Source organism: Engystomops pustulosus, chromosome 5 (assembly GCF_040894005.1).
Source record: "Engystomops pustulosus chromosome 5, aEngPut4.maternal, whole genome shotgun sequence".
Classification (NCBI taxonomy): Eukaryota; Metazoa; Chordata; class Amphibia; order Anura; family Leptodactylidae; genus Engystomops; species Engystomops pustulosus.
Genome location: NC_092415.1, coordinates 185,277,103 through 185,400,011, shown reverse-complemented (window position 1 = coordinate 185,400,011; position 122,909 = coordinate 185,277,103). Strand labels below are relative to the sequence as shown.

The window sequence follows — 122,909 nt, the reverse complement described above, 5'->3', positions numbered from 1 at the left end:
TTACAATTTAGGCCGGTTTCACATAGGTCCGTGATCAGTGATCAGGGATGTGAGAAGTGTCATGCCATGGACTGATCGCTATGCCGGGGACTGAACTCATGGACCTATGTGAAACCGGCCTTATTAGAAGTTGTCAAAGCCAAGCAATAGACCACCCACTTTGGAAATAATCAGCTACTACGCCATAAACTAGAGATCTATAAAGTAATCAATACAGATTGTTGGGGATACCAGTAGTTGTTAGCCACTTCTTAGCTCAGCTTGACTGGCACAATCCTGTAAACATAGAAAGGGAAAACCAGTTTGACATCAGTCAATTAATCACATTTAATGAAGATTTAATTCATAATTTACATATGGTACATACTGATGGATGACTTCTCTTAATGTAGCCGGTGGCCAATATCTGGTAGGGCAGTTCTAGGCCAGGTAGGTACAATCACGCTATAACTTGTAAAAGATACTAGCCAGAGGTAGTGCGCAGGGGTTGAGCAGGAATGCCCCACTTGGCATGGAGTTTATGTAAGGGGGAAAATAGTGTTAATTGTTGGCCGTGTGCCAGCTTTTACCCCAATATTTGCAGTGCCATATAGAGAACAACGTTATAATCCAATAGTTATCTCACAATAACAAAAAACCCCCATGTAACTTTTAAAAAGTACAAAATTCTTGGCAATGGGATGTTTACAGATTGTGATTAAAATTACGAGGCCGGAGTAGACCTATAGGTAACAGGGTATTGCTCTTCTTTGCACTTTATTGCACTTTATTGTATCCTTAGGCAATACCACATAAGAATAGGGGAGGGAGGGAGGTAGTTGTGTAAGAGGATGAAGGGAGAGGGGTGCAAATATATTGTCAAATAGGAATAGGATTTCAGGGGTGATCACCGAATTCCACCGAATCGGATTGTCACCATAGTAAATAGTATCATACTCCTGAAGTGCTTACATTCTTAACAGTCTCTGTCTAACCCTATAGAGTGGTTGTCATATTAGACACTTAAAGGAAATCTACCATCAGGATGAAGGATTGTACACCAAGCACACTGACATACTGGTGTGTGCCCCCTCTGGCAGGATCCATTCTTTTTTGAGTTTCTTTTGCAAACGAGCCCAAGGGGCTCCAGGCTACATTAACATCTACGGAGCCCGGAGCTCCTCAGGCTCATTTGCATAATTTTAAAAGCCTTTTTTGGTGAAAACAATGGCATAAAAAGCAAACCGAAGATCCTGCCAGAAGGGGCACGCACCAGTATGTCAGTGTGCTTGGTGTACAATCCTTCATCCTGGTGGTAGATTTCCTTTAATGAAATTCAGTCTCCCTATTTAGAGAAAAAAACACGATCAACCTTCAGCTGTGCTAGTCTTTCTAAGCATCATTCAACTCTCCATAAACAGTAACATTTCTGGTTATGATCAGGGTGTATGTTGTCTTCAATGAAACGGATCCAGCTGTGTTAGTTTTTCTTTTCTGCCACTGGAAGAAATGGATTCAAAAGATGTCAGACAGCTGTAGTCCTACGTCTTGTTCACATCGGTCTTGTGAGTCGCCGTCACTTTTGACAGCAGAAGAGCAGATCATGCAACAGACATTATAAATGGGGGGGTCACTAGGGTGCAATAGGATCCAATTATCATGCAGAAGCCATGATATCAGTATGCGTGTTGTTGCAGTAAGCTGAAGATAAGAAACATGTTTGTGAGGGGGTGGTTGAGCTTCATCCGCCTGGAACACTGTCCCATTATTACATCCTGAACTGTTATGACTCAGAAAGACAAGTTGATGTCTTCTACTTTACAGGCTGGCAAACGTTAAGCAATATTTCCTTAAAGAAGAGACGTGGATTCAGTGTATTCTTTCACCTGGGGCAAAAGTTCAATTCTTTCGACATCTAAATACATAAAAGTAACTTGCTGTTCCCCCCTGACAACCAGCACTAGGGTCACTTTCTGTGGATGTCTGGTAGTGCCCACTGCCCCTGCCTTGTAGGTATTGTGCTTGCACTTTATGGTGTCTATTACAGCAGTAACATGGACTATCCTGGTCTAAACAGTCCCCTGATTTTTACTCATCTTTTAATCCGTATATAGGGTTATAGATTTCCCTTCAGGAAGACCATAGGTCACTACCTCTTGCGGTCGTTATTCTGATAACTGATCAAAGCAAGTAAAAGGTGCAGATTGGGTTGTCTGGTTGGCTGTCTGCTTCACCTTAGGTGGTTTAAACTGCCCCCTGATAGTAACTCTATAACTCATATACAGGGACCTAGTGTAAACCAAAGGTCACTACCTCTTGGAACATTCTCTGTTCAGGGACAATTGACCTAGGCAGGTAAAAGGAGTGGAGCATGTTGTCTGACTGTGTGGTGCATCTTGGTTTGTTTAAATGTTACCCTGATTTTAACTCTTTAACACATATACAGGGACCTTGTGTAGACCACAGGACACTACCTCTTGGACAACTGACCCAAGCATCTTAAAGAAGTTGATCAGGTTTTCTGGTTGGCTGTCTGATGGACCTTGGGTTTTTTAAATTGTCTTCTGATTTTAACTCTTTAACACATGTACATGGACCTAGAGAAGACCATAGATCGCTACCTCTTTGAGTAGTCTTTGATCAGTGAGAACTAACCCATGCAGGTCAAAGAAGTGGAGCAGGATTTCTGGTTGTCTATATGAGGTACCTTGGGTTGCCTAAACAGTCCCCTGATTTAAACTCTTTAACCCATAGGAGAGCCGTGGGCAAATTTGAAAAACAGTGGGGTAAGTGGCTGGACTGTCCAGGAGTGGCCTCAGAGGAATTGTTAAGGAGTTGGATATGTGTTCGACCTGGGGGACTGATGGATGTGTGATGAAAGGTATGTCTTATAAATGTGCTGGAAGTACTATACCTTATTTCACAAAAAAGTCCAAGAATGGCCTCACTAAGACCCATTGGTCACGTACTTGGGAATAATTTATTGTTTCCCGTAAAACTAATAAACTTTATTTGGTCTCATTAAAAATATGAAATGGACAATGACACTAGTGAAAGTGGAGTTAAAAATCTACAGACCTAAACTCATAGCTGACAGTATGGTTATAAAGATTTTTATTTTGTGGCTTGGGTGTTGTGTGTTATGTTTATAAGCATCTCCGGCACCACTATTTATATCCACTGAGACATGGCAAGAAAATAACAATTTGTGATCAGAGGGGTTGTGTGAGTCCTTTCTACCCCTTTTAAAGATGGTACATAAGATGTCCAGTGTCTCTTAATCACAAGGGTTACTAATTAGTAATACTTGAATTCTTTCAAGTTATATTACAAAGTTGTTAGAAGATGTAATTATCTGTTTCTTATGGTTGCCACTTTCTATTTGCACTCCTGTGCCTCAGCACTTAGGGTGTTATGCCTGTCACACACACACACAATCATACAAGATTCTGCCACTAAACTGCAACTAAATATATCCAATTCATTGTAGAGTTCTAGGTCTGCCAAATAAAACCTAACTGTGCACTAAAGCCCCCCCCCCCCCCCCGACATGTTTCGCCACATCCGTGGCGTCCTCAGGGGTGCCGGGGCTAAGTGGCAAATATTTGTCTGTGTTATTGCCATGATATGACAATATAATATCTTTTGTGGTATAAGCATCGATAAAGCGTTGTTTGATTTAAAAAAAAAAAACTCTTTAACCCATAAACATGGATCTAGTGTAGATCACAGGTAGCTACCTCTTGGAGTAGTCTCTGATTAGTGAAGACTGATCATTGCAGGTCGGAGTAGGTCAGAGAGTTATCTTATGGATATGTCATAAATGCCCAAGATAAGACGATCCACTTAAAAAAGTCTGCAGGAGATTTTCTGAGAGCTGATTGCAAGGTTTAGATTTTTTTTAAAGGACGGATTGACCCTGCAAGCAAAAGACTGGAGCGCACACTGCAGTAGAGTGTTAGCACTGATGAATGGCGGTAAGCAGTGCTACAGTAAATAATAAGGTGTGTACTCACAAGAGACTGTAACCACTAAACTGTGTGCTATTGTAACCATCAAGAGTGGTGCCTTCTGTTGCAGTACAGATCTATCGAGTTGAACTGTTGGTTGCCCAGTGTTGGGGACACAGACATCCCTAGAAATAACCCTTTACATGGTAGTGAGAGGATAGGTAATAGCTAACAACTTAATATGTGCACCTTAACCACTCTGCATTGTATTTCCTAAATCTTTGGGAATTCTAGGTTAGTGAGATAAAAGCCTGAAGCTGTCAGTCCATCACTTCTGCCAAAACATGTGGCGGAAATAATGGAGCAGGTTCTGTACGTCACTTTGAAAGCTTTTACACAATTTTCCCTTCGCACTTAGCTCTCCGTGTCCAGTAAAGCGATTTTTTTAGTGCGTAGTTTGGGTTGTTTGAAGTGAAGGACGCGGAGGGGTACCATGTGCCAGGTGGCATATACAGTCGTGCACTTGGTTTTCAGCACAGTACAAATGCTGACTGGACGGATTCAGCTGTTCCCGAAATTCTAAACATTTGGCACTACATCTGGTCTGCGTAATCCTGCCCGAGGTCTGTGTGGCTTCCCGTATTCACTGGGTGCAATATACATTGCAGATCACATTCTCCCCGCAGATGCCTGGGTAGTGAAGGGCGCATTCAGGAGATTCTCATTAATCCTGTAGAGTTGAAACTAGAAGGGCAGGTTTCAGCACTATCCGCTTAATCCCTCGCCTGGCACTTACATGAATTTCAGGTTCTGCGGGCGGGTTTGGTAAAAAAATGTACTTGTGAAAGCTGAGTAAGATTTGGCCACTTTAGTTGCATCTTTGGTGGGTTTGCAGAATTCTCTTAGGAAAGAATTTCCCCCAACAAACTGCCAAGTGGTATCTCTCACTGTGCGTCTTGTTCAAGTTGTGACCCTAAAAGAGGAGATTATGAATTTGGGGAGGACAGTGGGATGCAAGGGTGTACATACTAAAGAGGCAAACCATGCAGCTACCATGGTGCGCTTGGTATAAAGTAGTGATGTGTCACTCACATGAACGGTGGGAGTTGGCTCCCTGTAGTAAGCCGATGGCTCACTTAACCCCGCCGCTAACTGGCTCGCCACACCCGATACAAACGGGTTAAAAGTGGTGTGGAGTGGGGGGACTGACTGGACTGAGGCTTCCTATTATACATGTAATAGGGAGCCATTCAAAAGCCAAAAGAGCCGGCTCTTCTTAGTGAGCAGAGCCTAATGATCCAGCTCACTAAGAAGAACCGGACTTCCCAACACTAGTATAAAAAAGACCTATTTGGACCTACCTTTTTTTGTTATAGGATGCTTAGAACCTGTCCAAAACACACTGTAATGCATTAAATCGAATCTACCATCAAAATCAAGCATGGATAATCCAGCATAGATCCAGGCACCGTGACTTTTAAAATTATTCTAATGAATCCTGAAGGGCTCTGAGGGCTGTTACCAGAGCCCCTCTGTGCTGTAGCTTCACAGGTTGCCAAAGTGTGCAATAGTGATGGATCGATCACTAAGAGCCAGCTATTTCTAGTGAACAATAGGAGTCGGCTGATTTGTCCTATCTGAATCGAATAGCTCTGCCTCTTTTTCAGACCACTGCCCTTTCAATCGAAAAATTTGGTTTAAGAGTGGAGTGGGGATGGGGGTTGACTACCTGATGACCTCTCCCTGTTTAATTACATAATGAAAAATTTTAGACTCACAATGCATGCACAGTAGGCTCTACATCTGGTCGGGTTGTCGGAAGGGGGTCAGCAGAGCCCCGTTATTGAAATTGATGCAGGTCCCAGAGTCGGTACCTGGACCTATCATGCATTTAATACATAACCCCCTTCTACACTTTTAAGTCCTATACTTAGTACAATACTGGTCTTAGTCTTACTATACTCTGTTTACTTCTCCATGTGAAACTTTTGGTGGTAAACTTGTTGTTGACATTCCTTGCATTGGACGTGCACCAACAGGAAAATTCTCTGATACACACAAACATTGCACAATGAGTTTGCATAAGGTCTTGCCGAGTCAGGTGTAGATATCATCAGAAGAAGCAAGAATCACTTTTTCTCATAGAATGAATAAGAAACTATGAGACCTTATAGCTTTATATATAACTGTACACCGCATGCAGGGCCTCCCTGTAAATCCAATGCTTTACATGGTATTTACTTGTCTAATTTTTTCTATTGCAATCCGTAATTTATATGTTAAAGAAAATCTAATATCAAAGTGAAGCCACTCATAGATCCAGGCACCATGACTGTGGGAATCTTCTTATATATGTTATCCATGGCCTCCTGCCTTCTAAAATCAGCTTTTATGATGATTTTGCTAATGAGTCTGAAAAGTATTGTGTCACACTACCATCTGGATGGCAAAATTCAAGATCACATTTGAAGGGTTTAAGGATGGCAGGCAAAGACTCATAGAAACTTGAATCCCCCCAATCAATGCCTCAACCAATACTTTTAGGCCCCTGGGTGACAGAGCCTCAGAAGGCCCTATTTCAGTGAACTCACATAGCAGCATTCAAAATTCAGAAACTAAAAGCCTCCTGTCCTAAAATATTCCCTAGTTTATCATCCCAAACAGCCCCCTCATGGTTATTTTATTTAAGCCCCCCTCACACCCTATGGATTCATTAGATACAGCCTTATGTGGGCCCCCCAGCAGCTCTGGGCTCCGACATTTGCCCAGGTATGTCCAGTGCTGACGGCCCAGGTGGCATCAACCCCCAAACATATACAATTTCACCTTGTGCACAACCCCATCTGATGAGCTTGTTAGGTTCCCCCTTGTACTAATTTTTGTCTACTTATTTATGGGCATCCCAGGTTGTCTTCCTCCGACTCCAAAGTACCATCAATAATTACCACTCTGAAAATGTGGATGCTACAGAAAAAAGTCAACCTCCATCGGAATTATAAGAAGCTGCACCTATTAAAGGATGTAAAGATTTGGAAGTGGTGTAGGTGGCAAAAGATACTCTTTAGCATAAACCTGTCCTTACTTTCCTCTTGGTTCAAGATATCCTAGGGTTAGAGATGAACGACCTGAAGATGGGTTTGGACATCTGACCTGGACAAATTGCCGGATTGGTGGCCAACAGCTAAGGAGCAGCACGGTGGCTCAGTGGTTAGCACTAAAGCCTTGTAGCTCTGGGGACCTAGGTTCAAGTCCCAGGGTCAACATCTGCAAAGAGTTTGTATGTTCTTTCCGTGTCTGCATGGGTTTCCTCCGGGTCCTCTGGTTTCCTCCCACACTAAATTGACACAACTAGACATGGCTATCATTGGCAATCTGGTCTGCCATCTCTACTCAGGATGTTCGGAGAAGAGCAACACTAAAATTAGACTTTTTAGAGCTGATCGATCATCCAAAACCTCAAACCAAGAAGAAAGATAAGGAAGGACATAAGTTTAGATGAAAACACAATACAGGCAGTCCCCTACTTAAGGACACCCGACTTACAGACAACCCATAGTTACAGACAGACCCCTCTGACCTCGGATGAAGCTCTCTGAATGCTTTACTATAGTCCCAGACTGCAATGATCAGCTGTAAGGTGTCTGTAATGAAGCTTTATTGATAATCCTTGGTCCAATTACAGAAAAATTTTAAAACTCCAATTGTTACTGGGGCCAAATTTTCTTTTGTCTGGATCTACAATTATAAAATATACAGTTTTGACTTACATACAAATTCAACTTAAGAACAAACCTCTGGACCCTAACTTGTATGTAACCCGGGGACTGCCTGTACACAGGTTTTATTATTATATTTATTTGTTATTTATATGGGATATATAAGGGATATACTTTTGAAATTTGAGGGAAAAAAGCGCACAATTTTGAATAGTCTTGTCTTTTCACGCTTTTGAGCAGTAATTTAGGTAAGGGACAACAAGCTATATACTATGTGATGGGATTTCCTCAATATTTCACCTGCAGAACGTGTTATTCACCAAATATTCCCATGACATATATAGGGCGTAACAGCGGGTGAAGTGGTAAAAACACCATGTAGCAAAAACTTGTCTAGTGTTGATAACATCACATCACAATTCTCCTGGAATTTCTGAGATTGTTATAATATAATAGTAACATCTGGAGCGTCATTGTACTGCACACACTGCTCCGTGAAATAAAGTGCTGATATGTGATATGTGATGGCTGTCATATCCAGGTGTGTTTACCATTCATGATAACTATACAGCAGAATATTTTCAGAATGATATCACAGCCAACCGAATATATCATATTTTATCAGAAATTACTATAAAGTATGAAATGGATTGACGCAAATATAAGTTTATGGAGAAGGTTCCTCATTAGAATCCATCAGTATTGTAATCAGTAGAAGGTTGTTACCTAACCACTTTGGCATAGGTGTAATGGGTGTGTGACCGGGCCCGGGGCTGGAGGGGGCCCGCATCTGCTGCCTGGTAGAGAATGCATAAGCAATCAATACTATGTGTGCCTTTAAGACACATTAATATAGTGACACAGGCAGAGACAGGTTGCCACGTTCTTCCCTTTTTAAGAGATCATCACGCCACCGCAGTGTCATACAGTGTTCGTAGACAGAAATGTGGACGTGGGGATCGCCTGAAGAGGGAGGTAAGTAATGATTTTTTTTTGTATTTTTTAATGGCTGCTACTGGACAGATGGGAGTGGCAGTGAGTGTTTAGGTATATGGGGGCCCCGATTCTAATTTCACACTCGGGCCCACTGGGGTTTTGTTATGCCACTAGGCCTAGGGTTATTCCCATAAGTATAATCTAAGTCACTCTTCAACTCCTATATGAGGATCTAGACTATGCTAAGAATCAATAAGAAAAGGGCAAGTGTGTATAGGCAACAAATTCCAACAACTTTATTACAATATACAAAATACAAAATGCAAAAAAGTCCCACATATATGTTTTTAAAACCACTTAAAAAGTGTACAAGTACACATATTTACAAAAAACAGAGTGGATCCGAGCCAATAACAGGGACCCACTCACAGCCACAGGTGCGTGCAAAGCACAGCAGTATGAGCAATTTCCTTACACGAGATATAAACAGCAGTTCAAGTGTGTATGCCTAAATGGAGTCCTGTAAAGTGCGTTGCTAAAAAGCATCCAAAGTGAACAACAGCACTATAATAGTGGCATCAGATTATCAAGGTAAACATAAATGGAAATAAGTCACATGGATACAAGAAGTAAGACGTCCAAAAATCCAACACCGGACAAAAACCAAAGGCACATCAGATGTATAATTCAAACTAAAGTAAATGGAGGAAATGCTAAAGAGTAAACCTGTGGCTGAAGGCACCCCACGCGTTACGTCGCCTGATTGCGACTTCCTCAGGGGTGACTGAGGACTTTTATTGTATCTATAAGAATAATAATAAATTGTTAATCACACTAAGTGTGATTAACAATTTATTATTATTCCTATAGATACAAAAAAAGTTACGTTTTAGGCCTGACCATTAAGGCTCTATCCTGTCTTAGGCTTTGTAAATAGACTAGTGTTTCGCCTTGGCAGTCCTAAAAGGGCTCTCTTTGTGATTGGAAAAAATACAGGGAAAATCGGCGCAAATCGGAAATATTCGGGTAACACGTCAGGAAAACGCGAATCGGCCCTTAGTAAATGACCCCCACTGTGTAATTCCTCCATTGCCCAGTGGAGGTGCTGCAGGAGAAATGAATATATACTGCTGGCTGGGAGTTCCTGCAGAAAGATATTGGAAAATCCTTGTAGCAAGGGTGGACAAACCTCTTTGGTGGCTGCATTAAGGAATACACGTGCCAAGAAGACAGAAGATGACCTCTGTTCAGATCTTTCTATATACATACACAGTTTTACATTGCAATATGTATAACAATAAGAATTGCTTGATGTTGCATCCATAACAAAGATCAATCATTCATATTGATTCCTGTAATCCACACAGCTCCATGCCGCAGCTGCTGCATCCCTCTTGCAGAAAGTGTGGCACTTGTAATATCACACATTATTATACCACCCCCTGTAATACAGAGGAAGAGAAATTGGTGAGACTACAGATTCTGCGGTGAAGTGTGACAGCTCCATCTTGTAGGGTCCTCTGAGCCTTCCTCAATAATGAACATACAAATCCATTGAGGGGGATAAATGGTATTACTGCTGTAATGCGGCTCGGGGTGAATAATTCTCTATTATTCTCTATATCCTGTTAGTAGGAGCGCTCATCCTGACACGGGAGGAGATTAAACCTTCACACAGGAGAACTGAAACACATTTGTATCAAGAGCAGACGCCCTCAAGGCACCAAACACCTGGAAGATTTTCCATCCTGTCCTGGAACAATTACCGAGTACATGAAGGTGATGTACAGCCGCAATCCAGAAGTGAGATTATGGAACAATGAAACATTAAACTCTATGAATTGGAGCTTCATGTGCACTGGAGTCATGTCATGCAGAGGTATAATATAATGGTCCAACAAAGACCATATTATATTACTACGCATGTAGTGGTGCAAAGTTAACATTTGCAAGACTTAGATAAAGCACAATAAAGTAAGTATATGCAATCTACTCAGCTTTTCCTGCTCAATAACATGTTTCTTGCAAATGGGAGACCATTCACAACTGTACAGCATCTCCTGCTCTATAACACACTGCCTGCATACAGTACACTGTTACACTCTGTTCTGCCCCCGCTTTATAACATGTACAATGTACACTATGCACAATGTACTATTTGCTTAGCTCCTGCTCTATAACATGCTGTCTGCAGATAGGACACTATGTACAATCTGCTCAGCTCCTCCTGCTCTATAACATGCTGCCTGCAGATAGGACACTATGTACAATCTGCTCAGCTCCTCCTGCTCTATAACATGCTGCCTGCAGATAGGACACTATGTACAATCTGCTCAGCTCCTCCTGCTCTATAACATGCTACCTGCAGATAGGACACTATGTACAATCTGTTCAGCTCCCCCTGGTCTATAACATGCTGCCTGCAGTTAGTACACTATGTACAATCTGCTCAGCTCCTCCTGCTCTATAACATGCTGCCTGCAGATAGGAGACTATGTACAATCTGCTCAGCTCCTCCTGCCCTATAACATGCTGCCTGCAGATAGGAGACTATGTACAATCTGCTCAGCTCCTCCTGCTCTATAACATGCTGCCTGCACATAGGACACTATTGGGCACATTGGGGCTTATTCACTAAGGGTGAACTTTTTCAAGCACTTACATGCACCAGGAAGAAGTTTGTGAACTCTGGGGACCTGAGCGCGGAAGCAGGATATATTGGGGCATATTTATCAGGACCTCTGCGCACCGCCACTGGCGCAGAGGCCCTGAAATAATCGCAAATGCTAGCTTATTGCTAGCTTTTGCGATTATTTTCCCCAATCCGCCACCTTCACGCCAGTGGGGCGTGAAGGGGCGTGAAGGGGGGACGCGGCCGGCCGAGCGGGGGGCGCAGCCGGTCGGGAGTGGGCCGGCGCGGGGCGTTACTGTCCCCGCGCCTGCGCACTCGCTGCTCCCGGAGACTTTTCATACGTGAAAAGTCGCCGGTAAGCGCTGCGCAACTGGCAGCCCGATACATGAAGAGGCAGAAGCCTCTTCATGTATCGGGCTGCGAATTTGCAGCGGCGGGGCACGAGCGCCAGCGTATGATAAATATCCCCCATTGGGTGCATTCCAGTCGGACATTCCGTATCAGGGAGTGCACCAGGGACGGGTAAGTAAATGTGCCCCCTTTACTAAAAACTGTGCAGTCTGTACTTTGTGCAGTGTCCTGTGTAGGGTGCAGGGGGCGCCAGATTCATGATTTGTGGTGCCTGTTCTTCATGAATCTGGCGCCCCCTGCACTGCTCCGACAAAGTGCACCAACTTCTTTGCGGTGGATCTTTAACACGGGTCGTCCCGACGCATTTCTGTCCGACTTTGCATGATAAAGCTGGTGCACGGTCCGACTGAGCACTGGACCGCCCCCTAATTTGTGTTGAATGAAGAATAGTGCAGCTGTGCCAAAAAACGGTTGCGTGCAACACAAATGAAGTGCAGACACTTCTACATGTGCAAGCAGTTTGCACATAATGGAATGTGTAAAGTCCGACAGAAAGCCCTTAGTAAATGTGACCCTATATACTATTTGTTCAGTGGCTCCTGCTGTATAACATGCTGCCTGCAGATAGGACACTATATACACTATGCTCAGCTCCTCCTGCTCTATAATATACTGCCCACAGATAGGACACTATGTACAATGTGCTCAGCAATTCCTGCTCTATAACATGCTGCCTTATGTCTCAGTCATGATAAATGATAGACGTAACAGCTGAAACGTGACGATCATTTGTGTGATGTTTACACACTTGTGGAAGTTTTTAAAAGAATAAACGTGGACTTCTTATAACTGAAGTGCTGGATTTATCCTTTACCAATCTACTCAACTCCCCTTGCTCTAACATGCTACACTGATTAATATGCACAGCGCCTCCCTGCTTTTCTGCTTGCATATATGACACTATGTCCAATCTGATCAGCTCCTCCTGCTCTATAACATTCTGCGTGCCTTTAGAACACTACATCCAATCTGCTCAACTCCTCCTGCTCTATAACATGCTTCCTGCAGATAGGACGCTATGTACAATCTGCTCAACTCCTCCTGCTCTATAACATGCTTCCTGCAGATAGGACACTATGTACAATCTGCTCAACTCCTCCTGCTCTATAACATGCTGCCTGTAGATAGGACATTATGTACAAACCACACAGCATCTCCTGCTCTATAAAATGCTCCCTGTAGATAGGACACTATGAACAATTTTACAGCACCTCCTGCTCTATAACATGCTGCCTGCAGATAGGATACTATGTACAATTTATTCAGCACCTCCTGCTCTATAACATGCTGCCTGCAAATAGGACACTGTATATGCAACATCCCCCACCGGAGCCTAGACTTTTCTTTGGGCTTGGATGCATCCGGGGCCCAGAATACCGGAGTGGCTGGCGGTTGAGGCCTTGGCACGCTAGTGTCACGGTGCTTGGTATGGGGACCGGAGGGCTGACCTACAGCCTGGCAGCTCTCCAGCGGATGGTGTGTGCAAGAAATAAGGAGGGAGAGGCTGATGTACAGGTTCTCCCTGGGGCAACCCCTGATTGTCTGTGAGTTAGGTCCCTGGCTAATGAATGGGAAGACCATGGTGGTAACAGCCATATCCAGGGATCAGACGGAGGCAACGTTGTGAAAATTAACTCACGGTTCTTTATTGAACAACAGGCAACGGGCCTAAACGGTCAACAGCAGATTTGGATTCTGGTACTGGAGTGGTCGTGGAGAGGGTCCTCAGGAATAAAGCCCCAGCCTGGTAGTAGATGCAGGCTGGGATAATTGAGATGGAGCTTCCTCCAAACTGTGGAAACTGCAGCTCTGGATTAGAGTCTCCTGACTCAGCTCCTGGGATTGGTTTCTGTGGCAGCACTAAAGGTGTGCTGTGCACTGTACTTTGACCTGTGGTCAGGTGGTAGCACCTCTCCAATCACACTCCAGTTTACAATACAGCCACATAATTGGATAACATCTTACACCCATTTAACTATTGCCGTTCAGGCAGAGGCTACAGCTGCTATTACATAAGGACATAGTGCTAGAGACTTAAAGGGAACCTGTCACCAGGGATTTTTCACTAAAGACAGATTGTAAAAGCCCATCACACCTGCAGTGCAAATCTGCCTCTCTGCCTGTTCTAAGCATTTGCATTACAATATAATTGTGTGTTATAACTTACTCTTGCTCTATGACAAAATCCTGGGGTAGTCACAGGGGCTGGACTTTGGATTGGATGCATTTCAAAAAACAACATGTGACTTGTCTGTTATGCACTCCTCAGAGCTTGACCTCCACCTTTGTGCTCCTGTATAGCTCCACCTCCTGCTTCTTCTCAGAGGTCACAGTCTGGTGAGATGACATCAGTGGGGGAGGGACAAGCTGTACAGGAGCACAAACATGGAGACAGCCTGCAGCTCAAACAGGTCACATGTTGTTTTTTGAAATGCAGGCAAACCAAAGCCCAGCCCCTGTGACTACCCCAGGATTTTGTCAGGATGCAAGAGTAAGTTATAACACACAATTATATTGTAATGCAAATGCTTAGAAAAGGCAGAAAGACAGATTTGCACTGCTGGTGTAATGGGCATTTACAATCTGTCTTTAGTGAAAAACGAGGTCCCTGGTGACAGGTTCCCTTTAATAGAGGGTTAATGACAGCTCCTAACCTGGACAGGGCGCTATTCGCAACTACCAGCCTGCCTTTACGCTGGCAGGGGTGTTGCGTAAACAATCTGTTCAGCTCCTCCTGCTCTATAACATACTCCCTACAGATAACGTAGCATTTTCATGACAGGTTCTCTTTAAGATGTTCTGAGTTGAGGTATTCATAGGTTAAAAGTTTCCCTTCGCTGCTTTCTACCTTCATAAACTGTTATATTTGTCCCTGCTGATATCCCAGTAAATAATCCTGTGGTGAATAATAGCCTCACGCTTAGGAATTTCAGCATAAACCTCCCCCCTCTATAAAATACATTGGACTATTTTCAAGAAAATGTCTTTGTGCTCCTCAGTTTGTATACATCGCATATATATTATTAAACCATAACAAGGGAGCAGTGGACAGGAGCCAGGATTCCAGTATTAGGAGCGCAGTGCTGTATAATGCAGGTGTACAGCTCTCCAGGGAGCCCCCGCTGCTCCTGGACATGGACCAAGATCTCTGCTGCTCGTTTATGGCATTCAATATATTATTTCAGCAGAGATGTGATTAAGTATTCAGAATAACTGAGGATAAAGCGAGGGTTTGTAGGATAATTCATGTTAAGTAAAACTTAAAGGGGTTGTCCACTCTCAGCAAATGGTTGATATTGTTTAGGTGAGCAAAAGTTATACAACTTTCCAGTATACTTTCTGTATATATTCTTCACAGTTTTGTAGATCTCTGCTTGCTGTCATTCTATAGGAAGCTTCATTGTTTACTTCCAGTGGACAGAAATCTGTCCATGATCATGTGATGTCACACAGATGCATGGCTCCTTATATTCCTGGTCATGTGATGTCACACAGGTGTACAGCTCGTTATATATTCCTAGTCATGTGATTTCACACAGGTGCACGGCTCATTATATATCCCTGGGCATGTGATGTCACACAGGTGCACGGCTCATTATATATCCCTGGGCATGTGATGTCACACAGGTGCGTGGCTCATTATATATCCCTGGGCATGTGATGTCACACAGGTGCACGGCTTGTTATATCACTAGCTATGTCATGTCACACAGATGCATGGCTCAAGGGACGCATATTATATTTCCCAAAAAGCTTGATTCTAGAATCTGTAGAACGTGAATTGCAGACTTGTAGGGGCTATAATATATAAGATTTTCCGGAGAATGAACGTTGAATTAGGACTCTGTGGGAGCAGATAGATGGATTTGGTGAATAATATCCTTACATGTGTAGATGAAGTTATTCTACAGTGGCCTTGCAGCGCTGGGGACCTGGGTCAACATCTGCAAAGAGTTTGTATGTTCTCTCCGTGTCTGTGTGAGTTTCCTCCAGTTTCCTCCCACACTCCAAAACATACTGGTAGGTTGATTAGATTGTGAGCCCCATGGGGACAGGGACTGATCTGGCAAGCTCTGTGCAGCGCTGCGTAATCTGTGTGCGCTATATAAATAATTATTATTATTTTACTCTAAAAAGATCACAAAGTTTCTTATATTTGCTTATACCACTGCTTTATGATAAATTTGTTGATTATAGATACTGATGGCACAGCCTTCGGATCCATCATCCGGCATTCCCCAGTAGCATTCCGCAGCAGCATTCCGCAGATCGTGTTGGAACTCTTAACAAATTCCTCTAAATCAGGTTGTGCAATTCAGGGTTGTTGGAAACTATTTCGGGATGAAACCAAAAGGCCTCATTGTTCTCCTGATGTTGCCTCCATCATTTTTGTCAGACCCATTGGCATACAGGTAATCATGAAAGAAATAGGCTTATTGTCCTTTGAACTCTGTTTTTATTACGGTTTTTATTACAGGCTTGATTTGTCTCCCATTAAAAGTGAGTGAAACGCTCTGTTATACAATTACTGCTAATGATGGGATACTACAAATTACCTACTCATGGTAGCCGTTAAAGAAGTATTCCCTAATCATGGCCAAGATGTGTAGGACATTGAAACATGTTCCCCCTTTCAGTCATGGTGGGCTGAGATCAGACTAACCCACTAAAGGGAACCGGTCACCAGCGTTACAGCACTAAACTTAGTCACTATAAAATCCAAACCTCTTTTTAGCATTGCTTCTTTTATGCTTTACTTGCCCTTTAATTATTAACTCTTATAAACCTGTTACAAATGAGCTAAGAAGAGTCACTTTTTGCCTCCGATGAAAAGTGTAACAGGTGCGCAACAGTAGTTGGGAAGGAAGTACCCACTATGACTTCTTAAAGGGAACCTGTCATCAGTAAAATAATGTCAAACAACGTAAAACCTTCTACTTTTTGTTTCTCTCATGGCGCAGTGCGGTGGCATCATCCAGAAAATCTCCTTTGAAGTGGGATGTAAATTGGTTATATAAAGTTAAGGAGGAGGAGAATTTAACACTGAAGTTAAGGTGGGGAGCTCTGAATGCCTCCTCCTCTGTGATTGACATCATGCATTGGACTACAGGAGATCTGGTCAATGATGTTGCTGGATACAGGACCATCAATTACAGCGAAGGGGGGAGCTTGACTTCAGTGTTAAAAATCTCCACCTCCTTGACTTAACACAACAATTTACATTGCATTTCAGAGCGGATTTTCTAGAAGATGCCACCAGACTGGGTCATGAAAAAATGATCTAGGATGGTGTACAGCTGCTCAACAACATACTGGTAGTGGTTTATTAGGTAAATTTCTGCTGACAGGTTCCCTTTAATGTCCCTGGATGTTATACAGTCACAGTCTCCTGCATTCATGACTCCCTTCATCTTCCCTCCAGTCAAGATCATTATGGACAGCTCTATACCTTCCACATTTTAAACCTCCTGGATTTGGCTATAAAAGTATGAACTAGGCCTAAGGCCACATTAACTTGGACCAGACCCTGAGCTCCTCAACCTTTCCCTCTCCAATGAAAGTCAATAAGCATTGGCGGCCTGGCTCGGTCATGGCGAGGTGAGACACTGGTCCACATTTATCAAAAATAGTGCAGTCTGTACTCTATGCAGTTTGCCTGTGTAGTGTGCAGGGGGCGCCAGATTCATGACATGTGTTACGCGTTCTTCATGAATCTGGCGCCCCCTGCACTGCTCTGGCAGAATGCAGAAAAAAATTTCTTTGGTGCACCTTTAACAGAGCGTGCAACAATTCTGTCGGACACCGCTTCATAAACGTGTTGCAAACTCCGACTTTGCACTGGAACCGTGCACAATTTTGTGTAGCGTCGGGGATAGTGCAGCCAAGACACTAATGTCTTACACTTCTTAAATACTTGTTTGCACGTTTTTGCCTAAATCTGGCTGTGAAGTGTCTACCGTTCTCCCTCTGTCCTGCGTCAGTCGATCACAAAGGATCTTCTAGGCCACACAATGTGCTGCAATGAAACTCCAAAGTAAGGCTACATTCACACATCGATGTGTCCGCCGTATCGTAGCATGGCGGGCACACATTGGCGCACGGGGAGAGGAGGAGGTTTTGAGCGCTGTTCAACCCACCCCTCTCCATAGCGATATATATGTCCTATCTTTCTCCCGGCTACGGAACATGTGCGGCACCGTACTGCTCCCATACGGTGCCGTGCGTCTATTGCCACTGGATTACTCAATGCTTTTTGAGGCTCCATTCTGCAGGGGTCTGGATCACCTCTATATGGAACACAGTGTGAAGATTAGGATATCCCACGATGCACCTTGCCGGCCCCTATTCCACAGTTGGCATCAGGATTCACGACAGTCGAGGGTCCCATAATTTTATATATCTATGGCTTCTAGCTCCGAGGCTCCAGGGCGTACCTTTGGTGAACGTTAACCTCATCCTCTATAAATCTTGGCCTAAAAGCTTTTAGAAATCCTTCTTAGCTCCCGAAAACAAAGAGGAGATAGAGACCTGCCAAATCCAAAGGCTAAAAATAAGTGGAACGGGCCGGAGCACAATGCACAGTGGTGAGCAGCACTCCCCGAGCCTGCCAGGGATTACCTCACAGCTCCAGGACTCCTTCTCCTGAGGGAAGGGCGTGGGCCGCCATCACTATGAAAGAGACCACAGATGCATCTTAACAACACACAGACAGGTTACACAAACCCATCACCCCCGCTGCATACTACACATCCATTGTTAAGGGGCTTAACTCCTTCCCTGCCAGTAACCACAAATTTGGAGGGAAATTATAAAGGAACACTCCAGTCACAGGTGATAATACCTTGTGCAGGGCCGGAAGGGAGGAGCAGGACTCCAGGATCTATGAATACAATGATAATGGGTCCTGCTCCTCTCTTCAGGTCCTGCACCATGTATTTTTTCAATGAATTATTTTGTGTTCCTTTAATTTTATTTGGGACAAAGCACATGCTTCAAATCTTCCTTCACTCACTACAACGAATGTGTTATTACAGACAAGGGACCCCAGAGTCCACCCCATCAAACGTCCAGACTGATCTGGTAGGATATATGTCCTTTCCCTCTTATGTGAAATCTCAACCGTTTACCTACAAAGTCAAGTGGAGATGAACAGAGAAGAGTCATATTTTGCCTGAAATGAAAGTTTTGAGACTGCAATAGGAGGATCCCTTTAGACGCCCCGAGAGATCTCCAGAGATCTACAGTACCAGAGACACGGGCAGTTACAGTAATTTGAAATGTGAGTGACAGATAAAGATCCAGTTCTGTAGCTCTGAAGACCACAAGAATTATGCCATTTGAAAGATGAAATTCTTATCTTTAATTATATATCTAGAAACAAGCTTTTGGTATCATATTAAAGATAAGAATGCTCTTTTAGATTGCAATAGGCTTGTGGTTCTAGGAGCTACAGAAATTGAGATACAGACAGTTATAGGAATAGGAGGAATTGTATTTTTATCTGCTGCTCTTACTTCCAACTATGTCTTCCACTGCCCCTACACTTAGCCCCCATAGTGTTTTAATACACCATTATAAAGGTGGCCATAATCTAATCACCCACACTACCCCGGTAACCCCATCACAAGGATGTAATCAGAACACACGAAAGCAGTAGCCTGAGAAGAGACACAAGTCTGACATAATCCTCCTGGATTTTAGCAGAGAACACAATAGAGCGGCTCCCGTACACCATAGGAGGCGTAATAAAGACATCACAAAGATATTTACTAAATCCCCTACAAGACAAGTAAAGTTTCCAACCATCAGCTCGGCAAGAGGTAACGGTCTCTCGGCTCTGTGACAGCAGATGCAGCGCAGGGAACGAGTGATGGGTCCACTAGTCAAAGACTACAAGGTTTATGGCCAGAGATGAGCCGGCACAGGAGGACGCATGATGTCATCACACATTGCAGCTCAGTCATTGGAGTGAATGTGGCGGCAATAGAGGCGCATAGAGGAGTAAAGTACAATTTTTTCCCCCATAAGCTACTGGGGGCATTACTGGGGCTATTGACAATTCATAACAGTAGCAAATTACAGTTCTAAAATAGCAACTAAAATAATGGAGGGATTCTATGAAAGGGTTGAGAACCACTGCTCTATAGTCCTCTGCTACACAAGCAGGGCAGGCTGTCCCCCAGCATCGGAGGTCCCATAGACTAAAGTACATTGTGGGGGTTGCAGTGGTTGGACGCCCATCACTTCACAGCTTACTGCTATACTGTGTCCAAAACTTAAACATGATTAAGGTTACGACAGCATTTCTAGTACCCAACTTGCAAGATGCAATGTGACCCAAATGAACGATTATTGGTGGTCACTGACTTAATGACACCAGACTTCCAGAAGGACCTCTATGCCCTCTTGGCTTCTGTGAAGCTCTCTGGATGCTTTACTTTGGTCCCAGGCTGTAATGATCAGCTGTAAAGCTTCTATAATGAAATCTTGTTCCCATGACAACACAGAATGTCGAAAATCCAATAGTCACAAAAAAAGTTTTGTCTGTAGTTACAATAATAAAATATACCAGCTCCAACTTATATAGAAATTTAACAAAGGGCATCTACCACCAGGATGAAAGACTGTATGTAAATGAGCCTAAGGGGCTCCAGGGTCAAGAGGTGTTAATGGAGCCTGGAGCCTCTCAGGCTAATTTGCATACAGCATTTCATCCTAGTGGTAGATTTCCTTTATGAACTGGAGAACCTATCTTGTACTTAACTCAGGGACTACCTAAAGAATGCAGTTATGCGGCCACAAGTCTCCAGGTTACCCATCCAGTTCAATAAACACTTCTCATATAATGTACCAGGAATCTATTTACTTACAAAGATTTTTGGCTGGACACCCCTTTAAGTGCACATAACTGTAATTTCAAAACATGTTTAAAGGGATATTTCCACGAAGACAAGTTACTTAAAGGACATCTATCACCAGGATGAAGGACTGTATGCAAAGGAGCCTAAGGGGCTCCAAGTTCCATTAACACCTATGGAGCCTAGAGCCCCTCAGGCTCATTTGCACAGTCCTTCATTTTAGTGGTAGATGCCCTTTAAAGAGTAACGGAAAAGATTTTGTTCCCTCCCCAAATCAATAGCTTTTGATTTTTCCCAGCGACTGTATTGCTACGCTGACACGTGTGCACACCGCACCGCTTCCAGACACATGGGGACATATATCCGTCCGCAAATTATGCAGCTGGATATACATCCCTACAAGGGCCCTAAGACATTAATAGCAAAGCATCAGGTTTTTTTTTAAATGGGTCAGTTTAAAAGTAAAATGGATACTTTTCATTACTGTCCGTATTTTCTGTATTCCATTATTTTAAAGCCATCCGTTTTTTTTATTTTATTCCAACTAGCCGCTGAAATAATGCAAGGTCTAACGGCAGATGGAAAAACGGACACTATTACAAGTCTATTGAAATCAATGGGGAAAAAACCTGATGCGTAAATCATCCGCAAACCTGAAAGCAGATGGTAACTGGCCCTAACATGGTGCCGGACACACAAGGTCTGAAGCTGGTGGCCCAATTTTCTAGGCCTTATTTCTATAGATAGTATTACTGCAATCATATGCGTATTCGGATATAGTCGTAACATTTTTAACCAATATCAATTGAGAAAAAAAAAAAATGCACTTCAAGCTTTTACTAAAAGAACAAAACTACAACTTTTGAATAAGTTAAAGACCTCACCCTTATGTAGAAGAGGCCAGACTTTGGCTATAAACTCTAACTTTCTAAATGCAATCCGATCGTAACGGGGGAGGAGCTTAACCCAATTATATACGCGTGTCAAGTGAGACGCCTGATTTTGGTAACAAGTATATAAAAATACAATACGCGTGGTGATCCTTACAGATTGCGTGAGTTTGCCTTGAATTACACGATCGGCTAAGCCCCTCCCCATCCCGGTTGAATTACATTTAGAAACGCAACCCAACCGGAATGTGTTTATGTAGCCTAAATCTTTTACCCGTATTGAAAGCAGCCTTACAGAGCATATCCTAGTACATCTGCAGGTACACAATCCATCCTCGGGTTACAGGGGCTTCAACATAGGACAAGGCACTACCCAAAACATCCGCAATGATTAGTACACCATTTCTGGTGATGTTACAAGATCACGTGATCATGACTAGGTCGTTGGGCCTGCTCCTTGTACCTGGAGAGAGTCCCCTCGCAAACACGGTACACGTCTTTATTTTTTTTAATCTGACAAGCAGCGATATCATGTTTGTTGGTTTTGTACATTTTAAAGTAGATACAATTATTAGGTTATTTTTTGGTTTTTTTTTAATATTACAATATTTAGATTCGACTTCAGGTCCTTTAAGATACATTTAAAAAAAAAAAAAAAAACACAACTGCAATCGTGTTGAGGAAGGTGAGGGGCAGGGGGAAAAAAAAATTACCCATCCAAAAATAAAATTAAAAAAAAAAAAACAAAAAACAAAATAAATTCCACATTCCGAGAAATACTTCACTCATTCCTTTTAGTAGAGTTGTAAGAAATGTTACAATGGCATGAGCTTGAAATATTTATAGGCATTTTTTTTTTTTTCACGGACGCTCATGACGTGGCACTGGTGATGTTGTAAACAGCAGAAAAACAGGGACTGCCGAGGTGATAGAATATGGAGGCCAAGGCCTGCTTCTTCCAGCGGGAACACACCGGACAGTGATGTGATGACTTCCTCGCACACACACCCACGCGCTGATGGCATCATGCTACGTAGCTGTATTCGTCCGCCGAAGCTTGGCTGCGCTCTATGTACTGCTTGTCTATGAGGACCTCAATGCACTTCTTTATCATACTGATGCTTGGGTTAAATCTCGCTCTGGACTGACTAATGACCTGCGGAGAAACAGAAACGGATTACATGGTCGTATCAAATTCACACAATCGTCATACAAATACAGAGGACATCGTAGATCATGGCAACAACAGCATCTACGACTTCACTTTCACCACTTACCAATACACTGGAGGTCACAAAGTACTAAGATCATTTCTTAAACGGGTTTGCCCACCATGAGAAATAATGCCCTATACCAGTGGTGGCGAACCTATGGCACGGGTGCCAGAGGCGGCACTCAGAGCCCTTTCTGTGGGCACCCGGGCCATTGCCCTAGCACACCAGACAGGACTCAAAGAATCTTCCTGCAGTTCCAAGCAACTCTGATGCAAAGATGCTGTTTTCTGTGATATTTTTAAGTGACTTACTTGGGATTGTAGGAAGAGGGAGAATGTGTAGACAGGGCCTAATTATCTTTCCTGCTGCCCCACAATTCTCTGTGTACAGAGGGACACTGAAATTGAGCTAAAATGATGCAAATTTTCACTACTTTCTACTGTGTTGCTGTCCTCAGGAGGTCAGTATGATTGAACATTGTTGAAGAACAGGCAACAATAAGTTACTGCTTTAATTTTCGATTGGCACCTCTCGGTAAATGCGGGTTTGGGGTTGCAGTTTGGGCACTTAGTCGCTAAAAGGATCCCCATCACTGCCCTATACTAAGGACAGGAATTAGAGGGAACCTATCCGAGAAATTTAGGACAAGGAACCACCTACAGGTCCTTATGGAACAGTGCTTTAGAGTCCAAAATGTCTCCATTATCTCAGTCCTCGAGCATAATACAAAAAAAAACAAACACACACTTAAGCCCGTTGCCCATGAATGAGTTTGATCCATTAACCTCCCTCCATGTGCTTGTTATTATAAAAATAATAATAATTCTTTATTTATATAGCGCCTACAGATTACACAGCGCTGCACAAAGCATGTTAAATTGTCTCCTGTCCCCAATGGGGCTCACATTCTAATCAACCTACCAGTATGTTTTTGGAATGTGGGAGGAAACCGGAGGACCCAGAGGAAACCCACGCAAACACGGAGGAGAACATACAAACTCTTTGCAGATGTTGACCTGGGTGGGATTTGAACCCAGGACCCCAGCGCTGCTCACTCAGCCACCGTGCTTGTTGGATTTACCGGAACGACTCTAGAATCACTGACCTGAACTCAGCACGTCCGTTCAGTTCAGCTATTCTAGTTTTGATCTGTCAAAATCCCATAAGTGCAGTGAGATTAGTTTGTCGGACCACCCTCTTGTGGGCAATGGGCTTTATACTTATCCATCACCGGTGCCCCAACGCCTTAGCACTGCTGGAGTGAATGAGGGACAGCACCAGACCTGGAATCATAACTAGGTCTTTTTTATAGCGGGTTTTCCATGACAAAGCCAGAATAGGGATACAAAAAGAGTCTTTCCCTACACTTCTCCTTAGTTTTACAATCACTCCAAGTATAACCTCAAAAGCTATATTAAAGATTTATCTGAGGTGTCAGAGCAGAACTGTTCTAGTCGTCTATGGCAACCAATCAGAGCTCAGCTTTCATTTTCCCCCAGCTGTATATACAATGAAAGCTGTGCTCCGATTGGTTTTTGGTTTCCATGGGCAAGTAGGAAAGTTTTACCTCAGACACTTATGATAAATCTCCCCAGTATCAGAAAGCCTGTATTCGTCTATGCTCCCAGATGTGCAGGGCGCAGAATATGTGTTGGAAGTAATTGCCAGCAGTGTAAGTAAGCCTCGTGTGATCTGTCTGCTCCTGGGGCTTACACAATTTGGCGCTGTACTGCCAGCTTAGTCACGGGTTTCCATGCCAGTTCGCTACCTCTTGCCATACCGCTTTGTATTTACAAGTGCAGCCCAGTGTCAGTGTATACAAGTTTGTAGGGACATATCTAAATGATGCTGCAGGTTTTATTATTAAAGAAAGTTCACCATATGTTCCAGAAGAGGTCCTGGGGCAAACGTATGCACAACACACCCATAGGCACATCCATCCATACAGGGTCGGCTCCAGGTTTCAGTAGGCCCCTGGGCGACAGAGCCTCAGTAGGCCCCTCTGCAGTCAACTCACATGGCGGCATTAAAAATTCAGAAACTAAAACAGTCTCCTGTTCCCCAAAATATTTACTAGTTTACTCATCTCAAACAGCCCCCTCATGGTTATTTTATATAAGCCCCCTTGACTACCTATGGATTAATTAGATACAGCCCCCTCAACCCCATGGATTCCTTGTGTACAGCTTTATGTGGGGCGCCCTCTGGGCCCCAGCACTTGCACAGGTATGCCCAGTACTGGTGCCGGCCATACATCCATAATGTACAGAGGTATAGGAGTCCATGGGTGGTGTATGCCAATGCATGCCTATACGGTACTATAAGTCACATCCTTTTGGCAGAGAGATAGCTACCAGGGAGGCAGGCTGCCCTGGCTCACCGACATAGGAGGCCCCCTTTTCCATCCCAATATTATTCGAACGTTATATGCAAATGCAGTAGTATTACTTTTCAACACAAATGTATGCAGGAGAATGTTTAGGATCTTTGGAAGGTCCTCAAACTGCAGCACTTCAACGAAGGCAAGAGGGCAGGTGGTGACCCATCACTGAAAAAAACTCAATCCATACATTCCCAACGTCATAATATGAACCCAGAGAAGTCTCCAATGTAAAGGCATCAGAGAAGCCTGGTATTTATAAGTTGTCTAGGGGAGTAACAGAGCCTGGACCCCATAGCAGACTTCACCCTTCAAAAACCATATTAATATTTGTATATTCACACATGTGAGTTACAATCACACACATGTATATACATACAGCATATACACATGCATAATAACAGAACCGTACACACCTCCATGCAGCATAGACAAACCACCCTAAACACACCTAATACCCAAGATGCCAGGGCCCCAAGAATGTGGGCCCCATAGCCGCGCCTATGGCTGCTACCCCTCTAGTTAAGCCCCTGAAGTTCTCCATTCAAATAGATGGGCTATATCTAAACCTACATCTTATAGAGTTGAATATATAACCATTGCTTTTTCCTGGGCAGATCTGGTATGGGAATTCAGCAGTTGGACTTGTAGAGTTAAGAAGTTTTGTATGTTTCATAAGAAGGGTTGTCCGGATCATAAAATTAATGCAATGGGGAATGAAGTAGAAAACACAGGTGGATAAATAATTACTCATGTGCTGGCCTAATAAATCACAATATTACACGGCTTCGGCAGGACCAGGACACTATTGATGATGGGGCTGCGTGCGGACGATCTATGAACGTGTGAGGTGTGGGCCATGGAAATGCAGTTAGTGAATATTTCATGAGGGCGATGCTGCGCTCAGGGTGATGGGTTATGTAATGAACGCAGAATGACAGCTTCTCCACAACATGCATGTCATCATGGATAAATGGAGAGGGCATGTCAAAAGATTTTCTCTCATCCAGATACCGATGTGTTTGCTATTAGAAAATAAAAAATGTTTGGTTCTCTTTTTTTTCATTACATGCAAATTTCCTGTGCAGTCATACAAGGGGTGCAAATAACAGTACCGTGTACTGCAGTCCGTCCACACAATGACAACAATAATAAAAAACTGCAACGGATGGAAGTCAGATACATACAAAGACAAAGTTGGAAAGGTGAACTGCAGATAAATATCAAATTCCAGCCTATTTAATTAGCTTTCTGTATCGCTGGTTCTGTAGCACAACCACAAGTCTGATGTCATCTGAAAGATGAGATTCTTATCTTTTATATGATACCAGAAGTCAGTTTGTAGATGCCATAGAACTGAAGATAGGGGTATCAGGTGTCCCCCTGTACATGTCAATGTATTCGTTAAGTGTATACAAAAAAAACAAGCCTTAATGGGGTAAAATCTGTTGACAGGTTCCCTTGAAACTGAACCCATCTGTATAAATAGCCGTAATTAAGAAAAATTCAATGAAATAATGTTTGGGCATTAGTAGGGCGTCTAGCTGGGATTGTACCGTGTCCTCGCAGGGATACGATATGCTAAAAAAGTGATCCAGAAGAACGAACTCTTCCTTCCCGGTGATAGACGTATTTGATAAAACAGACACGTCAGAGGAGCAGACAGATGAGGATGACACCAGAGATGGTGAAAAATCAGACCTAAAAGCCAATGCTCATACAGTCTGGTGGGAAAGAGCTGATAAGTTGTATATTTATTCCTGGATCTGCATTTCATCTGCCTCAGCACATGCAAATCTCCGCTCTAACGCCTCACTCCCGGGCCTGCAATCTGTGATAAGGTGCGGCGGGGAGCGGTGATGTGTGACTGGCGGGGAGGTAAGTGCTTATTATGGAGAGCGGGTGTAGCCATGCAAGAAACCCTCCGAGGGGAGAAATAGCAACGTACGGACACACGACCAAGGACGAGGATAACATTCAGGCCATGGAAGTGTAGAGACATGGTAACATCTGACTACATAAAGCATGTGCTGCCCTTGGTGCCGAGGACGTCCTTCTGCAGAATACAACTCATAATGGAGGAATTATTCATCTCTCATAATGTCATCTTTATCCAGAAAAGAAGAACAATGATGAGTCTCGGCCGTGCCGAAAAATCTCAACAGATTTTTTTTTTAATTTGTTATAAGCCAAGGCCGGTGTCAGTACTGGGCATACAGAGGCAAGTGCTGTGGCCCAGGGCTGCTGGGGGGCCCACATAAGGCTGTACATAAGGAATACATGGGAGTGTGGGGGCTTCTTTATAAAATAACCACGAGGGGGCTGTTTGGGATGATAAACTAGGAAATATTTTAGGGAAAAGGAGACTGTTTTAGTTTCTGAATTGTTAATGTTACCACATGAGTTCACTGCAAAGGGGCCCACTGAGGCTCTGTCACCCAGGGGCCTGCTGACAATTGGAGATGCTATAAGCAGTAGGTTGCATGGCCGCTTTATACCTTCCAGATCACAGTTGACTTTACCACAATGCTGGGCCATGAATGAAACATGAAGTGAGAGATAAATTGATTGTAGAGAGTCAAGGAGGCGGAGAGTTTAGCACTGAAGTCAAGCTCAGTCTTAAAATAACCCCCTTTGCTGTATCAGATGCTCTCAACTCCCGAATTATCACTAACCAGCTAACCGAAGACATCTGATGTCAATCACATCAGAGGAGAGCCTGACTTCAGTTCAATACTCTCCGCCTCCATGACTTTGGCCTAATAAACCGCTATCAGTAAGTTGTCAAGCAGATTTAACATGTTCCAGATAATGTGTGGAGAAAACCACCAGGAAAAAACTAAAAAAAGTGATTTTCAATTTAAATTGGTTGTATAAAAGTCATGAAGGCGGAGTGTTCAGCACTGAAGTCAAGCTCTCTCTGTCTCAGAATGACCCCCTTTGCTGTATTTGATGCTGAATCAACAACAACAACAGGCTATCCCGAAGAAATTAGATCAATCACAGCAGATGGTGCACTCTGAGGTGGGGAGAGCTTGACTTCAGTACTAAACTCTCTGCCTCCATGACTTTATACAACCAAATCAGAATCAGAATTTTCTGGATGACATCCCCCACACTGGGACACATCTCAGCTGAGATCTTTTTGTAATTGCTTTACCCATTTAAAGAGGACCTGTCACCCAATTTATCGGCACTAGGAGCTGCTTACTAAAGTAAGCAGCTCCTAGTGCTCGATCAAACGCCGCGGCAGTCACTGCCAGCCCATTGGAGCGAGCGGGGCGGTCCGGGGTGGAGGCAGCGCCTCGGACCGCCCCCTCATGAATACAGCTTTGCAAGCAGTCCGATGATTACATTGTACCCCGCCGCAGTGTTTGATAGCGTTACCGGAGGTTTCCTGCGGCGTTTGATCAAGCACTAGGAGCTGCTTACTTTAGGAAGCAGCTCCTAGTGCCGAAAATTTAGGTGACAGGTCCTCCCAAAACCTCCCAATCCAAAGCCACAGGGATCTCATTGACATCTGATTAACACGTCTGCCCATCATAAAAAGTTAAAAGGAAGATAAACCAGGGGCACTTACTAATAGATTCAGGCACCGGGGACTGTGGTAATCTTCTTATATTTGTTATCCATTGCCTACTGCATTCTAAAATCAACTCTGGGGTGTTACCAGAGGCCCTCTGTGTTGTAGCATGCTGTTACATTGACTCACCCTCCCCCCTGCTCCCTCAGCACTTTCCCCTCCCTCTGTCTGATGTAATCTTACTCAGTAGGGTTACACAGTAAGGTAGAAAACCTGAAGTTGCTTCATGGAGAGCCTCTGGTAAACCCCCCCCCCCCCTCCCCAACATAATTTCTACAGACTATTTAAGAAGAAAGGAGGCCATGGATAACAAATATTAGAATATACCACAGTCACAGTCCCTGGATATATGAATAAGTGTCCCTGGTTTATCATGATGGATTTTAAGGTAGATTTCCTTTAATGTTATAGGGGGCAAGAGAGGTTTTTTTTTTTTTTTTAGAAAAAACTTTAAAAGAAAAAGTATCCTTGTTGGTAACAAATGGCTGAGCAGCTTTAGAAATAAATTGAATAAGTCAAATTGGCTCTTTACACAAGTTGCAAACTATGGTGTGAGACATTTTCTTTATGCAAATTTGCTGCTTTTCTTACCAGTAACAAGTTAAACCCAAGAGCTCATTTTGCTCCGTTTGCCTTAAGGGGACCCAGTCATCAGGTTTTACCCCATTAAACTACTACCTCTCTCAGTTGGGGTCCAAAATGTCCTTTCTAGAATCCCCCTTTTATGTGAAATCCCACCCATTTACTTATAAAACAACTCATCCAAAGTGGTGTAAAAATGAGCAGAGAAGAGTCACTTTTTGTCTGAGAGGAGTCATTTTTAGGAGATGGAACATCTCTTTAGATGCCCATATTTTGGGTTCTAGAATATAAAGAACCATGCATTAGAACCGGAGATATAGGCAGATACAGAAATAGGCAGGAACTGGATCTCTAGTTGCTACTTTTTCAACTAATTTTGACCAATGTCTAACTGCTTGGATCGAGGGTTCCGATTTTGATCTTTAATATGACCAAAAAAACCTCATGTTTTTAAGTACGGTCCCCTACTTAAGGACACCCAACTTACAGACGACCCCTAGTCAAAGACTGACCCCTCTGCCCACTGACTTTTGGTGAAGCTCTCTGGATGTTACTATAGTCCCAGACTGCAATAATCAGCTTAAATGTGTCTGTAATGAAGCTTTATTGATAATCCTTGGTCCAATTACAGCAAAAAATTTTGAAACTCCAATTGTCACTGGGGCAAAAAAATACAAATTTTCTGGATCTACAATTATAAAATATACAGTTACGATTTACATACAAATTCAACTTAAGAACAAACCTATGGAACCTATCTTGTACGTAACCCGGGGACTGCCTGTACTACAGAACTGAAGATAGGGGCGTCTGAAGAGACTCTTCACCTGCAACCTCTAAAAGTAACTCATCTCAGGCAAAAAGTGACTCATCTCTGCTCCTTTTTACAGATTTTCATTTAGGACCAGCTCTGTGCATCTCCGCATGTTCCCAATACTGCACAGCCCATACCACAACAGGCATCTATAGAAATCACCACCTGGCTCTATCGTACGGAGATCAAATATCCATTAATTGCAGACACCACCAATAGAGATCCCTACTGTATTCATACCCAGCGCTGTGGAAGCTATTATATCACCGGGCCCAGCAATGTGAGACATGATTATATAAAGGAAGGGGCACATTCCAGGATTATACAGCAAGGAACAACATGTCCTGTTCCTCTCCAATGCTGAGGATTTTGAGTGTCTCACACATATGCTTCAATTACCATGTTTAGGTTAGGAAGTCTGAGGGGCTCTGGGGGCTTTCAGCCTGAAGAGCTTTCTGCTCACTGCACATTGCAGCTCCACAGCCCCTCCCCTCTGCTTGGTGTAGAAACTATATCAGGATTTTGATTGGATACTTACAAGCAGACACTCAGCAGTGGGGAGGGGTTGAGGAACAGATCATTTCAAAGAGCAAAAAGCTCTTCAGGATCAAAGACCTGCCCAGACCACTTGCTGGAACTGCAAACCTGGATGAATAGTCCACTTTTCACAGTCCTTCTGCTACTTACTACGCACACAAAGGTATAAGTACACAGATCTCCAAGGCCCAGGGTAGGACTTGCCCACCAAAGATGAGAGGTACCCCGACAAGAGGAGAAGGTAACGGGAGGGCCCCCGACAAGAGGAGAAGGTAACGGGAGGGCCCCCGACAAGAGGAGAAGGTAACGGGAGGGCCCCCGACAAGAGGAGAAGGTAACGGGAGGGCCCCCGACAAGAGGAGAAGGTAACGGGAGGGCCCCCGACAAGAGGAGAAGGTAACGGGAGGGCCCCCGACAAGAGGAGAAGGTAACGGGAGGGCCCCCGACAAGAGGAGAAGGTAACGGGAGGGCCCCCGACAAGAGGAGAAGGTAACGGGAGGGCCCCCGACAAGAGGAGAAGGTAACGGGAGGGCCCCCGACAAGAGGAGAAGGGACTGGGAGGGCCCCCGACAAGAGGAGAAGGGACTGGGAGGGCCCCCGACAAGAGGAGAAGGGACTGGGAGGGCCCCCGACAAGAGGAGAAGGGACTGGGAGGGCCCCCGACAAGAGGAGAAGGTGAGGGGGGCCCAACAAGAGGAGAAGGAGAGTGGAGCCCAAACAAGAGGAGAAGGTGAGGGGAGGCAATGAGAATGTACAGGTAATATTTCCATGTAGCAGTAGGTGGGCTCCCAAATACAATTTCACTAGTGTGCCCTAGGCCCCCCCCAGTCTGACCCTGCCAGGGCATATACCCAGAACTGCCTGTAGTTTATTATGGTCAAAACTGATGACGGATTCCCATTCAGTAGAAGTCCCTTAAGCAATAGACAATTCTACCCTTCACTTTCAATTATATTACATTTCCAGATTGGCCTAATTTCATTGCACTTCAAAAAGACTAATGTGCAGCCGGCAGTGTCACAGGACAGGACTGTGACTAGTTCTACCTAGAAAAGGAAAGCAGCGTGACATCCAATCACTCCTCATTACAGGACGAGCTTTATGGCATAATGAGAACGTCATCTCAAGTGGAAAACAAGGTTATGGTAATTCCTGTACATCTGCCAATAGTGGACTCTTATCTGCAGTCATTGTTCCATCTCCGGTCAGTAGTACAGGATCATTCAGATTGGGGACATGTCCTTGACGATGATGCAATGTACAGATCTTGTGCATTGTATCATAGCCCTGGGCTTACATAAATTGTCCAGGATTAGACAAATATTGCACAGGACCTGTCTGACCCTAACCAAGCAGATTTTTTCTGTATCCTATGGAAAGGAGATTTAATACAGATTCACTACAGTCCCTTTAAGTCTGTGAGTGCAAGGTTAGGCTCGGTGCTTTATTAATATGGCGTTGCGAGGGTGACAGCACAGATGTGTTTTTTTGTAACACGTTGTACATCTCAGAATCACGCAATTAAATGCATTGTGAAATGCAAAGTAATACCATGTGAAGAATAGTGGTGTAGTCTTAAAGGGGTTTCAACAGGTTAAAAAGTTCTCCCTTAGCCAAAGAATAGGGGCTGGGTTCTGACTACAGGTACCCCCTCACCACTCACTAGAACTGGGGTCCTGGTACAAATTGCGCCACTGGTTGCAAATGTGCCAACCCCTTAAAAGAAACATGTAACAGGGAGGGGGGAGGAGATAAGCTGTGACATCATCTATTGTCTGTAGTGATGTAATGATGGGTCAGTGTTATCTATATAGAGGTCATTGTACAGGGGGGGAGGAGATAAGCTGTGACACCATCTATTGTCAGTAGTGATGTAATGATGGGTCAGTGTTATCTATATAGAGGTCATTGTACAGTGAGGAGGAGGAGATAAGCTGTGACATCATCTATTGTCAGTAGTGATGTAATGATGGGTCAGTGTTATCTATATAGAGGTCATTGTACAGTGAGGAGGAGGAGATAAGCTGTGACATCATCTATTGTCAGTAGTGATGTAATGATGGGTCAGTGTTATCTATATAGAGGTCATTGTACAGGGAGGAGGAGGAGATAAGCTGTGACATCTATTGTCAGTGAGGTAAATGAGGTGACTGCTGCATAGGAAACCCCTACAGAATTATCAGTCATTTCTTAAACCTGGACCCCAGAGAGAAAATCATCATGTTGTTTGCGTCACAGTATGAAGCCGCGTCAACCAAAATACTTTCTTTACGAAATACTTTGGGCCTTTTCTTTATTTCTTTATAACTACTATGAGTCCTGCTGCTTCTATAGTACAGACCATCCACATTGATCCGCAGTGTATCATTTCTGGCTATGGTAGTATCTGAAAACACGTCCTTACCTCTTGTATCAACGCGTTATGTCGTAGTATTTTGCGGGCTTTCATTATACGCACTATAGCAGCTTGAAGATACATTTTTCTGTCTTCATCTACAGCACTTCGGGTCTGTTCCACTTCCTAGGGGGACACAAAAAGAACAACCAAATCGGTGACCCAGTGCAGTAGTACTGTCCAATTGGAAGGTATTGACTTGGGATGTGCGACTGCATTAAGGATACAGCGTATACAGGGAGCCTAAGGTGGTCTAAGACCACCCCTCCCCCCCAGTCTCATTAATGGCTTCAGGCTGTTGTCGTGAGATCATCGCTTAAATACTGGATACACATATCAGATAAACAGGAACTGCAAACAATCAAATAAAATCAGGTGGAAAGGTAAAATGAGGTCAAAGGCCGGCTGTCCCCTCACAGCTCTTAAGGGGTTAATGACCCCCACCTACAAGATGTTAAGAAATGTCACATTACTGAAATCACTACAAATCTTTGGCAGACAAAACTATTTCATATGACCGAACTTCAAACGCTTGATCAGAAGTAATCCCGAAAAAATATCACAGGTTTCATCGGAAAAGATTTTCCTAAATTTATGTCAGGCGCTACTTGTACAAATAGGAAGCATCGATAGAGGCAGCAACAACTCTGTATGAGATAAAAGCAGCATAAAGAAGTACAGTATACGGGTGATTACAGTGTGGTGCAAAATACAACCCAATGTGGATGTATATATAGGTCCTAAGTTCTTGTGCATAGTCAGAGATATCCAAACCAGTCTCTATAGTGAAACGCTATACATTCCTATAGCGGTCTCTTTTGCAGGATGTTGTGCAGTAGTTACACACAGTCCTAGTGTAGGCCCCTATATACACAGTGGGGCTTATTTACAAAGGGTTGCACTGATCACTTTCGTCAGACTGACGGTTTTGGGATTCGGGCAGCTTTGACAGGTTTTTAACAGGTGTATGCGCTGGGATAGTATCGCAGCTGCGCCCCAGTGTGTGGTGGCCAAGCAAGGGTACTGCAGCTACTTGCCTCTCCTGATTCCACCAGTATCTCCAGCTTGCTGTGATGAGATTGCGGTTCTGAAAGCTGATCTTAACGTAGACTACACATTATCATCCTGCTTACCGTTGAGGGGAGAGTAGAATACACTCCGCAGATGCCATTAGAGGCTATGGGAGACAGATGCCACTACATGGTAACCATCCCTGGCCTCTGCTATGTATGTACTTTAAGCGTTTCCACAGGCAGACACTGTTACTGCACCAGCAAATCAAGGACTGCTTCCAATGTTCAAGATAATTTATCCCGCTATATGAGCCGTGTACAGTAGGACACCCTGCTGCCCTCTGTTGTAAGAATACATTTGGAAATACTCCCAACGTATTGTTATGCAAAAGCAGCCCCCTAATCTTCTGGGTTTCACGGAGTCTCGTCAACTCCTTTAAAGGATATCTACCACCAGGATGAAGGATTGGGAACCAAGTACACTGACATACTGGTGTGCCCCCTCTCCCCCCTATCAGGATCTGCTCTTCTATTAGCTTTTCAAACACTTGTTTCAAAAGATTATGAAAATGAGCCTGAAGGGCTTCAGAATCCATTGACAACTATACATTCTGGAGCCCCTCAGTCTCATTTGCATCATTTTTAAAACCTTTTTTCATAAAAACAAGGGTTTGAGTAGCTAAAAGAAGAGCAGATCTTGCCAGAGTGGGCACACACTGGGATGTAAGTGTGCTTGGTTTACAATCCTTCATCCTGGTGGTAGATGCCCTTGAAGGTTGAGGAGTTTACATGTTGTGAGTGCAATGCTTCTAGATAAAGCGATCAGATCAGTAAGTTTTGACACTTAACAGTCTACGCTCTTCTGTCCGTAAATCAATTAAAAATAACCCCCCTCTAAACTATACGAATGATACCATGTCGATAATATTTTGGCATAGGTGTGAAGTACAATAAAGCAAGAGGTCTAGTTTAATACACATCCCACATATCACATCCATATATCAGGTGTGAGTGCAGCTTACCTGTGGCGTGTCCTTCTGCATGGGTGTAGTAATTTTAAATTTCGTCCTTTTACTGCTGAAATTCATATTTAATGAAAATATTGATTCGCCGTCCACATCTTCCTGCAGTGGAATAAAACAGTTCACGTGAGAGTTGTGGATTTTCGTCTCCTGCAGTGTGACCCCGAGTCATGGATAAAACAGCAATTGTCTATTTTCGACAACGTGTTCAAGTCTCCATTTCGTTCTGTAACCCAGCGGAGGCTGCTTGGTTCCATAATCCTGACAGCTTCTGCTTTTAAAGGGATATTTCCTACTCTGTTATCGATGGCACGTCAACAGGACATATGATGAGGACCTGATAGATCTATATCCTGCGGAGGTGTCATACATGGTTGACATGAGCATGAACCTTGGACGTGCAGCGACAGTCCATACAAACCTTATCATGGTCGTGGTTTATCATTTTGACGTCCAGTAAAGATTTGATGGTCTTGGTCAACTCTTTCTCATTCATCTGAGTGCTGTCTTGTAGTTCCTTGTAAGTGACCGATTCGCTGTTATTGAAGGCAAGCAGGACGGCCATTTGGTATGTCGTGACCATAGCTACGTAGGGTTTAGACAAGTAGTTCATTTTTACTTCACCTGCACAGAAAGAGAAGTGTAAACCTTTAAAGGGAACCGGTCACCAGTTTCTATCCCAATCAACTACCACCACCCCTCAGGTAGAGTATGAAATGTCCTTTCTAAAAATCCCTGTTTTGTGAAATCTCACCCCTTTTCCCATTAATGAATTGCCTCCAAAGTTGGCCAAATATGACTCTTCTCACCTCAGTTCATGAGATAAGTCAAGTAGTGGTTGCAGGGGGGGGTATCATTTCAGAAGACTCTATAATAATAGTCTTTATTTACATAGCCCCATCATATTCTATAGTGCATTACAAATCAGAGGGGACATACCCTATTTTACGGATTATAAGGCGCACCATCAATAAATGCCTACTAAAACGTCTAGGTTCATATATAAGGCGCACCGGATTATAAGGCGCACCATCAAGAAATGCCTGCTAAAACGTCTAGTTTCATATATAAAAGGCGCACCGGATTATAAGGCGCACCTTTGATTTCTGAGAAAGTCAAAGGATTTTTTGTGCGCCTTATAGTCCGAAAAATACGGTATACAAATAAAATAAAACATGAGAACAAACATTCATATGAAACAAAATGAGGGAGGACCCTGCTTGCAAGAGCTTACAGTCTATGAATCTTAGGACCTAGAAACATGCTTTTTGCTTCAAAGATAAGAATCTCATATTTCAGATTGCATCAGGCTTGTGGTTCTGTGAGCTACAGAATTGGTCATAAAGATATAATATAGACGGGAACGGGATCTTTATCGGCAGCTCATATATCTGTCCAGTTCTGTAGCTCACAAAGCCATAAGCCTAGGTGATCTGAAAGATGAGAATCTTATCTTTAATATGACACCGGCAGCATGTTTCTAGGTTCCATAGAACAGAAGATAGGCACTTCTGAACTAACAACCTTGCAATCACTAAACTTGACTCATCTCATGCGAAAATTAAGTGAGAAGAGTCATATTTGCCTGACTTTGGGGGAGATTTTTTAATAAAATGTGTGAGATTTCACATAAGAGGGTATTTTAGAAAGGACATTTCATACACGACTTGAGAGGGCAAGTAGTTCCGTGGGGTAACGTGGTCCTTGTTAAGATATAAAGACATCACATGATGTGCTGAACATCACATACACACCCCACACTGGCTATAAGTACTATATGGAGACACAAGCTTGGTGCATGGTGTGTAAATAGAAAGACTTCCAATTTCTTACTAAATTCTAGCAATTACAATTCTATACAATACTACTGTCAGATCAATGAATTTGATGGAATTATTCCAATTTTGAAAAGACTTTTAAGCAAGAAAAAATTAAGCAGTAGACAGCTGGATTAAGAGTAGTATCAATATCTGCTGGTAGCCTGTTATAGAGTAGGAGGAGCTGAGCAGATTGTATTTAGTGTTCAATCTGCTGGAAGCCTGTTATAGATTGTACATAGGGTCCTACCTGCAAGCAGCATGTTATAGAACAGGAAGAGCTGAGCAGTTCATATATATAAATTGCAAACATCCAGATGTCCGTTTGTAACTAGGGATCATATGTAAGTCAGGTGTTCTTAAGTAGGGGACCGCCTGTATCTGCAGGCAGTATGTTATAGAGCAGGAAGAACTGAGCAGATTGTATATAGTGTTAAATCTGCTGGAAACCTGTTATAAACAGGAGGAGCGGAGCAGATCATACATACTGTCCTATCTGCAGGCAGCATGTTATAGAGCAGAAGGAGCTGAACAGATCATACATACTGTCCTATCTGCAGGCAGCATGTTACAGAGCAGAAGGTCAGAAACAGAAGCAGATATAGCTTTGTAGGAAAAGGGAATAATATAAATGACTCCAGTCAGGGGGTGGTCACATCAGGCGACATCCATCTCTGTATACATGTATATGGTCATATATGCAAAGTTTGTACATTCAAGCCCCCATCCCATATTATAACCATATCTTACCTGTACACAAATAGTGCAACCATGTCAGCTTTCTGCCACTGAAGTGCTGATTGTAAAATAATTCAAACTGAAAAAGATTATAAATTATAAGAGAATAATTTAAAAAAACACACATACACCGCAAGATACTAAGTAATCAGTACGATAAAGGGATCCTACCAGCTCCCAAATCCCCACACAAGTAAAACCAGCATTGTGTAGGGGCCTAGAAAACCTTTGCAGACATGGCTTCCCTGTTTCCAATCTCAGCGATTTGTTCTTTTCAGCAAAAACTTTAATTCTTATCTTTAGTAAAATAAGCTTCTCGGAGGGGACTGGGGGGGGCGTGGCCTGTTGGTGCACCCGTTTTTTTTCCCCCCTACACGTTATTTCCTTAGGAGATGCCAAACATTGGGGCACATGTATCATAAGTCCGTCTTTTTCTGACTGTTTTTTGAGACTTTTCAAGGCTCAATGATTTTTTTCTTTATTGATACATGTGGCGTTTGGTCTGTAGTGAAAGTCGCAAACAGTTCCCCAGCAATTTTTTTTTCGCCTGGTTAGGGGCAGCCTTAGATTTGAGCAAAAAGTCAGCGATTTTTTTGCTTCTTTTAAAAAAAGCCGCAACGTTCACATCTGGATTAAGATGATAACTCATGGAGCACTGCAGGAGACTAGACAATGGCAATCTTTAATCGGTGACTGTTTTAGGCGCAAAAAAGTCACCAATGAACGAAAGAACCATAAAAAGTCTCAAAAATTAAAGAAAAAGGTAAGCCAAAAGTTTGATACATGTACCCCCATTGTGTAGAAAAGTGGTGTTGTGTAGTGATGAGAACAGAAAGATGATAACAGGAGGACAACAACGCCCCCAATGCACCGGGAAGATAATTTGCATAAAGCTAAAAATGGAGTCAAAAAAATAAATATTTCACAGGAAAATATTACAATCCGCACATACCATCTGTACACTCTTTTCCAGTTCCTGAGGGATGGCAAATGTAGAGGATGGAGCCTGAGTCAACGGCCAAGCACCAGCCTGAAAAATATAAAAAGTAGGGACAATAAAATACTGGAGCCATTACAGTATTGTAGTATTTATGCTCAACCCCTCTAGGATAGGGCAGTTTGTTGTTTCATCATCTTCATCCTAATGGCACCACTGATTACATTTGAATTGTGTGTTCTAGAATTTTGCCACTGAACATTGTGAATATAGAACATGATAGCTTTTTATTTTTTGGAGGAAATCTACCATTTGTTTTTATGCATTGTAAACCAAAACATACCTTGAGAACACTGTCGCTACACTGATGCAGAATCACATCTTGTGTAATCCCTGAACCGAGTGGTTTTGCTCAAAAAACAATTATACAATTGAGGACCTTGGGAAAGCTGGGTGCAGACTGGATCCAGCTGCCTGAAATGTCTAGACAGGACTAATCAACCTGAGCTGAATGACCCATACACAGCAGCAGGGGGATGGTGCAGCGATTGATTAATTCTGCCTGTCAGGGACAAGGTTGGAGCAGTGCATAATTAGGGTTAGAGGAGAAGCGCCGACAGCCACAGGAGCAAAAGAGCCTCATTATCATAATTTGATAATGGTTTTTTTCAGCAAAATCACTCAGTTCAGGGATTAAACAAGATATGTAGCTACAGAATTCTCTAGGAATGTTTGGAAAGCATAAAATCAAAATGGTAAATTTCCTTTAACAAAATAAAAACCTACACAAATCGAACATCTATAAACTACTAATTCATACAACAATATAGCCATAACCTTTTGGCCTGTACCAAGTTAGAGAAACAGCTATTCCTTCCAAACATCCCATAAACATTAACGGGAGGGTAAGCCGCTGACAGAAATCTTCAATTCAATCTTCATTTTCTCCAAAAACAAAAAATACCGATTGAAATTGACATCACATTGCAATCCTAGGTCTTCCACCCAAGGCTTTTGCAGGATATTAGGCCCCCTTAGGCCACCAATACAGTCGTAAGAAGGAGAGCAGATTCAGATTCTCATTGTAGCTTTTCTCCAGGGTCTCTCTGTACAGGAAGGTGGGTCCAGCAGGAGAAGCTCAGAAGATAATGTAGCCCTGTACACACCTTCTCAATTTACCTGCAGTTCCAAACTGGCAATAAAGTGTCGCTTTTAAAATAGCGCTGAGCGCAGCATCTCTTAAGTTGCCTAAGAGTGCAGGAAAGTTCTGTCTGGTAAACTCGGCGCTGGGGCGATGGCCTGGGTACAAATAGAAAGGGCCTCCCCTGGCACCGGTGCCATAGTGGATCATCAATGGCTACAAGTCTCCACATGCTTAAAAGTCGCCCTTAAATGGCAAAGTCTCCGTAAGGAGAACTCTTACTTCCCACAATAGCCTCTCACTCAGCCAAACCAGTTCCCTACACTGTACTGAGGAGATGCAACCACATTGAACACCGCTATCTACAGTTGGGAATCCGTTCCTTCAGGAACAGATACATTGGTTTGGCTTTGATCCCACCTCATGGTTTCCTGAAAGTCATACTTATGTTAAGGGGCTTAAAGAGGGAATGTTTTCTTTATCTCATCCTGGAAAACTCATTTGCATATTTACCAAAATTCCCCAGTGGCGCAACAATGGCTATAACTCTCCACACACCTGCAAGGCGGCTTTATTTGGCAAAGTCTCTGTAAGCAGAAGTTTTAAAATTGCTAAATAATATTTAAAAAATGACCCATTGCAGTGGTAGAACATGAATAAGGCAGTAGGAATTTTATCTAGTCCAAAAAAAACGAAGTAAAAAAAAATGAAGTCAAAGCGACCATCATCATCTTCATCAATAATTCAGCAGTGAGTCACTTCCCTCCTGGTGTTCTAGTTACTGTAAGAAGCCTCTCGTCTATACCAGCGCTGCACCACATCATACTCAGCAGGGAGAGAAGAGTCAATGTCACATTTACTTGACTTTGAAAACTGGAAAGAGAACCTCACACCTTGGTGTAAATAGATCAATCAATCTGGGGGATCAACCCTTATCCCAGAACCAATACTGTAAGAATATTACATTAAGAATCTTAGCAGTCTCACGAATTCTGTAATATCACTTTTTTTGTTGATAGTCTACAAAAAGTTGCTAGGACAGGTAAGTGCCCAGGCTAAGAATAGACCTTGTGTATAGATGACGAGCAGATACCGGTACATGGTAGAGAGGAAAAGTGTCTGCAGCTCTGGTCTCCATCTGATAAGACGAGGAGATATTCCCCGCTGTAGTATGCTGGTGATGACAGCTCAGCATTGTTCAGATGTCGACAATACCAGGGTAGGTGTAGGTCATCATAGTTGTCAAACCGGTGCTACAGTCTAATAACCTGGTGACCCAGTCACGGCACCACAAATATGTCATCAGGAAGGGTTATGGCACCAAGACATGTATTATGTACATCAGGATCAATAAGGTCATTTCATACAATGTAAATGTCAACTTTCTTATATTTCAGTGGAGGCAGGATAGGACAAAGCCCAGGAGGAAACTATAGAATAAAAGTGAAGCTACATCTATAGAACAGCTTTAAAGCCATTGTAAAGAAGACCTGTCAATTATGAGACATACTGGTATTCTTAATAAAAGGGAACTGGGTCATCAGATTTTACTCTCAGGTAGGGCATGAACTGTCCTTTCTAGAATTCCCTCTTATGTGAAATCTCACCCGCTTACCTATAAAATCTCCCAAGTCATGTGTAAATGAGCAGAGCAGAGTCAGAGTCAGGCCCGCCAAAACCCCCGGCCCCTTGCAGGCGGCCCGCCAAAACCCCCGGCCCCTTGCAGGCGGCCCGCCAAAACCCCCGGCCCCTTGCAGGCGGTCTGCTCTGCCCACTCCTTTCATCTGGGACAGCCTTAGTTCCTAGATTTCCAGAGAATGAAATCAAAATTAGGAGGCAGGGCTAGGATGCCAGATGCATGGAGTGGGCAGAGCAGGTTGCCCGAAGGGAGGAGGCGCGGTTGCCCGACTGCATTGTACAAAGAAAGTATTGTTGCTCTGTCTTTCTTCCTAGAAACCATAACAGTTGAGGTTGTGTACAATCGTCCACTCAGAGCTGAAACTGACAGATTTGGTATGGACGCACCCCCTATGACTAGTGGAATAGCAACACCCAGTTGTCAATTCATTTAAAATATTCAGGTGGAATGCAAACTAAGTAAGAACTGGGCCTTAATCCATACAACATATAGAAGGAGAACCCACCTGTAATACGTATATCTGAAAGCTGATGCCCAGATCTACAACTGTGTCTTGATTTCTGATAAAGTTGTTAAATTTGTTATTAAGATCGGCGCTAACGCTCATGTCCGTGTACATTCGATGCAGCTTGCTGGTGAATTCATACCCACATGCTTGCTGTAAAACAGTGGAAAATATTGGTTATAACAAGAAATAACATGACATTTTTAACTTTTACAGAGTTTCTCTAATGAGGTCGGTGAACATTTCAGTAGAGACAGGACATGGGGGATGAGAATAAAGCAATGGATGTGATCGCAGCATGAGCACAGCGCTCTGCTATCTCCACCGTATCTGCGCCGTGCCGCCTATGGGGACGTACATGCGGCCGCAAATTTGCGGCTGTATGCACGTCCCCGCAGACGGCCATGTGAATGAGCCCTTAAAAGAGTTTTCCATGAATATGGAAACTCCCCGTCCCCAGATGTGCTGGGGTTAGAAAAAAAAAAACCATACATATCCCGCTCAGGCTCCTACACATGCCTTACCAGGTATAATCTGGGACCCGCTTCATCCAATGAGTGGCCTCCTTAGACGCCGGAACATCACTGTCTTTTTCCAGGAGACTTCGCTTCCTGTGTTGTCACCTGGTCTGGAGAGGCCAGTCATTGGATGAAGTGCGTCCCGAGACAACTTTCAGTTAGTGCCAGGCTGAAACTAAAAGAATCAGTGTAACATGGGAACCAAAAAGGGGCAAATATGTGCTTTTTTTTTTCTTACCTTGACTCCAATTCGTTCAAGGAAACGTTCTTAAAATACCCTTCTGTTTTTATCCCAATAGGGTTCAAGATTTTGTGCCAATTTGTTTCTTAAAAAGTCTCAAAAAGTCTACCCTGACATATCTAATAGGGGTTTAATGCATACATTGAAATCAATTGTAAAGCAGTAAGTATCGTCAGCCACTTCTTGGTTTCCAAAAAAATTATATGATATATTTTCTATACCACTTGTATATCTATTACAGATGTACATATCTTGGCGTACAAACACATGTACCAGATATGAGTCTCCTCCGTACAGGCTTGACCTATGACCTTGTCAAATAACTAGTCTAAACTTACGATACCGAACATTACCTTTAATTTATTGATCATAGTTTCTTCAGAGTCCATTGACATTGATAAGCCGTGAATTAGTCGTTTTGCCAACATTCTGGCGTAGAACTGAAAAAAGAACAGACGAGTAGGTAATTCCACTATACAGGAAGCGAGACATCACCAGATGACATAACACATCTTAGTAACTAGATTGCAATGTTCTGATCCAGGACGCCCTCCATATATAGTGTCCATAGGAGGCCGGCCTGGAATTCCTGAGCAAGTGCTCAGCCTGTAACCCTGGGTACGACCATACAAACATATAAGATAACGGAATGATCATATACACAACATTTATAAGCCCTGATTCCGCACCATCATGCACATTCTTGAGGGCTGGGGTTTACCCTTAATATGTCTTTTGGTAGAACCCTGTCAATTGTCACTGCATGTAAAGTACCTCTTCCCTAGAAGGAAGAAAACTGTCTCTATAGTGCCTCCTAAAGGTCACTTTATAAATGAGTTTGCATTACAGGGGAGTCTGATTTAAAGGGTTTTTCCTTGAATATTACTTACCTACCTCACTACAACTCCCACATCATTTCAGCACTTCATGTATAGGACTTTTCTCTGATGTTTCGGTGTGATCACGTAACACATCCACGGATGACAGCGTTGAAGTGGAAGGTCACCCCTGTTTTCCAGGGGACTTCACTTCTTGTGTTGACCCCGGGTCCGAAAAAGTCACTTACTGGATGAAGTGGGTCCTATGGACCCCAGAGCATCTGATTGGGTGCAGGGCCTGAAACTGGAAGCACCAGAGCGATGCAGGAACTGGGAGCCGGAGTGAGGTATGTATGTGGTGTTCTTTTCTCACCTCTGCGCCCAAGGTTTTCCTCTATTCCTAGAAAACCCTTTAACATGTCCCTGGTTTGCCAGATATTCCTACTAATAGGTAGAAGCTAGATTAAAGGCTCTGCTATGGGTTGGACACGGATTACCAAGGAAGCTAACGGGATATGCACACTTTTATCCAGGGCATAGTACCTATAGGAATCCCTACTCCAGAAAGATTTTGCAATGAATTTGCTGAGACTTAGGCAATATCACCATCGAGAAGTACCTTATATACTCGAGTATAAGCCTAGTTTTTCAGCACAAAAAATGTGCTGAAAAACCCAAACTCGGCTTATACCCGAGTCAAAAAAATAAATATATCTAAACTCACCTTTCCGGCGACCCCTGTATATCTTCTGTGCGATCTGTCCAGCAGCAGCAGGCTATATACACTGGGGCAGGGGCTGGCAGGCTATATACACTGGGGCAGGGGCTGGCAGGCTATATACACTGGGGCAGGGGCTGGCAGGCTATATACACTGGGGCAGGGGCTGGCAGGCTATATACACTGGGGCAGGGGCTGGCAGGCTATATACACTGGGGAGGCTGTGACCAATGCATTTCCCACCCTCGGCTTATACTCGAGTCAATAGGTTTTCCCAGTATTTTGTGGTAAAATTAGGGGCCTCGGCTTATACTCGGGTCGGCTTATACTCGAGTATATACGGGTAAGCCACAAACTAATATTATGGCAAGGCATACTAGGTATGTTGTGTTTTGGTGGATATTACCTTCTGGATTGGTGTACATCAGAGGAGATGTGCTTAACCACATCTATGTTGTTCTGTCTGCTATAGGAGTACTACATTATAGAGACTTGATTTTTTTATTTTTTTTTTTTGCCCCAGTGACCAGGGTTGTGACGGACCCCCATGTGAATGAAGAGGCATTGGACGTGCAGGACCATTGCTGCTCCACATCTGCAGGATTGCTGAAATGCTTACACTCCTTTCTCATGAAAGTGAATAGAACAGTATTCACACACCTGTGTACCTATTCTCCATCCACATAGGCCACTTCATGATCCATGTTAACGTTGGAGTGTCAAGCAGTCATCCCACTTCGCTAAGACCCGTAGGCTTTCCTGTAGCTCCCTTAAAATATGTGCCCTTTCACCCGTATTTCAGAAGCCAAAGTTTCGTCGGGGAAAAACTGATGATTTTTTTTATCAGATTTCAATAATTTTCTATTGGATTTTGTTTAATGGGTCAAACAACATTTCAGCATTTTTAATTTTTCACGTGTGTGAAAAAAAAAATGATATATGGAGAGCAAATATAGATTAACACACACACACGCATACATACACGTACGTTTGTTCATACATACATACATATATTAATCACTTCTCTTCCTGCATTAATAGAAAACACTCCTGGGTAGATTTATCAGAAGTGTCTCCGAGCAGAACTGTTCTAGTAGCCCACCGCAACCAATGAGTGCTAAGCTTTCATTTTCCCACAGTCGTTTATAAAATTAAAGCTGAGTTCTGATTGGTTTCCATGGGCAACGAGAACAGTTTTACCTCAGACACTTCTGATAAATTCCCTGTATAAAAAAGACAGCAGGTGAAATTAAGCAGACGATTTCCACCGATATTAAAAAAAAAAACCAAAAAACGTACCTTCTGGAAAACATCTTTATCATCGATGTACTTGAAGACGGTAATAAAACTTGTTAGCTTGTCTTCCACCTCATTCTCAGTCATCCCCTTGGCCGATTTCTTCAGCATGTTATCACAGTATTTCGCCAGCTGTGTGGAGTAACATAAGGATGACACCAGTTATTACACAATTTTATCATTACAGATTAAAAAAAAATAAAATTTTTTTGGGTTCCGTTTCACACAAGTTTGTAGTTGTAACAAGTTTGCGGTCACATTGATATATTAAATATACTTTACTTATATTGGGCCTGACAATGTTTTACTACATTACCTATATATCAGCATTTACAAATCTTGTTGTTGGTGTTTTGTGTTTGCTGCAGAACCTAATGGGGGGCAGTGACACGTTCCCCTTTTTATACAGGGAAAACATGCATGCTCAGCTAAGAGAGCCAGAAGGGGGCCTGAAGGATCAATTTATCAGTGTAATCTGCAGAACAATTGGGGAAGACCCAATTTCTACGATCTTATGTGTACAACCATCACTAAACATCCCTAACATTATTATTACCATATTTTTCGGACTATAAAGGCACACACAAAATCCTTTGAATTTCTCAGAAATCAAAAAGTGCGCCTTATAGTCCAGTGTGCCTTATATATGAACCGTACTGACAGACAACATCTGCCTTGAACTGTGCACAGGTCTGCCACCTGCTGGTCATTCATCCTTATACTCCGGTGCGCCTTATATATGAACCTAGCCGTTTTAGCAGGCATTTATTGATGGTGTGCCTTATAATCCGGTGCACCTTATAGTCCAGTGTGCCTTATATATGAACCGTACTGACAGACAACAGCTGCCTTGAACTGTGCACAGGTCTGCCACCTGCTGGTCATTCATCCTTATAATCAGGTGCGCCTTATATATGAACCTAGACGTTTTAGCAGGCATTTATTGATGGCGGGCCTTATAATCCGGTGCGCCTTATAGTCCGAAAAATATGGTACATCATACAAGCACACATAACTAAGTATGCATGTGGGAAATACGTTGCTGCAAGGTCTTGACGGCTTTCATTCACCTTCCCAAGAACAAAAGAATGGAGCATGTTGAAGCCCAGCCGTCTGATTATAATCTACCACAAGAGAGATGCGAGTCCCTCATACACATTGGATGGTTGGCTGGTTCCCCATTATATTACAAGGTTCAGCCATTTAACTGGATGTTACATCTCTATGGTCAGTTAAAAGTAGACCATACAATTTTGACATCTATCCTACAGCTTTACCTCCTGACTCTTCCATACGCATGCACACTTTGCTTAGCAGAGTGCAGTGCTCTAAATATGCTGCTCTAATATCAGTTTAGCTCCCCAAAAACAAATGGATCAGACATGCTGAACTTGCACTGCCCCATCCTTCTGTTGGCGGAGAGTCAAAACACCCTGATACATATATATTATACTCCTGTAAAAAAAGTATGTATATATGACAATCCTCTGGTCTTATAAAGCAGTAACAGGGGTTGTCGGCGTAAAAACAGACACATTTGCAATCCGAAAAGCTCTATTAAAGTAAAGCTAAAAAGCAGCATGGCCCAGGACAAGTAGACTCACCAATTCAGGCGCTTTACAGACGGATTTGGGCTCCCTATAGTTAACAACACATGTAAGGGCCTGCAAAGAGAAAGAAACAATATTAAGCCAAATCCTGTCCACGTCACAAGAAACATCAGCGCATGACTCAGAACCGGGCAAAACAGAAGTTTCAGATCACATGATTATTTCTGGATTTTGTAATTCGGTAAGGAAGAAGGGGTTTCTTGTATCATATATCTCTATGATTTAGGGGTACCCTGAACTGTGGTTGGTCAGTGATGCAAAGCTCACAACGAACAAGAAACTTCTAACAGATTAATCCCTTCTCTAATGGAACTGGATGGAAATGACCAGGAAGTTAAATATGGACAAATAATAAAAATAATATATGCTCTGTCCTGCCACTAACAAGCAGAACACTATAACTACATTATAAAATAGAATTTAGGGCAGGGTCTTCATTCTGTATAGCCTCAAACATGCAAAATTTCAAGTGTTCCATATGAAGCTTTAATATAGTATCAACATTGTATAGGTCACACTATACCTTCAGACAATGAATATTGGTTATACAACAGGTATTTCTTTAAACTTCTGTATGGTCAATGTACAGTTGAGTGGTTAAGAGACCGATAGAATGACGCAAAAAAAAAAAAAAAAAAAATTCAACACCATTATAGAAAGTCATTCCTATGATATTTGCCTCCTGTGAGCATCTCTTATTGGTTGTGGTCAGACGTACCTTGTCTAGTGCACTCATAAAATGTTGATCCCCGTTTAAAACCGTGTTGACGAGCTGGACAAATTTACCATGGACCTCTAAGACCGATTCCACAAACTGGGTTGGCATCTGAAAGCACAGAATGAGAAGAGGGGAAAAAAAAACCTAAATACACTATTTAAATATTAGAAAAGTTGCAATATTCATATTTACAAAAGATAATAGGGCACATTGACTTTTAAATTTACTTTTTTTGGACTGTGCCCTATCTTAAATGGGAAAACTGCTTGCACGGGTACTAAAGTAGCGGGAACGCTGCAATGATGTCGCACGCAATCCTTTATTAGCGCAGCTGCGCTGGCTTCCATGAAACACAATTTCGGCTTTCGGACGATCCAACTGATTCAGACTGAGCACAAGATTTAACTTTCAAATTGTGTCGCAAGCCCAAGCACTTACATGCACCAGGAAGAAGAAGGTGAACTCCAGGGACCTGAGCGGGGAAGCGACACATGCAGGATATCTTTAACCCTGAGGAAGTCTCCAGTTGGAGACGTAACGCGCGGGGAGCCCCCCACCTCCTGACTATTTTACCACCCCGCTTGAATGCTGCTACTTCAGTGGTTTCCTTGCCAGGCCATTTGTAATGTATACTAGGGTTTTGCCTCCATTACCTTATTCCCCCTTGATTTTTGGGTGGGATTCTTTTACCTTCTGTGCTTTATAGACATTAACTTGTATGGTTCTTACTTCTATGGCAGCTTGATAGAGGCACTTGCACTTTTTACATGTTTACTTATCTCTTAGGGGTGGTTTGGGTGGAATTTACCCATTCAGGAGGTGTTTTGTTTTTGCACCGATAACATGGTATATAATTGTATGTACTTTGGTACAATTTTAATTGATTTTATGTTCATGTCTGTGTTCAGTTTTGGATGTCAATAAAATTTATTTCATGGTTCATGGTTTTTCACTGTCAGTGACACACTACTTTGTTTGATAGCATGCAGGATATTGGGCGCACGATCTTAGCGAATCACGGCAGAGTGCATTCGTGTCGGACCATGCACTCTCTGTGAACTCCAGTGATGGGGTAAGTAAATGGGCCCCAATAAATGGGTGATGCAGACCATTCAGTACATCTAGAAGCCCCGGACATGGCAAACCACAGTGGGCAGTGAAGATGCGACAAGACAACAATGTTATTTAGGAAATACTCACGTTTTCCTGAGAAAGATTACTAACAGCTCTAAGGCCCTCATCGTGGATATGGTTCTGTAATTCCTGAATCATGTGAGGTAAACCATTAGATACAGCACGGAGAAGGGTGTACATATTGGCCATGTCTGAAAAGAAGAAACATACATCAGTTTCATTGTCAGGTCAGCAATACACAGAATTGGGATTCCTCCAACTCAAGATCAGAGGCCTCCATACACATTGGAGTAAAGTCCTATTCATTCAAATATGCATAGGTGGGCTCTACCTTCTAATGTGTATGGGGCCTTATGACTCTAGTCTAATGACAGAGAATGGGAGAGAGGAGACTGCTCTTGTTCATAGGGGACAAGCAGATGACAGAGGAAGGCCAGTTGCACGTCAATACTTCTGCAATTTTGTCTGAAGCCATTGCACAGAAGTATGGGGGGAGTTTTGTTACATCCTAGCAAAAGGATTGGGGTTACTATATGATTAGTGGAGGTCCGAACCCTGGGAGCCTCACGGATCATGAGGACCCGTCCCCATCGATTAGGAGCACCGGGGTCCTGTTCTCAATTTTAAAAAAATGGTTCTATAAATAGTGCCTTTCTTTCTGCTAAAAAGCTAAATATCTATTACATCTAATTAGTCAGGGAGAAAATGGGCACTAAAAATGGGTCGGCATTTGTGCAGGAACGTCTCCGCTGCTCTTTGTAAATGTTGAAAGCCCCAATCTAAAGCATGAAGTGACATAGGACATGCTACACATTACATCTGTTATGCGGCCTACGGATACCCCGGCAATCCCATTACACGCATTCCCTTACCACTTCTCCTTTCTTGCCTAATGATATTGTGACATTCTGCATGTAGGAACTGCAAGTGGTCGGCGACCATTCTCTGTTGGCATTCATGTATCACTTTTGTGTAGGAACTGGGGTGTAAATACTTTCGACATCGAATCTCTTCATCTTTTAATCTACCTAAAATCTAAGAAATATATACATTAAAAAAAAATTATAACAGATCAGGTCAATTTCATACAAAAGAACAAACAGTATAAAAGGGGAAAGATTGGGAGAAAACCATCTCCTGACTGTTGTGCCACAAATTAATGCAAAAACACAGTAAAGTCCCATTCACTCCGCCATTGTGGGGACGTATATCCGGCCTCAAATATATTCCCCCCCACGGGGGAAAAGATAGAGCATGCTCTTATCTTTCCATGTGCGTACGGCCGGGTGGCACGGTTTCCTATGAAGAGGAGAGGGGTGCATCACAAAATATAGGCGACTCTTGTCTACTAGTGTTTACAGGGGCATATAAACTATATACTAGTGGGGACATGCCCATGTAATTACTAGTAGACAAGAGTTTCCTATATGTTGTGATGTGCAGCTCCTATTATTTATTTTGCTGCTTTGGTTTGATTTGTTTTGATAAATTTATGGTACATTTCCTTCTGGACATTCAGTAAGATGGTATCCACAGTAGAGGCCAGCAAAAAAAAAGGAATCTTAAACCGTGTCTAATGACGTAAATCTTTACGGACAGTTCCTGGATAATCTTATTTCCCCAGGGCGCGTTCACACGATGCGTTGTGTTTTTGATACATTCCATAGGTGAGGTTACATTGCGTTTTAGAAAATGCAGTGTAAACGCAATGTAACCTTAGTAAGTGATCAAGGCTGAAGCCTTTGGAATGAGTCAAAAACAAATAAAAAAAAGGTAACGTATCGTGTGAACGCGCCCTCAGAGAGCTGAATCATCAAAGGAAATATTCTTTAGGCATGGAAAGAGTTAATGATTAGTCTGCTTATCAGATAACTAATGATTAACTCTTCCCTTAAGAGGGCCATCCATTTCAGACCGGCGTGGAAGGACCTCATAAGGCTTACAGACACACAGCTCACTATAGGAGAAAGAAGCAGGACAAAGGAATGGAGAGACACTGCTTTACATCGCGAAGTATATTACAAATCTGACTTTTATCACCTGTTCGATTCATTTAGGAAATGAGAAAAATACTGCTTCAAAGGTTTAGTTACTCTGTCAATAGTAATATTAGCCACCTATCTGTAGCACTTACTTTTTCCATATATTGTGAGCAGTTAGACTCTTGTAATAAATTTGAAGCTTCTTGCTTGTAATACTCCCCTGTTTCAGCCAGAAAAGGCCACTCAAAAATTTCATGATAAAACTATAAACAAACAAAAAGCAGAAAATATCATAAAGTTGGATGCAAAAAAGCATAAAAAACCCACAAAGACAATAAACCCCCTACAAGACTCAGGTACCTTTAAGGGAAATTTTTTCTTATACTGTTCAACATGAACAAAGGAGTTGATAACCCCATGGATTACTTTTTGATTTGGGTCTTCCCCACATCGATCGCTGAAAAGTAAAGACAGGTTGTGAATAAAACAGATGTGGGAAGACACAGCGGAGAAAATCACAGTAAGGTTTGGATTGCAATAAAGGTCTAAAACAGAGCAGTTGTGATTTTTACTTGGCCGAGGCTACACCATTGATACAGAAGTTGTTAAACTTTATTGGACTTGACTTTTCCTTAATGAATGCAATGCTCTTCAATTTTAGAAACTGTCGCTGTTTCAGACTCTCCCAAATTCCTAGCTAGTTTGTAAATACCTACTATGTTGTTACACATCAACAGCACACAGCGAAAAAAGGCTCATCTGCTCAATAACATAGAAAAATAGTTGTTTTTGTTTGGGAGGAGGGGTGCATTGATCTACAGTTTGGGGGGTAACGCTTAAGGATAAGAAGCAGCTTGTGTTTGTGTGCTTCTCTTCCCCATTTGTATACTGTTAATCTTTTCTGGCAAAATATTGATCAATCTGCTCAGTAAATACTGCTTATGAACTGCCTACTCTGCTCCTCCTGCTCTGTAACATGCTGCCTGCAGATAGGACACTATATACAAATCAGCTCAGCTTCTCCTGTTCTATAACATGCTGCCTGCAGATAGGACACTATGTGCAAGCAGTGCAGCTCCTCCTGTTCTATAACATGCTGCCTGCATATAGGGCACAATGTACAAGCAGCACAGCTCCTCCTGTTCTATAACATGCTGCCTGTAGACTGAACAGTGTTTTTATGATGTCAGTTCATTCCACTGATACTCCCAAAAATACTGAGTGTGTTCACAAGCCAGTGTTAGCATCCTATAGTCAAACACTGGTTATGTAATATCAGGCTTGAGGGAACACACAACAGGTTCTCAAAACATCAAACACACTTCAGGAGGTTGCTTAAAGGGAATCTACCATCAAAATCCATCATGATAAACCAGGGACATTACTTATAGATCCAGGCACCGGGACTGTGGTTATTACCTTTTATTGGTTATCCATGGCCTCCTACCTTCTAAAATCATCTTTTAAAATTATGCTAATGAGCCAGAAGGGTCCCTGGTGGTATTTAACAGAGGCCCTTTTGCTGCAGATTCACTGGCTGATACACTGACAGAGCAAAAGAGGGGGTACTGTTAGTGTAACAGCCTGTGATGGCTCCTAGAACACATCTGTCTAATTAGCATAATTCTAAAAGTTGATTTTACAAGGAAAGAGGCCATGGGTAACAAAAACGAGAAGATTACCTCAGTCCCAGTGTTTGGATCTGCGAGTAAATGTTTATCAGACATCATTTGGATGGTAGATTTCCTTTAAGAGATGCCTCCCTCCATGTAGTGTTAGGCATACTACTGTATATGTAACCACTGTCAGCCATACACAAATATCCCCTCTCCTTAAGAACAGGAAGAAGTGATGGTCTGCAGCAGTGACACGACCAGCGCTCTTCCTCTCACAGATGTGATGATATCACCAGGGATAACCACAGAGGACACATCTGGATATGAGCACTGCTTTACATCAATGCTCCACACCGACTCCTCTCCATATTTCTTAACGTTAATCACCATAAAACCTCCAATCCGTGGCCAAAATCTGAGATTTTCATATTTGTAACACTATTATTCTGCGTCATGAATTTCTCTAGGGTAAAAGGTTATTGGATTATTTACAGGCACAGTCATATGTGCACTCGTCAGGAAAGAATAATTACATCTAATAATAAAAAATAGCCATTGCAGGAAAGATAGGACATCCGGCCATAACCCCAGGGACACCTGCAGGGAAGGGAGAGGAAGGGAAGGGTGCAGGACCTTGACATTGATGGGTCACATCCAAGCTTCTTGCCTCATCCCTCCTAAAAATATTATAGGATCTGATAACGTGTACATTATGTATCCATCTAATACTAACCTCCATTTATATATAAAAACTTATCTCCGCACCCGTTTTCCATGTTTCCGTTTCCCAAAGCTGTATATCTTATTTTTCGGAACTAAAAGTAGTTTTTAAAAGTAGTCCAATTTTGGCTTTTACATGTCCTAATGTTGAACTTTTATTAACCTTTTCCGTGTAGTATATTTTAAAAAAAACAACAAAAAAACACATCTGTTTAATCTAAAAAATGTTTTTGAATTAGTATGCAAGTTGAAACAGATATATTTAACAATAATTATTTGTTTACGGTGACAATTACATTTTAAAAATGTTGGGTTGACTTGGAACAAGAATGAAAAATATATCCGCATTGCAGACACCTTACAGCTGATCATTGTAGAATGACACTTAAAGGGGTTGTCAACTTTCAGCAAATTATTAATATTGTATGAGTAAGGAATTTCTAATCTACTTTCTCTATCAAGTCCTGGTGGTTTTCTAGATCTCTGCTTTCTGTCATCCTATAAGAAGCTTCTAGGTTTACATCCTGTGGATACAAATCAGTCCATGGTCATGTGATGGACACGTGGGTGCACGAGCCGTTACTATCACAAAGAGTAATCGGAGCTGTGCGATACTAATGGCTCATGCACCTGCCTGTCCATCACATCACCATGGACAGATTTCTATCCACTGGAATTAAACAAAGCTTCCTAGATAATTACAGCAAGCAGAGATCTAGAAAACCGTGGTGCATTTATATGAATATATTGAGAAAATTGTATAACTTTTCATTTCACAAACAATATCAATTATTTGCTGAAAGTGGACAAACCCTTAAATAAAGCATCCAGAGAGCTTCACCAGATGTCACAGTGAGCAGAGAGGTCGTCTGAAACTAGGGGTCATATGTACGTCATGGGTTCTTACCATCAATGATACTACAGTGTAAAATCAGCCCCTAAGTAAGGAGGGGTGCAAAACCCTCCACAGGTCCTGGGGCGGGGTCCTAATAAGCAGCAATGAGAAAAATACAGGCAGCACTCCAATGGTCCAGAGGTTCAAATCAAATGGTGATTTATTAAGAATGTGGCAACAATTCGGTGTCAACCACCTTTGTCAAGGCTTGAAGAAGATGGTTGACACCGAAACTCTGCCACATTCTCAATAAATCACCATTTGATGTGAACCTCTGGACCATTGGAGTGCGGCCTGCATTTTTCACATTGCTACCATCAATGACAGCTACACTGATGACAGATTTTAGAGAAGATGACATGGGATTTTGGCTTTCATCATGTTCCATCCTCTCTCTCTCTGGTAAAGTGAATCCACCAGAGTTGTCTGACACTACTTTCGCTGTACATTCAGTAGAATTTTGCAATGTGTATGACCGGCATATCAGTCCAGAATGCGGCCAGTCTCCAGAACATGTGACGGCGTTCACCTACCTTTTAATCTCTTTGAGAAGCATTCTGAGGAGGGTGTCCTGCAGCGGTTCAATCATCAGCTTCCTCCACATGTCAAGTGCTAACTGCAACACAGAAGAGAATAGTCAAAAGGAAGTTTACATATATACACACATGACTCTCCATCACTGAGTAGGACCGCCCACTGGACTCCTAGGCGCAGAATTATAACATAAGTTATGCAAACTTTTACAAAACTATATATCAATCCTGCAAAGTAAAATCCTGCAGCCTGGAGTAAATTTTCAAGATGATAGTTTTTCTCCCCGTAGTACATGACAATTTCTTCTCCAAAAAAAAATTAATAAAAAATTAATGCAGAAAAACAACAATATGCATTGGTTACGGTTAGTCTAAATGTTTTACCCACTGGATAGGTGTGGGAATGCTGATAGGAAGGGGTCCCACTGTTGGGTGCCCCACAGATCACAAGACCAGGGGTCTGGAATATACGAGGCTTGGGGGTCGCACTACTCCTAATGAATGGAATGGCAGGTCAAACGTGTCCATCTGCTCTATTCACAGTCTATGGGACTTCTGTAGATGGTAGAGGACAGGGATCTGGCACCATTAGGGGAATTTAGATTCCTCTTCGTGTAATCCATGGGGCCAGTCTGACCTCCACCAATCACCTCGACTGTGGATAGAGGATAACATTTAATCTTAGAAAACCCCTTTAAACTGGACTCTAGCAGCCTCCCCTTAAAGGGGTTATCCGGGTTTTAAAAATAACTGAGGGCCGGACTGGGGAGGGCTATTTAAAAATAATAAACATGCACTTACCCCGTCCGGCGCCACAGCCGGTCTCCTCTGTGCGCCGGTTTCATTACAAGGGTGCACAGAGAGGTTCCGGACGGCCGGAAGCTCCCATCCGACACCATCTCCCAGCGCTTACAACGCTGAGAGATAGGGACGGATGGGAGGAGCCGGCCACATCACGGACCGTAAGCTCCTTGTGCGCGGATCGAAGGGACTGCGGCGCGGGACATCGGCGCCGCCGGAGGTAAGTACATGTTTATTATATTTAAATAGTCCGCCCCAGCCTGGCCATAAGAAACTTTTAAAACCCGGATAACCCCTTTAATTCCACAGTCAGGGCATAAAGAACAGTCTATAGCCATATGTCCTCTCCAATGTAATATACACACTTTACTTATGTGTATTCTGCAGAGACCGTCAACTTGCAATCTGGATTTTTAGTTTAACAAGACAATAGATACAGCTGAATACGTATTACAATACTCACTTCACCTATCTCCATCAATGGCTCGTTCATATCTACACCCCCGTAGCCGTACTGTAGATCTGCTTCAGTCAGCTTGTTCTTTTTAATAAACTGTGTGTTGAGATACCTGCGGAGGGGGAAAAAACCCAAAAGAAACCATTCAGATCAGGAGAATAAGGCGCTGCGCGTCTTCCCAACTGATGCTCATGATCAGAAAAGGCGATGAGCAATATCCTACAGCGGAACATGTAAAAAGTAAACCATCCGAACAATAGATTGTCTGGAGGTCAAAAAAACATGGTTGCTTTCTTCCAAAAACAGCGCCATGCCTGGCCATGGTTTGTACTGGTATTGCAGCCAAGCTCCATTCGTCACAAACCATGGTCAGGCGTGGCACTCTGTATGGAAGAAGGTGGAAAAATGTTTTTCACATCACGTGGCTTAGTGGTTAGCACTACGGCCTTGCAGTGCTAGGGACCAAGTCTCAGGGTCAACATCTGCAAAGAGTTTATATGTTCTCTCCGTGTTTGTGTGGGTTTCCTCCGGGTCCTCCGTTTCCTCCCACACTCCAAAACATACTGGTAGGTTGATTACATTGTGAGCCGGATTGGGGACAGGGACCGATTTGGGAAACTCTGTGTAATCTGTGTGCCCTATATATAAATAAAGAATTATTATTTTAAATCCCTTAAGTTAGGTTTTACCTATAGAGACAGTCCATGTAGTCAGCTCCTCTACTGTATTCCTCCCAGGACCGGTGATACATCACTAGAACTTGTTCTGCTGATGCCAAGACTTTCTGTAAAATACAAAGTAAATTAAGAGTTTTCTTATGGTAAATGTAGGACTGCTTGATTAAATGGATTGTAGACAATTACAAAGATGCGCTAATACTAAGGGCTTATTCACACAAACGGGTTTGGTCTGTGAAGGACAGGACTCAGTTATACATTATGCAAGGGATCCCCAAATTTCCATAATCAGAATGGCGAGGGTGTCCTGTGGGGATGTAGGTTTCATGTATATCATATAGCTATGACACTTGGACTCCAATCCCTGTACTTCCAATGCAGCCACTGTATGCTCCATGCCTTATGGACGGTACAAGTTTGTGGGAATAAGCTCTACCTCTTACCTCGTGCAGCTGTAAAACATGGTTTTCCAGGAAGGTTTTTGTCTCTGAATACAGTCGTTCTCCGAGAGGCTCTGGATAGGCAACACAGAGCGCGTAAATATCACTGAACAGAAGTTAAGGAAAACCTGTAACAAACTTCCAAATTTTTCGTGTTAAATGGATGCGACATATACCAGTCCAGCAGACATGTTGGATTACACTTCATTCGGTGCCTTAAAAGTTGGAACTCATAAGTATGTTTGGGGCCCAAGTTCTGTAAATGAAAACAGTTTTCCCCTATTGGCTCTACTTTTGGAGAACTGGGATTGCCGCCTTGAGTCGTCACTCGACAATGAACTAAATACATTTTGGAAATTAATATCATGTTTCTGTGATTTCCTAGCATTAGGTGTTCTTGGACATGGATGCTGGACTCTCAAACAGTAATCGACCATCGTGTGTGTATCCCATGGTCCACAGTACCATCCTCTCCTAAACTAGAGCTGCTAGAGAGAAACGAGAGGTATTTTTGAAATCAGCAATACCAAGATGTAGGCGAAAAACGAAAAAACTAAAACAAAAAAAACAACACTCCCCCCCAAATCTGTTCCCCTAATTCATCTGCTAGAATAAGGAAGGGGGTGCAGGAGTGTCTCCTCCATTGTGAGGTACAGACCTGCTCATATGTCTTGGTCATGGATAGGATTTTGGAGAGTGTGTATATGATCTGACAACACTTTGTATAGAAAGCCGCTCCAGCATGCCCACTGGCTCCGCAGCTATAGATCTGTCAATCTCAAAATCGCTCACGCTGGCATGATGCTAGAGATCAAAGCGTACTCGGGAGAAGGCGACTTGTGCGTTTCTTGGCAACCACTTACGCCAAACACGCTTTGATACTGAAGAGGCAAACACACACACACAGGATCATTCATCATCTCTGATTTAGTAGAAGTTACGCTTCAAGGGGCCTGGGACGGAGACGCGTCACTATTACCAGGAGCTGCCAAGAGACTGACAGAAGTCAGAATGGCGTCACGCCAGGCACAGCACTGGTTAACAAGCTGGAAGCAAGAGGAGGACACAGGAGAGATCGCTACAGAAAAGCCCTTTAAGATCACCTAATTTTACCATTAAAGGGGTTCTTCAGTCATAGCAAATTCGGCTCTATTCAGTGGGGTAACTTGAAGCTGATGGGCACCAACTATAATGTATGGTTTATAGTACTAATCTTCTCATATGGGAAAGTGAGACTTTATGGTCTCAGTGATGACCCCCACAGATCTTGAGAATGTGGGTCTGTTGTACCCCTTTCCTCTTGAGATGCAAGAAGCAGCAGATCGTGCACGCGCCAACTGCTCTATTCATCTCTATGGTGCTGACTAAGATTGCAGAGCTCGGGTCTTTCCGTCAGCACCAGAGAGATAAAGCATCTGGCGCATACACAACCTGCAGCTCTCTTCAGCTTGAGCGCAACAGAGGTGCAACGGAACCCCATTCACCAGGGGGTACCATCACATAGGGCCTAATGTGCTCATCCGTTGCGGTCTATCTCGTGTGTAGGGATTAACTTGCTAGGACTGGAGAACTTCTTTATAACTACCAGCCCCCTCAGGTAGAGTTTGAGATTTTATAGAATTCCCTCTCACATGTAAATTCTCACCCATTTACAAATAAAAAAAACAAACCAAAAAACTCCTTCATGTGAAAAAGAGCAGAGAATGGTCAGATTCCTGAGAGGAGTCAAGTTTAAAAGGACACCATATGACCCCAAAAAGCACCTTTCTAGGTGCTACAGAACCAAAGATGGGGAAATTGGAGGTGACACTACCGGTAAACTTGATTCTTGACTCTTCTCTGCTCATTTCCACTTGACTTTGGAGGAGATTTCTTTTTATAGGTAAATGGGTGATATTTGACATGAATTCTAGAAAGGACATTTTATACCCTACCTGAGGGAGGCTGGTAGTTTATTGAGGGTTATGCATTTCCATCACTTATTTAAACTGCATACATCTGAACTCAAAGTTATAATAAATGTCCAGACTTTAGAGTTTCTATTTTCATGGCCTCTGCCAAGGGCAATCGTTACCCTCCCAGGCCTACACAAGCGACCAGGGTTGAGCTGCGACAACACGCAACAATGACCAATACTTGCTGTAAGCATGTTGTTTGGGCACCTGCTCCGTGACACCAGATACTTGCACCACGTCCATTCCCAGTGACCACGTGGACATGTCACCAGTGACGTCTGCAGGACGACTGTCCAGGACAGGGTGAGAGAGACTCAATCTCTGTATAGACCAGCACAGAGCATAATGTAGTAGGGAAGAGGGACTGGAGTAGCAGCTGAAAGCCAAAGAGACACGCCAAAAACATTCTGGTTTGTTGATAAGATTGTGAGCGCCATTTGGGACAGGGACTGATTTGGCAAGCTCCATGCAGCAATGCATAATCTGTGTGCACTATATAAATAAAGGAATTATTATTATACCATCTTTAGATTAATGTTGGTATTTTTAAATCTTGTTTGATCTTGTTCATATGATTGAAGAAAAAAATAATTTCCCATTGGGGATTGATAAAGTTTATCAAAATTTAATCTAATCCCAATCAGCTCCTGTAAACTCAATGCAAGTTTTATGCCGAAAATAGAGGAGCACAAATGTGTAACCAGGGGGCCACGTGCAGCCTGTAATGACGTACAGTTTGACCTCAACCATCTGGATCCAAAAACGTGGAGGTGTGTGGCTTCTTACATTAGAAGAACAAGTCTCAAGTTCTTGGAGTGAATCAAAAGGAGAATGTGCCAGAAGAGGAAGCACCTTACTTCCAAGCGAAAGTTCTCCAGGCGAAAGCTATTAATGGCCTATCCATGGAATAGGTCAATTAATAGGTGATCAGTAGTGGAGTGACCAAAAAAAAAAAAACTGATGATTTCGGCACCACTACATTAGGGACTGAGACACTAGTGGGTGCACCATCCATATATGGAATGGGGGATAAGTCTGCAGTGAGCCCTGACCGCTAATACACTAGGATGGACAGAAGTGTCAGTTTCTGGCTTTAATGGTGGGGGGGGGGGGGAGGGGGGTAAGAATGTGATCCAAAGAAGGGCCCCCCACTGACCACGAGAATGGGGATCCCATTGTCAGTATTTGAATGAAACAGACATCAACCATGAGTCCTGCCGCTCTATTATCAGAAATTGCTGAGCACAGTGCTCATATCTCTGGCTCTCTCATAGATAGCATGAATGTGTGCTTCAACCGGGACGAAAAACATGGCAAAGCACGCGGCCAGGTGGAGAAGACGGAAAGAGGTCACGTGCTCCTCACCCCTTTCCTATCCATAGGACGCTGTGCAGCTCAGTTACAGTGTAGAGAGACACACACGGTGCGCTCACTGGGTGCTATAGACCTCTATGGGGGCCATCATCTGGCCTGCAATTTGTAAAATGGTGTGCAAGGGGCCTCTCTGAGAAAATGACCCCAATTCTTGTGATTGGCCGTGGCAGTTGGAGCCCCACTGATTGGATGGTTACCCCCTGTTCTGTAGATAAAGGATGACAGTTCAAAACAGAACAACCCCTTTAAGACAATTGGCCTCCTCCTCTGCCCTGCTTGCAGGGTTTTGTTACTGCAGTCTCTTACAACAGATCTACACAGCCTCCTCCATGTACCAGGCGTATTTGAAGAAATCATCAGTAAATCTACCCCTGTATCAGAAACTATTATATATTAAATATTACAGGTTGCGAGAATTTTAACTACTGTTAGAAAAATGAAATAAAATATATGTTTTTTTGAGAGATGTGTCCAGGTAATTGCCTGTCCATCCATTTCCTTTGGCATGTCTGCTTTTTAGCCTTGCATCATTAGGGCAGAGCAGTGATCAGTGACTACTGCAGTTGCCTACTGGAAAATTGGGGTAGTCGGAGACCTGTCTCACCATTGGCTCAGGCTGCTCTCCTTCCTGCATTTCTGTCTCCTGTGATTGGTCTATGAAGTCTAAATAGGGAGCCAGAAAACAAATTTCTAGAAACACAAAGGCATAATGATGAAGTGCGCAATACAGCAATGAACAAACGGATGTGAGCGGACGGTGGGTTGGGGACAACAGAACAAAAACATGAATGTCCTATAAAGGATACGAGAAGCGGTCATTCCATGTCGCCCTCTCGACGTAATCCAACTTGACAACGGCGTTGATTGTCGTTAAAAGTTTGTTCCATGTCTCATCAAAATTCACGACTCGTGGCTTCAATGACATGGTGGGGTTTCAACGTTAAAACCTGGAAAAAAAAAAAAAATAATAACTACCATATATTCTAAACATTTAATTAAAGATTCTATTCGGAACAACGGGAGGGCATAAAGCAACAGAGGTTTTAGAATTCCTGTATTGTCATTGCTAGATCATACAAGTGTTTAATAAATGAGACTTGTTAGGAGAGGTGACAGAATCCGCGATGACAATCTGATTGGTGGTGGTCTGACTGCTGGGATCACCACCGATATCGAGAACTGGGATCCTGTTCTCACTACTGAAAGAAGCGCTGGGTCAAGTGTGCCTACTGCCACTAAATTTGCATTCTTTGAGGCGGGGGAGGTGTTGAAAGTTACAGAGGAGATACCAGAGCACTGTGCTCTGCAATGTACGGTGCTCTCATAGCATTGAATGGGATACATTGAGAACCTGACCCCTGTCTCTGCAGTTTGACCCCCACTGATCAGATTGTTGTCCAAAGGGTAAGGGATAATAATAATAATAAAACTAGGCAATATTTTTTTTTAAACAATAATAGTCAAGGTGATAATAGTAAACTTTGTAAAGCAATACACTTTTCTGCTCTTTCTCCTGTAGTGAGCAGTGTATCTGAAAACCTCTAGCCTCCTTATCTGTCTGAAATGGATGAACCTTAAAGATTAACTGTTATATCTAGAGAATATATATATATCTTAATCATTAAAAGGGGTTTTCCCATAAAGACAAGTTAGGCTCTATCTAGGGTATAGGGCCTAACTTGCTGATCAGTGGGGGTCTCAGTGCGGAGACCCTCACAGATCACGAAAACGAAGGGACCTCTGCGCATGACTGTTCTGCTCCATTAATCTCTATGGAGCTGACGGAGATCGTAGAGCACGGTCTTTTACCTCATCAGCCAGACATTCCTGTCCACAAAATGTCCTCAGATGGAGGGTCATGTGATCTCTGTCCATCACCCTGCCAGGACCTTATTATAGTATTCATGAATATAAGATCAAGGTCCTGGCAGGGCGATTGCTCATGGACAGAGATCACATGACCCTCCATCTGCAGCCATTTTATGGTCAGGAATCTCTGGCTAAATAGGTAAAAGACAGGAGGCTTCACTTTACATATCAAGAAAGCGGTACAGAACTATTAATTGATGTATATTGGTAAATTCTCCAATAGCCTGCCTCCCACACACGTTACAAAAACATGAGTAAAGTGGCCAATGAAGAAAGTAGGAAAAGAAGGATGGAGGATTAGCTTTCTACAATAAAAATGACAAAGCTCACTGTGATCATCTTAGTTATGCTTTAGCCATTTTGTTATGGAGATATACAATAACTCATACAATCTGAGACTCAATTTTTATCATTTATTATTTGCCTTTAATAGATAACGTGATACAATTTGTTTTCTTTTCATTGACTGTAAGCCTTGCACATAGTCGGCTGAGCAGAGGATACAATTGTATCCGGTCTAGACAATCCTTTACAAGCTAAACAGCTAACAACGCCAGACTGACACAATGTAGTAAACTGGGAGGAAACCCGGCAGCACATGGCCTAAATGTGACTGTATCAGCCGGGATCAGGGCTAGCTCTGTACAGGGAGACCAAGTGTCTCCATTCACTGACAGCAAAGAGAGATGTCATTAGAAAATCCTTCCCACTGCTCTGGGTGCGTTCACACCTTCAGTTTTTCAGATGGAGTTTTTGATGTCCAAACCATGAGTGGAGTGAAAGAAAGAGGTGGAGCAGCAGCACCTTTCCATTATATCTCCTCATTGTGTGAACGCACCCTCAGTGCACGTCTACCAGACCACAGACCCATAATAGAACCAGCCTGTACCCATGAATGTACTCTATGCCCTGGTGCCTGCTGCCAAATATGAGACCTGAGGTGACCCCTCACTGTACTCAGCTAATCCTCACATCCAAGACAAAGCAAAGCTAGAAATACAGGCAAACAAGAAGTGGACAAAATATCTCTTTAGAGACATTTACAACGATCGCATGACTAAGAGCCTCTCGATTTGTGGACAATTTGTTTTTTACTTCCCTTGTCAATGCCCTTGTACTAAACAGAGGACACCAGTATTAAGAATCATTAGACGATATAGAAGAAACTATGCAACCTAATGATATCCATATTTAGAGATAATAAACACACAAAAAGGATTGTAAACTCTTTTACACAAGTTGCTAATTTGACTTTACTGCGTTCTGGATAATCCCTGAATGTTCATCAAGTAGCAGCCCTGCTACTTACTTTGTGTTCAGACCCTTCCTGCTTCTTTCTTTACATGTCTCATTTCTGCTGAATAGGAGGAGCTGTAGCAGGAGAGTTATGACTCATCTCGCTCCCTCTGCCTTCTCGTCTCCGTCAGTGATGAGAGGCAGGGAATAGAGAGATACAGTGGGATGACGGGCTGGAGCAGTGAGAGAGTGGAAGCTGTGTATATATGCAGAGTATAGTATGCTGAAGTATCTCAAAGGAGGCAGAAGTACAAATACAGAGACATGTCTAAAGGAAGAGATTTATTGTAAAGTGGCCAATCCCTTTAACAGCTTGGCCCCTTGTAAATAGCAAGCTCTGTTTTAGTGGAAGCGCTGAGTACATACATAAAATCCCTGATCATTTGTTATTCTATCCTGGAAGAGATGACGTAGACTTCTAAAATATTCATCGGACGTTCATCATGGATACGCAACGTCTCACTACGGAGATTCCCTATTCCATGTACCAGTATAGAAAACCCCTTTATCAGATCCAGGACATCCATGCATTAAAAAGACGGCTATAGGATGGCCGGTTATGGTTTCCGTGACAATATCCAAAATGAAAGTACGATAAAGCAGCACTGAGTTGCAAAAAAGCCTATGGAATGAGGAAGGACACGGGCACACAACCGAGTCATGATACAAATAATAGTAACTAGTAATTATCATACAGTATAAAACTTTATCAGTCTAAAACATGCACAGGAAAGACACTTATGTAGCATCACATGGGCACCACTACCTTTAACACTTCCATCCATAAATCCACGGCACAGATATGCGATAATTCCAATATGCAACATTAAGCATATATTATGTATACACACACAGTAGGTACGGAAAGTATTCAGACCCCTCTTAATTTTTTATTGTTTCATTGCAACCAATTGGTTAGATCAAAAAAGTTCTTTTTTTGGGAACCTGTCACCAACGTACTATTTTACACTGATGACATGTGGCAAAAGCCCATAACATGACAAACGCATATGTGCTTTTGTCATGTTTGTGGCATGTGTACATCAGCTAATATCGTCATTATACCAATGTACCTGGCTCCCTGCCAGGGTCCCCCTGAAGTCCCAGGGGCTGGGATTCAAATTCAAACTGATTGGACTTGATTAGGTAAGACCCACACCTGTCATTCACACGGCTGTCTGCGGGGACGTACATGCGGCCGCCTATACGTCTCCATAGACAGCTATGGCGCCCACAGTGCCACCGTTCCGCGCCTCCTCCTCCTCTCCAGCACACGGCAGTATGCCCGCGTGTGAATGCACCCTAAGACCTCACAGTGCATGTCAGAGCAAATGAGAATCATGATATCTAAGGGTGGTTGCACACGTGGCGTTCTGAACCGTTTTTAAATACGTTTTTAAGCAGTCCGTTAGAAAACGTGCATGTTTTTGAAAACGCATCCGTTTTTTTACCGTTTTCCAATTACCTTAATTAAGATAATTGGGGAAAACGATCAAAAAAGGATTTGTTTCCAAAAAAGCATGCAATTTTTAATGGCCTGCTTAAGAACGGCCTAAAAAATGGTTTAAAACGCTACATGTGCCACCACCCTAAGGAACTGCCCAAGGAGCTCAGACAGAAACTGGCCAAGGTTACAAAAGAATTTATGTTTCCAAAGAGCAAAGTGACCTCCATAATCCTTTAATGGAAGAAGTTAGGGACAACTACAACTCTTCTGGCAGTCCAGCCAAACTAAGCAATCATGGGAGAAGAGCCTTGAGGAGAGAGATAAAGAAGAACCCCAAAATCACTGTGGCTGAGCTCCAGAGATGCAGTTAGGGATCTTGCCAATTGGCTGCAATGAAACATAGTTCTCATCTCAAAAAGGGTTCTAAGCGAATCATCCCCCCCAGCCAAGAGTCTGTAACAACCTTTTGGTCATGTTCTCCTGTGTAAGTTAATGCTATTTAAAGAGTACAGTATCACCCCACCAGGACCAGAACTCAGGAGACAGATTGAAGGAGATCCGACCACATGTACTCCTGCCAATAATGAGAACAGATCCCATCATTCATGAGAATCAAGGTACTAGAACACGTAGCATGTGTCTGGCTATTCCATTCCATACTATGGGGCATTGGAAAATGCTCAGCTATCTGCAGCATTTTGGGAGTGCTGGTGTTCTCTGCAACTGGAGAGGCAGTGTAACCACCTGTGAATTTGTAGAATGAAGGGGCTCCCTCAGAACCCCTTAGACTCATTAGCATAATTTTTGAAGATGAAGATAGAAGGAAGGAAGCCATGGATAACAAATATAAGAAGATTACTACACTCACAGTGCCTGGATCTGAGTAAGTGTCCCTGGTATATCCTGCTTGGTTTTTGAGCATAGATTTCTTTTAAAGGGGTTTTCCCACGAATCAAAGTTTCGTGGATAGGGTCTCCACAGGATAGGACCTAACTTGCTGATCGGTGTTGGTCTCAGTGATATGAACCCCACAGACCACGAAAATGAGGGGTCCATAGGGTCCCAGTTACCTCATTTGGACCCATCGTAGCTTCGGGAGAGTAATGGATTCATCTCTATGGAGCTATGGATTCGGCACAGCGCTCGGCAATTTCTGTCGGATCCTTTGAGATTTATGGAACAGAGCAGTCATGCGCGGCGGTCTGCTCCATTATTCTCCTGGAGCCACGAGGGGTCCGATTGAGGTAACTGGGACCCCACCAGACCACTCATTGTCATGATATGTGTGTGTGGGGGGGGGGGGTCTCATCACAGAGACCCCACTGATCAGCAAGTGAGGCCTTAGATAGCGCCTAACTTTGATTTGTGGGAAAACTCCTCTAAAGGCAATGCATGCTCTGCTGAGGATTCTGGGAAGGATATATGCAAATACATTTTCCAAGGTATAACGGCTTGTTGTACTTTAAATTTGGCAAATGGTCAAATTGCTCTAGTTCCCATTGGGAATGGCTGAGGATTACGGATGCAAGATCCTTCGTTACCCAGGAAGGCTCTGAACAGTCCTTGTGATCAAAATATTAGTATTCTACAAGGGACGGGGGAGAATGCAGGATCGGCGATAACCTATTTTCTATCACCACTAATGTTGATGAATAAGTGCTTTAGCTTGATAGAACAGATATATTTAATGATGACTATTTCTAAACTTCCTTTAAAAGCAAAATGTTACAATATTAACAAGTATCTGAGTATATTTACAGCAGCCTCAGCTACTTTCATAATTGCCGCAGCCAGCAAATATACCCCATGTCTAAAATGGGACTACCCCTTTAGAGCGTGGGGGACAAGGTCATTTCCAGTCAGTCACACAAGTAATCCTGTAGTGCTCAACTGAGGCTATGATCACATCACTGGAAACGAAAGTAAAAGTAACTTAAAGGAGCAGGAATTCTATTCCAGTAGGTGAGGACGGGGATGATTCGTGGTGGCCTCCTGTGTACTCCTCAACATGGGAAGGTCCAGTCTGCCACGTGTAATTAACCCAAGATCTGAATTTGTGTTACTATAGAGAATAATGACGACAGCAGCAGCGTTAAGGGAGCAGCTGAAGGGTTAAAGACGTCTGATGGTAAAAGACGCCTTCACAATCACACAGAAAATAAGTCTCAACTCCTATCGTGTTTTATAGAAAATCCTTGTATTCTTCATGAGTAGAGATGAGCAGACACAATGTTTGTGTTCGGGTTCGGCAGCGAGACCCGGACATATATCCACTAGTAAATTATAATATATATGGTTTGGGTGTAGCCCAAGGCCCAAGCCTTCTAGGGGATTATGGCCACCCAAACTAGCCACCAAATGTTATATAATGACCTTCAGACATGAAATCCGCATACATCTGTTCCTGGTATCAATAAAAAAGTACACAAGAGCCATTTCAGAACCTTTTAAAAGGTTCTCAAAAGGTCCTGAAACCACAGATTGAAAGCAGCAGAAGGGACACATCCTCCATTACCCAAAAGCCGATTCTAATACCAGATGTAGGAAGTGATTCCAGTTTTCTAGGGGCTATAATATTTATACAGCCCAGGGGAGTCTTAATCCACCCCTGTATAGAGCCATGGATAGTTGCTAGGGGAATCAATTTGTCGCATTGGCTGTTTAGCCACCAATCCAGCAATATGTTCGGGTCACGTGGTTGAACCCCAACGCAAACGGGTCAGCTCATCTTTATTCTGGAGCGCGGTCACTTAGTGTTGGGGGTGCTGCTGCTTTGTTACTCCTCAGCTGAATTGCTGCACTACGTTCTATGCGGTAAAGTAACAACACCTACTGCTCTCCTCTGTTCCAGCACTGCAGTTCCCATCCCAATAATACAATCAAGAGGATTAAGCATCACTTCACCAGCAGGTGATCACTGGACTCATCAATATTAAGAGGCAGAAGCAGTCACGTGTAGCTGCGTGCTGTATTAATGATTGCTTCAAGTTTTATTTTAGTCCATTTTCATACCGAACATGTCTTAATTTTCAGCGTTTTCAGCCTCGGGGTCTGATGAATTTAGGAGTTTAGACTTGAACTATGCTCGCTGAGTAGATTTAACACAGCAAACACTGTGCCAGTTACGAGACTCAGTGTCCTTGTGATATTTGATGCAAGGAGTCCCTGCATCCCCACAGTACAGCAGCGCCACAACAAGAAAAGAATTATAATCTTGCGCTGCTGTTCTGCAGGGAAGAAGGGACTCCTTGTATTACCATGATGCCCAGAGTCCCTTACTCTGCGCTATTGTCAGACCTTGAAATCGCAACCTGGCGGCCGGAGTGTGGACTGACCCTAAATTTTGTTGCAATTTGAGCGGCTTTGCATATCTATAGGTTATGTGTACTGCACTCCGCGTACTATACGTGGCTTCAGGTATGGTCGTATCCATGGTTATGGGTTACTGGCACAACCATGCTGGATTCTGGTGAATTGGCGCTGTAGGGGGCACATTGCACATGAGGCTAAATGAAAGGGGGTGCACAATGGTAAATCAGACTCCAGCACCCAGTGACAGGGCACCCAGCAACTAACACCCAAGTGCAGCAGAGGCCTACACGTGTGTGTGTGTGTGCTCAGCATGGTCCGGTGACAAGGTCCTGCTCAGGAGCTACCAGGGCAGGACCTCCCGGGGGAGCAGTGCGGGGGCAGCGGAGGACTGCGGCCGGTACCTGTCACACGCGTCACTGTGGAGCCTCGGGGGGAGATCATCAGCTGTCACCGACACCGCTCACTCAGCTGCCATTACCTGGGATGCCGGAATGTACCATCCGCTCTACTCATAGGGGGGAGCTGGGACATTACTTACTGCACCATCCACAAGATCCTGGCTCCTTCCTTGCACAGCGCACACTCCCCGGCCCCTCACTATTCCCGGCTACTAATACGCTTAGAGCTTGTGTAGGAGTCCGGACCAGACGAGTAGACGGTGTATACACTCGGTGACGTCCCCCGTCTGCGGGATAGACTGCTCCACTGTACGGGAGCTGCGGAGGCTCAAACTGCTTCGGCTCCATCCCCTGATGACAAGCAGGAAAGGGGAAGCCCATGGGAGGCGGCTCCTGGTCTATCACTACATGAAACCTCTGCGCTCTGCTCACTGCTGCAATAAAGTGTCCCGTGTCTTGTCTGCCGCAGGTTAATAAAGTTACATTTAGGATGTGTTCACACCATGCACTTCCAACTGCATCAGAAACAGCTGCATTCAGATTTTCTTGGGACTTTTGGTGAAATATTTCATTTTACAGATCAAACCTGTCAGATACATGTGCGACTTTGAGAAAATGCACCAATAAGCACAGCAAATGTGAATTCCCTAATATCTGCACACTGTGAACACTGCCATACAGAGGCTGGCGGCACACATGGCGTTTTGAACCCGTTTTGGGGCCGATTTTAAGCAGTCCGTTAAAAAAACGTGTGCGTTTTTTGAAAACACATCCGTTTTTGACCAGTTTTACCATTTATCTTAATTAAAACAGATCAAAAATGCATGCAGTTTTTAACAGACTGCTTTAAAACGGACCAAAAACGGGTTCAAAATGCCATGTGTGCCGCTGGCCTCAGACATAACCCTACGATACAGCTGAGGAGAGGTGATTTACCTAATGACATTACTGTTTACATTTGTTAACACTATGTTAACAAATGCATTAACAAAACAATGGGGGACATTTACTATGGTGTTTCCGCCAGTTTTGTGGCGCTCTCACCACATGTTCTGCTCTCAGACCTATTTATTAGCTGTCGGGGACAGAAAAAATTCCTTTTCCCGCCTGCTCCGACTCTTCTCCGAAAAGGGGCGTGGCTTTGGCGGAGTGGAAACTCAGACACAATTAATATGTGTCACAGCCATTTTTGGGCGCTGTAAACTGGCGGAAAGTAGACCAAAAGAAAACTGGTCTAGCAGGGACTGTTGGACACATTTCTGGTGCTCGGGACAGATTTTGGTCCCAGGGACAGAAAATGGGCTTGGGGACAGAAATGTCTCTGCACAGCTCTACAATATTAAATGTGTATCTTCTTTCCGAGAGCAGGTCGGTAACAAAGCCAATGCAGACACCGACACTTTAAGTAAATGTCCCCCAATGTGTTAATGCTGTGTTAACATCACGTTTACAATGTTTTGTAAATGCAAATGTTAACAGTAATGTAATTAGGCAAATCACCTCTCCTAAGCTGTTGTAATGCATTTCAAAATGCAATGAAAACGCAACGTGTGAACGCGCCCTCATGGTTCAGTTTTTCGGATACGGTTTTTGAAGTCAAGAGCCGGTGTGGATCACAATGGGTGAACATTTCATGACGAGGCGCTATTCCTCCTCTTTTTTACTCTGCCCTCCTGGTTTGGACATCAAAAACTGCATCTGAAAAACTGAACGTGTGAACGCACCCGGAGGTCGGTTTCCCTCATGCCGTCTTTGTTGCGTTTTTAAACGTATCGAAAACGCAAGTGCGTGGGGGTAAAAACCCCTCCCACTTGCTTTTTTGATGGGTTTAAAAATGCAACGAAAATGGCAGGTGGGAAACCGGCCTCAGGCGCACTAAGCTGAGGCACAGGGATGAGAAATCCTCCAGAGTGTATGAGCCCATAGAAATACATGGAGCTGTGAGAGGCCTAGTGGGTGTCCCCTGGGGGCTTGGGAAGGGCTGGTCCTGAGGGCGCGTTCACACGTTGCGTTTTGACCTGCGTTTTCATTGCGTTTGAAACACATATACAACAGCTGAAGAGGGGTGATTTGCCTAATTACATCACTGTTAACATTGCGTTAACAAACGTAAACGGTAATGTAATTAGGCAAATTACCTCTCATCAGCTGTTGTATATGCGTTTCAAACGCAATGAAAACACAACCAAAACGCAACGTGTGAACGCGCCCTAAGGCTGGTGCCACACGTAGCGCTTTGTCTGCGCTTGCAAACGCAGACAAAGTCGCGCCCACTGGGGCGGACCTCGGCCCGATTGCATCGGCGTTTCTATAGAAACGCCTGCGATCGGGAACGAGCCGCCGGTGTTTTGAGTTAAATTAACGGCTTGTTCCCGATCGCAGGCGTTTCCATAGAAACGCCGATGCGATCGGGTCGAGGCCCGCCCTGGTGGGCGCGACTTTGTCTGCGTTTGCAAGCGCAGACAAAGCGCTACGTGTGGCGCCAGCCTAAGGGTCCTATCACTGAGACCCCCAGCGTACAGGAACTAACTTGTCTGTAACTGGAGAAGCCCTTTAAGCAAATTCTCAGCCGCTTTTGAAAGCAGCAAGGCCAGATCATCAATTTCAGATTGGTTAGCGTGGACATTCAGTGAACAGGCTCTATGCTTAAGGGCGCATTCACACGATGCATTGTATTGCGTTTTTGACGCATTCCAAAGGCTTCAGCCTTGATCACATGGTGAAGTAACATTGCGTTTATCGAATGCAGTGGAAACGCAATGTTACTTTAACATGTGATTAAGGTTGAAACCTTTGGAATGCCTCAAAAACGCATCAAAAAAACGCAACGCAGCTCATTGTGTGCGGCCTCAGGCCGCGGTCACGCGAGTCCGTTCACCTCCATCAGGATGACCTATCGTACTTATCATCACATAAGATGGAAAACTCACATTTAAAGGGAACCTACCACCACAGATCTACCTATAAAGGTGGATCTATTGGATGTGAGGATTAACCCTTAAAAGGGCTAATCCTTACATCCCCACAATCTTTTTAGAACTTTTATTTCCCCAATATGGAAATTTTAGGGAGGAGGCTACTGGAGCGAGGAGTAGCCGGAGATGAGACTACAAGGCGCGGCTACTCCAAGCCCAAGTAGCCTCTTTGATCCTCCAACCAGATATCTCCTCATAGCTGCGCGCCCTCGTCCGCGAAGCCTGTCGTCTGCACATGCACAGTAGTGCGCGGCTTCGGGGCAGTGAACAGAAGGGGGATAACAATCTATCTGGTGGGGGTTCGGCAACTGATCCCAAGAATAGGGGTCCTCTTCTAATTAATGAATGGAGCGCCAGGTTATAGAGCAGGAGTAGCTGAGTAGATTGTACATAGTGTCCTATCTACATGCAGCACGTTATAGAGCACAAGGAGAGCAGCAGATTGTACATAGCGCCCTATCTGCAGGAGGCATGTTATAGAGCAGGAGGAGCTGAGCAGATTGCACATAGCGCCCTATCTGCAGGAGGCATGTTATAGAGCAGGAGAAGCTCAGTAGAATGTACGTAGTGTCCTATCTGCAGGCAGCATGTTATAGAGCGAGGGGCGCTGAGCATATTGTACATAGTGTCCTATCTGCAGGCAGTATGTTATACAGCAGGAGCTGAGCAGATTGTAAATAGTGTCCTATCTGCAGGCAGTATGTTATACAGCAGAAGCTGAGCAGATTGTACATAGTGTCCTATCTGCAGGCAGCATGTTATAGAGGAGGAGGAGCTGAGCAGATCTTGCAAAGTGTCCTATCTGCAGGCAGCATGTTATAGAGCAGTAGGAGCTGAGCAGATTGCACATAGCGCCCTATCTGCAGGAGGCATGTTATAGAGCAGGAGAAGCTCAGTAGAATGTACGTAGTGTCCTATCTGCAGGCAGCATGTTATAGAGCGAGGGGCGCTGAGCATATTGTACATAGTGTCCTATCTGCAGGCAGTATGTTATACAGCAGGAGCTGAGCAGATTGTAAATAGTGTCCTATCTGCAGGCAGTATGTTATACAGCAGAAGCTGAGCAGATTGTACATAGTGTCCTATCTGCAGGCAGCATGTTATAGAGGAGGAGGAGCTGAGCAGATCTTGCAAAGTGTCCTATCTGCAGACAGCATGTTATAGAGCAGTAGGAGCTGAGCAGATTGCACATAGCGCCCTATCTGCAGGAGGCATGTTATAGAGCAGGAGAAGCTCAGTAGAATGTACGTAGTGTCCTATCTGCAGGCAGCATGTTATAGAGCGAGGGGCGCTGAGCATATTGTACATAGTGTCCTATCTGCAGGCAGTATGTTATACAGCAGGAGCTGAGCAGATTGTAAACAGTGTCCTATCTGCAGGCAGTATGTTATACAGCAGAAGCTGAGCAGATTGTACATAGTGTCCTATCTGCAGGCAGCATGTTATAGAGGAGGAGGAGCTGAGCAGATCTTGCAAAGTGTCCTATCTGCAGGCAGCATGTTATAGAGCAGTAGGAGCTGAGGAGACTGTACATAGTGTCCTATCTGCAGGCAGCATGTTATAGAGCAGGAGGAGCTGAGCATATTGTACATCGCACCCTATCTGCAGGCAGCATGTTATAAAGCAGGAGGAGCTGAGCAGATTGTACATAGTGTCATATCTGCAGGCATCATATTATAGAGCAGGAGGAGCTGATCAGCCTGTATATAGTGTCATATCTGCATGCAGTGTGTTACAGAGCAGTGGGAGCTGAGCATATTGTACATAGTGTCCTATCTGCTGGCAGCATGTTATAGAGCAGGAGGAGCTGATCAGCCTGTATATAGTGTTCTATCTGCAGGCAGCATATTATAGAACAGGAGGAGCTGACCAGCCTGTACATAGTGTCCTATCTGTAGGCAGCATGTTATAGAGCAGTGGGAGCTGAGCAGATCGTACATAGTGTCCTATCTGCAGGCAGCATGTTATAGAGCAGTGGGAGCTGAGCAGATCGTACATAGTGTCCTATCTGCAGGCAGCATATTATAGAGCAGGAAGAGCTGACCAGCCAGTACATAGTGTCCTATCTGTAGGCAGCATGTTATAGAGCAGTGGGAGCTGAGCAGATCGTACATAGTGTCCTATCTGCAGGCAGCATGTTATAGAGCAGTGGGAGCTGAGCAGATCGTACATAGTGTCCTATCTACAAGACAGCAGAAGATGAGCTGTGTGCATATCGTCCTGCACTCAGTATGAGGACAGAGATCACAGAGTCCCTGTGTTAGCATTCAGCTTCAATCTCTCCCATGTGCGTCTAGCAGTGCAGTGTGAACAGCCCCCAATACTGTGCCCACGACGTTACAATGACACCAATAATCCTCTCACCACGTCTGCTCTATAGTAAATAGCGGCGTCCTGCACCAATTATGATGATCTAGTACAGGACTACAACTCCCATGATGTGCACCCGACCTCTATGATGCGCGCTGCACCCGCCGTAACCCCGGCGATAACTGACGCCATCCCCCGAGCAGGGGCTGTTATTGCGTCACTCCCTGATCGTTAGTCATTGTAAAAACGCTAAAAAAAACCCTGCAATCCCTGCAAATCCCTCGACCAGACCCCAAAAGGGATCAAAGTGCGGAGCAACAAGTCCACTCTCAGCTCCTCCCCCCCAACAGCTGACGTCACTACGACGCGTATATATACGCCCCGTTACGTATGTACAATTCAGAAACCCGGTAAGTTTATCATAGACAGGGATAGAGGCGGGATCTGGAAGGCTGCAGTGTGACCTGTGCTCCACCAGAGGGAGCGCTACTCACTGACTCTGTGTATAATGAACAAGTGTATATTGGGATTTTATTCATGATGTCAGTTCTGCTTGTTGTCAGTGAATAGTTTCATTCAATAACTTTAACCCCTGAATGCTGCAACTTTATTTTAAATTTTTTTGTTCCCTTTTTCACTCTCCACCTTCAAAAACCCTTAATTTTTTCTATGTATAAAGTTGTATGAGGGCTTGTTTTTTTGCAGGACACATTGCATTGAAAAAAAAATCCCAAATGTGGTGAAATTAACCACAAACCACATTTGCGGTATTTTCCTGTGCGCTCTGCATTTACGCCTTTCGCTGTGCGATCCAGGTGACACCTCCTCTTTATTCTTGGGGTGGGTACGGTCATGGAGATACCAAAATTATGCAGGTTTTATTATGTTTATAATAATAATATATTATATATTGTAACATATAATAAAATATAATTTATAATAAATGTTTTCTATAAAAAAAAAAAAATTCTTCCCTCGCCATATTCAGAGGTGTCTTTTTTGCAGGACCAGCTGAAGTTTTCAATGCTACCATTTTGGGAAATATACTGTGTGATTAATCTTTATTACAATTTTAGGCATTGTAAAATGTTGATAGACATTTTGGTGCTATTTTCCTTTATGGGGTTCAGTGGCGTCATAGCAATTTTTAGATTTTGATAGATTGGGACTTTTGCGACACAGTGATACATAACATATTTATGATTATCTTGGTTTATTCTTATTTCTTATCTAGAGAAAACTTGAATTTAAGTTTTTTTTTAACTTTTTATTTTGTTTTTTAATTTGATGCCCCTTAAGGTACTTGAACCCTAGAGGGTCTGATTGCTTTTACCATATACTGCAGTGCTACTGTATTGCAATAGATGGACTTTTTACTTAAGATTTGTATGAGTTTAACAATGAGAGACTGATACAGAGATTCACAGCTTATCCAAGCCAAGATGGCAGCATGCACAGTTAGCTCCCATGATTAGGGCCACCATAAAGCAGCAAATACCCAGGATGTATGGAGACAGCTCAGCACGTGAGCCCTCTCTATTCCTCCTAAACAACGCTATGATGTAAAAGTATGTCATGGGTCATTTATGGGTTAAAGGGATATTCTGTTAATTACATATTGCCCCGAATGAAAATGTGTGACCCTATGACCCATGTCTGTCTTCATTCATGCCCATAGAATGACCCATAGGAACAACAGTGCTCCCTCAGACGCAGACTAGCAAATTTTGTGCTCTCCCACACTAGTGTAATATATTTTAATAACTCGATGCTTCCTGCGTACAAACACTAGAGTAACAAAAGTTAAAGTGCCCCACAGTAGCCAATATAGTTATAGTGTCCCCTCACAGTAGGCAATAGTCACAGTGCTTACCCCCAGTAGGCAATAGTCACAGTGCTACCCTCCCCAGTAGGCAATAGTCACAGTGCTCCCCTCCCCAGTAGGCAATAGTCACAGTGCTCCCCTCCCCAGTAGGCAATAGTCACAGTGCTCCCCTCCCCAGTAGGCAATAGTCACAGTGCTCCCCTCCCCAGTAGGCAATAGTCACAGTGGACCCCCCCAGTAGGCAATAGTCACAGTCCTCCCCTCCCCAGTAGGCAATAGTCACAGTGCTTACCCCCAGTAGGCAATAGTCACAGTGCTTACCCCCAGTAGGCAATAGTCACAGTGCTCCCCCCCACGCGTAGGCAATAGTCACAGTGCTCCCCTCCCCAGTAGGCAATAGTCACAGTGCTCCCCTCCCCAGTAGGCAATAGTCACAGTGCTCCCCTCCCCAGTAGGCAATAGTCACAGTGCTCCCCTCCCCAGTAGGCAATAGTCACAGTGCTCCCCTCCCCAGTAGGCAATAGTCACAGTGCTCCCCTCCCCAGTAGGCAATAGTCACAGTGCTCCCCTCCCCAGTAGGCAATAGTCACAGTGCTCCCCTCCCCAGTAGGCAATAGTCACAGTGGACCCCCCAGTAGGCAATAGTCACAGTCCTCCCCTCCCCAGTAGGCAATAGTCACAGTGCTTACCCCCAGTAGGCAATAGTCACAGTGCTTACCCCCAGTAGGCAATAGTCACAGTGCTCCCCCCCACGCATAGGCAATAGTCACAGTGCTTACCCCCAGTAGGCAATAGTCACAGTGCCCCCCCCCCAGTAGGCAATAGTCACAGTGTCCCCCATAAGGCAATAGTCACAGTGCCCCCCTCAGTAGGCAATAGTCACAGTGCCCCCACAGCAGCCATTAGTCTCACAGGTTGCTAAAAAAAACAGGACAGGGAGCGATCATCTCTGTGCTCTGTCTTCTGCTATGGGCGGAATCCAGACTGCATTGTGCACATTAGAGAGCACATACATGGGAAATACTTGTACATGCTGCCACAGGGATCATTTTTACCGGTGTCTTAAAGTAACAGGTAAAATTGATCAGGGAGACCCTGTGGGCCCCTCCAATACCTTTGGGCCCTGGCACTTTCCTGGATATGCCCTACATGGGAACAGTGTTTGGCTGCCATGACTAGTACCATACAATTGCAGGGAGATGTATTAGTCAATGTTCATGAAGGACTTGCTGTGCCACTCACTCACATGGGTCACAAGTGGGCCCCCCCCATTGGGTAACTAGCGGGGTCCAATAAGTAAGACCCGGCTGTTTATGCTGCACACACAGTAGCAGATCCACAGCATAAGTTTGATATTTACAATAAACCTCTATTATATGTTCTTCTTTCTTTCATGACATCAGCAATGTTCCTCATTTTCTGGTAAAGTTGCTTAGGTGCAGGTTTCTCAAGTGAGTCACGCATGAAACGTAACAGCAAACGGTTAAAAGAAATTTCCGGCTACTTCTTTTCAATCATTTTAGAACTTTGCAAACAAACTTCAACTCTGACAAAATACCTCAATAATCATTATATAAAAACAAGTCCACTACAGAGCACAAAAATACTGCCATTATACAAAGGGTGAGCATCTTAAAATACAAAAACTTCTAATCCAGTTCAGGGCAAGTTCATACAACCAGTTTATTTTTCTCGGCAGTATGTTATCCGTGATTTCCAAGGATACAACGATGGATGACATTTGTGACACCTTTCTAAAATAAGAGCTACTTATATGTGACAGGTTGACCCCCTAGCCACATTACGAAGTTATAGTATGTTTTCATGTACTAAAAGATGTATGGAGAGGGATCCAGGCAGAGCCGTCTTCATACAGGGAGATATCAGTTGTATTATCCAGTTGATGCCTAACGTTAACCTATTAAATCTGGCTGTGCATGGGTGCTGCCATATTTGATATGCTTGTGAGATCATCAGTGTTATACACTTGTACATAGGGGGCAGTATTATAGCAGTTATATACTTGTACATAGGGGGCAGTATTATAGCAGTTATATTCTTGTACATAGGGGGCAGTATTATAGTAGTTATAGTCTTGTATATAGGGAGCAGTATTATAGTAGTTATATCCTTTGTGAGACACTGAAGGGGTTAACTGTGGATGGGCGGTATGTTTCCCCTAGGTTTTGCTATTATGCAAGGCCTTAGTGCTGCGGTTGGGTGTCCAGCACCTTGGACACAGGTGATGGGAGCAGCCCAATCAGTCTTTTTTTTTAAACCGCTCAGCAGAGCTGGAAGTGTTGTCTCTCTCTGGAAGGAGGCTGGAGAGCACACAGCCCTGACCTCTGTGCCTGGAGCAGCCAAGTGATTTTGTTAGTGGTGAGTTAGTGAACACCTGTATAGTTAGCACCCTGACGGGTAGGATTTTGTTTGTTTAATGCCTGAATGTAAAGGCTGTTTTATTTTGCTGCTACAATAAACGCAGGCGAGACCTGTTTTGGACTGTACTTTGGTGTCACTGTCTTGAACTGCATCACAGCACCCCGCTACCACGGTCTCTACTGGGCCAAATCTCCCACATATGGTGCTTCGGATTGCGGGCAGTTCAAAAAGACACACACCTGAAAGGCTCGCTACATCCTGCAACATTGCATGGCCTGGGTGAAAGCAGCAGGCAAATTGCAGGATAAAGCCAAGATGGAGGACTTTATTAAAGCCATGCTCCAGCAGCAGGAGGAGAGATCCCGCCAGCAGCAGGAGGAGGCCAGAGCTTATCGGCAGCAGCAGCAGGAAGAGTCCCAGGCTAATCGACAGCTGCAGCAAGCCATGCTCCAGCAGCAGGAGGAGAGGTCCCGCCAGCAGCAAGCCATGCTCCAGCAGCAGGAGGAGAGGTCCCGCCAGCAGCAAGCCATGCTCCAGCAACAGCAGGAGGAGTCCCGAGCCATGTTCCAGCTGATGATGGAGAAGTTTTCTGGCGTTGTGGCAGCACAGCAAGCGACGACTACTGAGGGGTCCCATACTGGTTTGCAAGGGTACCCGGTTGTCCAGCGCTCCGCACGGGCTGCAGTGCAGAAGGCTTTACAAAAGATGACGGCGACCGATGACGTGGAGGCTTATCTCACTGTGTTTGAGCGAGTAGCTGAGCGAGAGGAGTTACCAGCTGAGCAGTGGGCAGATGTCCTGGCACCGTTCCTGACCGGCGAATCGCAGAAGGCCTACTACGACCTGAGTGAAACGGAGGCCCGTGAGTACCCCCAGCTAAAGGCGGAGATTCTGGCTCGTCTTGGGGTCACCGTTCAAGTTCGTTCCAGCCGGGTTCACCAGTGGGCATACTCTGAAAAACTACCCCCGCGCTCCCAAATGCATGACCTGATCCATCTTGTCCGGAAGTGGCTACAACCCGATGACTGCACCCCAGCACAGATGGTCGAGAGAGTGGTTCTTGACAAGTTCACCCGTTCTCTGCCCTCTCGGCTCCAGCGGTGGGTTGGACAGGCCGGTCCCACAAATGCTGAGGAACTCGTGTCCCTAGTAGAGAGATATCGGGCTACGGAGGATCTTCTACTTATCCCTCCCACACGAAGCAGTGCCAGTGACAAGGCCATTAAACCATCTGGTAGGACTGCTACTGCAGAAAAAGGGAAACAGGTCAGGTTGGGAGGGGGTACACTGGGGGGCTTGGATACACAGAAACCCAGTGAGGCTCGTGACCGAGGTCATAGCCGTATCCAGTGCTGGCGATGCCATGAAATGGGCCATATTGCTGCCAACTGTCCCCTGTCAGTGGAGCCAATGGACTGCAACCAGACCCGGCGAATGTCACTGTTTGCCCGGCCGGTTCTGGCTGCCGAGTCAGTCACGGATGCAGAACCCCAAGTGTGTATGGTCACAATCGGTGGTCACACGGTGGAAGCCTTGCTAGACTCTGGGAGTCTGGTTACCCTGGTGCGGGGAACTTTGGTTGATCCTGGACTGTACAGTGGGCGTAAAGTGGGAGTGTTGTGTATACATGGGGACACTCGCGAATATCCCACTGCTGTCATCAACCTACATACACCTTGTGGTACTATTACCCATGAAGTGGGGGTGGTGGGGACCCTGTTTCATGAGGCTATTATCGGCAGAGACTTACCGGTGTTTTGGGACCTCTGGAGACGAAGACCCACCTCAGGTGCTGTTGCAGATAATGGACGTCAGGTATGTCCGGCCTTGGCCCCTGAACCCTTTGAGGCCGATGTACCCACACCAGCAGTAGGGGTGACCCCATGTGATGAATTCTCTCCCCTAGAGGTCCTAGCTGGTGAGGTCGAGGGCCACGAGGAGGTGGCCGACATGCCGGACCTTGAGTTTTCCCGTGAGAATTTTGGGGCTGCACAGCTACAGGACCCTACCTTGTTTAAAGCACGGGAGAATGTTAAGGTGATAAATGGGGTACTCCAAATACCAGGGGCTGACAAAATATACCCCCGAATGGTGATTGTTGGGGAGCTGTTATACAGGGTTGACCAGATACGGGGTGAGGAGGTTGAGCAACTTGTAGTACCCCAATCTCACCGTAGGCTGGTGCTAGAGTTGGCACACAAACATGTGCTGGGAGGGCACTTAGGTGCTGAGAAGACCCGGGAGAGGATCCTGCAGAGATTTTTCTGGCCCGGGGTGTGGGAGGAGGTAAACCGGTATTGTAGCTCCTGCCCTGAGTGTCAACTTACTGCCCCGGTGTCCCACTTCAGGAGTCCTTTGGTCCCGCTACCAATCATAGAGGTGCCATTTGAGCGGATTGCAATGGATCTGGTTGGCCCGATAGTCAAATCCTCAAGGGGGCACCAATACATCCTGGTTATCCTGGACTACGCTACGCGGTATCCCGAGGCGATTCCGTTAAGGAACACCTCCTCCAAAAATATTGCTAGGGAGCTGTTCCAGGTATTCTCACGCACAGGCCTCCCCAAGGAAATCTTGACTGACCAGGGTACCCCATTCATGTCTAGGGTAATGAAGGAGATGTGTAAGTTACTGCAGGTTAAACAGCTCCGCACCTCTTTGTATCATCCTCAGACAGATGGTCTGGTTGAGAGGTTTAACAAGACCTTGAAGGGGATGCTAAAGAGGGTGGTCCGCAAGGATGGGAAGGACTGGGATTGTTTGTTGCCCTATTTGATGTTTGCCATACGTGAAGTTCCCCAGTCCTCCACGGGTTTCTCACCCTTTGAGCTGTTATATGGCCGTTCCCCACGTGGGCTTTTGGATATAGCCAAGGAGACCTGGGAACAGGAGAGGACCCCCCACCGTAGTGTGATAGAACACGTCTCCCTTATGCAGGACCGCATAGCGGCGGTAATGCCCCTTGTAAAGGAGCACATGACAACGGCACAAGAGGCCCAGTCTAGGGTCTACAATAGGTCAGCCAGACTCAGGACCTTTAACCCAGGCGACAGAGTGCTAGTTCTGGTGCCCACCGTTGAGAGCAAGTTCTTGGCAAAATGGCAAGGACCATATGAGGTCATGGAGAAAGTGGGGGAGGTTAACTACAAGGTATCTCAGCCGGGGAGGAGGAAACCCGAACAGATATACCACGTGAACCTCCTAAAGCCATGGAGGGAAAGAGAGTCCCTGATAGCCGTGGGAGTAGAAAAAGCGTCTGTCCCCAAGAAGGTGACACCGACGGTAGGTGTACCCGATGCCAAGGTGCCTGAAGTACAGATCCCAGAGTCCCTCTCCAGGGCCCAGATTCAGGAAGCGAAGGAGTTTGTGCTCCGAAATGTGGATGTGTTCTCTAAGTTACCGGGACGTACTTCAGTCATCAAGCATGACATCGTAACCGAACCCCACATCCGGGTACACCAAAAACCCTACCGGGTCCCGGAAGCGCGCCGGAAAGGCATATCCGAAGAAGTCAGGCAGATGTTAGACCTGGGGGTTATCGAGGAGTCTAAAAGTGACTGGTCGAGTCCTATTGTGTTGATTCCCAAACCTGATGGTTCCCTACGGTTCTGCAATGACTTTAGGAAGTTGAACGAGGTGTCCAAATTTGATTCTTATCCCATGCCCAGGGTTGACGAGTTGATAGAACGACTTGGACAGGCTAGGTTCTTCTCCACCCTTGACCTGACGAAAGGGTATTGGCAGGTACCCCTTACTGACAGGGCCAAAGAGAAGACCGCTTTTGTTACCCCTGATGGGCTTTTTCAGTACGTGGTACTCCCCTTTGGGCTACATGGGGCTCCCGCCACATTCCAGAGGTTAATGGATCTCGTGCTAAAACCTCACCGGAGATATGCCTCGGCCTATCTGGATGACATCATAGTTTATAGTAACGATTGGGAGAGTCACCTGGCCAAGGTGCAAGCAGTGGTAGACTCCCTGAGGGCAGCAGGGTTGACAGCGAACCCCCAAAAATGTGCTCTGGGTCTGGAAGAGGCCCGTTACCTGGGGTATCGTATTGGGCGAGGTGTCATCAAACCCCAAGAAAATAAAGTGGAGGCGATCCAGCAGTGGCCACGACCTATGAGCAAGAAGCAAGTGAGGGCTTTCCTAGGCATAGTGGGCTATTATCGCCGATTTATCCCCGATTTTGCTACCATAGCGGCACCCCTGACTGACCTGACCAAGGGTAGCAGGGCGGTGATGGTAAAGTGGAGTGAAGAGGCTGAGGGGGCGTTTCAGCGACTTAAGATGGTTTTGTGCAAGGGACCGGTACTGATCACCCCTGACTTCACCAAGACCTTTATTGTGCAGACTGACGCTTCTGACGTGGGCTTAGGGGCTGTCCTGTCCCAAGTAGTTGAGGGTGAGGAACATCCCGTGACATTCCTGAGCCGCAAGCTGACACCTCCTGAAGAACTACAGTATAGTTGAGAGGGAGTGCTTGGCGATAAAATGGGCTCTGGAATCCCTGAGGTACTACTTGATAGGGCGACAGTTTACACTGGTGACCGATCACTCTCCCCTCACCTGGATGAGTCAGGCCAAAGAGAGGAACGCCAGGGTCACAAGGTGGTTCCTAATGTTGCAGAATTTCAAATTCACGGTAGAACATCGAGCGGGAAAGCTGCATGGGAATGCCGATGCCCTATCCCGTACCCACTGTCTGATGGCCAAAAGTGTTCGCCCCCACAGGGTCAAACAGAGGGGGAGGGTATGTGAGACACTGAAGGGGTTAACTGTGGATGGGCGGTATGTTTCCCCTAGGTTTTGCTATTATGCAAGGCCTTAGTGCTGCGGTTGGGTGTCCAGCACCTTGGACACAGGTGATGGGAGCAGCCCAATCAGTCTTTTTTTTTAAACCGCTCAGCAGAGCTGGAAGTGTTGTCTCTCTCTGGAAGGAGGCTGGAGAGCACACAGCCCTGACCTCTGTGCCTGGAGCAGCCAAGTGATTTTGTTAGTGGTGAGTTAGTGAACACCTGTATAGTTAGCACCCTGACGGGTAGGATTTTGTTTGTTTAATGCCTGAATGTAAAGGCTGTTTTATTTTGCTGCTACAATAAACGCAGGCGAGACCTGTTTTGGACTGTACTTTGGTGTCACTGTCTTGAACTGCATCACAGCACCCCGCTACCACAGTCTCTACTGGGCCAAATCTCCCACACCTTCTACATAGGGGGAGTATTATTGTAGTTATATCCTTCTACATAGGAGGCAGTATTATAGTAGTTATATTCCTATACATAGGGGGCAGTATTATAGTAGTTATATTCTTGTACATAGGGGGCAGTATTATAGTAGTTATATTCTTGTACATAGGGGGCAGTATTATAGTAGTTATATTCTTGTACAAAGGGGGCAGTATTATAGTAGTTATATTCTTGTACATAGGGGGCAGTAATATAGTAGTTATATTCCTGTACATAGGGGACAGTATTATAGTGGTTATATTCTTGTACATAGGGAGCAGTATTATAGTAGTTATATTACTGTACATAGGGGACAGTATTATAGTGGTTATATTCTTGTACATAGGGGGCAGTATTATAGTAGTTATATTTTTGTACATAGTGGGCAGTATTATAGTGGTTATATTCTTGTACATAGTGGGCAGTATTATAGTAGTTATATTCCTGTACACAGGGGCAGTATTATAGTAGTTATATTCTTGTACATAGGGGGCAGTATTATAGTAGTTATATTCCTGTACATAGGGGCAGTATTATAGTAGTTATATTCTTGTACATAGGGAGCAGTATTATAGTAGTTATATTCTTGTACATAGTGGGCAGTATTATAGTGGTTATATTCTTGTACATAGGGGGCAGTATTATAGTAGTTTTATTCTTGTACATAGGGAGCAGTATTATAGTAGTTATATTCTTGTACATAGTGGGCAGTATTATAGCAGTTATATTCTTGTACATAGGGGCAGTATTATAGTAGTTATATTCCTGTACATAGGAGGCAGTATTATAGTGGTTATATTGTTGTACGTAGGGGCAGTATTATAGCAGTTATATTCTTGTACATAGGAGGCAGTATTATAGTGGTTATATTGTTGTACGTAGGGGCAGTATTATAGTAGTTACATACTTGTACATAGTAGGCATACTCACTGGTGTGCTGGCTTACCTACATGGGTGTTTGCTTAAAGGAATGAAACCATTTGAAATAAACAAAAAAAACCTAGAAATACTCACCTCTGCTCCTCTTGATGTTGATCCTTGTGCTATCCTCCGTTAGTCTTGATACAGCAGAATCACCTAGAAAAGAAACTTATAGTTAACAGCCAGGAGCACGGAGACAAGATGTCCGGCACTATTGGCTGCTAATTGTGCACACCCCCCCGCACCTCACCTGCTCTGCACAACACCCCCTTCTCTGTAGGCCATAGTTGGGTCAGTGAGGATGGAAGATCAGCACAGCAGTCTGATACACAGGATGAAGATAATTTACTTATATATGCTCAGTCTTCTCCATCCTTCTGCATGTCAGAAGCTATTTTCTGTACCTCCCCCCTCAGCTGCCCTGTGTTTAATAGAACATAGGTGTATTTGTGTGTATAGGTCACTGTAATTCATTTTAGTATGGATGTGACATTGTAAAATGGATGTAGAATTTATAAGTTAGGTTGGGTTAGGGTCACATCTGTGCTTGGGACACAGTTAGGATATTTTATTTAGTGATTTACTGTATGTTCAGTACAGGATGGAGGGATCCAGTGATCTGTGCTATCAGCTCTTTGTCTTCCCTGCATTGCTCTGCTCACTGTAGTGATGGGTCGTTTCGCGACCCCTAATTGGCTCACCATGCCCCCTTTAACACGATAAAATCAGGTTAAAAGTGGTGTGGAGTGGGGTGACTTACTGGCATGAGGATCCCTATTGTACATTAAATAGGAAGCCGTTCAGGAGCCAGACAAGACGGCTCTTCTTAGGCCCCTTCCACCATTGCGTTTTTCACACGCGTTTTCTGCGCGTGCTTTTGACGTGCAGAACTTGCTTTGCACTCTGACCCATTGTAATCAATGGGTCTTTTTTAACTCGTGTTTAAATCTCTACTTTTGCAAGTCACGCGTGTGAAAAACGCACCATACAAGTCTTGCAAGTGCAAGTGCAATGCGTTTTTTACGCATCAATTGCCATAGAAAAGATAGAGCTCTGTCCTGAGTCCATTTCACACGCATTTTCTGCGCGTGAAAAACGCATTGAAATTGCATTGAAAAATTGTGACACTGAACAAACTCTGACTGAAAACTGATTGCACTCTGATGCAAAATGTGCGTTTTTCACTGTCCAAACCCTGATCGCACCCTGATCAAACTCTGACGTGATCTGCAACGCAAGTGTGGAAGGGGCCTTAGTGAGCGGAACCTAATTATCCAGATCACTAAGAAGAGAGTAGAGGCTACAGCCTGGGATTCTGGGGCTTATTTACTATGGGTCGCGTATCGCACTTTCGTCGGGCTGTTCACGGTTTTCGGCATTTCCACGGCTTTGACAGGTATTTAACAGGGGTTTGTGCGGGGATTGTGCCGCACACGATCGGATTGTGCCGCAGCTGCGCTGGCTTTCATGTCACACAAATCGGGGGGCAACTGATTCAGACTGAGCGCAGAATTTAACTCTCAAATTGTGTCGCAAGACAATGCACTTACATGCACCAGGAAGAAGAAGGTGAACTCCGGCGGACCTGAGTGGGGAAGCGACACATGCTGGATATCGGGCGCACGATCTTACTGAATCGCGGCACAGTGCATTATCGTCGGACAATGCACTTTGGGTGAACTCCGTCAGACAGGTAAGTAAATGTGCTGTCTAAGTCTTGATTGGCTATGTACAAAAAGTCTTGTCTGCTATCTACCAAAATGTTACTATGGCTAACAGTTTGCTAACTCCTCCTACTTGTGCAGACTCCGACAACTTTTAAGCCCCCAGTTCTCCCCTGTGGAATGATCAGTATGAAAGCGGAGCACAGAAAACACCTTTTTAATCAATGGCACCTTGAGGTGGGCTTGCAAGGGGTTTACAAAGTGTTTTACAAGGACTTTGGCGCAAACAACTTTTTGTTAACTTGAGGAGTTTCACTGCTAAAAGCGCAACGTAATAACAAACACTACATCGGCACATAAAACACAAGGAAACATAGAGCCGCTGTAATAATTGGTATTATAAAGCTTTGTGCAGGAACGATTACTGTAAGTATCAGGTAGCAAAAAAGAAAGCTAAAAATGCCTTGTTTCTATTATGCCCGGGTTTAATGAATGTATCCCGCTGTGCTACAAGTACATCTCGTACGGAAGCGGGAGCCTCAATGCATTTATGTCAGGAATCAATGATTCCTATGGTAACTGTGGTTGAATCCTTGTGTGCCAAGCAGTAAAAAACTAAACAAAATAAAGCACAGACCTAATTCTCTCTCCGGAGCGCTGTGAATAACCTTCATTATTGCAAGACCTGGATGATTTGTTATTCATTGGAATAGGGTTATGTTTGGTCAAATGGCCAGTATCTGTGGACTCCTCATGCAAAGATGTCAATCCAATTATTTTTGATCTAGCATGACTGCAGCACCTAAAGGGGTCACCCATCTCTCCACCCAGCGATCGGCACCCCCACTCCAGGTACTAGGGGGCTGATCGTCTCCATGGAAATCCTGGGGTTCAATGAAAGACCCCAGGGCTGCCTTTTATTTGTATAGGCTGTCTATTGTAATGCACTGCCATATATCAGTAGAGGAGTGTAATCATTTGAACAATTGATCAAATGATTCAGAGGGGGAGAAAAAAGTGTAAAAACAGTAAAAAAAGAAAATTTAATAAAAATAAAATGTTATACACAATAAAAGTACCCCCTGGCCAATGTACTGTAGAATAAAATTCCCAAACACAATAAAAGGTGAAAATCACTGCACAAACACCACATATTGGGTATCCCCATGTCTGTAACAACCGTACAATAAAATAAAATCATTACTGAAACCATAAGGTGAACACCTTAAAACATTTTATTTTTGTGCATCCGAACCAAACAAACCAACACCATAAAAAGTGATCAAAAAGTAACATTTATCCCTGCATAATACCAATAAAAAGTACAACTTGTCCGGCAAAATATAAGCCCTAAAACAGCTCTATCAACAAAATAATAAAAAAGTTACGCGGCTTAGTAGACAGCAATGCAAAATCTAGGGTGTACGGTTTTTTTTATAAGATTACATATGTGCACTAGAAACTAAAGTTTATAGCTTCTATGCCAGCGACATGAATAACAATCCAGCCTTATATTACAATTTTCAGAATTGCTTTCTTGACTGATGGATCTGCTGTGTCACTGAACGGATGTTTCTTAAAGTGTTGGTCTTAGGGAAGCCCCTTTAATTTGATGTGTGATGTAATTTCCACAATTCCCATGAAAGGCACTATGTGCCTTTCTACACCTATGATAGCAGCTAACCATCAGACTGGCCTCTGCCTGGTGTCCTTATGGGTATCTTATTAAAGGGATTTTTCAAAAATTAACATTGATCGTGTATCCTCTTCACACTCTTGAGTTTACTGATAGAAGTCACCACATAAGAAATAATTTGTCACCTTTACTAAAAGATCAGAATACCATTGCAGCCAATCAATTCTTTTGGAAGAAATGGAGAGAAAGTGGTTTCAATTTTCTACTTCACTCCAGTTTTGGAATGAGTCTTCTCAGTTCTGCTCTATAATGTTCTCTTTGCTGCTAGGAGTAGGACTGTGTAGCAACTAGTCTACTCTCTCTCCCCCCTCCCATCTACATAGACCTCAAAGGCAACAAATGTATCCTGATCAATCAGTAAAGCTCCAGGGTGTATTAATCAATTTTGTGAAGGGTTTAGAAGAGAGGGGGTGTAGGAAAGAAGCCTGAGACACGGAGAAAGAGGCATATTTTATAAAAATTACTTGAAATTGAGGTAGACTTTATGGTACAGGCAGTCCCCGGGTTACATACAAGATAGGGTCTGTAGGTTTGTTCTTAAGTTGAATTTGTATGTAAGTCGGAACTGTATATTTTATCATTGTAATCCCAGCCAGAACTTTTTTGATCTCTGTGACAATTGGATTTTAAAAATGTTGGGTTGTCATAAGAATCAGGATTAACAATAAATCTTCATTACAGACACCTGTGATAACTGTTATAGCTGATTATTGTAGCATAGGACTAAAGCACAATAAATTACCAATATCCAGTGGTCCGTTTGTAACTAGGGTTTGTCTGTAAGTCGAATGTTCTTAAGTAGGGGACCGCCTGTATTGCCTGACAGTAGGATTATAGGCAAACTAAATTCTCTTTTGCTTTTCTATTAGGCTGACGACCATGGAATTTCTTGAGTCACAGCACATTGGAGACGTACTGAATAATGTCTCTGAATGCGATTCTATTAACGTTTGTGATACTCCGCCTAGTGGTAAAAAGAAGGTAACTATTGATTAAAGTATTTGCTGACCACAAAATATATCAGAAATGACTATTGGCAATGTATTAGTAACTTGGAAATTCTAATAAGTTTCCAATTTGTCCCCCTCAGGACTCAATAGCTATTGACCGAATTGTGTGTACTGTATGTACAATTATACGATGGTCAATTACTATAAAACACAACTTTTTGAACTAATTTTTAGTTCTTCCAGTCAAGATTTAGGAATATAATTACAAATGTATTTGGGATATATTAATTGGAAATCTACCATTAAAATCAAGCATATTAAACCAGGGGCACTTACTTATATAGATCCAGGGCTGTGGTAATTTTCTTATCTTTATCATCCGTGGCCACCTTCCATCTGAAATTAACTTTAAAATTATGCTAATGAGCAAGAGGAGGTCTGGAGGGCATTACCAGAGCCCCTACATGCTGAAGTCTCACCAGCTGTTATACTGTGCATGAGCAATTTTCCCACCCACTTTGTGAGATTATAGCATTCAGAGGGAGGGGGAGACAATGTAAGCTGCAGCATGAAGGGACTCTAGTAACGCCCACCCAGAGCCCTTCTGGCTCATTAGCATAATCAGTTGTCCCCTCTGTTTGCAATATTTCACTCTTAATTCTACTTGGTGGGTGGGGACTACATGCTTTGATATCTTCAATAGACTGGGCACTTTCAATTAGAAGCAGGGATCAGAATAGACAGAGATTGTAACCTGTATATATGCGAATAAAGCACTTAGGTTTAGATAGAAACTTCCCGCATAGCTCCAGCTACCTTCTGCCCCCGCCTCTCCCTAGATCATAAACTGTAACTTGACAAGTTACTGCTTCACTCCATCTTTTTCTGGTACAAGATTTTCTGCAGGAATTTTAGAGGGTTAGTATTCAGATAAGTTATAAAGTAAAACTCAGGAGATATTTAGCAAAATTTCATATTGTTTCATATTGCAAATTTGCGGAAAAGTTGACATTTTACAGACAAATAATATTAGTGACTATTACTATGTCTGCTAAGCACTCATTTTAATTTAGGTGCCTTCAGCCCTAATCTTTTCCATCATACGCTTCAAGGTTCACGCATGTGGCCAATCTTTTCCCAGAATACGGCGCACCGTGCGCCATATATCACTATGCAGAGGGGCCGATGTGTACTACGGTACGACGCGCACCGGTTAGTGGGAATATAGCCCAAGACAACTGTTCCCACACCATCAGCAACGCAATTATTAAGACACTTTGGGGGCATTCATTATTGCGCCAAAAACTGTCTAAAATGCCTTTGGACACATTTATGAAGATTTTTAGACCGTCTTTTAACCTCTTTCCGGCATGTCTAACAAAGGGTGCGTGGCCTGGTGAAAGGGGGCGTGGTCATATTGAAATTAGCTTGTGCGCCAAACTGTGGCACACTGTTTGGACCTGCTAAAAGCAGGTCTAAAAGTAGAACTTGACAGTCTTATACTGCAACACATTCATTATTACAATGATGAATACGGTGAAGCACTCAACTAGTGTTGTCGGGCTCTGCACTGTCGGAGCCTGAGACACATTAAGAAATTCCTCCCATTGTGACAAGATTCCTCATACATTTCTACATTCATTTTCATAGGTAAAAATAGTCGAGCCCTGGGAGTTTATAGATTCACCTGCAGCAGGAGATGGTAAGAAAGAACGTCGCCCACTAAAGTAAGTACAAGTAAGAATAACAAAATTCACTCTTTTTTTTTTTCTTCTTTTTCCTCCACTTTTTTGGATTACAAGGCAGCTATTGATATTGGAATCTCATTAATGATTGCTATTATGGATATTATTAAAATATATATGTATATGATACTGGAACATTACTATGGATACCATTATTAGCAAAGTGCATATGTGTTAAGAGACAAGACATTGATATGTTTAATGTTATCATATGTTATGTTATGGTACGATATTCCTTTATTTGTTATGTACAAAAGGCTACTCTTTTTCTTTTATTACTATGTTTTGAAAATTACTTAACAAAAAATTTGTTTTAAAAAAATTCACAAAATCAGCATAAGCTATGTTTATAGTGTAGATTTTTAAAAAATATTTCACAAAAATAATTTGTTTATAATCCTGATTATCGTTATTTTACTGACTCAGCCCTTTTTCATTTTTGAGTTTCCATTATTTTTTCCCCACCTTCAAAAATCCACAACCTTTTTTATTTTTCCGTATACATAGCTGTTTGAGAGCTAGTTTTCTGTGTTACAAATTGTACTTCCAAATCATCGCATTGAATATTCCATACACTGGAAGCGGGAAAAAAACTCCAAATGCGGTGAAACAAATTTGCGCCATTTTCTTGTAGACTTTGTTTTTTATGGCTTTCATTGTGCACTCGAAATGAGACATTCCCTATATTCTTTGGGTCATTGCAATCATGAGGTTTTCAAATATAAATATATACTCGAGTATAAGCCAACCCGTGTATAAGCCGAGGCCCCTAATTTTACCACCGAAAACTGGGAAAATCTATTGACTCAAGTATACGCCGAGGGAGAGAAATGCACTGGTCACAGCCCCCCGCCCCAGTATATAGCTAGACCCTGCTCTCTAGTATATAGCCTGCCAGCTCCCTGTAGTATATAGCCTGCCAGCTCCCTGTAGTACATAGCCTGCCAGCACCCTGTAGTATGTAGCCTGCCAGCACCCTGTAGTATATATCCGGTATGCCCCCTGTAGTATAAAGCCAGCCCCTGTAGTATATAGCCTTCAAGCCCCCTGTAGTATAAAGCCAGCCAACCCCTGTAGTATAAAGCCTGCCTGCCCCCTGTAGTATATAGCCAGCCATCCTCCAGTAGTATATAGCCTGCCAGGCCCAGTGGTATATAGCCATCCTCCAGTAGTATATAGCCAGCCAGCCCTCTGTAGTATAAAGCCAGCCACCCCCAGTAGTATATAGCCATCCTCCAGTAGTATATAGCCAGCCAGACCCCAGTAGTATATAGCCAGCCAGCCCACAGTAGTATATAGCCAGACCCCTTTAGTATTTAGTCAGTCAGTCCCCTGTAGTATATAGCCAGCAAGCCCCCAGTAGTATATAGCCAGCCAGCCCCCTGTAGTATATAGGCAACCAGCCCCCTGTAGTATATCGCCAACCCCCTTGAGTATACAGCCTGCCAGCCCCCTGTAGTATATAGTCAGCCCCCTGTAGTATACATACAGCCAGCCCCCCTGTAGTATACAACCAGCCTCCTGTAGTATATAGCCAGCTCCTTGTAGTATATAGCCAGCTCCTTGTAGTATATAGTCAGCCCCCTGTAGTATATAGTCAGCCCCATGTAGTATATAGTCAGCCCCCTTTTGTATACAGCCAGCCAGCCTCTTTTTGTATTCCGGAAAGGATATTTCATAACCTACCTGAAGGGTGCTGGTAGTTTAGTGATGTAAAAGGTGATAAGTTCCATTTTAAGGAAATCTTTCACCTCTGCAAGCCTTATAATCTGTAGGCAGAATATTGTAGTTCACAGTTATATATACGCCTATGTAGCTCATTCTATGTATGTATTCAAATTGAATGTTCCTAACTAGCTGTAAGATTAACACACAGGTTTGTACAGGAATGTGAACAACTTCTTACCTGTGTACCGTTTAGGGGCATATTGAAGAACCTGTCCTGTGAAGCTCTGGCCACTGTAGATCCTGACGTTATCCAGCTATGTTCACAGGAGAATAGGATTGAATCCCCACTTTCCAACATGGCCTACTTGCCACAATGGCATCCACTGACAGAAGGTAGGAGTGAATGTAAAGTCAATCAGGAAGGTTAATATATGCTACAATATTCATATACCTTCATTTTTGTTTTAACAGAGGTAAATGAAAGGGCTACCCCGGAGACTATCCAGCTCTGTAAAGAGAACGAGATTCAGTCCAGCCTCCCTCTGATGGAGTGTCCTCAACAGTGGCATCCTCTATCACCCGGTAGGGGTCAATGTGAAGTTAACCTGACATGTGGAGTATTTATTTCACTATGTGGGTAGCTTAGAAGAGGATGAGGAAGGAGAAGAAGGAGAGGTGGAGAGGAGGGTACCCCAACGATTGTGTTTTCCAACAGTAATTCCATTGGTAGCTAAAAGTTGTATTCTCTCCCATTGTTTTTATTTGTGGTACGGCTAACCTACATACTTGAAGCATTCATGCACATTTCATATGTTTTGATGCAAATGCGGACTGGCTCATTCCTCATGTGCTCATGTGGAGATGCTGTGACATGAGTCCCGATGATCCCCAATTCGTAGCAGAGGTCATGATAGCTGCTATCAACAATATCCGATGTATGCAGTGCAAAATATGATCATTGGATAATTGTCCATGCTAGTCCATAAAACTTATCATTATTGTTGGAAAACTTATCACAGGTTGTAAAATTTTGGGGGACAAAAAAAAATACAATAAAAAATGTTTGAAAAAAAAAATGGACATGTGAATTTATAATATACTACCTTAATGGGATAAAAGGTATCTTTGTTTCACCAGAGACCGACGAAAAGGCTGTCCTAGAGAATGTCCAGCTAAGTAATGAGAAGAACAATATTCAGTCCTGCCTCCCTCCTATGGCACGTCCTCCACCGTGGCATCCGCTATCAGCAGGTAGGGCCTTGATTAGATGGATGTAAAGTTATACAGGTGGCAATTTGTGGTAGAGAGTTATACCGTGGGTACAGAAAGTATTCAGACTCCTTTAACTTTTTCACTCTTTGGGGGTCATTTACTTAGGGCCCGATTCGCGTTTCCCCCGACGTTTTCCCCGAATATGTCCGATTTGTGCTGATTTCCCCTGAATTGCCCTGGGATTGTGGCGCATCGGCATAAGGGGGCTTGGCCGAACGAAAACCCGATGGATTCGGAAAAACCGCCGCATTTAAAAAAAGAAAAGTGTCGCGGAGCTTGCACTTACCTTCACTAGGAAAAGGCCGGTGAACTTGAGTGCGTTCCGATGCTCTTCAGCGCAGCAGTGCCACCTGGTGGAAGTCGGAGGAACTGCCTTAATGAATCCGCCGCTGGATCGCGAATGGACCGGGTAAGTAAATCTGCCCCTTTGTTTCATTGCAGCCAATTGGTAAGATCAAAAAACTCATTTTTTTGTTCATTAATGTAAAAAAAAACCCCCATCTAGCATGCTCCATCTTTCCCCGTTTGTGCAGCCGTGTGCCGCTGTTCTCTATGGAGGGGTCCCCTCCTCCTCCTCTCCAGCGCACAGCCGGCAGCTGCGCAGGCATATGGCCGTCTGAATGTACCCTTAGTAAGATTTTTTTTTAATGTGGTACATTTTATTTCTATATGAGTGAAAACTGTAGAAAATGTACCGGTGTTACATAATGTTGACAAATAAAACACCAAAAAAAACTAACTTCTGGCATTGGAAGGGTTAATAACTGCAATTTTAAAAAATATGTTTTTTTTTCCCCCATTAACTACAAAAAAAGTACTGTGTGAATGCTGTCTTAAAAGGAACCTCTCACAAGCTTTTACCCAATTAAACTACTTTTTCCCTCAAGGAGGGGATGAAATGTCCTTTCTAGAATTCTCCCATTTACCTATAAAAACGATTCCTCCAAAGTCATGATCAGGGTCATGAGCAGAGATATTTTGCATGAGATGAGTCCAGTTTAGAGGCTGCAGGGAAAGCCTATCAGTTCTATAGTACCTAGAGCCATGCTGTCATATTAAAGGTAAGAATCTCATCTTTCAGTTTGCATCAGTTTTGTGGTTCTAGGAGCAAAAGAACTGAAGATAAAGACAAAGCTGCCTTTATCACTTTTTCTGTATTTTAAAGAACCACAATCTTGATGCAAACTGAAAGGTGAGATTAAAATAATTGATATTGTTAAAGGGGTTGTCCAGGACTAAACTTTCCCTAACTATTCTACATCTACCTGCAATCTAACTAACTTTCTAATATACTTACCTCGTCAGAAGTGTCTTCTTTCGCCGGCTCCGGAGTTGGTCACGTGACGCTGCATCTTCTCCTATCTCCACTTCCGCTGACGTCACGACCACATCGCTCACAACTCCTGCGGGACGGATAGGCGGGGTTTTGGCCCTCTTCAGAATCTGGGGGCCGGCGGTGTTGAGTCTTCATGACGCACGCGCAGTCGGGGCGACACTTCGCTCCGTCTACTGCGCATGCCTGCCTTCCCAGCATAAACTCCGCAGGTCCTGGACGCAAAAGTCACTGTGCATGCCGGCACATTCGCACACACTGCAATCTACAGCAGGTGTCAGTGTGCATGCATTTATCTTTGTGAACTCATGTGTTCACATATGTCGTGGGGGAATGGTCACAAATAAGCTTCCTCTGTGCCGACACATATGTGTGTGTGTGTGTGTGGGGGGGGGGTGTATGTTTGCCACATATGAGGTCCTCATATGTGACCATCCTCTCCACTACATATGTGACCACCCACAGCTTAAGACAAATGTAATGACCCCCTATTATGGCAAATGAGCTTGTGGGATGGCCACAGTTGTTGCAGGGAGGAGGTCACATATGGTCACTTGATCTTAAGACATCCCCCAATCACATACACACCACAACAACCAGCTTTTATTTATTTGAAATAAGGTCAAAAAAATTTGTCTCCAAGCCCAGCCTTTTGCTCAATTCCTACATTCTGGCTTCTCCAACCCTTTAAATGCGTTTTTTTGAGTGTTAAAGGGGTTATCCGGGACCATAAAAATTCTCCAGATGCTCCCAGTATTCATAGTTCATGATCCTAAAGAACATGCCTTACCTTGATTCAAACTTTGAATCCTCCCTGCATATGGGGTCACACATCGGCCTGCAAATGTTTACAATCTCAGCTTCCTGTATAGAGGTTTTTGTGCTGCAGAAACTACATTCCCCACAGTGCATTGTACTGTAAACACAGCAGGGAATGTATCCACCCATTCCAGCCTACACGGTGCTGGCAACCCCGCCCACTACACCTTCCAGGCTCTGCTGCATCCCGCCCACTACACCTTCCTGTTTCCTGCCTAGTGCACAGATAATGAAAACATTATAAAACCTATATAAATGTGTTATCCCCGTGATCGTACTGACCAAAAGAATAAAGTAGACATGTCATTTGGGGCGTAAAGTGAAAGCTGTAAAATGCAAGCACACAAGGAAACGGCTCAAATGCAGTTTTTTACCGTTCTCACTACATTTAGAATTTTTTTTCCCGCTTCCCAGTACACGGCATGGAATATTCAATACCCTCACTGTGAAGTGCAATTGGTTACGCAAAACAAGTCCCCACACTGCTCTTTACATGGAAAAATAAAAAAATTATAGATTTTTGAAGATGGGGATTAAAAAATGGTAATGCAAAAATGCAAAAGGGCCTCAGCGTTAAGGGGTTAGAACGCCCTCCCTAGCCCGGCTTTGAGATTTTATTTAACACTCAAAAAAACGCATTTAAAGGGTTGGAGAAGCCAGAATGTAGGAATTGAGCAAAAGGCTGGGCTTGGAGACAAATTTTTTTGACCTTATTTCAAATAAATAAAAGCTGGTTGTTGTGGTGTGTATGTGATTGGGGGATGCTCACATATGTTGTGGGGGGTGTCTTAAGATCAAGTGACCATATGTGACCTCCTCCCTGCAACAACTGTGGCCATCCCACAAGCTCATTTGCCATAATAGGGGGTCATTACATTTGTCTTAAGCTGTGGGTGGTCACATATGTAGTGGAGAGGATGGTCACATATGAGGACCTCATATGTGGCAAACATACACCCCCCCCCCCCCCCCCCACACACACACATATGTGTCGGCACAGAGGAAGCTTATTTGTGACCATTCCCCCACGACATATGTGAACACATGAGTTCACAAAGATAAATGCATGCACACTGACACCTGCTGTAGATTGCAGTGTGTGCGAATGTGCCGGCATGCACAGTGACTTTTGCGTCCAGGACCTGCGGAGTTTATGCTGGGAAGGCAGGCATGCGCAGTAGACGGAGCGAAGTGTCGCCCCGACTGCGCGTGCGTCATGAAGACTCAACACCGCCGGCCCCCAGATTCTGAAGAGGGCCAAAACCCCGCCTATCCGTCCCGCAGGAGTTGTGAGCGATGTGGTCGTGACGTCAGCGGAAGTGGAGATAGGAGAAGATGCAGCGTCACGTGACCAACTCCGGAGCCGGCGAAAGAAGACACTTCTGACGAGGTAAGTATATTAGAAAGTTAGTTAGATTGCAGGTAGATGTAGAATAGTTAGGGAAAGTTTAGTCCTGGACAACCCCTTTAAATAAAATCTCAAAGCCGGGCTAGGGAGGGCGTTCTAACCCCTTAACGCTGAGGCCCTTTTGCATTTTTGCATTACCATTTTTTAATCCCCATCTTCAAAAATCTATAATTTTTTTATTTTTCCATGTAAAGAGCAGTGTGGGGACTTGTTTTGCGTAACCAATTGCACTTCACAGTGAGGGTATTGAATATTCCATGCCGTGTACTGGGAAGCGGGAAAAAAAATTCTAAATGTAGTGAGAACGGTAAAAAACTGCATTTGAGCCGTTTCCTTGTGTGCTTGCATTTTACAGCTTTCACTTTACGCCCCAAATGACATATCTACTTTATTCTTTTGGTCAGTACGATCACGGGGATAACACATTTATATAGGTTTTATAATGTTTTCATTATCTGTGCACTAGGCAGGAAACAGGAAGGTGTAGTGGGCGGGATGCAGCAGAGCCTGGAAGGTGTAGTGGGCGGGGTTGCCAGCACCGTGTAGGCTGGACTGGGTGGATACATTCCCTGCTGTGTTTACAGTACAATGCACTGTGGGGAATGTAGTTTCTGCAGCACAAAAACCTCTATACAGGAAGCTGAGATTGTAAACATTTGCAGGCCGATGTGTGACCCCATATGCAGGGAGGATTCAAAGTTTGAATCAAGGTAAGGCATGTTCTTTAGGATCATGAACTATGAATACTGGGAGCATCTGGAGAATTTTTATGGTCCCGGATAACCCCTTTAATTTTTGTTTTCTAGATCTCTGCTTGCTGTCATTCAGCAGGAAGCTTCTCTGTATACTTTCTGTGGATATAAACCGGTCCCTGATCATGTGATGTCACACAGGTGCACGGCTTGTTATATTCCTGGTCACGTGATGTCACACAGGTGCACAGCTCATTATATCCCTGGTCATGGGATGTCACACAGGTGAATGGCTCATTACATCACTCAGCTCTGGTTACTCAAATGTACCGGTGTTTATCCACGGGAAGTAATCAGTGAAGCTTTCTATAGACTGTCAGCAAGCAGATATAGAAATTAGTGAGGAACTGAAGCAGAAAGTATATTGTATAAATTTTCATTACACAAACAATATAAATTATTTGCTGAAAGAAGACACCAAAATTTATGACACCAAAAACCATCTAAATACTATAGAACCAGGCCTGTTTCTTCCACCAGGTGTCAAAAACAAAGGGTAGCCGCCCACTTTCCCAACTAAAAAAAAAAAGTACTCACCTAACGGCGCTACTTGGGGGGTGTTTGCATTGTGCCGGGCTACCTATATATTCAGGGGCTGCTTTGTGCTGGGGTTACCTATATACTGGGGGGGGGTATCTGAATTGTCCTGGGGCTACCTATATACTGGGGGGCTTCATCGTGCTAGGGCTACCTATACACTGTGGGTTGGCTGCAGTGTGTTGAAGCTACCTATATGCTGGGGGAGGCTGCAGTGTGCTGGGTTTACCTATATACTGGGTGGCTGCATTGTGCTGGGGCTACCTATATGCTGGGGGGGCTGCATTGTGCTGGGGCTACACAATACTGGGGGGCTGCATAGTGCTTGGGGTTATTATATACTATGGGGGTGGCTGTATTTTTCTGGGTCTACCTATATACTCGAGGGGTAGCTGCAGTGTGCTGGGGTTACCTATATACTGGAGGGGAAGCTGCATTTTGCTGGGGTTACCTATATACCAGGGGGAAGGCTGCATTGTGCCAGGGCTACTTATATACTGGGATGAAGGCTGCATTGTGCTGGGGCTACCTGTATAATGGAGGGGTAGCTGCATTGTGCTGGGGCTACCTATATATCAGGGGGGAGGCTGCATTGTGCTGGGGCTACCTATATACCATGGGGAAGGCTGCACTGTGCAGGGGCTACCTATATACCAGGGGGAAGGCTGCATTGTGCCAGGGCTACTTATATACTGGGATGAAGGCTGCATTGTGCTGGGGCTACCTATATACCAGGGGGAAGGCTGCATTGTGCTGGGGCTACCTATATACCATGGGGAAGGCTGCACTGTGCAGGGGCTACCTATATACCAGGGGTAAGGCTGCATTCTGCTAGGGCTACTTATATATTGGGAGGAAGGCTGCATTGTGCTGGGGCTACCTATGTACCAGGGGGAAGGCTGCATTGTGCTGGGGCTACCTATATACCATGGGGAAGGCTGCACTGTGCAGGGGCTACCTATATACCAGGGGGAAGGCTGCATTGTGCTAGGGCTACTTATATATTGGGAGGAAGGCTGCATTGTGCTGGGGCTACCTATGTACTAGGGGGAAGGCTGCATTGTGTTGGGGTTACAAATTATCAAACAAATTACCTAGAAACTGCCTGGACCAAACATAGAGGGGTCTGAAGTGACTCTAAAAGTGACTCTACAGGATAATTTTTATAGGTAAACAGAGATTTCACATAAAAGTGGGGATTTTGGAAAGGACATTTCATAACCTACCAGTGGGGGCTAGTAGTTTAATTGGGTAAAACCTGGTGATGGTGTCACTTTAAATTCATCACTCCACTTGCCTGGACCTATAATTATTGCTGGAGATCTGTAGTTAGTAATTTAGCTTATAATCGTATTGCTGAGCTGTGACATCACCGGAGTATGAGGTAAGGTATTTATGGTACTTTGCTCGTCATCTGCTGCTGGTTACCATCGCTTGAGTCACACTCGCTGTCATGTCAGTATGTAGAGGGCGTGAGAAGACCTGCTGGGTGCCTCGCGAGTACATTACGGCAGGACTATTTCAGGCCTTGAGGGATGACGACATATTTTATGGATATCTCTTAGTGGTCACCGCTCTGGCAGGCGGCCAAAATAACTGCTCTATTAATGGTTGTGGCAGCGCTGAAGGAATGAAATTCAACCTGTCCTGTCAAGGCTCAAAATGTAGAGAGAGGCATAAAAAGTAACAGCACTCAGGTCACATAATATCTGAATTCTGGATTAATGTTGGGGACACCCCTGTTCTTTTTGTCTCTTGCAACCCAGGACCAAATGGAATTCAGGGATTGCCGGCTGGTCCCATGTCTTATCCCGGAGCTCCTGAGTCTGGTGCCATGGTGCCTTGTGTAGGTCTTGCGGGAGTTGGCGCGCCATTTTTTATACCACACAATGGAGTCCTTGTGCCAGGTAATGTACCTTTACTCTTTATATACACAGTTGGCTACATGCATCTTCCAGACTGCTGAGGGACCAGGATCTCCTGAGAAAAAGAAAAAATCCCAAATCCTACCTATCTAAGGGGTCCTCAATGGCTCCAGCATTGGCTCCTGGCATCCATTCGGAGAAAGGGCTAGAGGCCACTTTCAGAATAAAGGTCACATCAACATCTCCAGCATCTTAGATCGTGCCTGTTAGTATTGGGGGGGGTCTCCTTAAAGTAAGCAGCTCCTAGTGCTCGATCAAACGCCCCAGAGTTAGAGTGATAGCGTTACCGGAAACCTCCAAATATCTAGTTTGTAAACTTCTATGCAACTCCAATGATATTAATATTATAATATCATGTTATATTTTATTTTCTTTGCCCTGCCTCCTTGTTTCTGATTGACAGGTCTCACTGTTAGAACATGCTACTGTATGGAATATGTACTTTAACTACAGACTATTGCTGCTATGTTTACTTATTATTAGAAGTAGAAAAAGCTGTGTCAAATTTTGTACACAATGCCTTTTTGTAACTTTCTGTTACATTGAGCATTTTGTGTCATGTGCCCAGAGTGATGTCATCTAAGGTTCTTTACCCAGTAACATTAATGTCTACCCCATGTATGTATCTGATCACATGAAATCACAGCATGCAACCCTGGAAGATGGGGAGGAGTAGAAGTCAGTGGAGCCTGCTGTGATTTCATGTGATCAAATACATACATGGGGTACACTGTGCAAATGTTATTGTGTAAAAAACCTTAGATTAGGTCATCTTGGTCACATGACAGGAAGTGCTAATTGGTGAGAAAGCATACGGCATGGGGAGGAGTAGATGGGAGGGGCTGACTGAGCAGGACATATCTTAGGACTCTGATGCCAGATAGCATAACATAAAGTTGATTTTATGGGAATGTGATGGAAACAATTTTTTGATAAAAGAAGGATGACATTTAGTTAATAGGGCTTTAGGTGAACCTGCCACAGTTTACTTTTATTTCTTGTGATTACCTCCAGATCTTTGGGGCACAAACAGGCCCGAACTGATATATTGCTAATTCTAAGTAAATGTGAAAATAAGCTCAACGTAAATATACAGGGACATAACATAAATATAAGATCCTGACCAAGGGTCCTCACTTATTGGCACAGACTGCTATAGATTTCACATCAAGAAGATACACTTAGAAACGTCTCCCAATGTCTCAGTATTTTCTGACATCTGAAGATATAGAGCATGAGCGTCAGTAGATAAAGATCTTGTAGTCAGAGGTCATGTGCTAATTCTTCATCTCTACATATGTAAAACAAACAGCGCTATGTGTAGTGTGTGTAGTTAATCATTACATAAGTCCTGTCGCACATGGCGTATAACAAGCAGGCGCCAACCGGAAAGTGTCCCCACTCCCAGTGCAGGGGCAGTGTATGGGCTCCTGGATTTGGAGTAGATGTTACATAGAGTATTTGTAATGTGACTGTCAAAAAAAACCTTGTGATGTCACAGCGGCCTAGTGGGTATATAGTTGTGATGTCACAGCGGTCTAGTGGGTATATAGTTGTGATGTCACAGCGGCCTAGTGGGTATATAGTTGTGATGTCAAAGCGGCCTAGTGGGTATATAGTTGTGATGTCAAAGCGGCCTAGTGGGTATATAGTTGTGATGTCAAAGCGGCCTAGTGGGTATATAGTTGTGATGTCACAGCACTCTGATGAAACTTGTGATGTCACAATAACTTACAGCAGTGAGCTTAACAGAAAACACTTTGTGATGTAATAGGTGGACTCCAACTCACTTGTTATGTCTCAGTAGTGTGAGACCACCTTGTGATGTCATAGTAGTGTAAAACTACCTTGTGATGTCTCAGTAGTGTGAGACCACCGTGTGATGTCTCAGTAGTGTAAGACCACCGTGTGATGTCTCAGTAGTGTAAGACCACCTTGTGATGTCACAGTAGTTTAAGACCACCTTGTGATGTCTCAGTAGTGTAAGACCACCTTGTGATGTCACAGTAGTTTAAGACCACCTTGTGATGTCTCAGTAGTGTAAGACCACCTTGTGATGTCTCAGTAGTGTGAGACCACCTTGTGATCTCTCAGTAGTGTGAGACCACCGTGTGATGTCTCAGTAGTGTAAGACCACCTTGTGATGTCTCAGTAGTATGAGACCACCTTGTGATGTCTCAGTAGTATGAGACCACCTTGTGATGTCATAGTACTGTAAAACCACCTTGTGATGTCATAGTACTGTAAAACCACCTTGTGATGTCTCAGTAGTGTGAGACCACCGTGTGAGGTCTCAGTTGTGTAAGACCACCTTGTGATGTCACAGTAGTGTAAGACCACCGTGTAATGTCACAGTAGTGTAAGACCACCTTGTGATGTCTCAGTAGTGTAAAACCACCTTGTGATGTCACAGTAGTGCAAGACCACCGTGTAATGTCACAGTAGTGCAAGACCACCGTGTAATGTCACAGTAGTGTAAGACCACCTTGTGATGTCACAGTAGTGTAAGGCCACCTTGTGATGTCTCAGTAGTGTGAGACCACCTTGTGATGTCTCAGTAGTGTGAGACCACCTTGTGATGTCATAGTAGTGTAAAACCACCTTGTGATGTCTCAGTAGTGTAAGACCACCTTGTGATGTCACAGTAGTGTAAGACCACCATGTGATGTCACAGTAGTGTAAGACCACCTTCTGATGTCACAGTAGTGTACCTGATAATAACCCCCCTGTGATGTCACAGTAGTGTGAGACCCTCTTGTGATGTCACAGTAGTGTGAGACCACCTTGTGATGTCATAGTAGTGTAAAACCACATTGTGATGTCACAGTAGTGTAAGACCACCTTGTGACGTCACAGTAGTGCAAGACCACCGTGTAATGTCACAGTAGTGCAAGACCACCGTGTAATGTCACAGTAGTGTAAGACCACCTTGTGACGTCACAGTAGTGTAAGACCACCTTGTGACGTCACAGTAGTGTAAGACCACCTTGTGATGTCACAGTAGTAGTGCAAGACCACCATGTAATGTCACAGTAGTGTAAGACCACCTTGTGATGTCTCAGTAGTGTAAGACCACCTTGTGATGTCACAGTAGTGTAAGACCACCTTGTGATGTCACAGTAGTGTGAGACCACCTTGTGATGTCACAGTAGTGTACGTGATAATAACCCCCTTGTGATGTCACAGTAGTGTGAGACCCCCTTGTGATGTCACAGTAGTGTACCTGATAATAACCCACTTTTGACGTCATAGTACACCTGATTGTGATGTTGCAGTACCTTTTACATTTGAGACGTCACCACAGCTTATCTAATTGAAGCACAAAGACACTGTGGGAGATTTATAAAGTTGTCTAAGTTTAAGGCTACATTAACACGAACGTATGGGGGACGTATATATGGCCGACGTACATTTGCCGTATATAAGTCCCCCATACACTTCAATGGCCTTGTGGCGCTGTACGGGAGCGGTATGGTGCCGCACACGTGAGGCACCGTGCCGTTCTGTAGCCCGCGCTCACATCCTCTCCCCGGCGCCGCCGTGTGCCCGCCGTGCTGCGGTACGGTGGGTAACGACAGTGTGAATGCGGCCTAAGAATGTGCTTAGTTCCTCATGCCAACCAATTACAGCTCAGCTTTTATTTTACCAGGGCTCATGAATATTTTAAAGGGGAGCTGTAATTGGGTGCCATGGGCAACTAAGCACATTCTTAAGCTTAGACAGCTTGATAAATCTGCCCCACTGTTACTCATCTCACTATAATTACTTCCCGGACATAAAAAAAAAACGTTTTGGTATGTCATAGTACAATACCCAACAGAAGCACAATTATGATGCCACAATGGACTGCTTGTTGGGAACATGTGTGTGATATTGGTGTAGTTCACCTGCCGAAGAAACAGATTTGATGTCACCACAGTTTAGGTGACTTAAACTTCTTTGTCATGAAAGAAAATTTTATTTACTGAAACCACGTATGATGTCACAGGAAATCATCTGACCGAAGAACTTATGATTTCAAAGGAAATCACAACACTGTATACCACCTGTGATGTCATAGCAGGTCACATGACTGAAAACCACTTGTGATGTTGCAGATCACCTGACTGAGACCCAATTATTATATCATAAAAGAGTCTGAAAACCACTTGTGATGTCACCACAGCGAACTTTACTGAAACCCCCCTGTAAGGCCAGAGATGGTTATTTGACTAAAACCATGTATGATTTTACAGTAGATCATCGGACTGAAATCCACTGTGACTTACCAGTTTGTGATGTCACAGCAGAACAACTGACTGAAATCGACTTATAATGTCACAGTAGATCACCTGACTGAAAACCACTTGTGATGTCACAGATCACCTGACTGAAAACCACTTGTGATGTCACAGATCACCTGACTGAAAACCACTTGTGATGTCACAGATCACCTGACTGAAAACCACTTGTGATGTCACAGATCACCTGACTGAAAACCACTTGTGATGTCACAGATCACCTGACTGAAAACCACTTATTGGGGCACATTTACTTACCGGTCCGCTGTAGTGCATTGTCCGCCGTTAATGCGCTGTGCCATGATTCACTAAGATTGTGCGCCCGATATCCTGCATGTGTCGTTTCCCCGCTCAGGTCCCTGGAGTTCACCTTCTTCTTCCTGGGCATGTAAGTGCATTGTCTTGCGACACAATTTGAAAGTTAAATCCAGCGCTCAGTCCAAATGAGTCGGATCGTCCGACGGCAGCCCCTCGATTTATGTTGCATGGAAGCAGCACAGCTGTGCCATAATCCGATCACGTGAGACACAATCCCAGCGCAAACCTCTGTTAAATAGAGTTTGTATGTTCTCTCCATTTGCGGGGTCCTCCTGTTTCCTCCCACACTCCAAAACATACTTGGAGTTGTTTAGATTGTGAGCCCCATTGGGGTCAGGGACCTATTTGACAAGCTTTGTGCAGCGCTGCGTAATCTGTAGGTGCTATATATATAAAGAATTATTATTATTATTGTCACAGCCGTGAAACCCCTGAAAACGGTGCAAAGTCTGACGAAAGTGAGCTGCGCAACCCTTAGTAAATGAGCCCCAATATGTCACAGTAGATCACCTGACTAAAAACCCCTTGTGATGTCATCGCAGATCACCATGTGTGATGTCACAGCAGGTCACCTGACCGATCACCATGTGTGATGTCACAGCAGATCACCTGACCGAAATCTACTTGTAAGGCCAAAGAAAGTTACTTATCTGAAACGCCTTATGGCATGGTGAAGAAATATTTTACTTGATGGAAGCACAGAAGCACTGATCACAGTAGTTTATATGTGATGTCATATGTGATGCTAGACTATGTGCAGGGACGGGACTCCATATCATCACAGTGATATATGATGCAAGGAGCTGCTGGGAAAAGCTCCACACTCTAATCATGATTACAGGTCTGCGCTGTAGTTCTGCAGGGACTCCTTGTATCATTATGATGCATGGAGTCCCGCACCCAGCCCAGTTGTTCAGTCTAGTTAAATCTAGTCCTAAAGCAGATGTTGGACATGTGACTGCACATGATATGACTTGTGATACGCTATTAGATGGTGGTAGACATTATTATACAGAGGTGGGGCAGCAGCTGTGCGGTGGTCTCCCTGCGGTGTGTGATGACACATATCAGGAGGTATGACATCAGCCCCGCCACCCTGCAATGTATTATGCCCGAGAATGACTGTGCAAGGGCAATGACGTCACGATGATGTCAGCAGCCGCACACATTTAATAGGCGGTGTCAGCACTGCCAGCCCGGACACAGCAGCGGGGAGAGGACATGGCAGTCACCAGAGACGACTACGGTAAGAAGGATCTGTATGTATGTATATGTGTGTGCGTGTGTGTCACTGATATAACAAAGCACGTCCCGGACTCGGGACCCGCCACAGCAGCACAGAGGAAGTAAGCGGTCACTTCGACCTAGCAGGAGGACTACAACTCCCAGCATGCTGTGCCGGGAGACACTGAGGGTCTCCCAGTACAGAGTGGGGGTGGGGGAGGGGGAGCCTGGGCTGACTGTCAGCCGCCGCTCTGCCCCGCCTCCTCTGACGTCAGTGTTGACGTCATGAGATTTCCTGGAATCTGGTTACAGCCGGGGAAATGGAAATGTTACACTCTAAACAAGATGCACATTGACGTCAGCAGCACAGGGAGCCCCATCATCCTCATCATCATCATCATGCTGCTCCCTGCCCTCACCACCGCCACACACAGCCAGCCTGACAGGTACACCTACCGCTGCTAGACCGGCAACATGTGGGGTAAGTACTGGAGGACGGGGAGCCTGGAAACTACGTCATAGATGTGCAGCTAGTGTATGTATATATCTACTAAGTGTATGTTTGTGACCATCAGGGCGCAACAAATCTGCATTTACTTTCATTACTTGCAGTGAAGAAGAGATATCAAGATGTGTCTGGGGAAAGTTACTGTGTGTTCTCCTCCTTAAAGGGGTGACCCCAAATCATGGGACACTGGGGACAGCATCCTTTAAATAACATAGAAGTGAGTGGAGTGCACACTTATGCTCCACTCACTTTGCCACACTCCAGGGGACTTCTGGGGGTCCCTGCAGTACATGCTGTACCTGATCTGTTACCCTGTGGGAGATAATTGTTTATTATGGAACAACCCCTTTAAAAAATTTCCTCAGGGATCAATATTGCTTTATTGTATTGTATCTGCTGATACATTTTATATATGGATATTCATGACGCCAAATATTTAGGAGGATGTATTGGGAGAATGGCAAAGTTTTTGGATGGGGAAAGTCCCCCTATTTATTTTGACCACACACGTTTAGGCCTGTCACACCTATTTTTGGGAGTGTGCCCACTCTTCTAGGACCCAGAAGGGGCCCCCACGTACATCTATTAGTGACAACTAAAGAGTTGATTACCTCTTGGCGCCGCCATTATTCCTGGGTTAGACAGAACAACTTCACTTCTTTACAGAAAGCTGTTGTGTTATGTGGGTCATAAGAGTAAAATAAAATCAAAACCTTGACCCATCTGGCCACTGACTAAGGGCGCTTTCCCACGATGCGTTGTGTCGCGTTGTGTTGCGTTGTGTTTTGCGTTTTTTATGCATTTCACATACTGAGGTTACATTGCATTGTAGCAGATTCAGTGGAAACGCAATGTAACCTTAGCATGTAATCAAGGCTGAAGCCAGTGGAATGCGTCAAAAACGCGACGCACAACGCGACCCAACACATCGTGTGAATGCGCCCTCAGGCCTCACAATCATTTATTTTGGGAGTGACCTAGCTGTTTCTATACTTGTGGCAAGCTTCTTGGACTCGGTCGTGTCCGAGACGACCGATTCGGCTGCCCACAGTGGTACTTAAAGGGTAGTCACTTTCTAACGGCATTGACAGTGTAAGGGATACTCACCGGCCGATATCAGGCGGACGCGTTAGCCTGTCTGCAGCCCGCAAAGTGCACTCATGATCACCAGGTCAGCTACACAGACCGTGCGTCAATATGTATGTTAATAAGAGCTATATACAGATTTATCAAATTTTCTTTCCTTCCACTAGTTAAAATTTTTGACCAATCGTGTAAAACAGCAGCTGAGTAACAGTCACCTTACTGACCCCTAGCACTGGCATTTAATCACATACATGTACATGACACTGAGGTCATCTCTGTAGCCAGTGATTAAAAGTTTCAGAGGGTTGGACTAATCCTGTACCATATAACCCTCTACCAGGGTGCCACCCGTCTTGTAACCCGTTTCATTATGTTATTGTGACAAGTAGTAAAGTCTGAATATTGATTAAAGAGTATTACAGTTTGTAAGATCTCCGCATTCTGTCATGTGATGGACACACAGGTCTGATTACCTGAGTAGTACCTGTAACCAGAGCCGATCTCCTCCCTGTTTGTACTATTAGATTGTTGACGGGTGATGTCACCCATTCACTGCTGACTCTGACGTCTGAGCATTGTTACTGCTGCATTGTGTTAGTGACTGTAAGTGGCACATGACCTCATCAGGTTTGCGGGGGAAGGGGTTGTATAACACGGCTTTGTAATAAGTGGCTCTACAAACTTTTAGATAGACCTATGTCTGGTACCCATGAAATAGCAATGTGTATGAAGGTGACTCCAGGAGGGGGCGACTCTACAGTTCCCTAAAAAAAAATTTCATGAGAATTTTTTCACTTTATTGCAGCTGCCACCGGAGAGATGCCAGCGCACCAGATACACACCCCGGGCTCCGGGTTACCTCAGGGAATAGTTGTGGCAGCTTCATCCACAACCTTGCACATCCCTCAGCAGATGGCGGAAGAAGCAACGCGGAAGAGGGAGATGCGTCTAATGAAGAACAGGTAATTATTACGTGTATATGCCCAAGGGTTGTGGACACTAAAGAAACACGTGGCAGCTAGACTATGGTAAGTGTCATGGCGCCCTACATGTCCCCAAAGTTACCAGGACTGGCCAGTTCACATTCCGGCTGTGGCTTATTCACATAGAAGTAATTTTGGGGTATGTAGTTTCATGACACACGCCAATACATTACCTTCCAGTGTATGGCTGGAGTTGCTCTTTTAAATGTGCCTTTTCTTCATTTAAAGGGGTTGTACCATGTATGCATGTTCTCCTGTATCCACAGTGTTAGGGGAAAACAATCTGATAAAAACTGCTAGGATCACCACCGATCACAGAAATGAACCAGAGAATGGGGGTCCGGGCGTGGAGAGGCGGAGAGATGGGTGCTGCTCGCCTCTCCATGGGACGCCTGGTGCCCGGTCACACTTATAAGAAAAGAGACAAGTGTGTGATGTGTGCTGTACCGCAAATTGTATATCTGGCTGCAAATTACGTCCCCACAACACTTGTGTCAAAGGGGCCTAAGAGTGTTAGAAATTGGCAAGCACAGCGCTCGGGTATCTTCCATTCACTATTCATGTGAGTACTGGAGATGGCTGAACACTGTGCTCTGGATTTTACTGGGGTCCGTGTTTATTCTAATGATCAGTGCGAACCCTTATCAATCAGCTTGTCATACCCTGTCCAAATAAACTTGGTACAACCTCTTTTAAGTTTGTCTGCTATTGTAGCTGCATCTCCTTTGCATGGCTTGCATGCCTCTGCTTATTGTGATGGTGGGAGATGGTAACTATCGGAGTCTAGCCGTTCCTGCCAAACTACATAACCCATTCATTCCCTCCCTTTGGAGTTTACTTCTTGCATGAATGCCTGCACTGAATACAGATGCTCCTATGCCTTGTTTCTGTATATGTCGGTATTGTCTTTAATTTTTCTGCAAGCATCTGTTGTTTCCATAAACCAATATCACAGGGGAAAATTTTATTTGGACTGGTGCATTGTGCACCAATCTTATTAATCCCTAACACCCCGGAATTACTAAGAGGTAAATTACATGCCCCCGGTACAATTTAAAGTGTTAGCACTAGTGGTATTAAAGTCTGATAACTACCCTTCCATTCAGTAGCGGATAACAATATGGGCGATTTTGGCAGCCGTCTAGATCCATGGCCAGCTAAACCAACCACCAAGTCTGTGTCAACTCATGACTTATATTTATACAGCAGCCCTTCCAGGACCTTGGAAATGACCTTAAGGTCCTTATAGGAAATCAAAATCCATCATGATAAACCAGGGGCACTTGCTCAGAGATCCGGGCACCGTGACTGTGGTAATCTTCTTATATTTGTTATCCATGGCCTCCTTCCTTCTAAAATCAACTTTTACAATTATGCTAATGAACCAGAGAGTCTCCTGGAAGTGTTACTAGAGCCACTCCTTGGTGCAGATTCAAAGGCTGTGCAGGAGCATATTTGATATATGGGGGCCCACAATTTTAATGCCTAGGCACCATGGTCTTAATCCTCCGCCGGTGCCAGGTAATCCAATGTTTTGTGTCTCTGTCCAGTAACTTCACTGACCCAAGTTGGTAGACCAGGATCTGTTAGGTGCTCAAACTCCCCTCGCTAAACCCTGGCCCACACCAATCCTATGGTCTTCATTGCCCAATTCAGCGCTCTTGATGAGCCTCCTTGGGGCTGGTGCCTATGGATGCGGCGCATGTGCAGTACAGAGTACACCGCAACCAGTTAATCTAGGGTCAGATTTTGGAAACCCATGGCTTTGTAATCCTGTTACTAATTTAATCATTGTGATGCGGCATCTATGATGTGATGTGTCATTTTGGGGTTACAAGCTTAACTATAGCACATTAATGGGTGACACTGTCTCTTTTGTGCCGAGTGACAATCCAGTTAGTAAATATCCAACCCTTGTCCCATCAATGCTTTGTCCCATCAGAATGGCCTCTATATTGTTTTTTTGGATTTTTTGCTGTTTTTTTTCACCTCCTCTGTGACGCCTCCTTCTTTCATACTCGTATTGTCGCTTCTCTCCGCTCTGCATGCAGTTTGCTTACATCCGTTGCGATCCCTTGTGCTTCTTGTGGGCTGCAAATCTACATTCCTTCATCATGGCCATGATCTCTATGCTTTCCTTCTCCGTTCCTGCGTTGTTGTGCTCCCATCATGCTCCTTGCTCACGCGTCCTTGATGCATCGTTGTGTTTACATGGAATTCCACGGCCGCTTCGAGGGCGGAGAACGCTTCTCATATCACGTTGTGATTGTTGCCATAGTTATGTATCTTATGTTGGTCATAGGGAAGCCGCTCGGGAGTGTCGTAAAAAGAAGAAAGAATACGTGAAATGTCTTGAAAATCGGGTGGCCGTACTCGAGAACCAAAACAAGACTCTGATTGAGGAACTCAAGGCCCTCAAAGATCTGTATTGTCATAAAGCGGAATAACTTTTTTTTTTTTTTCGGCTTTGGACTTGGTTAAAAGTGTTGGCCTGAACGGTTGCGTTTCGGACTCTATGGTGGACATTGATGGGTCTGGGAGAAGAAGCCCTATTCCCTTAGGTTTGCGACAAATCAGGAGTGTAAATTGCGATTGAGAATATTTTATTTCTTTGTAAGATAATGTATTTTATATAATTAATTGCATGCACCATGTTTTTTTTTTTGGTATTTTGTTTTTGCGTCTCCCCGCTCGCAGGGAAGCGGCGAAGGCGTGTCGACTCAGGAGGAAAGCGTATATCCGATGTCTGGAGAGTCACAACGCCATGCTGGAAATGCGGATCAAGCACCTGACGGAGGAGCTGGAAGCCTTTAGAAACCTGTATATGAGTAGAACAACCTCATGAAAGCTACTCTGACATTCCTTAAAATAGAGCTCTAGTTTGTCACAAATCAGCCAATATATATATATATTTTTTTTTAAGTAAAAAGAAAAATGAAGAAAAAAAAAAAACAACCTAAAACTTATGTGTATATATTGTGTTATTATAGCGTTGAATAGCTTTTTTTCACACATTTTACATGCCGTAACATAATTCGTGACACGTACAATATATATATATATATATATTGTAGCAATTTTTACAGTAATTTCCTAAAACTGCATCCACGCCCCACAGTGTACCTCAGGAATAAGCTCATGTATTATAAGGTTACTGCTATGTTTTTTTTCCATGTATGTAGCGCCATAACCTTGCAGAATATGTGTAGCTGATTGCAGTTTTTTTGTGAACCGGATGTTGTATTCTTGTCATTGCTACAAGTGGTTTGGTTTTATATTTGAAACCATGTCCTTAAAAACATGTATATTTTGGTTTCCGTGTCTGCAAATTTTACTTATGTTTTTTAAAAGTTTTATATGTTTTATTTTCCCCGTCTTTCCAGTCTGACACTACCCATAATGCATTGTATATTAAAAGGAAAAAAAATTATTGTTGCACTTCGAAAAGGCACTGAAAATAATCTTTATAAAGAAGACTGGATTAACCTTATAATCATTTCCATCGGTATCACTTTATTGGATGGTTTATTCTAGCTTCTAAACCAGGGGTGAGGAACCTTTTTTGGCTGTGAAAGCCATGAATGCCACATATTTTAAAATATAATTCGTGAGAGCCATCCACCATGCACTTGGCCCCTTGTAGATAGGTAGCCGCAGCACATGCCCCCCAGTACATAGGTAGCCACTGGAAAAAAAAATTTTAATGCTTCGTGCCGCTTCCTTGCTCTTCTCTATGCATAAGCAACGGTGGCGCCACCTGGGTCAAAGAGGAGAACTACCTCGGATGACAGTGGCGCCTGGAATGCACAAAGGACGCGGGCAGCTGTAACATTCCTGTCTGTGTCAAGTGATCAGCACTGTGTATGTCTTAGGCCGCGGTCACACGCACCGCTAGGCGTCAGCCCGAGGACTGCCCCCTGTGCGCTAGCGTTGTGTTATGAACGGACACCTAGCGGTACGTGTGACCGCGGCCTTAGACACTAATTGCTATTTATAAAAGTGCGCCATAGTTATAGGCCTATAGTTTATCGAGTACATTTTGGCAACTCCTTTTTATGAAGGTATCCGAAATGTTTTTATTTTTGTGCCATTTTGTGCTGCTGTGATTTCATGTGATCAGAGACATACAACGGATACATTTTGCTAATGTTATTGGGTACAGGACTGTAGATGACATCACTCTGGTCACATGACATGAATTGCTGAATGGTGAGAAGGGATGGGGAAGGAGTAGAAATGAGCAAGGATAGGAGAACATGCCCCCCTCTGACTTGCTTGGATCTGGTTGTATGCCTGGTAAGATAACATTCGCTGTTTCCTTTAAAGTGCCAATTTCCCCCACCCCCTAAAAATTGGCAAGCACACCTGGTAAAGAGTCGGTATGAGTTGTTACCCTGTAGAGGTCTGCCCTGAGGGTACCACAGGGTAACAGCTGATACCAGCGACTTTTCACCACATGTGCATGATGTTTTGTCTATCTCACAGCATGTCCCCTTCTTATGGCATCCCATATGGATGAATATACTTCTATTATGTATACTTTATAATCTATGCAAAATAATAAGTATTTATTTAAAAGGAACCTGTCACCTTGTGAATCGCTTATAAACCACCAAATGTACCTTAAATAGGCTGTTCAATGGTTTCTGCACTTGTCTTTATAAGGGGAGAACGCTTCTTTTATATAAAAAAAAATGTTATATTCACGGGCAGCTACCAGTCAGGTGGGGGAAGGGGGGAAGCGGGTATTGGTTTGGGGGAAAAGCAGGCAGCCTCCCTCAAGGCCACCTCATCAGGTAACCCCTGCACCTGTGGAGCTGCTATCAGCCCTGTCTCCTGGCTCTCTGTCACCTCCCCGTCCTCCCACAGTCTTTTTTTCAAATCACGTACATTCGCAGCACATGTGAGCTCCCCTTCAGGCCCTGCGCTTACCCGGAGGAAGAAACACACACTGCGCATGCGCCACTTTTGGCCCTTTTCAGCACCGCATACATGCTAGTCAACCGTGCATGCGCAGAGTTCGGGTTTCCCTCCTAGTATGCGCAGGGCTGGAGGGGAGATCACAGGGGCTGCAACTGATGTGAAAAAAACACAGCGGGAGGACGGGGAGGCGTCGGAGAGGCAGGGCTAATAGCAGCTGCACGGCGGTAAGGAGGGCGGAGTTACCTGACAAGATGGCCTTGAAGGTGGCCGGCTGCTTGACTGCTGTTCCACAAACCCCACCCTCCTGACTGTTAGCTATCCGTGAATATAACTTTATTTTTCTGGATAAAAGAAGCGTTGGCCCTTTATAAAGACATGTGCAGAAAACATTATAAGGTACATTTGGTGATTTATAAGTGATTTGCATGGTGACAGGTTCCCTTTAAAGATAAAAACATAATTCAGATATTTCAGTAATCCACTTGCCTGTAATGATCTGTGCAATACATTTTTAACACTATCTACTATAGTGAAAAGCATACCTTATTTTTTAGCTTTTTCAACATTCTACATTTGTAAGACATGAAAACTAAATTTGAACTTCCAAATACTGGTAGCACTCCACCAAACTACAAGGCAGATTAAAAAAAACACCTAGAAGTATAACCAAGCTTCCATTTACCAATGATGAAACCCTTGCCCTGGAGATCAGGAATGACCCACATTATCATTGTAGAAATGACACTTACGCCCTTTAGTTTAAAAAAAATTAATAGTTGCAAAACTTTTCAAAAATCTTCGGACCTGGAATGTGAAAACAGTCCAGGCCCTGAAAGAGGTTTTTTTTTTCGTGGGTACAGATCTTTTGACACTCTGTTGTAAGTTTAGTGAATGGGTTCTATAACCTTTAGCTAGTAAACTACGTCATCACAACAAATAATGTAGAGAAACCAGTTACTGCAGAGATTATCATAGTTACTGCAGAAAAAGGGAATATTCAAAGTCAAACATTCCATCTGCTTTATTTGCATGACTCAATAGTGCAGATAAAAGTAAGCTTTGTAATATAGTTACATACAAATGATCCTGTGTCCTTCTTTTTCCTCTGCCTTTCTTCCTTGTGTAAGTCAGCTTTCTGTCCTGTATCCACTAACAGCTGGGAGAAAAAGGAACCTGATAAACTGTCTACTGGCTTAACTCCTTATACACAGTCCCGGATAATCTATAATTATTATTAGGGAACTGATACATCAAAGGAAATAGGTATGGAAAAAGTTAATCATTAACCTCCTTATCTGTCTGAAGTACACTGCTCACTACAGGAGAAAGAGCAGAACCAAACAGTATAGATACAAATGTAGACAACTTCTCTTACCATTGTGTCCCCTCATTTTTTTTGTGTATATATATATATATATATATATATATATAATATCTAAATGCCTAAACAGTAACCTCCCATATAAGGTGGCCACATGTAAGGCATGTCACCGACTCCAGGGCAACCCTTTCTGGGCATAAGTGCAGCAGGTGCCCAAATCAGGTCAGTTTTCTACTCCTTTCACTGTCCTATATAAGGAACATTTTGCACCTATAATAAATTTCAATTACAGTCCCCCTAATTTTGAAAAGGAAATAAATTCCCAAGATTACGAGAAATTCATAATCCATAACATCTGATCCTTATGGTGGTTTTGCGATGACCACTTCTCCAACGTGAATTATCTATAAAAAAAGGGGAAAAATAAGAAAAAAATAGTCGGCTTGAAATACATAATACAAAATATATCACTATAAGTTTACACCACTATTTCTCAGATTCTGATAGGTATATATATATTTGTATATATAACAAATACTTCCTTCTACGTTCCCCCACGGTAGTCCTACGTCCGCCTCTGCTATGGCTATGCTGCTGCCATTATATCCCGCCTGTTGGCCTCTGCCGCACGCAGTGGCAGCAGATACTCAATGGTGATGCAGGAGCTGATGGCATCACCACTGTATTCAACTCCGCATCCGAGTTGCAGCCTGGGACATACCTCCCACTGCCCTGAACGGAGGGGCAGACTCTCCAACATCTGGCACTGTCCCACCAGATCCGGGAGAGTAGAGAGATATACCATTTTTCTGAGGCAGATGGTGCTCTGAATATAGGACGTTGTATGAACTTACCCTAAGGCCCCATGAATACGACCGTCATTGTGACCATAATCTGAGCACAAAAGAAAGGACATGTCATAACTTTTGCCGGATTAGCGTCCGTGGCTGCCGGACTCTTATGGAGAGAGGAGGGGTGAGGAGCGCCTACTCCTCCCTCTTGGGCACCCAGCTATTTGCTACGTCCTGGGTGAGCAAGCAGTCCTGTGCATGAGGCTTAAGGGTAATTGCTATGAGTTGAATCACGAAGACTATTATAAGGATTTTATCGATCAGTCATCCTACACTGACTTGAATAGACCTGTGGGGGGTGAGACTTCTGATCATCACCCTTAGTAGGTCCCAGGTAGCCAAGTCCGACATTGCCCCCAGCTCATGTTTGTTTCATTTAGAAGTTCAGAGTGTTGGGTGGATACTAAGAGGCACACATTAACTCCTATAGGAGCTAAAAATCATTTACTGCAGGCGTGGATTGCTTCACAGGTCCCAAATTAAGGGTTTTTTTGGGGGGGGATAAAATGTCTTTTGCCTATTCCAGATAGACTGGGTTTAAAGTTTTTTTTTTTCCAGAACACCACCCCCACTACATCTATAACCAACCCGTATGCCATTTACTTCAAAACAAAGGAGAGAAAGTAGAAAGGTGATGAAAGATTGTTATTGCAATTATTATTATTATTATTATTATTGCAATTTGACAGAATTCAAGGAAGAGGAATGCAATGTAAAATCACTGTTACATGTCAATTTTTTATTTCAAATTGTGTAATTTTGCAGTTTCAAAAGAATAGTTTTTCACGTGATGAGGGATCCAGTGGATTCACTTTGGGGATGTCATTGCACAATGTGAACAGGAGGTGGAGCCAAATGGATAGAAATGTTTTTCTGATCACATCATTCCTAATTCCATCAGTTTTATCTCATTAGCGCACTCTGTAAATGAGGGTTGATTGTAAATTATCTGATTCAACGTTTCATAACTAACATACAACAATATCAAAATTATGGTTACCGTAAAGCAAACACTAATCATTATTGTATTAGTAGGAATTTATACAATGTGTTGTTCCTCTACTTAAAGCAAAGCTCCATCTCTTCTAGTGGTGATTTATGGCACGGATTTGAGAAGACCCAAAACATACAATGGGCACACAACTTGAGATTTGGACTCTCCAAATGGTACCGTACCGCTCCGTACACGGGGAAACAATAGGACACGCCCTAGCTTTGTCTGTGTTACGGGCCGTATTGCATTGCTATGGAGAGGGGAGGGGGGGGGGTCACCCTTCCTCCTCTCCATCGCGGCGGACATATGCCTGGCCATAGCCGTGCAGGCATATGTCAGTGTGAATGCAGCCTTACTGTCATCTTGATGGTAGTTACTATTATTCACACGGATATGTCATCAAAAAGGTTATGAGTTAACCCCTTATCACCGACACTAGTTTTCAGCTCAATGACCAGACTCGATTTTTCAAATCTGACATGTCTCACGATAATTGGTTATAACTTCGGAACGCTTTAACATATCCCGGTGATTTTGAGAATGTTTTCTCGTGACACATTGTACTTCATGTTAGTTATAAAATTTAAGTGATAAGTTTTGCGTTTCGTTCTGAAAAAAAGTGAAAATTTGGCAAAAGTTTGTAAAAATTCTTCATTTTCCAAGTTTGAAATGTTCTGGTTTCCAGACAGGAAGTAAAACTACCCAAAAAGTTTGATAATTAACATTTACAGAATATCTGCTTTATGTTGGGATGATATTTTATGCTTCCGGTCATTTTTCTAGGATGTTATGAGGCGCAGAACTTAGAACTAGGTGCGATTTTTATTTTCATGAAAATTGCCAAAACTCACATTTTGAGGGAAAACTCAGCTTTCAAGTGACTTTGAAAGGCCTAAATAATAGTAAAACCCCATAAATTACCCCACTATAGAAACTTCACCCCTCAACGTATGTAAAACAACTTCTATTAAGTCTATTAACCCTTTAAGTGTTTCACATGGGTTAAAAAATATGGACCTGCGATTTAGAAACTAGAATTTTTTTGGAAATACATTTATTTAGGCCAAAACTGACATTTTCAGAATAAATTAAATGATGAAACGCACTGCAACGCTTGATGCCCAATCCCTCCCGAGTATACTGATACCACATATGTGGTGGTAAACTGCTGTACGGGCGCACGGCCGAGTATAGAATGAATGGAGGCGCCATTCACAGCAGATTTGTATTGTCACATTGTACGACCTATAAATTTTTATTTTTTTTGGTAATGCGAACATATGAGGCAGGACCCGGTGAGAAGAGGAGCCGACAGCTCCGGGTCACTCGTCGGAACCCGGGGCAGCGGCAGGAGGGATCGGATCCCCCGGTAAGCACACCGGGGGGGTCCGATCCACGGGGGACACACTTGCACGCCGCGGTCATGCTTGACCGCGGCGTGCAAGGGGTTAAACACCCGGGATCGGAGTTTTTCCGATCCTGGGTGTTAGTGCCGGGTCTGGGCTGTGATATCACAGCCCGACACCGGCACCAGCGAGACCCGGTGTCCCGAAAACTTCTTCTGATGCGCCGCCGTAGAAAGGCGTCGCATCAGAAGAAGTACCCTTAATGACCGCCGTAAAAACCCGATAGGGCGGTCATTAAGGGGTTAAAGGGGTCTTTCATCAATATGGTAAACAACAAGGGGGCTGTTGTTATAAAAAAGGCACACCTTTACTGCCCCGCCACTCCTGGTTCCCATGTTGCTCCAGTACTTCCAGTTTTGACTCTCATCAGACAGACCTCCATAGACCAAGGGACAACACAGGAAGTGAAGTATCCTGGAAAATGGAAGTTATGTGTCATGTCCAAGGAGGTCATTGAATAAAGTGAGTCCCATGACTCCCAGGAAGGTCTGGTCCGAAATTGGAAGAATGGGGGACATATATATACAGCCGCTATACATCCCCCATAGATGGCAATGGGCGCACGGCGCCCAATGAGAGCGGTACGGTGCAGCACATTACATTACATTATTATTATAGACTTTACATTACATTATTTTGCCCATAAAAGAAAGTTCTCACATTTTAACCTCCTAGTTTTGTTTACACAATAAAGCTAATTTTTAACCCCTTAATTTACATTTTTACTCAATTTTATTGCTTTTTTTGCTCCTATCACTTCATGATCCCTCTGTGCTGTTAATGTGTTTAGATTATCAGCGTACAGGGTTTATCTACACTTTTATTTAGCTTTAAACATTCACTAGTATCTGACACATAGAAAAAGAGATATGAGACAGATCATTGATGAGATCCATGAGCTGGATATAAAACACAATGACCACTCCAGCTCTGCTATATCCCAGCTGTAACACACATGGCTTTGCTATACCTCCTTCCCCTGCTATAAAGATCTTATCTGCAGTTTGTAGAGTAAGTTTCTGCAGCTTGCTGGCTGGAAGTGTCTGAGTTTGTCTTGAAATTCAGGGAGGAGGGGTAGGATGCAGAGAGAACTGCAGTGTGCAGAGAGGAGAAGCTATACATGAGAGGAATCTGCCCTGCCCGACCATAAGATGGTCAAAATATTCATGGTCGGATCCAACCAAAATTGTATACACCAGGATTGATAGAGACAGGACAAAATTATATCTGTGAAATGCTGTATTTTTGTTAATAACAGTGAATTAGGGAATGTGTTATTTTGTTATCCTGAGTATATTTAAGAATCTTGTATTTGTGGGAATATCCTTTAAATAACAAGATATCCTCTACTTATGGCCTCATAGCCATAGCCTTTTGCATGTTCACATCACCTACTTCTGCCTCGGATACACAGAGGGTCATTTCAAGCAGTACCTGAAAATAGAACTGAAATCATCTTTTTGGAGATTAGAAATAATTATATCTTCAGCCCAACCAATATAACTTCCATTTCATTCTTTATTCTGGCAGAAAATTGAATCTATTAGTCATTTTCTTACATCTGAATTGTAATTTTAAAATCTGCAACTCATATAAAACTCAATATATACACATATATATATATATATATATATATATATATATATATATATTGGACACACCTCATTCAAAGAGTTTTCTGTATTTTCATGACTATAAAAATTGTAGATTCACACTGAAAAACTATGAATTAACAAACAAACAAAACTATGAATTGACACATGTGGAATTATATATTTAACAAAAAAGTGTGAAACTACTGAAAATATGTCTTATATTCTAGGTTCTTCCTTTTGCTTTGATTACTGCTTTGCACATTCTTGGCTTCTCTTGATGAGCTTCAAGAGGTAGTCACCTGTAAAGGTTTCACAGGTGCCCTGTCAGGGGTAATTAGTTGGATTTCTTGCCTTATTAATGGGGTTGGGGCCGCCAGTTGTGTGGTGCAGAAGTCAGGTGGATACACAGCTAAGGCAGCTAAGTAAAGAAAAACGAGTGGCCATCATTACTTTTAAGAAATTAAGGTCAGTCAGTCCGAAAAATTGGGAAAGCTTTGAAAGTGTCCCCAAGTGCAGTTGCAAAAACTGTCAAGCACTACAAAGAAACTGGCTCACATGAGGACCGCTCCAGGAAAGCAAGACCAAGAGTCACCTCTGCTGCGGGGGGACAGAGTCGCTTCTTCTGCGGAGGATAAGAGTCGCCTCTGCTACAGAGGATAAGTTCATCCGAGTCACAACCTCAGAAATCGCAGGTTAACAGCAGCTCAGATCAGGTCACTGCCACTCAGAGGTCTAACAGCAGACACATCTCTACAACATCTGGTAAGAGGAGACTGTGTGCAGCAGCCTTCATGGTAACATAGCCGCTAGGAAACCACTGCTAAGGGCAGGCAACAAGCAGAAGAGACTTGTTTGGGCTAAAGAAAACAAGGAATGGACATTAGACCAGTGGAAATTTGTGCTTTAGTCTGATGAGTCCTAATGTGAGATCTTTGAAACCAACCGTGTCTTTGTGCGATGCTGAAACGGTGAACGAATGAACTCTACGTACCTAGTTCCCACCGTGAAGCAAGGAGGAGAAAGTGTGATGGTGGTGGTGGGGGGTGCGGCTTTGCTGGTGACAATGTTGGGGGAAGGTATACTGAACCAGCATGGTAACCACACAATCATTCAGCAGCTTCTTTTTCATCCGGTTTGCGTTTATTTGGACCATCATTTATTTTTCAACAGTACAATGACCCCAAACACACTTCCAGGCTGTTGAGCTGTTCCAAATTTCCAAAAGGCCAGAGGACAAAACTACACCAGGTCTGACGAGTAAAAATTTTTGAACATTCAGTGGTAACAAAAGTTTACATACACAAAGATTACTGATCTCAGTGTATGTAAACTTTTGTTACCACTGAATGTTCACAAATTTTTACCTGTCAGACCTGGTGTAGTTTTGTCCTCCGGCCGTGCTGGGGAAGGAGGGGGGTGTTATCATTTCCCCCATAATTTAAAGGCTTTTGAGAAGCTCCTGGTGCCATGATTATTCTGTGTTCCTTAAATGTCTTGGTCCACACTAACCATGGAATTTATGGGGTTAAGGCGTTATAAGAGGTATTATTAATGAACTCTTCATTACAGCCGGAGCCCAGTGGTGAATCCATACCATCATCGTGACATAACTGTACATCCAGGTGCTCAAACTACCTTGGCACGGGGACATGAGTACATGAAAGGCCTGCTAAAATAAAATATCCTTACTCTGTGATTACTTTCTTTAAAGAACACAAGAAATTCTCATAAGTTTCATATTCAACTTCTTTGTTACCCTTTGTAACAATTTTCATACGTCACATTGTTTACAGGAAATATTCTATGTTGTCCATGAAGAAGTCAATTTGAAGAACTGCAGATTCATAGTTGCTTGAAAAGTAACTGTAATATCTCCTCTAACACTGAAACTCTGACATTGGGGCACATTTACTTAACAGTCCCTGGCATGTTCCCTGATCCGGAGTGTCCGACTGGAATGCATTGTGCCATGATTAACTTAGATCTTGCTCCCGTTTCCTGCATGTGTCGCTTCCCCGCTCAGGTCCACCGGAGTTCACCTTCTTCCCGATGCATGTAAGTGCATTGTCTTGCGACACAATTTTAAAGTTAAATCCCGCGCTCAGTCCAAATCCGTTGTCCGACAGCACGCCCCCCTGATTTCTGTCACATGAAAGCCATCGTGATTGTGCCAAAATCCGATCGTGTGCGTCACAATCCCCTTCTAAATAGCTGTCACAGCGCCACAAATTCCACAAATTTTCAAAATCCAACGAAAGTGCGTTCCGCGGACCCTTAGTAAATAAGCCCCATTATATTGATATGTGAAAGGAAGGGATTTCTTCAGTTTCAATGCCCATCATATACAAATTGATTTGCTGGTCACCCAGAATTGCCCCTTATTTTTCAAATGATCATAGTATTAGATCAGTGTGACATGCTTCTCCTCCCAAGCACAATATACATAATAAAACAATATTGATTTTACTATATATAGACACAAAAAACTTGGCATTTTGCGTCCCATCTCCCCTCTTTTCACATATAACACATACAAGTTCCATAGCTTGTCACTATTTGCACTTGATTGGGAATATAACAAGCGCTGAACCATGTTCCAGTGATAAGATGAAGATAGTATAGACAGCAGTGCTTAAAGGGTTTTTTCAAGGAATTGTGGGAAACCCATCGGGGCCCGGGGTGGTAAGTGTACTTAGTGTGCTCCGACTCCTGTTTTGTCACATCGCACCAGTACTTCCAGTCTTTGGCACCTATACCTGTCCAGAGTAGTGATGGGTCGTATGGAGCCCGCCCCTAAACGGGCAACCACATCCCCTTTAACTCGATAACTATCAGGATAAAAGTGGTGTGGAGAGGGGTGACTGGCTGAGGCTCCCTATTATGAATTAAGAAGAGCCGGCTCTTTTTAGTGAGCGCAGCCCAATGACCCTGCTCACTAAGAAGAGCCGGACTTCTTCCCATCCCTAGTCCAGAAGTACCCCGGGTTAAAAGGATACTCTCCCTCCAATATGCCACTTCCTCTGATGTCACACTGTGGTCCAAGGAGTCCATGCATTGACCGAAGTGGATGCCATGACCATGCAGCACTTCTGGCCAAGAACAAGTACTGAAGACCAGAAGTATCAGCATGATGTGGGAAGCGGAACAGGACATGCATGTTTTTGTTTCTTGTTTTTTTGCCACCTCTGGACCCCTTAGTGGTTTTCAGAATTCCCCAAAAAACCTTCAAACAAAGATTTTCACAAGAATCAGGGAATTATCCAACCTACAAAGGAAATGAAACAAAGTTGGGGAACATTTGAAACATCCCCTTTGAAAGGACATTTCCCAGTATGTAGCAATGCTATACATGACCTTTCTCCCAGTCACCAGTGACACTCGGATAAATTGTGCCATATGTATGGAACGTGATCTTACTACAAATGCTTCATTATAAAACATCTATCCTCCTGGCCACCGTGTCCCGTGTAGATATGAATCCCGGATCACTTCCAAT

At 43.7% G+C, this 122,909-nt stretch overlaps 2 protein-coding genes across 7 annotated transcripts; one reads left to right on the top strand and one right to left on the bottom strand.

Moving 5' to 3' along the window:
- Positions 1-21,850: 21,850 nt before the first annotated feature.
- CUL2 (cullin 2) lies at positions 21,851-73,956 on the bottom strand. 3 transcript variants are annotated; one of them, XM_072154014.1, is made up of 21 exons: positions 73,854-73,956; positions 60,999-61,139; positions 56,867-56,969; positions 56,436-56,530; positions 55,753-55,858; positions 54,489-54,571; positions 51,085-51,181; positions 50,877-50,987; positions 49,615-49,777; positions 48,809-48,933; positions 47,609-47,716; positions 46,885-46,944; positions 45,284-45,412; positions 42,802-42,888; positions 41,690-41,842; positions 38,420-38,497; positions 37,480-37,546; positions 35,334-35,536; positions 34,913-35,014; positions 32,887-33,003; positions 21,851-22,528 (listed from the first exon to the last, which is right to left on the bottom strand). In XM_072154014.1, exons 2-21 carry the CDS (start codon positions 61,115-61,117, stop codon positions 22,397-22,399), a joined length of 2,238 nt encoding a protein of 745 aa, XP_072010115.1. In that variant the 5' UTR covers positions 61,118-61,139; positions 73,854-73,956; the 3' UTR covers positions 21,851-22,396. The 3 variants fall into 3 exon arrangements, with proteins under 3 accessions (XP_072010115.1, XP_072010114.1, XP_072010113.1); XM_072154013.1 differs by lacking the exon at positions 73,854-73,956 and adding an exon at positions 68,655-68,906; XM_072154012.1 differs by lacking the exon at positions 73,854-73,956 and adding an exon at positions 68,518-68,655.
- A 114-nt stretch (positions 73,957-74,070) lies between these two features.
- On the top strand, positions 74,071-111,301 carry CREM (cAMP responsive element modulator). 4 transcript variants are annotated; one of them, XM_072154016.1, is made up of 9 exons: positions 74,071-74,209; positions 88,385-88,496; positions 90,116-90,192; positions 92,132-92,271; positions 92,350-92,460; positions 93,016-93,129; positions 99,766-99,906; positions 108,146-108,302; positions 110,626-111,014. In XM_072154016.1, exons 1-9 carry the CDS (start codon positions 74,190-74,192, stop codon positions 110,768-110,770), a joined length of 1,017 nt encoding a protein of 338 aa, XP_072010117.1. In that variant the 5' UTR covers positions 74,071-74,189; the 3' UTR covers positions 110,771-111,014. The 4 variants fall into 4 exon arrangements, with proteins under 4 accessions (XP_072010117.1, XP_072010116.1, XP_072010119.1 ...); XM_072154015.1 differs by lacking the exon at positions 110,626-111,014 and adding an exon at positions 111,021-111,301 and having other exon boundaries at positions 74,072-74,209; XM_072154018.1 differs by lacking the exons at positions 74,071-74,209; positions 88,385-88,496; positions 90,116-90,192; ... (2 more) ...; positions 93,016-93,129; positions 99,766-99,906 and adding an exon at positions 105,551-105,768.
- Positions 111,302-122,909: the final 11,608 nt, after the last annotated feature.

Coding starts and splice junctions, on each gene's coding strand:
- CREM (XM_072154015.1), top strand. CDS start 74,190: ATGTACAATTCAGAAACCCG. Junction 88,497..90,115: donor CGCCTAGTGGTAAAAAGAAG/GTAACTATTGAT, acceptor TCATTTTCATAG/GTAAAAATAGTCGAGCCCTG. Junction 93,130..99,765: donor GTGGCATCCGCTATCAGCAG/GTAGGGCCTTGA, acceptor CTTGCAACCCAG/GACCAAATGGAATTCAGGGA.
- CUL2 (XM_072154014.1), bottom strand. CDS start 61,117: ATGTCATTGAAGCCACGAGTCGTGAATTTTGATGAGACATGGAACAAA. Junction 45,413..46,884: donor TCTGTAAAGCGCCTGAATTG/GTGAGTCTACTT, acceptor TACTCCACACAG/CTGGCGAAATACTGTGATAA. Junction 35,015..35,333: donor TAAACCACGACCATGATAAG/GTTTGTATGGAC, acceptor ATTCCACTGCAG/GAAGATGTGGACGGCGAATC.